The sequence below is a fragment of the Salmo salar genome, chromosome ssa13, assembly GCF_905237065.1.
Source record: "Salmo salar chromosome ssa13, Ssal_v3.1, whole genome shotgun sequence".
Lineage (NCBI taxonomy): Eukaryota > Metazoa > Chordata > Actinopteri > Salmoniformes > Salmonidae > Salmo > Salmo salar.
This window is the reverse complement of record NC_059454.1, coordinates 90,975,139-91,094,426: the sequence shown is the minus strand read 5'-3', so window position 1 is coordinate 91,094,426 and position 119,288 is coordinate 90,975,139. Positions and strand designations below refer to the sequence as shown.

Below are 119,288 nucleotides of genomic sequence, written 5' to 3'. Positions count from 1 at the left end.
GCATGTGTTATATTGTTGTAAGTATGTTGAAGAGAGGGCAAGATTGACGTGTAGGGTCATTGAGGTTGGTTGGGGGGGATTTGGGGGATGGGAGGGACTATTAGAAGTTAGTAGGGTACTTTTTTATTTTCTCAGAAGTACTGAGTTAGGTAGGAGGATTTAGAAATGTTGTAAACCGTGATTGACCACACACTCCAGCACAGTAGATGGTGGCATGCACCTTTAACGTTGGTTTGTGGACTGCCATTATATAGACGAAGAAGAAGCAGCGGCAGCAGCAGCAGCTACTACTCCAGGAACAGTGTTACCTACCCCTGGCTTAGTTTGTTGACATGTAAACTAAATTTCATCTCCAATGTTTATTGAAAACATAAATACATTTACACAATGAGCACTTGCTATCTCATCTCTGAAAATACAGTTGTTGGTAAGCTAGCTAGCGAATTTCTGCCATATTACTATTAACAGTCAAAACGCCTCAAAACAAGTCATGGTATCAAGAATAAGATTAAACTAGCTGAAACTAGTCACTTGCTTACAATTCCCCACATGGCAGTTTCTTGTCATTGTTGGTAGCTATCTGGCCATCCAGAATCACAACAACTCACGGACTTCTGCCCCATTTAAGCGTATGCATCGTTTTTGTGATGTCAGCTAATCCATCTTTACCTCAGTGGTTGCCACTCATCATGATTCATGTCTATTTTTACCACCTAGCTAGCTATCTTGACCTAATGTCAAATTTGACTTTGCTTTGAAAGACAAGCTAAAAGGAGCTGTTCACTTGGATACAAGGTACAATTTGTGTTAATAAATGTTTTTTTTAGCTGTAAAAGTAATGTGTAACATAAACAGGTCCTTAGCTAGCTAGCCAGCTAACATTAGCTAGCAAGTTGGCACATGAATCAGCAATTTTTTTCTTGTTTTGGTTGTCATTTGAGCAGACATTGTAAACATACAATGTACCTATAGCTTCAAAATATAAACTATTTTCAACTACCTATACAATGAACACACTACATACACACATAACATGCATACCGATGCAACTCACATTTTCACGCTCACCACAAACACTGATGCTACAGTTCAGTCTTATCTATCCTGTTGTCACTTTACCCCACCTATCAAATCAAATTGTGTTTGTCACATGCACCAAATACAACAGGTGTAGTGTCACATCCTGACCAGTAAAGGGGTTATTTGTTATTGTAGTTTGGTCAGGACGTGGCAGGGGGTGTTTGTTTTATGTGGTTCGGGGTTTGTTGGGCTATGTGTTTATATAGAGGGGTGTTTGTTTAGAGTGTTCCGGGGTTTTTGGTTAATGTTCTATGTTAGTATATTTCTATGTTCTAGTCTTTCTATTTCTATGTTTAGGGTTTTTGATTGACCTTCAATTGGAGGCAGCTGTTCCTCGTTGCCTCTGATTGAAGGTCCTATGTATAGGGATGTTTGCTATGGGGGTTTGTGGGTAGTTGTCTCCTGTTTTGTGTCTATACACCTGACAGGACTGTTTAGTGTTGTTTATTGTTTTTGTATACGTGGTTTGTTTTCCTTCTTCAACATTAAAAAGAAGATGAGTATACACGTTCCCGCTGCGTTTTGTTCTGATCCTTACGACACCCGTTACATGAAGACCTTACAGTGAAATGCTTACTTACAAGCCCTTAACCAACAATGCAGTTTTAAGACAAATAAGTGTTAAGTAAAAAATACAAAATAAAAACGAATTAAAGAGCAGCAGTAAAATAACAGTAGCGAGGCTATATACAGGGGGTACCGGTACAGAGTCAGTGTGCAGGTTAGTCGAGGTAATATGTACATGTAGGTAGATTTAAAGTGACTATGCATAGATAGTAAACAGAGTAGCAGCAGCATAAAACGGGGGGGGGGGCATGCAAATATTCTGGGTAGCAATTTGATTAGCCGTTCAGGAGTCTTATGACTCGGGGGAAGCTGTTAACAAGACTTTGGACCTAAACTTGGCGCTCTGGTACTGCATGCCGTGTGGTAGCAGAGAGAACAGTCTATGACTAGGGTGGCTGGAATCTTTTATCATTTTTAGGGCCCTCCTCTGACACTGCATGGTATAGAGGTCCTGGATGGCAGGAAGCTTGGCCCCAGTGATGTACTGGGCTGTACGCACTACCCTCTGTAGTGCCTTGCGGTCGGAGGCCGAGCAGTTGCCGTAACAGGCAGTGATGTAACCAGTCAGGATGCTCTCAATGGTGCAGCTGTAGAACTTTTTGAGGATCTGAGGACCCATGCCAAATCTTTTCAGTCTCCTGAGGGGGAATAGGCTTTGTCGTGCCCTCTTCACGACTGCCTTGATGTGTTTGGACCATGATAGTTTGTTGGTGATGTGGACACCAAGGAACATGAACTTCTTAACCTGCTCCACTACAGCCCCATCGATGAGAATGGGGGCGTGCTCGGTCCTCCTTTTCCTGCAGTCCACAATCATCTCCTTTGTCTTGATCACGTTGAGGGAGAGGTTGTTATCCTGGCACCACACGGCCAGTGTTCTGACCTCCTCCCTATAGGCATTGTTGTCGGTGATCAGGCCTACCACTGTTGTGTCATTGGCAAACTTAATGATGGTGTTGGAGTCGTGCCTGGCCATGCAGTCATGAGTGAACAGGGAGTACAGGAGGGGACTGAGCACGCACCCCTGAGGGGCCCCCGTGTTGAAAATCAGCGTGGCGAATGTGTTGTTACCTACCCTTACCCCCTGGGGGCAGCCCGCCAGGAAGTCCAGTGTCCAGTTGCAGAGGGAGGTGTTTAGTTATCCTGTTGGGGCTACAGGTTAGCAATGAACCCCGAGCCGGGATTGCTAACAAGGCTGGAAATTCAAAACATCAAAAATCTAATAATTTCAATTTCTCAAACAATCAACTATTTTACACAATTTAAATGATAAACATCTCCTTAATCTAACCACATTGTTCGATTTTCAAAGAGGCTTTACGGCAAAAGCATAAAGTTAGATTATGTTAGGACAGTACATAGCCACAAAAGTACAAACATCCATTTTCAATTCAAGGTCAGGCGTCACCAAAAGCAGAAACCAGCTTGAATTATGCACTAACTTTTGTCAATCTCCATCAGATGACACTCCTAGGACATTATGTTATACAATACATGCATTTTTTGTTCCATCAAGTTCATATTTATATCCAAAAACAGCATTTTACAGTAGCGTGAAATTCAGATTTTTTCTTCTCTGAAATGCTTCCGGTGAACATAACAAAATTACTATTCGAAAACATTGGTAAATTATAATATTGTCATTCAAAGAATAATATATTATCATCTCGTAATTGCTACCGAATGGCCAGATCTCAAAATAACTTTACTGGGAAATCACATTTTGCAATAAACGGGGTGCTATGCTAAGAACAACAGGCTATGCTATACAGTTAGCATCATCTAAAATCGATAATAACATTGTAAATATCCCCTTACCTTTGATTATCTCCATCAGAAGACTGGCATCCCAGGTCCGGAAGGCATCACAGGTCCGGAACAAATGTGGTTTCTTTTGACAAAGTTCATAATTTATGTCCAAATAACACCAAGTACTTAGCGTTCATTATGCTCCCACAAAACGTGGTGGGGGACTGTAAAATCACGCCGAAAAGCTAAAAAAACCTAGTAAATAATCTATTTATGTTCGTTCAAACATGTCAAATGTTGTTTAGCATTAATCTTTTGGTCCATTTTTAACGTTAAACATCAGTAATATTTTCACACAACCTATCCTATGTCGAGATAAACAATGAAGACAAAACTCACGTTTCTCAGATTTATGCGCAGGCGCAAAAAAATGAAGTGATGACATGTCAACTTCCTAGGATTCTAATTTGCTCTCTGTTTATCATAGACGCTTCAAACAACTTTATAAAGATCGTTGACATCTAGTGGAAGCCGTAGGTGTTGCGAAATGAATCCTTTCTCACTATGGTATCTATAAAACAATGACACTAAATAGTACAGTCACAAAATTCACATTTTTTTAAATCTATTTTTCACAGGTTTTTGCCTGCAATATGAGTTTTGTTATACTTACAGACACCATTCAAACTGTTTTAGAAAATTCAGAGTATTTTCTATCCGAATGTGTTAATAATATGCATATCCTAGCTTCTGAGTTGGTGTAGGAGGCAGTTAAAAATGGGCACATATTTTTTTCAAAATGTCTCAATACTGCCCCCGAGCCCCAACAGGTTTTAAGAGCTTCGTGGGCATTATGGTGTTGAACGCTGTGCTGTAGTCAATGAACAGCATTCTCACGTAGGTGTTCCTTTTGTCCAGGTGAAAAAGGGCAGTGTGGAGTGCGATTGAGATTGTGTCATCTGTGGAGGCTGTATGCAAATTGAGTGGGTCTAGGGTGTAGGGGAGGAAGCTGTTGATGTGAGCCATGACCAGCCTTTCAAAGCACTTCATGGCTACCAACGTGAGTGCCATGGGGCGGTAATCATTTAGGGAGGTTACCTTCGCTTCATTGGGCAATATGGTGGTCTGCTTGAAACATGTAGGTATTACAGACTCGGTCAGGGAGAGGTTGAAAATGTCAGTGAAGACACTTGACAGTTGGTCCGCGCATGCTTTGAGTACACGTCCTGGTAATCTATCTGGCCCAGCAGCTTTGTGAATGTTGACCTGTTTAAGGGCAATGCCTGCTATTCTGTTTTGAGCCAGCAGCAGCTTTACTAGTTATTTCTTTGCTGCACTTGACCATAATACCGGACAGTAATCAAAATTGTGTGTATTGACATTCATATTGCACTGTACGGCTTTACCTAAGGATTGGGGATCAAGGATTGGGGATCAATGAAATGGGCTATCAGTCTACTCAATACCCAAGATATTTTTTCCTAACACCCTCCTCAGAGTTATCAGACTCCAAAACATCCACACAGCATTGTTTTTCTTCTGGAATTGTGTTCAATACACATAGATTGACAATAAATGTGGCTCAATTCACAGTTGTTTCAGAGTCCCGCAATAAGAGCTATGATGCTAATGTTCTCTGGCTGTCACTGAGTAGACTGATAACCCAAATCATTGATCCACAATCCATAGAGGCTGTACAGTGAAATAAGTATGCCCCCAATGCAATTCTAAACTCTAATACATCCAGTGTGATTTCAACAGATTTTTTGTGAAATTAAACTTTTGTTGAATTTATATAAGAACATTTCAACCACGTTTAGCATGATCTATTCCAGTATGGCATGATTCCACTATTTGTATTATTTGCATTTGACATTCATTGAGAGACCTTTATGTTGAAAGCAAACAGCAAATTCCACTGTTGTGGCTAATCTGTATTGTGGCTAGCTTCACATAGGTGGGTCCGACCACCATTAATCAAATAAGAACCGTTTTATAAATTAGGGGTATTTTAGATGATGCTACTTAGCTAGATAGTTAGCTAGCTAACTACAGCTACTGAAACAGATTGTCGTTTTGCTATGTTTTTGGGGAGAACATTGTTTGCATCCATCAGCTAGCTAGCTTTTTTTTACGACCAGCACTGTCTCTAGAGCTTGGGTAAGTGTGTCTGCGCTCGTGCAGCAGCGGCATGGGCGCCAGACACAATTTTACCAGCATCATAGCATACATATCGGTGAATCGTTGTGACATATGAAATACGAGTGATAGTGTAATCAATGTGTAATAACGTCAAAAATTAAATGTTAAATTATTATGTGACGTGCAGTCATATTCGGGTCCAGATTGGTCAACATAGTGTTATTTGACATGTATCTTTTTTGACACTCAAAGACCCAAATGGCGTTCCATACTATACAGTGTTTGTTTACATTTACAATGTTTACAAACATTGGAGAAAAACAAGCTTATATTTTGGGTTCTCATGGAGTGTGACAGTTTATAAGTTATATTCTTTTATAAGTTAGCATTTATAAGTTATATTCTTCAAGAATCAATTGATATATAATTTAGTACAAAAATGGATGTGGCAACTACAGATTAACCCTTTTAAGTCTGTCAAAAGTGTGCGAGTTTGAGCATATGTCCATTAGGCCTATGGATTTATTTTATCAGCATGAATTGGATTGAGCAATTAAAGCCCCACTTTTATTCCATAGGCTTGGATCCGCACTATGCAGCTGTTACAAGAGCGCATTTTTCACTGACTGTCCACAGGTTTCTGATAGGCAGCTTAAACTTCTTGAACTGAACCATTATGGGTTCAGATATACATTTTAGATTTGTATACAGCCATGAACAACAACCACAATCCGTAAGGCGCAAATAGCTAAATGAGAAAGCAGCAGTATGATTCACATCAATGCGCTATGTAGATATCTATAATAAATTATATCCGTATCACCGTAGACTACACCACTGCTGTCATCCTTACCTCCAAGCGTTTATTGAAATTCGTTAATCTTTGGATGACGACAGCAGTCTCTCTATTGGACGACATAGCTTGGACTGTAACCTACAAAAGCCTATTCCGGCTCTTTTCCCGCGATTGATCAAACTCATTTGGTGTGTCATCATAGTGGTCTCTGAATTGTGGTCAGACTCGCTCAGCTGGAACAAACTTAAACTTTCGCATGTTTTCAATGCTGATTTGAATGTCATTGAGAAAACAGTAGTGTCCGATTTTTTTCTTGCAAACATATTTTCTGAATGTAAAAGTAATCCTCGAAGTAATCATCTAATTTTTCAAAAGTATCTAATCTGATTACAATATTTTTGCTGATAATGAAAGATGCTGTTTATTCAGTGTATGGAGATGAATATTTACATTTACATTTACATTTAAGTCATTTAGCAGACGCTCTTATCCAGAGCGACTTACAAAATGGGGCATTCACCTTATGATATCCAGTGGAACAACCACTTTACAATAGTGCATCTAAATCTTTTAAGGGGGGGGGTTAGAAGGATTACTTTATCCTATCCTAGGTATTCCTTAAAGAGGTGGGGTTTCAGGTGTCTCCGGAAGGTGGTGATTGACTCCGCTGTCCTGGCGTCGTGAGGGAGCTTGTTCCACCATTGGGGTGCCAGAGCAGCAAACAGTTTTGACTGGGCTGAGCGGGAACTGTGCTTTCTCAGAGGTAGGGGGGCCAGCAGGCCAGTGGTGGATGAACGCAGTGCCCTTGTTTGGGTGTAGGGCCTGATCAGAGCCTGAAGGTATGGAGGTGCCGTTCCCTTCACAGCTCCGTAGGCAATCACCATGGTCTTGTAGCGGATGCGAGCTTCAACTGGAAGCCAGTGGAGAGAGCGGAGGAGCGGGGTGACGTGAGAGAACTTGGGAAGGTTGAACACCAGACGGGTTGCGGCGTTCTGGATGAGTTGTAGGGGTTTAATGGCACAGGCAGGGAGCCCAGCCAACAGCGAGTTGCAGTAATCCAGACGGGAGATGACAAGTGCCTGGATTAGGACCTGCGCCGCTTCCTGTGTGAGGCAGGGTCGTACTCTGCGAATGTTGTAGAGCATGAACCTACAGGATCGGGTCACCGCCTTGATGTTAGTGGAGAACGACAGGGTGTTGTCCAGGATCACGCCAAGGTTCTTAGCACTCTGGGAGGAGGACACAAGGGAGTTGTCAACCGTGATGGCGAGATCATGGAAGGGGCAGTCCTTCCCCGGGAGGAAGAGCAGCTCCGTCTTGCCGAGGTTCAGCTTGAGCTGGTGATCCATCATCCACACTGATATGTCTGACAGACATGCAGAGATGCGATTTGCCGCCTGGTTATCAGAAGGGGGAAAGGAGAAGATTAATTGTGTGTCGTCTGCATAGCAATGATAGGAGAGACCATGTGAGGATATGACAGAGCCAAGTGACTTGGTGTATAGCGAGAATAGGAGAGGGCCTAGAACAGAGCCCTGGGGGACACCAGTGGTGAGAGCGCATGGTGCGGAGACAGATTCTCGCCACGCCACCTGGTAGGAGCGACCTGTCAGGTAGGACGCAATCCAAGCGTGGGCCGCGCCGGAGATGCCCAACTCGGAGAGGGTGGAGAGGAGGATCTGATGGTTCACAGTATCAAAGGCAGCAGATAGGTCTAGAAGGATGAGAGCAGAGGAGAGAGAGTTAGCTTTAGCAGTGCGGAGAGCCTCCGTGACACAGAGAAGAGCAGTCTCAGTTGAATGCCCAGTCTTGAAACCTGACTGATTAGGATCAAGAAGGTCATTCTGAGAGAGATAGCAGGAGAGCTGGCCAAGGACGGCACGTTCAAGAGTTTTGGAGAGAAAAGAAAGAAGGGATACTGGTCTGTAGTTGTTGACATCGGAGGGATCGAGTGTAGGTTTTTTCAGAAGGGGTGCAACTCTCGCTCTCTTGAAGACGGAAGGGACGTAGCCAGCGGTCAAGGATGAGTTGATGAGCGAGGTGAGGAAGGGGAGAAGGTCTCCGGAAATGGTCTGGAGAAGAGAGGAGGGGATAGGGTCAAGTGGGCAGGTTGTTGGGCGGCCGGCCGTCACAAGACGCGAGATTTCATCTGGAGAGAGAGGGGAGAAAGAGGTCAAAGCACAGGGTAGGGCAGTGTGAGCAGGACCAGCGGTGTCGTTTGACTTAGCAAACGAGGATCGGATATCGTCAACCTTCTTTTCAAAATGGTTGACGAAGTCATCCGCAGAGAGGGAGGAGGGGGGGGAGGAGGATTCAGGAGGGAGGAGAAGGTAGCAAAGAGCTTCCTAGGGTTAGAGGCATACACAGGGGATTAGTTGGAGAGTAAGAAGCATGGTACTGTTGCATGACACAGCCTAGATTTTGCACACATCATTTATTTTGAGGTATTAGGCCTAGGTTTAAAGGCGTTCCATGGTCAACCCTCCATCTGCATTGGCCGTGTAGCATTTAGGGTGATATGGCCTCTGTAGGGCATTCACACTTCTTGCGCTTCACGGAACAGTGCAGAGCTGTTGTGAAGGAAGTTGTCAAGGAAGTGAGTTTGTGTTTATACTAGACCTCCCGCCCCCACTTACCATCAACCAATCATGTCAATGCGGAACTATACGGATCCCTCTGCATTGTTAAAACATTTTCGTTATGCACGGCGATGCGGTACAGAGCTCAATTTGGCCACTGAATGTCTCAAGAGGTTCGGCAATTGCGTCACACCATCCATACCGCGCCTCCGACCACCTTCGGATCAAGCATAAATTCTCTTTTACTGAGTCATCATTTAGACCCATGGGCCGTGACTGGTTCTCTCCATCTTTTTCTTAAAAATCTTTCAACAGGTAATAAGGATGTAGCTATAGGACCTACACTTGTTTTCCTTTCCCACTATACTGTATATGAGGGAGAATGGCCGAAGACAAACATCACGGACAGGGCATGTTTCGTCTAGGAAGGGGCATATTACCTTACATGGAAGTCTCATGACTGTCAGCACGGGTGCGTTCAAGACAAAGTTTATTTCCAGTGTGTAAATGGAGAGGTGAGGTAGATTAAGTAATTGTAGCCTACATTTGCATGCATCTTTATTAGTGTAGATGAGCTGTCCCCAACTTTGACAATTTGTCTGTAATTCAATCAAACACTGAAAGAACGAAATATTGCAGACAAGTCTGTTACTACTGTGGCTACAGCGATTAGTTCATAAATGTATTTGGTGAAACAACTTGAATGAATTCGGTTTGGATTTGGGTGTAAACTATAACAGTATGTCAGGTTTTGAGATTGGCTTCAACACAAATTAGGGAATCAAGGAAAAAAACGGTATGAAGGCAATTGGAAGTATGGGCATGGGAAGTTATTTTACCTGGACAAAGGTCAGCTTTATGAGGGCTTCTGGGTGGACAGAGTGGCCAAATGTGGAACAGTGTCGGACTTTGGAAGAGAAGAGGCAACAACAACAATATACACAACTCCTAAGGTAAATACTTTGTATTTTGAAGCATTTAAAAGTTTGTCTTTTACTGGGTGTTGCAGATGTGGTGCTGAGCCCCCTAGCAGACCAGGGTTAAAATACTATTTCAAATATCTCAATTACTTTCACATACATTTCAAAGTATTCTGATATTTATTTGAAACGAGAAGTAGTTGAATATTGGAATGTATTTGGAAAGTATTGGCAGCTATTTGAAAGTCCTCAAATACACTTCCATGCATTTAACCCAGGTATTTGAAAATACTTTTAAATTACTTCCAAAATAAGTAATTGCTTCAGGCCACATTATTTGAAAATAAAGAACAAATAATAAAATACATGTATTTGAACCCAGGTCTGGTGATGATCAATTCACTGTATGGTGAGGTGTCCCACTTTTCTCTGCTTAAGGTACATCTGTTGGATGTAAGATCAGTTTTAATGGAAACACAGTCAACATACCACAGTGAATAGGACATACCACAGGACAACAGGAGGACCACCCTAAAGTGCTTCATCTCTGTTGATCTTTGGACACGTAGTAAAATGCCATAATTTAACAAATAAAGAGAGCACAACATCATGAGTAACATCTTAGTAACTTTACTTCTCTGAAACAGGACCACTGAACATGATCAGACTTGTAATGAGGTCACAGCGCCATCTGTCTATCATTCCCCAATGGCAATTTGAGGTATTAAAAAAATTTATCCTAGAAGCAAAACAAAAAGCAAATGGTTACATGGTTTAAGGATGTGCGTATGACCAAACTTTTCTATATTTACCAACTCAGTGTACAAACAAGTCAGAGGGTGCACTTTTGACAGGAAATGAAAGCAACATAACACCTTTTACGAAGCAAATTGTGTTGAGAAAGAATATGTGCAGTTCATTTCTGTATTCACTGTTTAAGCAGCAGTGAAAATAGCTTTTCTATGTCACAAAAACATTGTTCAGACAACCATGGTACAAAATGTTTATTTCAATACTATGTAAACTATTTGTTGAGTTTATGCAGTAACATTTGGACTACAAATAACTTAAGCAGGCTGATTACATATTAATATCAAACAAACTCTAAAAACAAAAAATCTTAACATTAGGTTGAATACGGAATCGTCCAATAGGAAGCTCTACGCAAATTTTAACTTGCGAGGTTCAGAGTTGTCTTAAACACCATAAGACCTTCAGTGGTGCTCATAACAATAAAGAAAGCCATCTTGTCACAATAGATTGTTAATGAGAGCCCTCTTCAGCCCCATGCATTATTACCGGCAAGGTAAATAGAATTTTTAAAAAAACTGTCCACAATACAATGCTCCAAGTGCCAATTAAGACAGTGGTGTTTTTTTCTGTTGAAAATGTGTACATGCGTTAAGTGGCATAGTTTTACAGTTATATGGAAGTAAAAAAATCTAGAAATGTGAACATTTCAAACAGTGAGTAGCACAACACTTTCATATAAATTATGTGTTTTTAATAGAAATGTCAAACTAATGGCAAAAGTATTGGCGTGGTAGAGATATCTATCTTGTCAGAGTGGTCAGTCTTTAAGGGAATTGAGAGCTGGGGGATTGCATGAGGGACTCCCCTCTGCCGTCCAGCTCATTCTGCAGCCTGGTCAGGTTGGATAGCTCCTCCAGCTCCTGGAACTGCCTGTCTGTCTTGTGGCTGACAAGGGAACGGTAGAAATGTACAGCAAATACTATAAATATCAGGCCAAAAGGCACCATGATGGAGGTGGAGGTGATGGCAGCAGCCACACCTGCAGATATGGTCCCATTGTTGGGGTTGTAGTTCTTAGGCCTAATGGGTAGAAATTTGACCCAGCAGAGGAGTACAACCTCAGCCAGGAAGAGCAAGGTGCCAATGACTGTAGAGAAGGCCCAGGCCAGCTCGATGTGGTGGTGCATTCTCTCATGTGGAGACTCCTTCACTGAGTTGAGGTTGTGAACGTTGCTGACTGCCTCAATGTTAGGCAGGATGCAGGTACTAACCATCAGGGCAAAAAGGTGAACGGCCACCAACACAGTGGTGCAGGCACTGAAGGCAATGAGGAGACCAGGTGGGTAAGGATAGGTTGTGTCCAACTGAACCTCCACCATTGCTACCTAGAGAGGAGAAAGGGATAGTAACAGTATGAAATGTATCAGAGAAAATTAGCATTCAAGACAGACCGTCTGGAACTAGAGCTCTATAAAGGGGGAAAAACGTGCTGTCAAAATTCCATCCAGACATGATCTTCCCAAATGAAGAAAAACTGCAATGCAAAACTATGGGGTGCAAAGAATCTATACAACATGAGATGAATACACAAGGATTCTGCTTTTGGATGATGCCTAGCCGTCATCCTGCTATGGACATCAAAGACTTGCCTTTGCTGCAATGCATCTTTGGGCGAGTATATTCCTTACCATAGCGAACCCAGATAGTAGAGCAGACGTTCGACTGGAAGCCTTCAGTTTTGCTCGACTCAAGTAAAGCTTCCTCCAAGACAGCGCTTGCAATGAATGCTCGTTCAGACTCATTGTGCCGCTGAAATTGAATAGACTGAACAGGCGTTGTTTGATTCGTATGTGGCTGTTTAATAATGACGATAGGCGTTAGCTAGCCAGAGATAACATCCTCGTTGTCCAAATAAATTGATGTAGAAATTGGCAGCAGTTCAGATACTTTCAATCGAATTTCGCTAGCGCTATGTTGACATTAAATAATGGCAAAGTATTGTAAGCATAACGCTGTTTAAACTTCATACCGTCTACTTCTTCTGCAGCGCCTCTGAACCGAACACCTAGACTGCTGTTTCGCTCGAGCTGGCTGCACCCATAAGCCATTGCGGCAAAGCTTAATAAACTACGCACAATTCTGCCTATCCACAATAAGTATAATAAGTTAGTTGGATCATACAAAAAAAATACTTTTAACTTTCACATGGTAACTAGTTACCCTGAAACGATATTTATAGTGGTTAAAATAACTTGGTTACTGCCATTAGTCAGTCATGCAGGGCCACTCTTGGAAAATAGAACCTGCCTATCTGAAACATATGCCGGTGAAGAATGCCAACCAAACAGTGTCAGTTATACTTGCAAATTATTTATAATAGAGGACGATTATAATTGGACGATTATAATTGTGGACGATTATAATTTAGCCATTCGCATGACACGTTGATACAAATGTCTAGCTACTAACTAACAATTTGCAATAATCAATTGAATCATTTTAGACAATGTTCCCACTGCCCATTGTGCCCAGTAGCGTACATGCATGCAATATATCCATATTGAGGGATCTAAACTAGAGCGAGCATGCATGCGGACTACAAGCAGCTTTTGTTGTGCATGCAATTGCAGGTCTATGACAGACCGCAAAATAGTCGGATAAATAAATGTAATAGCATTTGTTTGTTATACATTCAGAACTATTTTCATAGTTGACGTGAAGAATAAGTAGTGTGGGAGGTGACGCATGACGTTGTCCAACAATGTTTTGATTCTGTCGGTGACGTTATCCAGCACAAAACAAATATGGTTACCACTTAGTTGAGTCGAAACGCAGTGATAATTAGTTTAAATGTGATTATTATCATTTTTAAATGAAGGGCTGAAAGATACACTAGGCAAGGGCTCAGATCATGGAAGCTGGTGCAGATTCTGGACGCAAGCTGGTGTGTAGCATTATTACCCTATTCTAGCATAGCTAGCCTCGCTTTTAACTGGACTAGCTAGCTTAGCTAAAATATCAGTGGTAGCCTAGCTTATCATCATTTCAATGACCCTCAGAACAGAAGATGTCATGTTTTGTTAAAATTTGACAAACGTCAGCTTTATGTAGTTACTTAGGCTATATTTTACTTGGTAAATGATAGACGTCATTCACAAGCCCACTTAGACTCTGCGTAACGTTGTTATTGTGCAATTTAGCACGTTATGTTAATGTTTGTCTTGACATAACGATTGAGGTTATTAACTAGCATTGTTTAATCTGTAAAGGTGTTTGCAGCTAAAGGCCCACCTACAACCACAAATACAGCATAGCCACGTGCACCACTGTTTTATTGTGATCTCTCTCGAGCCTACAGAAGATAATGTACTGCCTGGCCTATGCTTTTTCTAGTTTGAAACGACCGCCTTTATTCAAAGCTATACTTACATGTTCATTATATACTCTACTATTTTGAGAACATTATTGGTAAGACGTGATAAATATTGACTCGTACTTTTATAACCTGTATTTTCATTCCTCTACTAGCGCTCCATCTGCCGGACAATGTACGACGAAAATGAGGACTTCTCTGACGTTGAAGAAATTGCAAATGTCAGGGGTTTTAATCTGGAGGAGAAACTTGTTAGCAATTCGTACAACAGACATTTCGTTCAGTTGATGGACGGCAAAGGTAATTTTAAAATTAAATGTTTAATTCGTAATTTCAGCCAACCACACTCACTGTCCCCTCACTGGTGCACATGCTTAAAGGCCAGTGCAGTCAAAAACGTCATTTTCTTGTATTTCATATATTTCCACACTGAGGTTGGAATAATACTGGGATAATGCCCATTTAGTGTAAGAGCTGTTTGAAAAGACCGCCTGAAATTTCAGCCTGTTTTGGTAGGATGGAGTTGTGGTGTGCCTAGTGACATCACCAGGTGGTAAATTAGTTAATACACCAATAAGAAAGAGCATCCCAAACCTCTGCCAATAACAGCTAGTTTTCCCATTTTCCCCTCCCCACTCAGTCCACTCCCAGACAGTCTTAGGAAAATGATTGCTTGAGAAATTGGTCTTTGCTAAGAAGCTACTGTATTTTAATATTTTTTTGCATTTTAATTGAAAACAATCACAGCAAGGTACTTAATTGTTACCGAGAAATTATTTGATATTGAGATAAAAATGTCTGCATTGGGCCTTTAAAATGTTCTACCTTTTCATTCATTGCATTCACACACATTAGGGGAGAAGTTCCATTTGGTTAATCCGTATTTGTGCAGGATGTCCTCACACATCTATGGCTGTGTTTAGACAGGCAGCTGAATTCTGATATTTTTTCCACTAATTTGTCTTTTGACCAGTCACAACAGATCTTTTCAGATCAGATGTTTTTCAGAGCTGATCTGATTGGTCAAAAGACCAATTGGTGAAAAAAAGACCAGAATTGGGCTGCCTTTCTAAACGCAGCCATTGAGACACACACAAATTGTACTCTGCTGTACCATGTGCAGAGTGAAGTTATAATGAATACCTACACTTTTTTTCTTCTCAGATTTCACTTATGAGTATGTTCAAAGAGAAGCACTTCAGACCCCTCTTATTTTCAAAGCCAAAGATGGACTGGGGCTCAGGTGAGAGATGAGTACAATATGAAGACGTGTGAACAATAAAGTCCTATTTAGCCTATTAAATGTTCTTGTTTGCCTTGGTTAAATATTAGGTTTTGTGGAACGGTTTGAAGGTAATATGCTTATCTTGACTTTATTCTTGAAAAAATACAGAATGCCAGACCCGGAGTTCACCGTCAGTGAGATTAAGGGTTTGGTTGGTAAGTCTATCTTTTAAATATTAGGCATGGTACATATTCCTTTCACTGTATAAATACTTCTCTTAGACTCATCATTTAGTTTGGACAGCAGTGCCCACACTGTACTCAACAATACCCTGCATTTGTTGATGAATGAAAAGCATGCTGCCGGAAAAGGTGTCAAGTCAAAAAGTGTGTGGGTGTTGATTGGAAACTTTTGTTTTTAAGCCTGTAATGCAGGGTTCTTTCACTTATGGAACAAACATTAGATGTCTCACTTTACCAAGATGCATTTCAGAAATGTCCAGTGCAGACACAATACACATAGGCCTATCCATCTATATTACAGAAAGTCAGACTGAAATCAGATACAGTTAAATGCCACTTTTTATTAGGCTAAATTACCTCTAATAGGATCTCTCATGTGACATGGTAGTGTTCAGGTTTACGGTAAGACTGCTGTGTTTGTGTTTGCAGGTAGCCGCCGTGCCGTTGATGTGATGGACGTGAGCACTCAGAAAGGCTCTGAGATGAGCATGGCCCAGTTTGTCCGCTACTATGAGACGCCTGAGGAGGAGCGGGACAAACTCTTTAACGTTATCAGCCTGGAGTTCAGCCACACCAAACTGGAGAACCTCGTCAAGAGGCCCACTGTGGTAAGATGGCACCGCCAGGTTTTGATTCATTTATCCATTATGAACAAGGGCAAATTTGATATTGAATGCCAACTGTCAACTCTCTCTTATAGGTGGATCTAGTGGACTGGGTGGACAACATGTGGCCCCTTAAACTTAAACAAAGACAAACTGAAGCCACTAATGTCATCTCAGAGATGAAGTACCCCAAAGTACAGAAGTAAGTAATTTGTCATTTAGAAATTCAGTTAGTTATTGTGTGCAATGTCAAAGTTTCTTTTGATGTGTGGACCTGTTACAAAAATGCAGTTGATTGTACATAACAGGAAAACGCTGAAGCACAGGCCAAAGTTTCTTTTAAAAAGCTGTGAGAAAATTGCTGCTTTGCTGGGAGGAAATATTAGCTTACTCCTCTTTTTTCCAAAGTCCCTTTGCCCTCTCTCCTTTAGCCCCTGCTGTCGTTCACTTCCTCTGATGGTTCTAGATGGTTGCTAGGCAGCAGGGCTCTTTCATGGTAGAGGGCGGTTCTTCACAGGATGCCGAAGTGACTTCATGGCTCCTCCTCAGCCAATCAGCTACCAGCATTATTACATAGAGGGCATTCAAGAGCCAATTGTGCCCTCCCTTTCACCCTCACTCTTCCCCTCTCTCTTTCTTGCTCTCTCTTTCACTCTAATATTCTCTCTCCCCTTCTACTCTCACTCCTCTCTATTTTTTACTTAATGGTGCAGGGCAGAAATAAAATCTGGAGCAGTTCTCTCCTGTCTGGTCGGTGACCAGCGCGTGGGGGGTGGGGTGGGGGGTGGTCCTGAGCGAACCGGGTCAGAGAGAGGAATAGCTATCGGGTACGTTTCTGTCTTTTATTGGGAAAAGCTGTTCAGATTGAGAGATGTCGGGAGTACTCTACCATGTCATTTGATTTATTTACCCTGTCTTTAATGGAGACGCTCAAGGGCTGGTGTGATTGATCGTGAGTGGTGTTTTGTAGTGGGATGTTGGGCTTCTATAGCCCAGGGTCTGCTTGCTCTCTGTCCAGAGGAGAGTTGCAAACTGCTGTGCAATAGGCTGGGGATCTGTGGGTGTGATTATGTGAGTGTCTCACAGGTTCAGCAGATGGGCCCTCAGTGAAGTCTGTAAGCCATACAGTATTATGCGTCTCGACTTGTTCTGTTGAGTGTCGGTGATATGTGTGTATGTGGATGAGGTGACCTCCCTCTGAGTGGGAGCATTTATAATGTGCTTACACTGGCAGTTTCCACCATTACCTCAGTCAAGGTCATACTCCGGTCTCCAGCCCATGTGAACCCTCTCCTCCGGTGTCTCTGTGGGAAGGTGCAGATACACTGCTGTGGGATGGATGACAAGCCTGTATCTGTTTGACTGGCCTCATACAGTAAGAGTCAGCCGGGGCTGGAGAACTATATCTTAACCATAGACTTATGTAACAAGACCAAATCAAATGATATGTATGGACACAATGACCCGTGTTGACAGGATGGGAAGTGGTCTGTATTTTATGAGCTACTGCTACTGACTGGATCAGAAGAGGCAAACAAGCTTGTATTGATCAGCTGCCTGGTGTTATTGAGGCTCCTGGCGGACTCATGTTGCCAAGAGAGTTTGTTCCCCCTGCATCAGGACCAGGGTTTATGTTGATCAGTGCCAGGTATAGAATTAGTATATGGTTTATTCATCACTCATTTTGGATGTCCCATGGCTTGAAGAGTGGAATTTCTACCCTGCATATCCACAGTAGAAGTATCACAGCCTTTTTACTAGGGCTGTGATGATACCAGTATCACCATTTTTTCCATGACAAAAATGAAAACATGAAGCGACCAAAACTCTAAAATATTGTGTGCTATAGCTTGGAATTATTATTTTTTTTTACTCTGGATGACAACCTAATGATGTTTGTTTCCAACATTAGGGCTGTGATACTGGTATCGTCTCGTCCCTACTTTTTATTTGGCCTTTTTTATGTATCACACACTCTGTGTGGTATGCACTTGTTATTAGCTGATTTCATTCTGATAAACCTTGAGCGTAGACTAACTGTGCTGGCTGCAAAATGATACCAGGAGAACAGATGCACCATTTTACAGTAGCCTACATACAAATCAAACCACCTAACAAAAATCATGACTGTGGCTCTAACAATACTGTGCCATGTAATGATAGTATGGCCGGGATGATACCAGTATCGCGATACTCATTAGTATCGTGTCAAGGACACAAAACACGAAGTGGATTTAACTTCTTTAGGAAAACAGCACTAATGTTGGAAACAAACATCATTATGTTGTCATTCAGTCACATTCATTTATTTCCCAAGCTATAGCACATTATGTTACATACAGATGGTTTTTAAAGGACCAAAGAGTTTTATCTGCTTCGTGTTTTCAGTTTTGTCATGGAAAAAATATTGCGATATTGGTATCGTCCCGGTCGTAAATGATAGTGTTCCATTTTCTCCACTGAAGCCCTGGAGTTATAACCTCGCAAGTCGCCTGATTTCGCGAGCTTACATTGATTACTGCTGCGTTATAGTAAAACATTCTGGTTTATATGAGGCTACTGGAGTCAGTGGTCGGGTCCCATTCTATTAATAGACCTGTTCTCATTCTTATCTCACTGAATTACTGAATGATTTATGTCCCACGGAGCCCTAATCATTCCACAATGAACTTCCAGAGGAGAGGCTGTTGTGAGCGGTTCTCTTAGCTTATTTGTGGTTACTGATTGTTTTGTTGGTGTTTGTTGGAATAGGGTACTGGCAGTTGTAGTACAGTAGAGAGTAGCGGATTTCAAACAGATATTGTGGTTGAGTTGCTTGTTTCTTAGAAATTAATCACAAAGACATTTTCATCCAAATAGCTTTCATATTCAGTTGTACAATGCACAGCTGGGATGTTGAAATGGTACAATTACTGTATAGTTTCTGGGGTAAGAACAATGAACAAAAAACGAGCTCACTTAACATTTCTAACACACTGTTTTGATATAATTGGTGACCATACTTGGTGGCCATACTGCACATCTTTTATTTCCCCCTTTCAGTTTCTGATGTTCATTCAGCTCAGCCCCTAACCCACAGTCTTATTAGTTACATTTTAGTCATTTAGCAGATGCTCTTATCCAGAGCGAATTGCGGGAGGAATCAGGGTTAAGCGCCTTGCTCAAGGGCACATCAACATATTTTTCACCTAGTCGGCTCAGGGATTCAAACCAGGGACCTTTTTGTTACTGGCCCAACGCTCTTAATATCTACGCTGTCAAACAAAATAAATATGCTCCCCTAGGTTCGTCATAACTATTCAGATGCAGTGGGTCATCATTCACCCCTCTCATGTCCCTCTGTAGGTACTGTTTGATGAGCGTGAAGGGCTGCTATACTGACTTCCACATTGATTTCGGGGGCACGTCTGTGTGGTATCACGTTTTCAAGGGAGGAAAGGTAAGTTGTCATGTTTGTTTTCCAGACTGTATGTGGCAAAATAGTGCATCCTGAGGCTCTCTGGTATACCCTCCCCCAATCCTGGTACTGTACATGTATCCTATTTCTGTAGAGGCGCTACAAATGAACCTCTTCCATGTTTGTCTCAGCAATTGCTGCAGAGTCAGCAGACATCAGAGGATTGTTGCTAGGTTGTCCATATGCACACCTTTGACGGATCACATTATATAAACTTGCAAAGGTCAAAGAGGAAGCGAGGGGGAAGAACATTATGTGAATGGATGAGCAAATCTCCGAAATGTGCTGACTTCTCTATATAACCTGTAACCTTGGGAAATATATGGCCCTTGTTTTTAGATGACAACCAAAGCCACATCCCCAAATTTTAACTCCCTGTCCTGTGCTCAGGTGTTCTGGCTGGTGCCTCCGACACCTCATAACCTTGCCCTGTATGAGGACTGGGTTCTGTCAGGCAAGCAGAGTGACGTCTTCCTGGGAGATCGTGTAGATGGCTGCCAGAGAGTTGAGCTAAAACAGGGCTACACCTTCTTCATCCCCTCCGGTGAGCTGCCTAGCATTTTGTTTTGATCTATTCCTATCATAATATCATTACTATCATTGTAACAAACCATACAGTACACTCACTGCTTTATTCAGGCATGTGTTTGAGAACATGTTTGGGCATACCATGTCTGTCTGCCTGAGCATGTTTTGAGTGGGTCAGCTGGTTCTCATGATGTTTGGCTGGCTGTCCCGTTTCAGGCTGGATTCATGCAGTCTACACCCCCGAGGACACACTGGTGTTCGGAGGCAACATTCTGCACAGCTTTAACATTCCCATGCAACTCTCAATCTATGAGATAGAGAACAGGACTAAGGTAGGCTGTCTCATACAGGTGTTCCAGTACTGACGCTTCACTCCGCCTCTGACCTTCTCCATTAGTGAAACCATTAGTGAAACTAAACTGTGTCTCTACAATGAAGATCGATGGGGAAAACGCCTAACCTCATACAAACAAGTCTAGGTCACTTAGTTTGCTATGTCAATGAGTATGAGAACTGAATAGTCCCTTCCTCAGCCCCTACCTCTGTTTTTTTACAGATCTGAACTGGATAGGTGAAATCCTAAATGTATATGAAAGAAGTTGGGAAGCTAGGGATTGAAACAAGGCAGGAATGTGACACAAAGGCCCAAGTGCTGAAAATTCTGTCATTTGCATTACCATCCAATTGAGAAACAGACTGATGTGCTAATGATGGCGTGGATGAGGTCTGTGCCCGCAAAAAATCCATCCATATTCATGTGGAAATAGTCTGTGACAGCGGTTCATGTAAAATCAGAATACAGCACTAAAAGGGCAGAAATGAATCATGGAGCTTGTTGTATCATATTGTCTTAATCTCTCATGGAGAGATCCTCCGCGTATACCGAAGAATCTGACACTGATTATTTGGACGTATAATTGGGCCAAGGCGGTGCTTAAGCAATTTTAAACTCCAGGGGTGATAAACACAGGTTCAATTAGTGAGGGGAGGGGGTTTTGGCTGAGAGTTTCTTTTTGCTAGAGTGGAGACTTCGCAAACCAAACCGTATGGACCCACGCAGCTGATCAAATTACGCAAGATTTAAATTCTGGGTTAACTGAGATTACATACTGGCAGCCTGAGACTGAAATACTTAAAGGAAAGAGTGTTTCTCTTCTTTTCACATAAACTCCCAGGGGCTTCTTATGTTGATGAAATATAGTGTATATGAGCCTATTGCTTTTGTGTGTATGCATGTGTTTGTACTGTATATGACCTAATTAGAGGAATGTCTAGAAATATTTCACTATTTTTATTCCGGTATTCTTTCCAATAATAAGATGGGAGTAGTTGCTGTAATGATATGGATGCAAGTCCTGCAGGCTTTGAGATTTATATGGATACTTGGCTAAATGTAGCTTTCTCAGTTATGATGGATAGCTGGTTTGAAGAGTCAGCTTTGCTGAAAGTACAGTACTATTTTTGTTTCTGCTGGAAAAGAGGCATGAGAGAAACAGACAGTTTCATATGCTCCCCAGGGCTTGGCACGTTGCGTTCACTCTATTTTTACACCTCAACACAGAAATGGAGCTGGAGAAAGAAAGGATTATCACTGAAAAGTGTTGATCTGTGTGAAATCATCTCAGCGAGATAAATATAGCTGTGTTTCTAAGAGGAGAGTGGGAATCAGATCATGCTGCTGTGTCTGAGAGGGCAAGGTCTCCCTGGAGAGATGGGAATGAATGGAAGAGCTTGGCCTTGAACAGGGCCTCTGGTTTGCCAGTGTGTGTTTAACTTAACCATTGTCTCTATCAAATGCAGTTGAATTGTTCAACTAGTTTCTTACACAACATGACCAAAAGTATGTGGACACCTGCTAGTCGAACATCTCATTCCAAAATCATGGCATCAATATGGAGGTAGTCTGTGGGGGTGGGGAACTGTGGGGAACTGCTTCCATTCAGCCACAAGCATTAGTGAGGTCGGAAGCTGATGTTGGGCGATTAGGCCTGACTCGCAGTAGGCTTTCCAATTTATCACAAAGGTGTTTTATGGGGTTGAGATCAGGGCTCTGTGTAGGCCAGTTAAGTTCTTACACCGATCTCGACAAACCATTTCTTTATGGACCTCGCTTTGTGCACTGGGGAATTGTCATGCTGAAACAGGAAAGGGCCTTCCACCAAGTTGGAAGCACAGAATCGTCAAGAATGTCATTGTTTGCTGTAGTGTTAAGATTTCTCATCACTGGAACTAAGGGGCCTAGCCCGAACCATGAAAAACCGCCACAGACCAGTGCAAATAGTCCGGGTAGCCATTTGATTAGCTGTTCAGCAGTCTTATGGCCTGGGGGTAGAAGCTGTTAAGAAGCCTTTTGGACCTAGACTTGGCACTCCGGTACTACTTGCTGTGCAGTAGCAGAGAGAACAATCTATGACTAGAGTGGCTGGAGTCTCTGGCAATTTTTAGGGCCTTCCTCTGACACCACCTGGTATAGAGGTCCTGGATGGCAGGAAGCTTGGCCCCAGTGATGTAATGGGCTGTACGCACTACCCTCTGTAGTGCCTTGAGGTCGGTGGCCGAGCAGTTGCCGTACCAGGCAGGGATGCAACCAGTCAGGATGCTCTTGATGGTGCAGCTGTAGGACCTTTTGAGGATCTGAGGACCCATGCCAAGTCTTTTCAGTCTCCTGGGGGGGGGGAATAGGTTTTGTTGTGCCCTCTTCACGACTGTATTGGTGTGTTTAGACCATGATAGTTTGTTGGTAATGTGGTCACCAATGAACTTGAAGCTCTCAACCTGCTCCACTACAGCCCCATCGACGAGAATGGGGGCGTCCTTGGCCCTCCTTTTCCTTTACCCCACGATCATCTCCTTTGTCTTGATCACGTTGAGGGAAAGGTTGTTGTTCTGGCACCACACTGTCAATTCTCTGACCTCCCTATAGGCTGTCTCATTGTTGCCGGTGATCAGGCCTAGCACCGTTGTGTCGTCGACAAACTTAATGATGGTATTGGAGTCGTACTTGGCCGTGCAGTCCTGTCAAGAAGTCCAGGATCCAGTTGCAGAGGGAGGTGTTTAGTCCCAGGGTCCTTAACTTAGTGATGAGCTTTGAGGGCACAATGGTGTTGAATGCTGAGCTGTAGTCAATTAACAGCATTCTCACGTAGGTGTTCCTTTTGTCCAGGTGGGAAAGGGCAGTGTGGAGTGCAATATAGATTGTGTCATCTGTGGATCTGTTGGGGTGGTATGCAAGTTGGAGTGGGTCTATGGTTTCTGGGATGATGGTGTTAATGTGAGCCATGACCAGCCTTTCAAAGCACTTCATGACTACAGATGTGAGTGCTATGGGTCGGTAGTCATTTAGGCAGGTTACCTTGGTGTTCTAGGGCACAGGGGCTATGGTGGTCTGCTTGAAACATGTAGGTATTATGGACTCGGCCAGGGACGGGTTGAAAATGTCAGTGAAGACACTTGCCAGTTGGTCAGGGCATGCTCGGAGTACACGTCCTGATAATCCGTCTGGCCTTGTAAATATTGACCTGTTTTAAGGTCTTTCTCACGTCGGCTATGGCGAGCGTGATCACACAGTCGTCCGGAACAGCTGGTGCTCTCATGCATGCTTCACTGTTGCTTGCCTCGAAGCGAGCATAGAAGTAATTTAGCTCGTCTGGTAAGCTTCATCACTCCAGAGAACGTGTTTGACCTGCTCCAGAGTTCAATGACGGCAAGCTTGACACCACTCCAGCTGGCGCTTGACATTGCGCATGGTGATCTTAGGCTTGTGTGCGGCTGCTCTGCCATGGTAACCCATTTCATGAAGCTCCCGACGAACAGTTATTGTGCTGACGGTACTTCCAGAGGCAGTTTGGAATACGGAGTGTTTCAACCGAGGACAGACGATTTTTACGCGCTTCAGCACTCTGCAGTCCTGTTGTGAGCTTGTATGGCCTACCACTTTGCAGCTGAGCCGTTGTTGCTCCTAGACATTTCCACTTCACAATAACAGGACTTACAGTTGACCAGGGCAGAAATTGGACAAACTGACTTTTTTGAAAAGGTGGCATCCTATGACGGTGCCACGTTGAAAGTCACTGAGCTTTTCAGTAAGGCCATTCTACTGCCAATGTTTGTCTATGGAGATTGCTTGGCTGTGTGCTTTAAAAAATATATATTTTTATACTCCTGTCACCAAAGGGTGTGGCTGAAATAGCCGACTCTACAAATTTGAAAGTGTTTCCACATACTTTTGTATTATATAGTACCAGTCAAAAGTTTGGACATGCTGTGGTCGCCATGCTGGTTAAGTGTGCCTTGAATTCTAAAATAAATCACTGACTGTGTCACCAGCAAAACACCATCACACCACCACCTCCTCCTCACGATGGGAACCACACATGCGGAGATCATCCGTTCACCTACTCTGCGTCTTACGAAGACACGACGGACACAATGGACATTAGACCAGATTTCCACTGGTCTAATGTCCATTGCTCATGTTTCTTGGCCCAAGCAAGTCTCTTCTTCTTATTGGTGTCCTTTAGTAGTGGTTTCTTTGCAGCAATTCGACCATGAAGGCTTGATTCCCACAGTCTCCTCTGAATAGTTGATGTTGAGGTGTGTCTGTTACTTGAACTCTGTAAAGCATTTATTTGGGCTGCAATTTCTGAGGCTTGTAACTCTGATTAACTTACCTTTGCAGCAGAAGTAATTCTGGGTCTGCCTTTCCTGTGGCGATCGTCATGCTTTTGCCTAGAGTAAATGATAACTGTCTAGTCCCAGACATTAGGCCTACTGCTTGAGCATTAATACAGAAGGAAGTAAATAAACCACCAGACCTACAGTGAAGATTAGGTGTTAACTCTTGTTAATCATTACAAAATGGTAGCAGACTAAACATGGGAATGACTACCCTCATTGTCTTTTTAGAGACTTTTGTTCTCTTAATCACATTTTCTCTCCAAACTCGTTTCAGGTTCATTCCAAGTTCCGCTACCCGTTCTACAATGAGATGTGCTGGTATGTCCTGGAGAGGTACGTGCACTGCCTGACCAAGCGCTCCCATCTCGCTCCGGAGTTTCACAGAGAGCCTCTGCTAATCGGTGAGTGAGCCCAACTAATGGAGCTGTTTAACCAATGCCCTGGGTGTGTCCATGAATGCTGCTTCAATCTTTCTTCTATCCTGAGAGCTCTTGCCCTGCACTCTTGTTGTAATTACCACTCACAAGTGGGTAACACTCTAATCCTTTGCTAAGAGCCAATGTTATAACACCTCTGACCTCTGTTTAATCAGTGAGACTGCGTTATCACAGAAATGATAGCTAGCATGATGAAAGTGACAGAAATTAGAATCTGACCGTAATGGTTACACATGGAGCACATCAGACTGGTCCTTTAGTCTTCTCTCATCCTCCTCCTGCACTTCTTCAGATTTGGAGACGAAGCTGAGCACTGAGAGCCCCTCCTCTGACTCGCGGAGTCAGGACATGGATGAGGAGGACTCCTGCGAGACGCAGCAGGAACGAGATGAACGGAGTGACAGGTCAGCATTTGATGACCCCTGCTCTCCTGATAACAGGAAGGGTAAACCAGGCGCTCCTCAGCCTCTCAAAGCTGCCTTGGATGATAGCTGCATCCCCACCTCCATCCAGCCTCCAGAGTTCCCCAAAACCCCCTCTGGTTCGCCAGGCTCAGAGTCTCAGAGTAAATGGACTCATTTGACTGAGTTTGAACTGAAGGGCCTTAAGGCCCTGGTGGAGAAGCTGGAAGCACTCCCTGAAAATAAGAAATGTGTCCCAGATGGCATGGAGGACCCCCAGGCCCTGCTGGATGACATGAAGGTATGTGCCTCGTCCAGCTCAGCTCTAATGTATTTTCTGTCTCTGTGTAAATATCTGGACGTACCATTGCAAAACACAGGAACTTCCATTACTCTTTTATCCGTTCCCCAGGTTGTCTTGAAGGAACATGAAGACGATGATCCAAAAATGGCTGCCACTGGTGTACCTGTGGTGTGCTGGCCCAAGAAGTCTGCCACGGTGAGAATGCGGTGTTTGTAGCCTCAGTATTGTATCTGTCATCTGAAAGCCTGCCCACATTCATACTCTGTCTTGGCCTAGTAGAGCAGGGTGTATGTCGTGATTTTGGTACTCGTGTGTCTCTCTCTCCTCTCTCTCAAACTAGATTATCTTCTTCCCTAGAGCAGTGGTTGTACTTATTTGCATAATTTTGATTTAGCGGGCTGCAGAATTGCCTAACGAGGGAGATAATGAGATTTTCTGTATTTTTTTTGCTCCTCATCTCTTCCATGTCACAGCTGGGTCTCATCCACAGTGTCTGTCATTGTTGGATAATTAACACTGTTCTGCGTGATCTTGTTTACCAAGTCAGGGCTTTGAGTTTACTGATAAAAGGTTAACTAAAACTATGCTCCTTATGGGTGATCTATCTAGGCCTATTGATTAGCTTGACAAATCATTTGCAAATAAGTCTGATTTATTCTTTTGTATCGAAGTCCAAAAATGCTTAATTGTGTCACTGCATCTCATTAGACATCACTTCTACTGTTGTATTGACTAAGACAGAATGGGGAGGAGTGGCCTCATGATAGAAAATGGTCTGTGTGAAGCCCCTTTTGATCTTTAACTTCCTGTACTGCATTAAAAGCTCCAACCAACCACAGTACAGCTGGACATAAAGTAGAAGCCAGAGCAGAGCAATCAAAGCCAGATTCACTGATGCAGCGGGCAGGCAGGAAAGCAACAGACTAGATCAATCCCTCACAAAGAAGTGTGATGTGGACACAGTAGCACAAAGCTGCATATGGGATGAATTTTGATCATAGAAATCTGTGGTCTGCTGCTCCCCCTACACGTCGTTGATCAATTTAAAGGCCAGCTGCTGATTCTGTGGGCTCTTTGTGTGTTCCTTTTGGAATAAAACACCATCTGTCTCTTTCTATTGGCTGAATTTGTCTGGTCTTCCTTCCCAGTGATCCTGCTCATGTAGGAATATCCCCAAACTGGTTCTGCATTCTCCTTCCTGACTGGAAGAAGGTGGGGCTCCACTGCACATATTCAAATACCTTATCTGCATATGGTCTCCCCATTGGCTGCACTGTCTCCCTGCACTGTCTCCCTATACTCCTCCCTCCCAGAGACCTAGCCATTCCCTATTCATGAGCTAGCCTGCTCTGCTCTGCTGTGTATATTGCCTTTGCTGGAAGATTGTGGAGCAGGAGGGAGGGCTGTGCGGTAGACGGCAGCAGCAGCTGGATGAGGAGGAGGCTCAGGCTGGGGTGGGCTGCAGCCATGTCAGTTTGCTGTGAGTTGGTCAGGGTATGAAAAGCAGCCATGGCCATGTCGCTGAGCACTGACGATGAGGATTACGACTCAGAGGCTGAGCAGGTTGGTTAGCGCGCTGAACTCCTCGGGACATGGCAGAGGAGAGGAATGTGTCTGTGTGTGAGGCACAGTTAATTGAGCTGAGCAGTGATTGATTGTTGTATGGAAAGGGAGCCACCTGAAGAGAAATGCTGCTTCTGTTTCTGTGTTAGCCTCCTTTCTTGTGTTCTTTATTTTCTTCCCTGTGGTTGTAGGTTGATTTACAGGTTGTGTGTGTGTGTGTGTGTGTGTGTGTGTGTGTGTGTGTGTGTGTGTGTGTGTGTCTGAGAAATGCAGTAAGGAGGTGAGATGGCACAGACCGTTCAGACAGCAGCGTCAGTCCTCAGGGAAACTACTGGTTGTTCCAGAACAGGGAAGAGAAACGAGATAAACAACAAGAATGTGTGTGAGAGATCAGGCAGAAAGATGCAGATTAGAGATGAATATTTAATAGGTTCGTATGTATGAACAGGGAAGAATACATCTGATGCATATAATATATTTATTGTGCCTGCAATTGTGTATGATAATGAGGGAATATAGTTGATGTGTACCGTATGAATTGGCTATGGCACGTAAATGAGCCAGGAGATTGTGCATGTAAACGCTGAGGAAGATTGTGTTTGTGTATAGACTCCTCTGCCACATAGTCATAGCACTGCATTCCACAGCCCCTTCCAATTATACACTGACTGTGAGTGTATTTATCATTGGATACAGTTTGATTCTTTTCGATCCTGCCACAGATGAGATGGCGGAAGATATTTTGTCCTCCCTGTTGATATCAACACAGCATTTGTACGTGGCGTTCCTGTTCGATAGGGATGTGCATGTTTTTGGGGTTCCAAAAAACTAAACATATCACCTCCATCTCAACGGTCTGGTTGCAGATTATATATATTTTTTTTTACAGTGCCTATGAGATGATAGATTGATTGAGATAAATGCCTTTGAGGTATATCAAGAGCAAATGAATTAGGCTTGTAAATCCCCCAGAAGCCCACAATATCAGTGGCAATGTTTGGACAACTGTTTTTTTTGGGGGGGGGGCATTGGCAACAAACCTTTTTGATCGCCATACATACATTTTCACGAAGTAGCCTAAAATAAATCACGAGCTATCTTTTTTGACAGTACCTCTGGGCGCTCACAGTGCTTCAGTCTAAGACGGCCTTGACTCTATTATTCCTCGCTTGCGTTTCCTCTTGAGGTTTACCAGCAGTGGTGTTTTATCTAAAATCACACATTGTGTTTGTTTGTGCTGTATGACTGATTGGGCGTGTGCCTGTGTGGATATGGGCTATTCAAATTGAGCAGGTCTTCCTGTGACGCAGTAGGTTATTACACTGTGGCACATACTCCAACTCCTCTGCTGAACCTCAGCTTTGCTGAGCTAAGGAATAGCACGCTGGTTTGTAGAGGAATGTTCATCATCATAACTTAGATCTAGGGTCATGTCTTGGTTAATCATGTCACATGACCTGGATTTTCACCATTATTTTAAGCCTTTTCCAGAAATGAGAATTAGACCAAAAATAAAAGCAATTGTCTGAGGATGGTTCTGGACCATCTGACATAAAAAGAAAATGGGACAGCTTTGATAAAAAAGCTTTAAATAAAGGTTAAAATTCATGTCATGTGATATGATTAACCAAATCACAGGGCCCTACTAGCTAGCTACATAACATACCTACTTGTGTGCTCTGGTAATACATTACATAGTTTACAGATGACAAACTTTCTAGGCATGTAAGGCTTTGACGCTGATGAGATGGATAAGCTACATTTCTGTCATTGCATGACCTTGCCTGGAGATATTATGCTTCCTGTACAGTCTCCATTTGGGATATGATGAGGAACATCTTATGTCACTCAGTGACCCCAGCTTCCAGAGACTGACTGATGGGTCAGTTCAGGTTCTGTAAAGTTAGTTTCCCTTCCTCTTTTTAGACAGAGTTTTACACCCTTCTGTCACTGCTCTGCAGGATTCCCAATCCTATTGTGTTGCTGGGAGACGAGGGGATTTTCTGGACAATGTGGAGGGCTGTCTGGAACATATTTTCTCATGTAAGGTCTGTGGTCCTTTGGGGTCAGGTCCGATCAGACAGCGATAGATCCGTACTCCTTTGAGGCAGGTTAACTTGAAAATCACAAAATGCTGTCAGGTAACCTGTTGGGTTATGACTTTTGATGTGGGCAAATGGATCCTCTGTCATTGTCTATGGTTGCTTGTGATAGATATGTCAAGGAGGTGATCGGTGACAGGACAGATCATAGAACACTATGTTAGGGCTAGGAATTGCCAGGGACCTCACGGTACAATATTATCACGATACTTAGGTGCCGATACGATATGTATTATGATTCTATATGTATTGCGATCCGATACTGCGATTTGATGTTTCAAACATATTGCTGACTATATATTGCTCTCGATGTGCAAAACTGATAGAGACTTACCCCAAGCGACTTACATCTGTAATCGCAGCAAAAGGTGGCGCTACAAAGTATTAACTTAATTAAGGGGGCTGAATAATTTTGCACGGCCAATTTTTCCGTTTTTTATTTGTTAAAAAAGTTTGAAATATCCAATAAATTTCGTTCCACTTCATAATTGTGTCCCACTTGTTGTTGATTCTTCACAAAAAATTACAGTTTTATATCTTATGTTTGAAGCCTGAAATGTGGCAAAAGGTCGAAAAGTTCAAGGGGGCCGAATACTTTCGCAAGGCACTGTATGTAAATGTGATATTTGGCATGGGTCCCCAGATCCTCAAAAGGTTCTACAGCTGCACCATTGAGAGCATCCTGACCGGTTGCATCACCGCCTGGTATGGCAACTGCTTGGCATCTGACCGCAAGGCGCTACAGAGGGTAGTGCGAACGGCCCAGTACATCAGCCAAGCTTCCTGCCATCCAGGACCTATATAATAGGCAGTGTCAGAGGAAAGCCCATACAATTGTCAGAGACTCCAGTCAACCAAGTTATAGACTCTTTTCTCTGCTACCACACGGCAAGAGGTACCGGAGCGCCAAGTCTCAGACCAAAAGGCTCCTCAACAGCTTCTACCCCCAAGTCATAAGACGACTGAACAATTCATAAAATCGCCAACGGACAATTTACATTGGACACCCCCCCTCCCTTTTTGTACACTGCTGCTACACGCTGTTTGTTTGTTATCTATGCATAGTCACTTTGCCCCCACCTACATGTACAGATTACCTCAACTAGCCTGTACCCCTGCACACTGACTCGGTACCGGTGACCCCTGTATACAGTATAGCCTCGTTATTGTTATTCTTATTGAGTTACTTTTTTATTATTATTTATTATTTTAGTGTACTTGGTAAATATTTTCTTCTTCTTGAACTACGCTGTTGGTTAAGGGCTTGTAAGTAAGCATTTTACGGCAAAGTCTACACTTGTCGTATTCGGCGCTTGTGACAAAGTTTACTTTTTTAAAAAAATACATTTTCAAAAATGTCAACCTGTTTTTGCTTTGTGATTATTGGGTATTGTGTGTAGACTGATTTCAGGGAAAAAACGATTTAATCAATTTTAGAATAGGGCTGTAATGTAACAAAATGTGGAAAAAGTCAAGGGGTCTGAATACTTCCCGAATGCACTGTATGTCTGCCACAGAGAGACAAGAGGGAGCATAAGAAAACGAGTCTTCTTTAGTTATCTGCACTTCCTCTCTGGCTCAGTCAGGCCCCGAGTCTGTAATCCAAACAGAGATCCTTGGATTCCACCACAGATTATCGATGCCCCCAATATCTAAAATAAAATATAATTTTGCCTAGATCTCTGATCACCCCAGCCTAGCCACTCTGCTTGGTGTACACTTGTTTTAGGATAAGTCTAGAACAAGGCAAGGTTTAGCCTCTGACCCTGATGTTCTTTGCTGATAGGTTATTTGCCTTTTCTCTGTCCAGTGGTAGCAGCACTTGGTTGGCTACCCATCTCTCCCTGCATGCCACAGGAATAGTAGGACGTTTGTTGTTGCTATGCTGATCCTTGGAAAATGTGCACTGCTGATGTTGCTATAGAAATCTGATACACCTGATTTGGCTGTGGCTGTTTTTTGTTCCATTCCTCGCTGTAATTGTGATCACTGATTTCTCTCATCTCTTCCTACTGCTCTCACTAGGCTAGGTGGAGAATGTTATGATGACATAACCATTCTATTGAATTCAAACACCTCATTACATCATGCAAATTCTTCCAAAGCGGTTTGTGGTTTTATTCTTGCAAAACCTGTTAGTCCCGCTGGTTGGTCATTGAGTGAGGATAGGGAGGAGGTGGAGTGTGCACAGCTTAGTGATTTAGTATGAGGATCAAAGGGATTAGTGAATTAGCAATTTCAATGTTGTTATTATTCTGACTCACATATTGTGTTTTGCATAATGCTCTTCAGATAGAAATATAAAGCAGTACACACACCCAGTGTTGCTGGTGTAGCTCTGAGCAGTCAGTCAGCATTCACCTGCATTTCCTTAGTACATGCCCTTTCCAACTGAAAATCACAGGATGGGGGGAAAGTAACACATGTTCTGTACCGTGGGTTGCTATGGAAACAAGTGCCTGTTGGATACCTGCCATTTGAATTCACAGTAACCACATTTCCTCTGGTATAGCTCGTGCCCCATCCCCATATACTGTACACAGCTAGGTTATACACTGAACAAAAATCTAAACGCAACATGTAAAGTGTTGGTCCCATGTTTCACGAGCTGAAATAATAGATAGAAAGTCAGTATGAGGGTTAGCTCAGGATAGAATGAAAGGTGGCTAGTGCGTGGAAGAGTATCTGTAGAGTTCAAAAAGTACTTGCACTCAACCATGAAGAGGCATAACCCAAAGAGGCCAAGATGCAAAAATAATATCATTAATTTAATCCACACTCAAAATAATACAGAAAGTGCAAGGTGCTAATAAAACAAATTCAATAAACTGAGCATACGTTTTGGCCTCATGCCTTCATCAGTGCTGTACAAACAAATAGAAGACACGTACTTAAAACACATGATGTGCATAACAGGCGCAACAGGTGCAAGCAGATAGTTAATTAGAGACTGGCAAATGGGGAGTCGATGCATATTAAAAAGGAATATATAAAGTATCAAAAATTGACAATTTGTCAGGTATAATTGGAAAGAGACAATAATCTGGGTTACATAGCAATATCAGAAGCAATAGATATGAAATACTCGAGTAGGCTAAAAAGCTGAGATCCCATACGCACAAAAAACGTATTTCTCTCAAATTTTGTGCACACATTTGTTTACATCCCTGTTAGTGAGCGTTTCTCCTTTGCCAAGACAATCCATCCCCCTGACAGGTGTGGCATATAAAGAATCTGATTAAACAGCATGATCATTACACAGGTGCACCTTGTGCTGGGGACAATAAAGGCCACTCTAAAATGTGCAGTTTTGTCAAACAACACAATGCCACAGATGTCTCAAGTTTTGAGGGAGCGTGCAATTGGCATGCTGACTGCAGGAGTGTCCACCAGAGATGTTTCCAGAGAATTTAACTTCTCTAGGGCCAGTGGGACGATTTCGTCCCACGTACGTAACAGCCAGTGGAATCTCATGGCGCGTTATTCAAATACCTTAGAAATGCTATTACTTCAATTTCTCAAACATATGACTATTTTACACCATTTTAAAGACAAGACTCTCGTTAATCTAACCACACTGTCCGATTTCAAAAAGGCTTTACAACGAAAGCAAAACATTAGATCATGTCAGCAGAGTACCCAGACAGAAATAATCAGACACCCATTTTTCAAGCTAGCATATAATGTCACATAAACCCAAACCACAGCTAAATGCAGCACTAACCTTTGATCTTCATCAGATGACAATCTTAGGACATTATGTTATACAATACATGCATGTTTTGTTCATATTTATATCAAAAACCAGCTTTTTACATTAGCACGTGACGTTCAGAACTAGCATACCCCCCGCAAACTTCCGGTGAATTTACTAAATTACTCACGATAAACGTTCACAAAAAACAACAATTATTTTAAGAATTATAGATACAGAACTCCTCTATGCACTCGCTATGTCCGATTTTAAAATAGCTTTTCGGTGAAAGCACATTATGCAATATTCTAAGTAGAAAACCCCGCGCCACAGGGCTAGCTATTTAGACACCCACCAAGTTTAGCCCTCACCAAAGTCAGATTTACTATAAGAAAAATGTTATTACCTTTGCTGTTCTTCGTCAGAATGCACTCCCAGGACTTCTACTTCAATAACAAATGTTGGTTTGGTTCAAAATAATCCATAGTTATATCCAAATAGCGGCGTTTTGTTCGTGCGTTCAAGACACTATCCGAAAGGGTAAAGAAGGGTGACGCGCCCGACGCGTTTCGTGACAAAAAAATTCTAAATATTCCATTACCGTACTTCGAAGCATGTCAACCGCTGTTTAAAGTCAATTTTTATGCCATTTTCCTCGTAAAAAAGCGATAATATTCCGACCGGGAATCTGTGTTTTAGTACAAAGAGAGAGAAAATAAAAACATGGGGTCGCCTCGTACACGCGCCTCAGTCTCATTGTCCTCTGATAAACCACTTACCAAAGGCGCTAATGTTTTTCAGCCAGGTGCTGGAATTACATCATTCAGCTTTTTCCCGGGTTCTGAGAGCCTATGGGAGCGTAGGAAGTGTCACGTTACAGCAAAGATCCTCAGTTTTCAATAAAGAGAGTCAAGAAGAACAAGAACTTGTCAGACAGGCCACTTCCTGTAAGGAATCTTCTCAGGTTTTTGCCTGCCATATGAGTTCTGTTATACTCACAGACACCATTCAAACAGATTTAGAAACGTTAGGGTGTTTTCTATCCAAAGCCAATAATTATATGCATATTCTAGTTTCTGGGCAGTAGTAATAACCAGATTAAATCGGGTACGTTTTTTATCCGGCCGTGTAAATACTGCCCCCTAGCCCTAACAGGTTAATGTTCCTTTCTCTACCAAAAGCTGCCTCCAACTTAGTTTTAGAATTTGGCAGTACGTCCAACCAGCATCACATCTGCAGACCACGTGTATGGTGTTGTGTGGGCGAGCGGTTTGCTGATGTCAATGTTGTGAACGGAGTGCCCCATGGTGTGGTTATGGGCAGGCATAAGCTACGGACAATGAACACAATTGCATTTTATAGATGGCAATTTGAATGCACAGAGATACCGTGACGAGATCCTGAGACCCATTGTCGTGCCGTTCATCCGCCGCCATCACCTCATGTTTGAGCATGATCATGCACGGGCCCATGTCGCAAGGATCTGTACAGAATTCCTGGAAGCTGAAAATGGCCCAGTTCTTCCATGGCCTGCATACTCACCAAACATGTCACCGATTGAGTATGTTTGGAATGCTCTGGATCGACGTGTACGGCAGCATGTTCCAGTTCCCGCCAATGTCCAGGAACTTCGCACAGCCATTTGAAGAGTGGGAGGGACACCATTCCACAATCAACAGTCAGATCAACTCTATGTGAAAATGTTGCACTGCATAAGGAAAATGGCCACACCAGATACTGACTGGTTTTCTGATCCACGCCTCTACTTTTTTTTGAAGGTGTCTGTGACCAATAGATGCATATCTGTTTTCCCAGTCATGTGAAATCCCATAGATTAGGGCCTAAGTGACTGATTTCCTTATATGAACTGTAACTCCAGTAAAACCTTGTGTTTGTTTCTTTATATTTTTGTTCAGTGTATATACAGTACAAAAGTACATGGACACCTGCTTGTTGAATATCTCTTTCCAAAACCATGGGCATTAATAGGGAATTGGTCCCTCCTTTGCTGCTATAACAGCCTCCACTCTTCTGGGAAAGCTTTCCACTAGACGTTGGAACATTGCTGCTGGGACTTGCTTCCATTCAGCCACGAGCATTAGTGAGGTCGGGCACTGATGTTTGGCGATTCGTCCTAGTTGCAGTTGGCGTTCCAATTCATCCCAAAGGTGTTCGATGGGGTTGAGGTCAGGGCTCTGTGCAGGCCAGTCAAGTTCTTCCACACCGATCTCAGCAAACCATTTCTGTATGGACCTCGCTTTGTGCACTGGGAAATTGTCATGCAGAAACAGGAACGGGCCTTCCCCAAACTGTTGCCACAAAGTTGGAAGCACAGAATGGTCTAGAATGTCATTGTTTGCTGTAGCGTTAAGAATTCCCTTCACTGGAACAAAGGGGCCTAGCCCAAACCATGAAAAAACGCCCCAGACCATTATTCATCATCCACCAAACTTTACAGTTGGCACTATGGATACGGGCAGGTAGCGTTCTCCTGGCTTCCGCCAAACCCAGATTCATCCGTCGGACTGCCAGAAGGTGAAGTGTGATTCATTACTCCAGAGAACACGTTTCCACTGCTCCAGAGTCCAATGGCGGCAGCGAGCTTTACACCACTCCAGCTGACATTTGGCATTGCGCATGGTGATCTTACATGCTACCCAAGCCGGACGTGTCAAGTGTGCAAGCGTTGCAAAATAAATGTACACATACATGTTATTCAATCATTGCACCCACACTGCTCGCACCTGCCAACGAGCGTCTTCGTTCCCAAGCACTAAAATAGATGCTTCTATTTGTTATTCCGAACGTGATGCAAGTCCTGCCTCTCCTATCTCCTCATTGTCTTTTAGAAGCAAATACCCACGTGTCATCTCCTCATTGGTTATACACACGTGGGTGATTGAAAGATGAACTGAGGTCGGTAGTGGTAATACACCTTATTATGAAAGTTTGATGCCAATCGCCATATAAAGTCCAAAAAGAAAAAGCCTGGAAGGAGGCGAGATGACTAGAAACTATTCGGTAACCGTTTTATGTGTGGTTAATTGTCGGAGTAGAGGACTTTGCATATCAGGTAAAATAACAACTCAACATTTTATATCCCAGGACAAATTGCTTTTCGACATGTCCCCAAATTAATATAATTGGTTCAGAGTTTGTTTTGATATTTCAACCTGTGTTTCGTGATTGCGTTTGGTGTGGGGGGACAAAATCAACTTGCGTACACACGCCTGTGTCCGGTTTGGGCATGGTGTTAGGCTGCTCGGCTGCTCGGCCATGGAAACCCATTTCATAAAGCTCCCGACAAACAGTTCTGAGGCTGATGTTGCTTCCAGAGGCAGTTTCTAACTCTGTAGTGAGTGTTGCAACCGAGGACAGGCGATTTTTTTTTTTTTTTATTTTTATTTTTAAATGTATTTATTATTATTATTATTTTTTTATTTTTTTTACGTGCTATGCGCTTATCTTCTCGTGGCCCTGTTCTGTGAGCTTGTGTGGCCTACCAATTCGCGGCTGATCTGTTGTTGCTTCTAGACATTTCCACTTCACAATAACAGCACTTACAGTTGACCGGAGCAGCTCTAGCAGGGCAGAAATTTGACAAACTGACTTGTTGGAAAGGTAGTATCCTATGACGGTGCCACGCTGAAAGTCACTGAGATCTTCAGTACGGGCCATTCTACTGCCAATGTTTGTCTACTCCATTTTTATACACCTGTCCGCAATGAGTGTGGCTGAAATAGCCGAATCCACTAATTTGAAAGGCTGCCCACATACTTTTGGCTATGTAGTGTATATAACCATATATAAGTATGTGCCGCTTGGTGAAGTACATTATAACCCTGTGATCTATGGGTGAACGGTCGTGATAAGTGCAGTATCTCTTTGAAGCATACTGAACAAAAGTATACATGCAACAATTTCAACGATTTTACAGTTAAATAAGGAAATCAGTCAATTGAAGTTAATTCATTTCGGCCCTAATCTATGGATTTCACATGACTGGGCAGGGGCGCAGCCAATTAGAATGAGTTTTTCCCCACAAAAAGGGCTTTATTACAGACCAATTCTCCTCAGTTTCATCAGCTGTCTGGGTGGCTGGTCACAGACGATCCCGCAGCTGAAGAAGCTTGATGTGGAGGTACTGGGATGGACTGGTTACACATGGTCTGCGGTTGTGAGGCCAGATGGATGTACTGCCAAATTCTCTAAAATGACATTGGAGGTGGCTTATGGTAGAGAAATTAACATTAAATTCTCTGCCAACAGTTCTGGTGGACATTCCTGCAGTCAACATGCCAATTGCACACTCTCTCAAAACTTGAGACATCTGTGGCATTGTGTTGTGTGACAACTGAACATTTTAGAGTGGCTTTTTATTGTCCCCAGCATGATCAGTCCATCTGTGTACTGATCATGCTGTTTAATCAGCTTCTTGATATGACACATCTGTCAGGTGGATGCGTTATCTTGGCAAAGGAGAAATACTCACTAACAGGGATGTAAACAAACGTGCACAAAATTTGGGAGAAATAACCTTTTTGTGTATGGAACATTTCTGGATCTTCAGCTCATGAAACATGGAACCAAGACTTTACATGTTGCGTTTGTATTTTTGTTCAGTATAGAAACCATCCTCCAATAGTCTGCCTAATATAGATTAATTCACAGTACCCTCGGGATGTTTAAAGTTTTATTTGTCACGTGCACAAGTACAGTGAAATGCGTAACTTGCAAGCCCTACTCTGCAGTATTCAATATCAAAATAGTATAACAAATATCAGTGTGATTTTTGAATATGATTTAAAATATGAGTTTGTTTGCAGTAGCTAATATCCCCTGGGTCTTCTCCTTTTTAGTGACCAGGCATAGCCTGTATTTCCTTGTTGTTTGCGTACAGTACATCTATATAAGGGATTGTTCTGTATAAAAAATGCTTGGGTGTTCCACTAAGGGTTTTTCGGCCCACCTAAGTTGTAATTTTGAAATATGTAGAAAAGATAATGTACCTATATACAGTACCAGTCAAAAGTTAGGACTCACCTACTCATTTTGGGTTTTTTGTTTATTTTTACTATTTTCTACATAGTAGAATAATTGTGAAGACATCAAAACTATGAAATAACACACATGGAATCATGTCGTAACCAAAAAAGTGTTAAACAAATCAAAATATACTTGAGATTCTTCAAAGTAGCCACCCTGTGCCTTGATAACAGCTTTGCACACTCTTGGCATTCTCTCAACCCGCTTTTTATTTAACTAGGCAAGTCGGTTAAGAACAAATTCTTATTAACAATGATGGCCTACCCTGGCCAAACCCTACCCTGGCCAAACCCTCCCCTACCTTGGACGACACTGGGCCAATTGTGCGCCGCCCTATGAGTAATGCTTTTCCAACAGTCTTGAAGGAGTTCCCACATATGCTGAGCACTTGTTGGCTGCTTTTCCTTCACTCTGCGGTCCAACTCATCCCAAACCATCTCAATTGGGTTGAGGTCGGGTGATTGTGGAGGCCAGGTCATCTGATGCAGCATTCCATCACTCTCCTTCTTGGTATTTTGCCCTTACTCAGCCTGGAGGTGTGTTGTGTCATTGTCCTGTTGAAAAACAAATGATAGTCCCACTAAGCGCAAACCAGATGGGATGGCGTATCGCTGCAGAATGCTGTGGTAGTGTGCCTTTTTAATTCTAAATAAATCACAGTGTCATCAACAAAGCACCCCCACACTATCACACCTCCTCCTCCATGCTTCACGGTGGGAACCACACATTTGGAGATCATCCGTTCACCTACTCTGCGTCTCACAAAGACTCAGCGGTTGGAACGAAAAAATCTCAAATTTGGACTCAAAGGACAGATTTCCACCTGTCTAATGTCCATTACTTGTGTTTCTTGACCCAAGCAAGTCTCTTCTTCTTATTATTTTTATTATTGGTGTCCTTTTTATAGTGATTTATTTCAGGCAATTCGACCATGAATGCCTGATTTCACACGGTCCCCTCTGAACAGTTGATGTTGAGATGTGTCTGTTACTTGAACTCTGAAGCATTTATTTGGTCTGCAATCTGAGGTGCAGTTACCTCTGCTGCAGAGGATAAGTTCATTAGAGTTAACTCTGTGTCTTCCTTTCCTGTGGCGGTCTTCATGAGAGACAGTTTCATCATAGCGCTTGTGGTTTTTGAGACTGCACTTGAAGAAACTTGAAAAGTTCTTGAAATTTTCCGGATTGACTGACCTCCATAAAATGAAGTTGTTTGGGATAGGGGGCAGTATTTTGATGTCCGGATGAAAAGTGTCCCCACAGTAAACTGCCTGTTACTCAGGCCCAGAAGCTAGGATATGCATATAATTGGTAGATTTGGATAGAAAACACTCTAAAGTTTCTAAAACTGTGGAAAGTATGCATGTGAGTATAACAGAACTGATATGGCAGGCGAAACCCCGAGGACAAACCATCCCTCCCAAAAAACAAATTCAGCCTACCACTATTTTCAATGGCTCACTTTTATTATAAGGTGAAGTCCTCCCAGATTGCAGTTCCTAGGGCTTCCACTAGATGTCAACAGTCTTTAGAAAGTTTCAGGCTGGTTTTTGGAAAAAAACTGTTTTTCTAGGTGGCTCCCATTTTGACTGTAGTGTTACCAAGCGTGTAAATGAGAGCGCGTTCTTTGGTATTTTTCTCCGGTAAAGACTAACGATTCTCCGTCTTAAATTGTATTGTTTATTTACGTATTAGGGTACCTAAGGTTTGATTATAAACGTTGTTTAACTTGTTTGGAAAAGTTTATTAGTAACATTTGGGATTCATTTTGTATGCATTTTGATGGAGAGAAACTGGGTGGATTATTGACTGAAGCGCGCCAGCTAAACTGAGTTTTTATGGATGTAAAGAAGGACATTATCGAACAAAAGGACCATTTGTGATGTAACTGGGACCTTTTGGAGTGCCAACAGAAGAAGATCATCAAAGGTAAGGCATTTATTATATCGCTATTTCTGACTTTCGTGTCGCACCTGCCTGGTTGAAATATGTTTTTCATGTGTTTGTATGCGAGGCGCTGTCCTCAGATAATCGCATGGTGTGCTTTTGCCATAAAGCCTTTTTGAAATCTGACACAGCGGCTGGATTAACAAGAAGTTACGCTTTATTTTGATCTATTACACTTGTGATTTTATGAAAGTTAAATATTTATAATACTGTAGTTTGAATTTCGCGCTCTGCAATTTCACCGGATGTTGTCGAGGTGTCCTGCTAGCGGCACGCCTTTCCCAAAGAGGTTTTAAAGTAATGATGGACTGCTGTTTCTCTTTGCCTATTTGAGCTGTTCTTGCCATAATATGGACTTGGTCTTTTACCAAATAGCGCTTCTTCTGTATACCACCCTACCTTGTCACAACACAACTGATTGGCTCAAATGCATTAAGAAGGAAAGAAATTCCACGAATGTACTTTTAACAAGGCACACCTGTTGATTGAAATGCATTCTAGGTAAATGTAGCCTTTTTATTTAACTAGGCAAGTCAGTTAAGAACAAGTTCTTATTTACAATGACGGCCTAACCCGGCCAAACCCGGTCAAACTTGGGCCAATTGTGCGCCGCCCTATGGGACTCCCAGTAACGGCTGGATGTGATACAGCCTGGATTCAAACCAGGGACTGTAATAATGCCTCTTGCACTGAGATGCTGTGCATTAGACCGCTGCGCCACTCGGGAGCCCAAGAGTGTGCAAAGCTGTCAAGGCAAAGGGTGGCTACTTTGAAGAATCTCAAATATAAAATATATTTTTATGTAATACTTTTTTGGTTGCTACATGATTCCGTATGTGTTATTTCATAGTTTTCATGTCTTCACTATTATTCTACAATGTAGAAAATATTGAAAAATAAAGAGAAACCCTTGAATGAGTAGGTGTGTCCAATCGTTTGACTGGTACTGTATACAGTGTCTTGCAAAGGTATTCATCACCCTTGGCGTTTTTTCCTATTTTGTTGCATTACAACCTGTAATTTTAAATTGATTTTTATTTGGATTTCATGTAATGGACATAGACCAAATAGTCCAAATTGGTGAAGTGAAATGAAAAAAATAACTTGTTTAAAAAATTGAAAAGTGGTGTGTGCAAATGTATTCACCCCCTTTGCTCTGAAGCCCCTAAATAAGATATAGTGCAATCAATTACCTTCAGAAGTCACACAATTAGTTAAATAAAGTCCACCTGTGTGCAATCTAAGTGTCACATGATCTGTCACATGATCTCAGTATATATACACCTGTTCTGAAAGGCCCCAGAGTCTGCAACACCACTAAGCAAGAGGCACCACCAAGCAAGCGGCACCATGAAGACCAAGGAGCTCTCCAAACAGGTCAGGGACAATGTTGTGGAGTAGTACAGATCAGGGTTGGGTTATAAAAAATATCAGAAACTTTGAACATCCCACGGAGCACCATTAAATCCATTATTAAATAATGGAAAGAGTATGGCACCACAACAAACCTACCAAGAGAGGGCCACCCACCAAAACTCACAGACCAGGCAAGGAGGGCATTAATCAGAGAGGCAACAAGGAGACCAAAGATGACCCTGAAGGAGCTGCAAAGCTCCACAGCTGAGATTGGAGTATCTGTCCATAGGACCACTTTAAGCCATACACTCCACTGAGCTGGGCTTTACGGAAGAGTGGCCAGAGAAAAGCCATTGCTAAAAGAAAAAAATAAGTAAACACGTTTGGTGTTCGCCAAAAGGCATTTGGGAGACTCCCCAAACATATGGAAGAAGGTACTCTGGTCAGATGAGACTAAAATGTAGGTTTTTGGCCATCAAGGAAAATGCTATGTCTGGCGCAAACCCAACACCTCTCATCACCCCGAGAACACCATCCCCACAGTGAAGCATGGTGGTGGCAGCATCATGTTATGTTTTTCATTGGCAGGGATTGGGAAACGGGTCAGAATTGAAGGAATTATGGATGGTGCTAAATACAGCGAAATTCTTGAAGGAAACCTGTTTCAGTCTTCCAGAGATTGGAGACTGGGATGGAGGTTCACCTTCCAGCAGGACAATGACCCTAAGCATATTTGCTAAAGTAACACTTGAGTGGTTTAAGGGGAAACATTTAAATGTCTTGAATGGCCTCGTCAAATCCCAGACCTCAATCCAATTGAGAATCTGTGGTATGACTTAAAGATTGCTGTACACCAGCGGAACCCATCCAACTTGAAGGAGCTGGGGCAGTTTTGCCTTGAAGAATGGGCAAAAATCCCAGTGGCTAGATGTGCCAAGCTTATAGAGGCATACCCGAAGAGACTTGCAGCTGTAATTGCTGCAAAAGGTGGCTCTACAAAGTATTGAATAGTTATTCACGCTCAAGTTTTCAGTTTTTTGTGTCTTATTTGTTGTTTGTTTCACAATAAAACATATTTAGCATCTTCAAAGTGGTAGGCATGTTGTGTAAATCAAATAATACAGCCCCCCCCAAAATCAATTTTAATTCCAGATTTTAAGGCTTCAAAATAGAAAAAATGCCAAGGGGGGTGAATACTTTTGCATAATATATCATCTTTGAGAACTAACTCAACAAAATAAAAGCTAGGGGGAAAAAATGAATGAATTCGGGATTATTGATTTTATGTTTGAGCATAACACAGCATTAGCCATGGCAAAATGCATAGAATTGCATGAAATTTAGAATTGCACATTTTTCTCACCTCCACTGCAGGATGTTAAATCGCAGGGAATTCGCAATATTGCAACATTTTCTCTCCGCTCCATGTGTAGAATTGCAGGTAATTAGCTTAAAATGCAGACATTACTCTACACCGCCAAGATTGGGGGCCTCAAATGTTCTTGCACATGAACTGGACCGAATTTGGCTGCGCCGATGGGTCGACCATGGCTATTGCCAAATCCCACGTTTTTGAACAAGAAAAATATTTTACCGTGTGTGTGTGTGTGTGTTTTTATGAGCGGCACATACAACATTGTCTCAGAAATAAGAGGGGAAAATAAACACTCAGGAAGAGATGGACTCAATAATGGAAAATGCTTCACATCAAAGCAGCCCCTCTCCCCTCCCCTCCATCTCTCACTGCCTTCAGTTGAATTTTACAGCATATTTAAACTTGTGCCCTCTCGTTGTTACGTAAAAGTGTTAGTGTTTTGGCATACAATGTTGCTAGGGAAACATGGAAACACTTTCAAACCAAGCTTTTAAGATGTTGGAGTGCAGATGATTTGAGTTAGAAAAATTGCATGTTCTCACTTGAGTGTGGTCAGATGTTGATGACTTCAAATTGTATTAGTCACATGCGCCGAATACAACAGGTATAGACCTTACAGTGAAATGCTTACTTACGGGCCCCTAACCAACAATGCAGTTACATTTTTTTTTAAATACGAATAAGAATAAGAAATAAAAGTAATAAGTAATTAAAGAGCAGCAGTAAAATAACAATAGCGAGACTATATACAGGGGCGTACCGGTACAGAGTCAATGTGTGGGGGCACCGGTTAGTCGAGGTAATTGAGGTAATATGTACATGTAGTTAGAGTTATTAAAGTGACTATCCATAGATGATAACAACAGAGAGTAGCAGGGGTGTAAAAGTGGGGGGGGGGGCATGCAATGCAAACAGTCTGGGTAGCCATTTGATTAGATGTTCAGGCGTCTTATGGCTTGGGGTAGAAGCTGTTTAGATGCATCTTGGACCTAGACTTGGCGCTTTGGTACCGCTTGCCGTGCGGAAGCAGAGCGAACAGACTAGGGTGGCTGGAGTCTTTGGCAATTTTTAGGGCCTTCCTCTGACACCGCCTGGTGTAGAGGTCCTGGATGGCAGGAGCTTTGCCTCCGTGATGTACTGGGCCGTACGCACTACCCTCTGTATTGGTGGCCGAGCAGTTGCCATACCAGGCAGTGATGCAACCAGTCAGGATGCTCTTGATGGTGCAGCTGTAGAACCTTTTAAGGATCTGAGGACCCATGCCAAATCTTTTCAGTCTCCTGAGGGGGAATAGGTTTTGTCGTGCCCTCTTCACGACTGTCTTGGGGTGCTTCCTTGGACCATGTTAGTTAGTTTGTTGGTGATGTGGACACCAATGAACTTGAAGCTCTCAACCTGCTCCACTACAGCCCCGTCGATGAGAATGGGGGCGTGCTCGGTCCTCTTTTTCCTGTAGTCCACAATCATCTCCTTTGTCTTGATCACGTTGAGGGAGAGGTTCTTGGCACCACACGACCAGGTCTCTGACCTCCCCTATAGGGTGTCTCGTCGGTGATCAGGCCTACCACTGTTGTCATCGACAAACTTAATGATGGTGTTGGAGTCGTGCCTGGCCGTGGAGTCATGAGTAAACAAGGAGTACAGGAGGGGACTGAGCATGCACCCCTGCGGGGCCCCTGTGTTGAGAATCAGTGTTGCTATCTACCCTTACCACCTGGGGGCGGCCCGTCAGGAAGTCCAGGATCCAGTTGCAGAGGGAGGTGTTTAGACCCAGGGTCCATAGTGCCCTCAAAGCTCATCAATAAGCTATGTTGTTGAACGCTGAGCTGTAGTCAATGAATAGCATTCTCACGTAGGTGTTTCTTTTGTCCAGGGGGGAAAGGGCAGTGTGGAGTGCAGTAGAGATTGCATTGTCTGTTAGGGTGGTATGCAAATTGGAGTGGGTCTAGGATTTCTGAGATAATGCTGTTGCTGTGAGCCATGAGCAGCCTTTCAAAGCACTTCATGGCTTCAGACGTGTTGACCTGTTTTAAAGGTCTTACTCACATCGGCTGCGGAGAGCGTGATCACACAGTCTTCCGGAACAGCTGGTGCTCTCATGCATGTTTCGGTGTTATTTGCCTCGAAGCGAGCATAGAAGTAGTTTAGCTCGTCTGGTAGACTCGTGTCACTGGGATGCTCTCGGATGTGCTTCCCTTTGTAGTCTGTAATGGTTTGCAAGCCCTGTCATATCCGACAAGCGTCAGAGCCGGTGTAGTATGATTCGATCTTAGTCCTGTATTGACGCTTTGCCTGTTGGATGGTTCGTCGGGGGGCATAGCGGGATTTCTTATAAGCTTCCAGGTTAGATTCCCACTCCTTGAAAGCGGCAGCTCTAGCCTTTAGCTCAGTGCGAATGTTGCTTGTAATTCATGGCTTCTGGTTGTGGTATGTACGTATGGTCACTGTGGAGACGACGTCATCGATGCATTTATTGATGAAGCCAATGACTGATGTGGTGTACTCCTCAATGCCATCGGAGGAATCCCGGAACATATTCCAGTCTGTGCTAGCAAAACAGTCATGTAGCTTAGCATCTGCTTCATCTGACCACTTTTTTTTATTGATTGAGTCACTGGTGCTTCCTGCAGGAATCAGGAGGATAGAATTATGGTCAGATTTGCCAAATGGAGGGCGAGGGAGAGCATTGTATGCGTCTCTGTGAGTGGAGTAAAGGTGGTCCAGAGGTGTTTTTTTTTTTTAAATGTATTTTTATCCTCTGGTTGCACATTTAACATGCTGATAGAAATTTGGTAAGACGGATTTAAGTTTTCCTGCATTAAAGCCCCCGACTACTAGGAGCACCGCCTCTGGGTGAGTGTTTTTCTGTTTGCGGAATACAGCTCATTCAGTACGGTCTTAGTGCCAGCCTTAGTCTGTGGTGGTATGTAGACAGCTACAAAAAATACAGATGTAGATAGTGTGGCGTACAGCTTATCAGGAGATGCTCTACCTCAGGTGAGCAAAACCTTGAGACTTCCCTAGATATTGTTCACCAGCTGTTATTTACAAAAATACATAATCCGCCGCCCCTTGTCTTACCAGACGCCGCTGTTCTATCCTGCCGATACAGTGTATAACCAGCCAGCTGTATGTTGATAATGTCGTCGTTCAGCCACAACTCTATGAAGCATAAGATATTAGTTTTGAATGTTGGTAGTTTAATCTTGCGCGTAGGTCATCAATTTCATTTTCCAAAGATTGCACATTTGCTAGCAGAATGGAAGGCAGTAGGGGTTTATTCGATCGCTAATGAATTCTCAGAAGGCAGCCTGCCCTCTGGCTCCTTTTTCTCTGCCTTCTCTTCACTCAAATGACAGGGCTTTAGGCCTGTTCCCATGGTTCTGTGTTTTCCGTAGTAGATGGTTAGACCAGCAAACTACAGTGAGCGGAAAAAAGTATTTGATCCCCTGCTGATTTTGTACGTTTGCCCACTGACAAAGAAATGATCAGTCTATAATTTTAATGGTAGGTTTATTTGAACAGTGAGAGACAGAATAACAACAAAAAAATCCTGAAAAACGCATGTAAAAAATGTTATAAATTGATTTGCATTTTAATGAGGGAAGTAAGTATTTGACCCCTCTGCAAAACATGAGTTAGTACTTGGTGGCAAAACCCTTGTTGGCAATCACAGAGGTCAGACGTTTCTTGTAGTTGGCCACCAGGTTTGCACACATCTCAGGAGGGATTTTGTCCCACTCCTCTTTGCAGATCTTCTCCAAGTCATTAAGGTTTCGAGGCTGACGTTTGGCAACTCGAACCTTCAGCTCCCTCCACAGATTTTCTATGGGATTAAGGTCTGGAGACTGGCTAGGCCACTCCAGGACCTTAATGTGCTTCTTCTTGAGCCACTCCTTTGTTGCCTTGGCTGTGTGTTTTTGTGTCATTGTCATGCTGGAATACCCATCCACGACCCATTTTCAATGCCCTGGCTGAGGGAAGGAGGTTCTCACCCAAGATTTGACGGTACATGGCCCGTCCATCGTCCCTTTGATGCGGTGAAGTTGTCCTGTCTCCTTAGCAGAAAAACACCCCCAAAGCATAATGTTTCCACCTCCATTTTTGACGGTGGGGATGGTGTTCTTGGGGTCATAGGCAGCATTCCTCCTCCTCCAAACACGGCAAGTTGAGTTGATGGCAAAGAGCTCCATTTTGGTCTCATCTGACCACAACACTTTCACCCAGTTGTCCTCTGAATCATTCAGATGTTCATTGGCAAACTTCAGACGGGCATGCATATGTGCTTTCTTGAGCAGGGGGACCTTGCGGGCGCTGCAGGATTTCAGTCCTTCACGGCGTAGTGTGTTACCAATTGTTTTCTTGGTGACTATGGTCCCAGCTGCCTTGAGATCATTGACAAGATCCTCCAGTGTAGTTCTGGGCTGATTCCTCACCGTTATCATGATCATTGCAACTCCACAAGTTGAGATCTTGCATGGAGCCCCAGGCCGAGGGAGATTGACAGTTCTTTTGTGTTTTTTCCATTTGCGAATAATCGCACCAACTGTTGTCACCTTCTCACCAAGCTGCTTGGCGATGGTCTTGCAGCCCATTCCAGCCTTGTGTAGGTCTACAATCTTGTCCCTGACATCCTTGGAGAGCTCTTTGGTCTTGGCCATGGTGGAGAGTTTGGAATCTGATTGATTGCTTCTGTGGACAGGTGTCTTTTTTACAGGTAACAAGCTGCGGTTAGGAGCCCTCCCTTTAAGAGTGTGCTCCTAATCTCAGCTCGTTACCTGTATAAAAGACACCTGGGAGCCATAAATCTTTCTGATTGAGAGGGGGTCAAATACTTATTTCCCTCATTAAAATGCAAATCAATTTATAACATTTTTGACATGCGTTTTTCTGGATTTATTTGTTGTTATTCTGTCTCTCACTGTTCAAATAAACCTACCATTAAAATTATAGACTGATAATTTCTTTGTCAGTGGGCAAATGTACAAAATCAGCAGGGGATCAAATACTTTTTTCCGCTCACTGTAGTTTGCTGGTCTAACCATCTACTAATAAATAAAGATCTTTAGGGTTACGGTATATTTTGGAGTGTTATACATTTTCATAAACAATTGGGTTGTTGTACTATAAAGATACCTGACTTAAATGCATTTAATAAATAAAGATCTTTAGGGTTACGGTATATTTTGGAGTGTTATACATTTTCATAAACAATTGGGTTGTTGTACTATAAAGATAACTGACTCTCCTACCTCTTCCTCTTCTCCATTCAGCAGCAGAGACCTCCCAACAGGCCCAAACCCAAAATGACGGCCTCGTCTCCTGCGGCTGCGGTCAAGTTGTCGGCCAGCCGGAGCACGTCTGGGGCCCGGAGGAGGAGGACGCGATGTCGGAAGTGTGAGGCGTGCCTGAGGACAGAGTGTGGAGAATGCCACTTCTGTAAAGACATGAAGAAGTTTGGAGGGCCAGGTCGCATGAAACAGTCCTGCATCATGAGGCAGTGTATCGCGGTAGGCCTCATACTAACCTGCAGAGTGTTTGGACATTCTTTGTATGTGTGTGGACATTTTATCTGGTGACTGTGCAGAGGGGGAGTTTCTAATATACTAATGTGGTGTTTGTTGTCTCCAGCCTGTCCTGCCCCACACTGCGGTGTGTCTGGTGTGTGGGGAGGCAGGGAAGGAGGACACGGTGGAGGAAGAGGAGGACAAATTTAACCTCATGCTCATGGAGTGCTCCATCTGCAATGAGATAGTCCATCCACTCTGCCTCAAGGTAAACTGCTCAAGACAGTATGCTGTTAATGAGCATCTTATCTGTTTGATTTAATTGATTCGGTGTGAGCACTTACATTACTGCAGTGTATTTGTTTATGGTTGCCCTTCCTCCTATAGAGAATGGGTTGGCAACAGGCGACCGAGAGTGGTTTGGTTTTGTCCCCCACCCCCCAAAAAAAGTATTTTAGAATTTTTAGGATTTATGTTTTTGGTCAAAAGAATGTAAAGTCACCAGGAATTCAGCAAAAAATGAGTTTAATTTAGGAAATCTGTTCCCAGGTATTCCCACAAATAAAGAGACATACGTCAACGTGTCTCAATGTAGTCAAGGTATGAAATTATTGTGCTTTGCTGTGAACCTCTAATAAGTCTCACTTAAACCCCCATATCCGCTGCTCCGTTTGACATTTGTTACGTTACAGCCTTATTCTAAAACGGATTACATGTTGTTGTTTTTTCTCAATCTACACACAATACCCCATAATGACAAAGCAAAAACAGGTTTTTAGAAATGTTTTCAAATGTATGAAAAATAAAAAACATCACACTGACATAAGTATTCAGACCCTTTACTCAGTACTTTATTGAAGCACCTTTGGCAGTGATTACAGCCTCGAGTCTTCTTGGGTATGATGCTACAAGCTTGGCACACCATTCTTCTCTGCAGATCCTCTCAAGCGCTGTCAGGTTGGACAGGGAGCGTCGCTGCACAGCTATTTTTAGGTCTCTCCAGAGATGTTCGATCGGGTTCAAGTCCGGACTCTGGCTGTGAGACTTGTCCTAAAGCCACTCCTGCATTGTCTTGGCTGTGTGCTTAGAGTTATTGTCCTGTTGGAAGGTGAACTTTCACCCCAGTCTGATGTCCTGAGCGCTCTGGAGCAGGTTTTCATCAATGATCTCTGTCCTTTGAACTGTTCATCTTTCCCTCGATCCTGACTAGTCAGACTCCCAGTCCCTGCTGCTGAAAAACATCTCCACAGCATGATGCTGCCACCACCATGCTTCACTGTAGGGATGGTGCCAGGTTTCCTTCAGACGTGACGCTTGGCGTTCAGGCCAAAGAGTTCAATCTTGGTTTCATCAGACCAGAAAATCTAAATCTTGTTTCTCATGGTCTGAGAGTCCTTTAGGTGCATTTTGCCTTTTACTGAGGAGTGGCTTCTGTCTGGCCACTCTACCATAAAGGCCTGATTGGTGGACTGCTGCAGAGATGGGATAACCTTCCAGAAGGACAACCATCTCCACAAAGGAACTCTGGAGCTCTGTCAAAGTGACCATCAAGTTCTTGGTCAACTCCGTGAACAAGGCCCTTCTCCCCCGACTGCTCAATTAGGCCAGGTGGCCAGCTCTAGGAAGAGTCTTGGTGGTTCCAATCTTCTTCCATTTAAGAATGGAGACCACTGTGTTCTTGGGGACCTACAATGCTGCAGAAATGTTTTGGTATCCTTCCCCAGATCTGTGCCTCGACGCACAATTCTGTCTCGGAGCTCTACGGACAATTCCTTCGACCTCATGGCTTGGTTTTTGCTCTGACATGCACTGTCAACTGTGGGACCTCATATAAACAGGGAATTGCCTTTCCAAATCATGTCCAATCAATACATTTACCACAGGTGGATTCCAATCAAGTTGTAGAAACATCTCAAGGATGATCACTGGAAACAGGATGGACCTTCATTTTGAATCTCATAGCGAAGGGTCTGAATACTTATGTAAATAAGGTAGTTCAGTTTTTATTTTGTATAAATTTGCAAACATTTTTAAAAACCTGTTTTCGCTTTGTCATTATGGGGTATTGTGTGTAGATTGAGATTTTTAAATCCATTTTTGAATAAAGCTGTAACGTAACAAAATGTGGAAAAACATCATTTCTGAATACTTTCCGAATGCACTGTATGTGTCTTTCCTCATGCTGAACAAATGTTCATCATGGACCCATAAGTTCCATCAGAATAGATTTTCCTCCATCTTGACATTTTGGAAACCTTTTTGAAAAACTTGTTATCATGAACCATAAGTTGGCATGTAGGCCCATGGTACATCTCTTAACTTAGTTTGAGAAAAGCTAAGGGTTTAGTTAAGAGATGGCTGAGTTATTGATAAATCAGGAAATCTGATTTCATGTGTCAATTTTAAATCCTTTGTAAATCCTGTGTAATGTCATCAAAGACATTACATTGATGAACCATGTTAAGTTTGGCATTGATATCTTAACAAATAAGCAAACTAACAATTCACTTGTTTAACTATGTAACGCTACAACTTAAAATAATCATAACAAATCTTCTCATTGACAAAAGCCAGATTCACTCCAAATTTGGTTGTTGGACTCATCACAATGATCCTTCAATGTTCGCCGGTAGCTGCATATTAGCACATATGTTAAAATATGCCAAAATACTTAAAAGAAATCTTCTTCTCATGAACCATAGGACCAAATGACAACACATTTGGTCTTGATCGGTAAAAGACGGCTGAGTTATTGACAAATCAAAAATCAGATTTTAAGTGCTCATTTAACCCACTGTAAATCCACATTTAACAGTGGCCTATCGACTTGAAACTTGTCATTGTTATCATGGACATCCTTAACTTCTATGGGCTAGGTGGGACGTTTGCGTCCCACCCTAGTCAACAGCCAGTGGAATCGCGTGGCGCGAAATACAAATACCTCAAATGCTTTAACTTCAACTTCTCAAACATATGACTGTTTTACACCATTTTAAAGACAAGACTCTCGTTAATCTAACCACAATATCCGATTTCAAAAAGGCTTTACAGGGAAAGCAAAACATTAGATTATGTCAGGAGAGAGTACCCTGCCAAAAATAATCACACAGCCATTTTCAAAGAAAGCATATATGTCACAAAAACCAAAACCACAGCTAAATGCAGCACTAACCTTTGATGATCTTCATCAGATGACACTCCTAGGACATTGTTATACAATACATGCATGTTTTGTTCAATCAAGTTCATATTTATATCAAAAAACAGCTTTTTACATTAGCATGTGATGTTCAGAACTAGCATTCCCACCCAAATCTTCCGGTGAATTTACTAAATTACTCATGATAAACGTTGACAAAATACATAACAATTATTTTAAGAATTATAGATACAGAACTCCTTTTTGCAAACGCTATGTCAGATTTTAAAATAGCTTTTCGGCGAAAGCACATTTTGCAATATTCTAAGTACATAGCTCGGCCATCACAGGCTAGCTAATTTGACACCCACCAAGTTTGGGGCTCACTAAACTCAGAATTACTATTAGAAAAATTGGATTACCTTTGCTGTTCTTCGTCAGAATGCACTCCCAGGACTTCTACTTCAACAACAAATGTTGTTTTGGTTCCAAATAATCCATAGTTATATCCAAATACCTCCGTTTTGTTCGTGCGTTCAGGTCACTATCCGAAGGGTAACGCGCGAGCGCATTTCGTGACAAAACATTTCTAAATATTCCATTACCGTACTTAGAAGCATGTCAAACGCCGTTTAAAATCAATTTTTATGCTATTTTTCTCATAAAATAGCGATAATATTCCAACCGGGCAACGTTGTATTCATTCAAAGGCTGAAAGAAAAAAAAATGGAGAAGTCTCGTGAATGCGCATCTCAGTCTCACTGTCCCCAGGCTGACCACTTACAAACTCTGCTGCTGTATTTTGCCCAGAGACAGCAGACACCCCATTCCACTTTCTGGCGGCTTTAGAGAGCCAATGGAAGCCTTAGAAAGTGTCACGTTGCAGCACAGATGCTGTATTTGCGATAGAGATGCAACAGAAGGACAAAAAATTGTCAGACAGGGCACTTCTTATATAGAATCTTCTCAGGTTTTGGCCTGCCATATGAGTTCTGTTATACTCACAGACACCATTCAAACAGTTTTAGAAACTTTAGAGTTTTCTATCCAAATCTACTAATTATATGCATATTCTCGTTTCTGGGCAAGAGTAGTAACCAGTTTAAATCGGGTACGTTTTTTATCCGGCCGTGAAAATACTGCCCCCTAGCCCCAACAGGTTAAGATGTACCACACTGAATTTGGTATTGATGGTTAAAAAAAATAAAATATATATATTTTATACAAATATACAACTCACTCTTTGCATATGTAACGCTAATGATTTTGTATTTAGTGCACATAAAGGAAGATACAGTAGTTCCTACATGATAGTGCTTGATTTGTTATCCAACTGATCTTGTGTTCCTTTTGTCACCCTGTGAACCCTGTTTATTGCTGCTCGTAGCTATATTTTTCACTCCGCCAAAATATGAGGGTCTAAGTTGTGGTCAATTTTATGTTCCGGCCCCCCATCATACGCTCCGACAAAAATTGGTCCGCAGATTAATCTATTTGCCTTCCCCTGCTATAAAGGACTTATTCTGCAAATGATAAATGATAGCGTTGTTTCATACTTTATCACTTTTACTTGTGCTTCTTATCACCTTGACCCACTCACTACTTGTGCTCTCTTGTTCAGGTGAAGAATTCTGGTGGAGTTGTAAATGAAGAGTTGCCAAACTGCTGGGAGTGTCCAAAATGCAACCATGCAGGGAAGACCGGGAAAGTAAGCATCTATGTGGTTGTGGAAATTAATGTTCTAGGCAGAATATCTACGCTCTGCACTGTTCAATATATCACGTTTATTGTAAAAAGACTTGAATTGTCTGAAAACAAATAGGCAAAAGGTATAAAGTTGTCTTCCCTTGTTTCTTCCCTTTTGGCTGTCAAGCAAAAAAGAGGACCAGGATTCAAGTACGCGTCCAACCTTCCCGGGTCGCTACTGAAGGACTCGCGATTGAACCGTGACGTTAAGGAAGAGTCCGACCTGCCCAGTGTGCCAACATCACCCACTGTAGTGAAGAGGAAGGCAGAGCGTGATGACACCCCCAAGAGGAAAGCAGAGGAATATCCTCCTCTGAAGAAACGTTCTCCCATGTTGTCTCTGGGCGGGCTACCTCATCCCCGACCCAGGCCTGAGGACAACCCTCTGAGGAAGAAGAGGAAGCTGTTTGACATCAAAGATGAGGACGAACCTCCTGTTGTCAAGAAAAAGGTAATTTATCCAACAGGCTTTAGGCTGACCATGGATAATTATTTTTATATTGACTGTCTTTACTGAGCATTCCTCTTGATTTGATAAGAGACAGATTTGATAAGGCCCAGAGTTTATTTTGTCAAAATTCTATTACCAAACAATAACCCTTTTGATTTGAGAATTTGTAGTCCACTTACTTGTCAAACACTGTTTGGAGAAAAATATATGATAAATAAGGTCTTTATAAAAATGCAAATTAAAACTGTAAAGATGATTATAACAAATGAATGTCAGAGTAATTGATATGCTCCCCATGTTCCCTTACAGAAGAAGCCCCCAAAACCTGATGACACCTTCACCTTCACCTCCAAACTGTTACGGCCCATCAAGCAAGAGAAAGTTGATGAGGACAAAGACCATGAAGATGACAGATACACAGGGGACAGGGTTGCAGCTAAAGGGAAAAGAGAAGATGATGAAGATAAGGAGGATGATGAGGAGGAAGAAGAGGAGAAACGTGGTGTAGAGGACAGTAAAGGCGGTAAAGTAAAGACTATGCTGAGTCCACTGCTACGGACGTCTGCAGCCAGAGAGAGTGACCAGTCCTGCTCCAGCTCTCCCCGGGCAGGGCCCAGCAGTGAGGGGGGCGATGCCCCAGAAAAGACACTTGGCCAGCTGAAGGCACTCCAGCGACGCCGCCTACCCAATAAAGAGCTGAGCAAGGAGCTGAGCAAAGAGCTCAACCTGGAGATCCAGAAGACCGAGGACTGCTTGGCCAATCAGAACCGCAGACCACTGAAGGGGGAGAACAGCCCAACCAATAACAACCGTCGACCACTGAAGACTGAGGACTCCTCTATCAATCAGAACCGCAGACTACTAAAAACAGAGGACTCCCCCACCAATCATAACCGCAGGCCAATTAAGACTGAGGATGGCCTATCCAATCACAACCGTCGACCATTGAAGACCGAGGACAGCTTGGCCAATCAGAACCACAGGCCAATGAAGACAGAGCCTGAGAGTGACGGGGAGGAGCCTAAGCCCAAGCGGCCACTCGACAACGGTAGCAGTGACCTCGGAGACTGGCTCCACCCCAGGGGGCGGGAGGTGAACGGGACGCCCCGCCAGCTCTCACCCCTGGGGTGGAACCGCAGCCCTCCGATCACACCTATTTGCCCACGCCCCCCTCCCTGCCACTCACCGCCCAAGTGTGTACAGATGGAGCGTCACGTGATCCGGCCGCCTCCCATCAGCCCCCCACCAGACAGACTTCCCCTGGATGACGGACAGGCCCACGTGATGCGCAGGGAGGTGTGGATGGTCGTGTTTGGCCACCTCGCACACAGAGACCTGTGTGTCTGCATGCGCGTCTGCAAGACCTGGAACCGATGGTGAGCTATCGGAGGTCGTGTCTACACTTGACAATTACATGCAACTTCTGCTATCAGAATACGAAGATCGCATGGGTCTAGACGCACAAAAGTCACTTTGTGGTCTGATTGTATTCAGATCTGTCTGACCACTTCAGGAAGTGGTCAGGGATGCGTTGTGTGCGGATTTCTCCTCAGTCTGGATGCAATCAGGCTACCAAAAGCGCATACAGTGGACGACGTCATCAGTGTCTAGAAAATGTGTGTTTTGGGACCGAGAGGCACCTTATCAAATGTATTTATAAAGCTCTTCTTATATCAGCTGATATCTCAAAGTGCTGTACCAAAACCCAGCCTAAAACCCCAAACAGCAAGCAATGCAGGTGTAAAAACTCCCTAGAAAGGCCATCATTCTAACATTGGAGGAAATGCGTTCCTAGCGTCTGAGGATCGTATTTGCTGGCCTCATAAATGCTTTTGTTTGGCTAGAGTTATGCAATCCCTTCAGCATTGCTTGCTAGCTACAGAGGTTATCTGGCTACTTAGCTATACAGTAGTTAACTACTGCCGTCTGTTGTTGTTATCATATTTAGCTTATTCCACCATTTGTAGAATGCACACTGGCATTTGATTATAGTGCAGGAACGGACACAATGTGGACACATTTAAATGTAGACTCGTGACGTTTTCGGAATTCCATTATCAGAATACTACAGCTGCATGAACTGTTAAGTCCAGACAGGGCCTGATAGACCAAAGCGTCTGGTACGAAGTTGGACAAGTCAGTCTTGTGAATAGCGGGTTGTGTTTTTCAAAGTGGTCCTTGTTTATTGGAAAGACCGTATGAACACTTAAGGCTTGTAGCTTGCCTAGAGCTCTCACCTCAGTGTAGTCTTTCCACAGCTGTAGCTATGGTGGCTGTGTGATCGTGTAGTTACCTTCGTCCCTGCCTCCCCAGGTGCTGTGATAAGAGACTGTGGACGCAGATCGATCTGAACCGCTGTAAGTCCATCACTCCCCTCATGCTGAGTGGCATCATCCGCAGACAGCCTGTGGCTCTGGACCTCAGCTGGACCAACATCTCCAAGAAGCAGCTCAGCTGGCTCATCAACAGACTGCCAGGTATATTAAACACCAGCCAGCAGTGTTGTAACTGAGGCAATGTGCATATCCCTCTGTGGCTTTATAATAGAACGATATACCATTATACTGTGTCTCTGTCCATGGCTCTGGGTACACACTGCAAACCTGATGTCACCACTGCAGCCTGTTACTGTGCTTCTCTGTACTGAGAGCATTGATAAGAACGTATTTAATGTGACTAGTTTGGGGATAATGTAACGCTGTCTTTGTTTCCTTGGTTGGGTGAGCTGGAAGTTTCAGAGAATGCTGCCGTATGTCTGCTCCATAATAATGGTATCCCCAGGGTTTCCTCAGAGTTTCTGACGATTGGCTTTGTTTCTTCTTAGAATTAATTATGCGGCGACTGTAATTACATTTGCATAGTGATGGTTTTTGTTTGCTTGATTTTGCACCCTCATGTTAATGAACTGTTGGAGACTATTAAGATGTTTAGTAGGAATTGAGAGAGTGAGTGATGTCGATGAGTTTGACCCCTCTTAACCCCTGACTGTTGTCCCTGCAGGTCTGCGGATGCTGCTGCTCTCAGGCTGCTCCTGGGTGGCTGTGTCTGCCCTCTGCACCGCCAGCTGCCCGCTGCTGCGGACCCTGGACGTCCAGTGGGTAGAGGGTCTCAAAGACGCCCAGATGAGGGATCTGCTCTCACCCCCCACAGACAACAGACCAGGTAGGTTTTCGCCAATCCTGCACTGTGTTAGTGACCATCTGGACACATGGTGTGAAGTATTGAACAGTATGTCAATCTGCTTTGCAGTCCAGTCAGGCTGCTGCAGCCCATCCATGTCAGGTCTTGCTGTGCTCTCTGCTGAACATTTGTGTTGGCCTTTATAGACCACACAGCTGGAAACGCTTGCATTCGATTCTGCTCCTACTGGAAGTAAGGAGCTTTTAAAAGAAAAAAGAAGAAAAAGAACTTGACATGCATTCAATCTTTGTCTCTCTCTCCCTCCATAGGTCAGCTGGACAACAGGAGTAAGCTGCGAAACGTGGTGGACCTGCGTCTGGCCGGGCTGGACATCACGGACACCTCTCTGCGCCTCCTCATCCGCTACATGCCCCAGCTGACCAGACTGGACCTGAGCTACTGCAACCACGTTACTGACCAGTCAGTCAACATCCTGACCGCTGCAGGGACCACCACCAGAGACTCGCTCACTGACATCAACCTCTCCGGTAGGAGCATACAAGGCCATGTCACAATGCCTACTATCACTAGAGACATTGGATGTCTCTACTAAAAGTAATCACTGCTAACAGTACTATTTACTATTTAAAACATACTGGTGAGAATCCGGACATGGCCATTGACCGCTCATTGCAACGTTCATTCATTGCTTCATAGGTCTTATTGAATGACAAATGTTGCCCACTGAGATGAATGTGTGCCTCATAAAGTCATATAACGACCCCATGGACACCAGTATAAATATCTTTAATTGTCTCTATTTCTGATGCACAGTTGGAGCCATGGGGTGGAGTAAAACTAGGCTCCATTCCAAACACCATAACTGAAGTACCACCCCATGGTTCTCCTCTCCCTGAGTAGTGCTGTTAAAGGTTGGGTCAATGTGAGACAGACAGACAGACAGACAGACAGACAGACAGACAGACAGACAGACAGACAGACAGACAGACAGACAGACAGACAGACAGACAGACAGACAGACAGACAGACAGACAGACAGACAGACAGACAGACAGACAGACAGACAGACAGACAGACAGACAGACAGACAGACAGACGGCTCTCTGGCACCACTGATGTCTAAATATCCACTGTCAGTCACTGTTAATGGGGGAAGCTGTCACCCATTGACTGTACTCAATATGCTCATGACTATGGTGAGGTTTTGGTTGGAGCCTTTATTCTAGAAAACAAATGACTGTTATGACCAAGTATATAGGAGGCACGTATCTTTCTGTGCATTAACTGAAGATGATGAATGGTCTCATATTACAACAACCTCATAATGTATCTTCCTCCTCCCTAATCTCTGCAGTGTGCAACAGAGTCACGGACCAGTCCCTGACCTACTTCAAGCGCTGTGGAAGCATCTGTCATATTGACTTGCGCTACTGCAAGCAGGTGACCAAAGAGGGCTGCGAGCAATTCATTGCTGAGATGTCAGTGAGTGTACAGTTTGAACTAGTAGAGGAGAAACTACTGCTGAAACTCAGCTAGTGGACAAACAGCAGGTTGACAAAGACTACTGTATGCACTGGCTAGCTAGGACACTCGTCAGAATAAGGAACTGGCAAGGGTGATGTTGTCACCATGGAGACAGTGTTGTATTTCACACATCTCTGTGCAAAAAAACAACCCACATTGGAAATGGCATAAGACATTTTAAAAGTGACTGTTGCCCTGATACTCATTGAATGGCTCTTGTGCTGCTGAAGCAAGAATGTTTTCCAAAACAGGATGTTCAACATGTAAGACAGGACACCTGGCTGTACTGGAAATTTGACAGAGCATGTTTATTTTTATTTTTTTTGCTAAGATATTGAAGTATTTAATTTTTTCTTTCTGCAAGTGAACGTGTGTGTGTGTGTGTGTGTGTGTGTGTGTGTGTGTGTGTGTGTGTGTGTGTGTGTGTATACACGTACATGCATGCATGCATTCATACATACATACTTACATACAGTTGAAGTCGGAAGTTTCCATACACCTTAGGCAAATACATTTAAACTCAGTTTTTCACAATTCCTGACATTTAATCCTAGTAAAAATTCCCTGTCTTAGGTCAGTTAGGATCACCACTTTTATTTTAAGAATGTGAAATGTCAGAATAATAGTAGAGTGATTTATTTCAGCTTTTATTTCTTTCATCACATTCCCAGTGGGTCAGAAGTTTACATACACTCAATTAGTATTTGGTAGCTTTGCCTTTAAATTGTTTAGCTTGGCTCAAACGTTTCGGGTAGCCTTCCACAAGCTTCCCACAATAAGTTGGGTGAATTTTGGTCCATTCCTCCTGACAGAGCTGGTGTAACTGAGTCAGGTTTGTAGGCCTCCTTGCTCGCACACGCCTTTTCAGTTCTGCCCACACATCTTCTATAGGATTGAGGTCAGGGCTTTGGGATTGGCCACTCCAATACCTTGACTTTGTTGTCCTTAAGCCATTTTGCCACAACTTTGGAAGTATGCTTGGAGTCATTGTCCATTTGGAAGACCCATTTGCGACCAAGCTTTAACTTCCTGACTGATGTCTTGAGATGTTGCTTCAATATATCCACATAATTCCCCTCCTCATGATGCCATCTATTTTGTGAAGTGCACCAGTCCATTCTGCAGCAAAGCACCCCCACAACATGATGCTGCCACCCTTGTGGTTCACGGTTGGGATGGTGTTCTTCGGCTTGCTAGCCTCCCCCTTTTTCATCCAAACATAACAATGGTCATTATGGCCAATCTGTTCTATTTTTGTTTCATCAGACCAGAGGACATTTCTACAAAAAGTACGATCTTTGTTCCCATGTGCAGTTGCAAACCGTAGTCTGGCTTTTTTATGGCGGTTTTGAAGCAGTGGCTTCTTCCTTGCTGAGCGGCCTTTCAGGTTATGTCGATATAGGACTCGTTTTACTGTGGATAAAGATGCTTTTGTACCTGTTTCCTCCAGCATCTTCACAAGGTCCTTTGCTGTTGTTCTAAGATTGATTTTCACTTTTCGCACCAAAGTACGTTCATCTCTAGGAAACAGAACGCATCTCCTTCCTGAACGGTATGCCGGCTGCTTGGTTCTATGGTGTTTATAGTTGCATACTATTGTTTGTACAGATGAACGTGGTACCTTCAGGCCTTTGGAAATTGCTCCCAAGGATTAACCAGTCTTGTGGAGGTCTACATTTTTTCTTCTGAGGTCTTGGCTGATTTCTTTTGATTTTCCCATGATGTCAAGCAAAGAGGCACTGAGTTTGAAGGTAGGCCTTGAAATACATCCACAGGTACACCTCCAATTGACTCAAATGATGTCAATTAGCCTATCAGAAGCTTCTAAAGCCATGACATAATTTTCTGGAATGTTCCAAGCTGTTTGAAGGCACAGTCAACTTAGTTTATGTGAACTTCTGACCCACTGGAATTGTGATACAGTGAAATAATCTGTCTGTAAACAATTGTTGGAAAAATGACTTGTGTCATGCACAAAGTAGATGTCCTAACTGACTTACCAAAACTATAGTTTGTTAACAAGAAATTTGTTGAAAAACGAGTTTTAATGACTCCAACCTAAGTGTATGTAAACGTCTGACTTCAACTATATATATATATATATATACTACCATTCAAAAGTTTGGGGTCACTTAAAAATGTCCTTGTTTTTTAAAGAATAGCAAATTTTTGGTCCATTTAAAATAACATAAAATTGATCAGAAATGCAGTGTAGACATTGTTAATGTTGTAAATGACTATTGTAGCTGGAAACGGCAGATTTTTTATGGAATATCAACATAGGCGTACAGAGGCCCATTATCAGCAACCATCACTCCTGTGTTCCAATGGCATGTTGTGTTAGCTAATCCAAGTATATCATTTTAAAAGGCTAAATGATCATTAGAAAACCCTTTTGCAATTATGTTAGCTCAGCTGAAAACGGTTGTTCTGATCAAAGAAGCAATACAACTGGCCTTCTTTAGACTAGTTGAGTATCTGGAGCATCAGCATTTGTGGATTCGATTACAGGCTCAAAATGGCCAGAAACCACGTACTTTCTTAAACTCGTCAGTCTATTCTTGTTCTGAGAAATTAAGGCTATTCCATGCGAGAAATCTCCAAGAAACTGAAAATCTATTACAACGCTGTGTACTACTCCCTTCACAGAACAAACTGGCTAACCAGAATAGAAAGAGGAGTGTGAGGCCCCGGTGCACAACTGAGCAAGAGGACAAGTACATTAGAGTGTCTAGTTTGAGAAACAGACAGCTAACAAGTCCTTAACTGGCAGCTACAGTAAATGGTACCCGCAAAACACCAGTCTCAACATCAACAGTGAAGAGGCGACTCCGGAGCTGGCCTTCTTGGCAGAGTTGCAAAGAAAAAGCCATATCTCAGACTGGCCAATAAAAATAAAGATTAAGATGGGCAAAGATCACAGACACTGGACAGAGGAACTCTGCCTAGAAGGCCAGCATCCCGGAGTCGCCTCTTCACTGTTGACGTTGAGACTGGTGTTTTAAAAAACAAGGATATTTAAGTGACCCCAAACTTTTGAACGGTAGTGTATGTATGCACACACATACACACACACACACACACACACACACACACACACACACACACACACACACACACACACACACACACACACACACACACACTGAGTGAAAAAACATTAGGAACACCTTCCTAATATGGAGTTGCACCCTTTTGCCCTAAACAGCATCATTACGTTGGGGACTCTACAAGGTGTCAGGGTTTTGTCCAATGCTTCCTACAGTTCTGTCAAGTTGGCTGGATGTCCTTTGGATGGTGGACCATTCTTGATACACACGGGAAACTGTTGCGCGTAAAAAACCCAGCAGCGTTGCAGTTCTTGAGTCACTCAAACTGGTGTGCCTGGCTCCTACTACCATACCCTTTTGAAAGGCACTTAAATATTTTGTCTTCCCATTCTCTCTCTGAATGGCACACACACAATCTATGTCTCAATTGTTGCAAGGCTTAGAAATCCTTCTTTAACGGGTCCTCCTCCCCTTCATCTACACTGATTTGAAGTGGATTTAACATCACATTAATAAGGGACCGTAACTTTCATCGGGATTCACCTGGTCAGTCTGTCATGGAAAGAGCAGGTGTTCTCTTTCCATGAGGAATGATTGTTTTGGGTTAAAAACCACTCCAGGCCACTCTTGAACATCTAAAACTAGATAGATAGATATTATAATGGGCCGATATATATTTTCAAATAACTGCCTTCTTTTTCTGACCTGCAAATTTGCTTTTGACGAACACATCGGTCCGAAAATAAATCTGTGCTGCTCAACATTTAATTTTGAAAAGCTGATGTGGCCCTCGAGCCAAAATGATTGGCCACCCCTGATGAACACAATGGTCATGTTTTTCTAATTTTGTTCATTATTTTCTTTTGTTGCAATGCACCGTTTATGCATTATACAGAACAATTTTTTTTATCAGAAAGTGTTTCATACTTTTGTGCAGTACTGAATGCACTGATTTACATGTACCATTTTGATTGAATGGTGTCAATCTGCCTCACTGTTTGTTTTTTATTATTTAGACTCAAACCTTCTCTGAAGATTTATGCCAATAGAGCAGTAGCTTGTTTTCTGTGCAGGTGTTTTATATTTTATTTATTTAAGTGCTGCTATTTCATTTTGATATTTGTATTTGTCTTTACACAGGTACTTTCTACTTTCCATAGAACAGTTGTTTTACTCCACTTCAATTTCTAAGTATCTATAAAAATCGATTTCCACTGTTTTGACTTTTTTTTTTTTATATTACTGTACTTTCCCAGGTTTATCAAGCCAGTGTGAGTTGGCACCAGTAACCGTTTACTAGAGGAAGCATCATGAGACTGATTTCAAGTCTACTACTTGCATACCAAGAATCTGTCAATCAGTCTCCATATACTAGGCTGGTGACATTACCATACTGTTTTAATTTTTTACAAGGGATTCTCACACCTATAGATGCAGGTTTTAAAGACATGCTCCTGAACTTTGCCGACTAGTGAGTCTTTTTTAAACCTCCCACTTTCGACTGAATGTGTCAATGCCGTTCATACGTGCATAATCTATGAACAGAATTACTGTTCCACGAAATCGCTAGTTCGAAGCCACTGTTTACTGGAAACTGTAGGCTCTGCCATTTTCCCCCACGTGGGCTAGCCCCCTAGCAATTTGAGCTTCAGCCCCTCACAATCAAATTGTATTTGTCACGTGCGCCAAATACAATGGTTGTAGACTTAACCGTGAAATGCTTGAGTGACAGCTAGCAAGATGCACACATAATAGAGCGAGAGAGAGAGAGCAGTGATGTGGTGCACATATCTGATGTGGTATGCAATTTTCGGGGACCAGTTTTAGCTATGAGCGCTACTTTCAGAACTACTGGCTAAAAAGTATACAAAAGTACTGGAGAATCTCTTTAACCAGACACAGTATCGTATATGGTATAATAATAACTTCTATACACAAGTAAAGCCACTACTTACTACTGGTGTAATATAAGGAATGTAGTTAGTTACCTGTCAGACACTGACCATACAGTTCCCCAGTTTGTATTTAACTCGTGTTAATTACAGGAAATAACAAAAGTATGGCTACTGGGGGGTCCTAATGTGTATATAAATATACTTTTTTGTATGAGGACAGGCCTAACTACCAACCATGTCTTCCCTGTGCAGTTGGGAAATATTTTAGTACTAGTATGTCATTGGTTCAACTGTATATACTGTATAGAGAACTGTTTGTGACTTGAGTTACTAAAAATTCATTCTAAATACTGAACTCTATTTTTGGTCATGTTTCCACGATCGTCTTAATTTATCTTTTTGGTCATGTTTATAAGCATTGTGTGCAATATGTAAACAAAACATTTGTGAAATATGTTTAAAGTATGTCATATGTTGGAATATCTATTAACGGTTTTTACATTCTGAAATAAAGACCTTAAACATCAACATTTGGAATAGTTTGCCATTTTGTCTACTTGCATTCATTAAACCGGGGATAAACAATTGATTTAGGGTAACTGGTCGGATACAGCAGTGTTAAAAAAAAAAAACAGGATCTCTGCTTATTATATGGTACGGTATTTTATTAAATCTATTAAATAATTATTGTAATTACCAAAATAAAATGTTCAACATTCCAAAATACAAAGTTCCAGGATTCCATAGAGTGCTCATAGCTATAACTCATCATACTTTGACATCATATAGCTGCCTACAAGTGACATCTGAGATATCGCAGCATTATTATAAACATACATGTAAACACAGTGACAGTGTTTGCCACCGTGAGCGATGTACAAATATTCATAAGGTTTTGAATCCCCTAGCAGGTAAGGATAAGAAATGCTCCAAAATAAAATGAGAACGGGGAAATGTCATGATCAGTGATCTCTCTGTTTTTGATTGGAGTCATATTAGTTTGATCAAATTAAGGGAATTTACATTCTGAAAAAAATTCAATTCAACCTCTTAAAATATCAAATGCTAATAAATTATATTAAGACATCCCAAAAATATTTATCAATAGCTTACATATCATATGCAATTATTTTAGAGCAATAAGCTTTTTGTCTAACGATCTACAGGCATTAGTAGATACTTTTTTTTTTTCAATAGACATTTGAATAAATATAATTTTATGAAAGAACAGAAGTTGTATTTGTATAAACAAACAAACTTAACAGACTGAGTTTATGCATCATTTTCTTTTCTTGAAAAGAGATATTAAAAGACAAACCCACAATGTGATAAGACGTTTAAATATGAGCTCAGAACAGAGGAATTAGCACCAGTCGCCTTCAAGAGGTGAACACTGAGCCAATGGACAACACACCTAGGAAAAGTAATGGAATGATATTGCTTAATTAAGCTAAGTAGCAGAGACACATTGTCAGTCATGCCAGACTTTAATAAAAGATACACCGACGAAGAGCATACGAACGTAAAGCATGGGATGACCCAGCCACAGTGTATGGTATGTTACCACAGTAGACAGGAGCCTTCTCTAAACCAAACAAGATCATCAACATAGACATTAATCATAATGTGATATCACTTGTGACTGACTAAACACATGCAAGGAGAACATGGGTTGGACAGCCTTGAACTGAAGCCCCTATAACCCATAGCATGTGGCTCAAGAGCTTCCCTACAATCCAACCAATCACTGAGCTTGATGGTTTACATATTGATTTGGTTGGATGTTGCTCAAATCTACAACGCATGGTCTGAAGTGAGGAGTGACACTTGGCATAGAAACAGCAATCAGACATCAGTAATGTAGTTGTGGTATGAAGTTTGGCACCTAAAACCCTCCCCGTGTGTGTGTAGAATGGAACAACACAGAGACATGCAACCTGGTTGAGTTTCTCAGACTAGTTTCATAGACAGACATAGAAGTCTTTTTTAATATCGCACATACTAAAGAACATTGAAGGAGATACGTATAGTATAGCCTGGTGTGGTATGAGTGTGTAAACCATATTGACTCTAACCCTGGGATATCATAATGATCTCCACCTTGATCACCTCATACCTACTCACCATGAAACATATCCAATTCAAGTATCCATGGGACCCAGGGCCAGACTACTGCATTTGGAACCCTGGGGCACCGACCTCAAGGCACTCCCCCCTCCTACACATTTTATCATGAGGCTAAGAGAATATATTTGCTATCTGGGGGGCCCACTGACCCACAACCCCAAAAAATGTAATAATACAAATTTGGTTGAGGAAGGACAGGGCCCCGGGGCACAAGCCCTGTGTCCCCTTTCAGTATACTGGCCCTGATGGGACCAATTCCGCATCATGGTTTATTAAAAGTAAAAAACTAATTGAAATGAAGCGCTGTAAAATAAGATATTGTAGAGTTATTTGTGAAACAATTCAGTGTGTATCACACTAAAGACAGAAGGTCAGTCAGTGTCCCGGAGCCAGTGGAGGTCCAAACACGACAGAGCAGTTTCCTGTGGAGCTCTTGTAGTTCTAGTAGCTGTAGTAAAAGTCAGGCCGTGTGAAGCTGTCTGCTCTGCATGTCATTTGGACTGGAGGATGTGCACATCTGCTGCAGCATTAAGTCCTTGGAAACTTGCAAAACCATTCACACTCCCTCAGGTTTTCAAGCATATGCACACTCCACGTCACAGCTTCAATGTCCTTGGCTGACATGCACGCTCACGGCAGAGTTAAGACTTGAAGACGTGCACGGCTCGCACCACGTACTGCCTGCAGATGGGGCACTCGCTCATCCTCATCCCACATTTGGTACAGGTGACCATGTGACCGCACTCCAGCAGCACACAGTCGATCACAGCGTCCATGCAGATGCGACATAGGTGGTCATCAGAGGCCAGCTGAGCCTTCACACTGTCTGTGGAGAAAAACAACACATGAGATAACAGTATTACTCTACAGAGCTAGCAGCCTGAGGATGGCTGTCTTCTCTAGGGTCATTCACATACTGTACATGATGATGTATTGCCCAAATAGCCAGTTAAACAGCAGGATGAGGTGGTCTCTCTCAGAACAGCACATAGCGTATTACTCAGGAGGGGTTATGGTTGGGATTGAATGGGAAATTAGACTTCAGCATGCATCAATATGGAGAGTTGTATTTCAAGACAGTGATGGTTTTGCAGGTGGGATAGTGGGAGTTAGACATGCCTACCTTCCACTGCACCATTGCAGATAGGCGGAGGATATGACACCACTTTATTTACAGAAGGAAAGGAGCAGTGACAAAACAACCATTAGTGATTCTAATAGGATACAAGCTCTTACTCAAATTCTTCCTTCTCACATAGTATTAAAACAATTCCTGTACATAGTCATTTCCTGTACAAAACTCAAATATACAGTTGAAGTCAGAAGTTTACATACACCTTAGCCAAATACATTTAAACTCAGTTTTTCACAATTCCTGACATTTAATCCTAGTAAAAATTCCCTGTTTTAGGTCAGTTAGGATCACCACTTTATTTTAAGAATGTGAAATGTCAGAATAATAGTAGAGAGAATGATTTATTTCAGCTTTTATTTCTTTCATCACATTCCCAGTGGGTCAGAAGTTTACATACACTCAATTAGTATTTGGTAGCATTGCTTTAAATTGTTTAACTTGGGTCAAACGTTTCAGGTAGCCTTCCACAAGCTTCCCACAATAAGTTGGGTGAATTTTGTCCCATTCCTCCTGACAGAGCTGGTGTAACCGAGTCAGGTTTGTAGGCCTCCTTGCTCACACACGCTTTTTCAGTTCTGCCCACAAATTTTCTGTAGGATGGATATAGATACTTTTGTACCTGTTTCCTCCAGCATCTTCACAAGGTCCTTTGCTGTTGTTATGGGATTGATTTGCATCTTTCGCACCAAAGTACGTTCATCTCTAGGAGACAGAAGGCGTCTCCTTCCTGAGTGGTATGACGGCTGCGTGGTCCCATGGTGTTTATACTTGCGTATTATTGTTTGTACAGATGAACGTGTTACCTTCGGGCGTTTGGAAATTGCTCCCAAGGATTAACCAGACTTGTGGAGGTCTACAATTTTTTTTCTGAGGTCCTGGCTGATTTCTTTTCATTTTCCCATGATGTCAAGGAAAGAGGCACTGAGTTTGAAGGTAGGCCTTGAAATACATCCACAGGTTCACATCCAATTGACTCAAATGATGTCAATTAGCCTATCAGAAGCTTCTAAAGCCATGACATAATTTTCTGGAATTTTCCAAGCTGTTTAAAGGCACAGTCAAATTAGTGTATGTAAACTTCTGACCCACTGGAATTGTGATACAGTGAATTATAAGTGAAATAATCTGTCTGTAAGCAATTGTTGGAAAAATGACTTGTGTCATGCACAAAGTAGATGTCCTAACCGACTTGCCAAAACTATAGTTTGTTAACAAGATATTTGTGGAGTGGTTGAAAAACGAGTTTTAATGACTCCAACCTAAGTGTATGTAAACTTCCGACTTCAACTGTATGTGCATCATGTAATATACAATACAACAAAACAGTATTGAATGCCCTCACCTGCAGACATGCTGTTGATGTTGCTGACATTTTCCACTGGAAGAAAATACAGAAATACATCTTTAATACTGTGTATCTGGACCTGTGAATAATACCAAATCAAAGAAAGATGTTTTAAATTGGACAGTTTCTCTATTGTTCAAACTAGGTTTGAACTGGAGATTGATAATCTATGAAGGTCGTTATCAAAAGGATCAGTAGTGCTCTAGTTAAGATTAGGTTGGTTGGTATAGGAGGACTAAAATGATTCAACGTGGTGCTTACTGGACTTCCTGTTCTGTTCGTCCTCTCTGTAGAGCCGATGCACCCGCTCTATCAGCTCCCACTTCTCACAGCAGCCAGAGTAGTTGACAAAGTTACGGGCCAGAATCTCTTTGAGCTGCCGGACAGACAGGCTCTCAATGTCCCCTTCGTTGTCCAGGTCAGATAGAGAGGCCCGTATCCTCCTCTGTGTCACTGGACTGACCTACAAAGAGAAAAGAGGAGGCACTTCAGAAAACATGTTCAATACAAAGAGTTCAATTATGACTATGTTTGGTCACACCATGGTCATTGAGGCAATACAACTGACCAAGTGAATGCTCTCACAAGAGTGGGTCAGTGATTTCTCTTCAGTTAAATACATGAGGTGGAGACTGAAAGGAAAGAGGCAGCTCGATGTAAAGGGCTGGTCGTCTCACCTCTATGATAGGGTCACTGGCAGGTTCCAGGTGAAGGAGTGGGATGGTCGGAGTTTCCCCATGCTCCTGGAAACACATCACAAAAGAGGATCAACAGCAGTTAAGTAACAGTACTGGAGCAGATATGACAGTTTTGAAATACTTGTGTTGTCTGATGCTCCTCACTCTTTCTCCCACAAATCCGAACTTCTATAAAACACCACCAGAGGTGCTGTGATCACTAGACGGGTTTTATATTGTATGATTTTTTTGTGTGCAAATGAACTCAAGCTTACAGACAATGTCAAATGTAATATAGCGAAGCACCTGAGTGAGTTGGGTGCGCAATTGAGCAGGTACTTTCCCGAAATGGATGACACTAACAAACGGATGACAAACAACTGGATTTGTTATCCCTTTCATGCCCTGCCTCCAGTCCACTTACCGATATCTGAACAAGAGAGCCTCATCAAAATTGCAACAAGCGTTTCTGTGAAAACTGCCAGATTTATGGATGGGGCTGCGCTCAGAGTATCCTGCCTTGGAAAATCGCGCTGTTAAGACACTGATGCCTTTTGCAACCACGTACCTATGTGAGAGTGGATTCTCGGCCCTCACTAGCATGAAAACTAAATACAGGCACAGATTGTGTGTGGAAAATGATTTAGGACTGAGACTATCTCCAATCCAACCCAACATTGCAGAGTTATGTGCATCATTTCAAGCACACCCTTCTCATTAACCTGTGGTGAGTTATTCAAAATTTTCGATGAACAAATAAGGTTTTATATGTAAGATGGTTAAATAAAGAGAAAAATTCTTGATTATTATTATATTATTATTTGTGTCCTGGTCCTATAAGAGCTCTTTGTCACTTCCCACGAGGCGGGTTGTGACAAAAACTCACACTCATTCTTATATTTAATAAATGTATCGTATAGTGTGTGTGTGGCAGGCTTACAATGATGGCAAAAACATTAGAGTGCGCTGACCTTGGTGCTAGAGTGGGTACGCAGCTGGAGGTTGAATGTTTGAAGGGGTACGGGACTATAAAAAGGTACCATGCTACATTTAGTATTCAGCACCATTTGCTTCTTCTAATCTTAACTGATTGGTTAATTATTCCCTTTGAATATGTTAACTATATTAGGAGTTTGCCTGCAACCAGAATCTAATGGTCTTGGTGGGATGAATCTGATGAGAATGTTTACCTTGTGGCGTATTGCCTTGCATTAACTCAGCCATTTATGTGCAATGAAGAGAGAACATAAAACAGCAACGATCATGAAGAGCCTACTCCCCCCCTCCTCTCTGTCTCCACCGGACCACCGCACATAAAGCAATTAGCTAACGGTGCAGGGCTAATGCATTCTTCCGGTGTGACATCACGATGAGGGATGGGGGCTGGGTCTATAGGGGGTCGGGGGAGGCTGATGTTCCTGGGTGTATGTGCACACACATGCTCCCTACGTATTCCACTGGACCAATCAGCCGCAGGCTGCAAGCATGCACCTGTGTTAATAATGCATCAGCAGGCCTGTTTGTGGTGTGCTTGCCTTCCTAGCCCAGCTCTAACAACTGACAACACCACAACTGCACTACCACCAGACACCAGCGATGCCCACAACCAGCCTAGAGCCCCACTCATTTCATCCTTTATGGATTACAATAGGAGTGGATGATTTTGATGTTTAGGCCAAAATGATCCCACGGACAGAGATGTGAGCAGTATTGTTGTGTTTCGCTCTCTCTTTTCAATTACAGCTGTGCGGTTGAGAGGAATCAGGTCCAGCCTGAGCGTTGTTACATAACCGACAGCATAATAGACCTAAAAAAAAGGGCTTCAGCTCTGGCTGTTGATGACTGGCTGCAGCTCCCAGGGCTGCATTGTAAGAGCAGCTGTCAGTCACGTGGACGGCAGATCACAGAAAAGACTGAAATTGTGCAGTATGAAATATGAATGTAGCAGATGATCTGTGTGAGTGAACCCCTTCATTCATGTCAAACACAAAGCACCAGACTGTATCAAACTGGCTGCAAAGGACAGGGCTTGACTGCAATAAACTATACTGCAATTACTAGAATGCTTGTAAGCTTTTTATGCTCCTATATTTAGCCTAAATGGTTATCAAAGGAGTTACTTTCAGCAGGGCTGTGGACAATCATAATCCACTTACATCCCAGCACTAGAGATCTAGAGTAGCAATTCCTCGTTGTTGATTGTTATGCTTAGCTGTGACAACTCTACTTCACACTGACAAATATGTTTCCCACATCCATGCCATGTGCTTATCAACCTTCACATGAATTAGCTTTGATACAAGGAGGACAGATGTCAAAAGAGCAGGGAAGATGGTAAACGAAGGGGGGCAGCTGTATGGGGAATGGGACTAGGTTGTGTTTGTGAGTGTGTGTGTGCATGCGTGTGTGTGTGTTATGTGTTTGTGTAGTCATACCTGGTTCTGAACGGTCCCTGAGCTGTCACTCCGGCTGAGAGGAGAGTCTCCTTGAGAGGCGGAGAGAGCCGACTGCTCCGAGGTGGAGAGAGCCGACTGCTCCGAGGTGGAGAGAGACGACTGCTCCGAGGCGGAGCGGTGTGCGGCTGAGGGGGGCGAGGCGTGGAGGGAGTGGGGGAGCGAGTGCTGGCTGTCTGTGTCTGCATCCTCCTCCTCTTCTTCCTCCTCCTCTACACCTCCTTGTGTCAAGGTGTTTTCTCCAGCTTCCTGGTGGCAGAGCACCAGGTCCACCAGGTCCTCCTTCTCCCTGCAGGTGTCTGTGGGGATGTTGCGCAGCAGCAGGTACTGGCGCAGGTCTTTAACGCGCAGCGCCATGAGCTGTGGTCTCTGGAAGGCCGTTCCGCGCAGGAGGTGGCAGGTGGTGCAGCAGCGGAGGCTCTCTTGCAGCACCGAGCACAGGGCGCAGAAACTTTTCTTACAGTCCGAGCATATGTGCTGAGAGAAAGAGAGAGAGAGAAAGAGAGAGAGAGAGAGACAGCGATAGAGACTAACCACACACATTTAGAAGAGAGGCGATCCCATCAGCCAGTCATGTCCATTCCTCCTGATCAATTCATTAATAGATGTAATTAATTATTGGCATCATGGAGTCAATTAACTATCCTGGTTTTAGAACTCTTAATTACAACTAATGACAGGGATCTGCCAGATCTACCAGACAACAGCTTTCCAATACAAGGACTCATTCCCTATGATGTCACTATGTCCTAGGAGAGAGGATGAGTTTACCCCATTTGGCACAGACAAGCTAAATAATACTATGTGGAATATTCTCTAGCTATTCCTGACATTTACAAGCTTATCTCGGTTTACTGAGGAAACTCAGATGAATCGACTGACAGGCAGTCTGAATGGAGACAGAAAAAGTGGGATATGGCCAGAAATAATTTCCATATCATTACTGTGCATTGCAAATGAGCTGTGGACCAGAAAGGACATTCACACTCTGACAGATCCATTTATCAATCATCTGTGTTCGTCCCCCAGAACCTCTCCTTTCTTGACACAGATATCGAGCTGAGACACACACACACACACACACACACACACACACACACACACACACACACACACACACACACACACACACACACACACACACGTGAGTAGAATATATTCTGGGATTGAACCTGCCATCGGCATGGCAACAGGTGTGAGCGAGCTGATAGAGCAGTCTGAGCCTGGAAGTGCAAGAACGCTGAAGCCTCCAGGGGCTTCTATCGCTGTCCCAGCATGCTACACTGTCAGTCAAAGCCTAGATATGCTCTGCCATTTACCGGTCTGCAGTCTAAGCTGATGCCCTGGTGTGACCAGTATGATTGAGTATTTCATATGGAAGTTAGTGTTATTAGTTTATTTATAAGGGGCACAGTGTTCTTCCTCATCTTTTTACACACTATTGTCATCATCCTCATCACCACCTACCTTGCGCCTGAAGACGGAGAAGGCCAGTCCACAGGCCTTGCAGAGCTGACCTGCACTCCCTGAGCTGGTGGGGGGATATGTGGAGTACCCGGCGCTGGGGGCAAAGCGGAAGGGCCCCGTCCCGGCCCCAAACCCTGGCTGCTGCCCACGCACCGTCCCTGTGCCCATTACCTCGTTCAGCAGCCCACAGCATGACGCCCACATGGACGATGCCCCCGCCTATGAAACAAACACACAAAGCGTGCACGTCTGTTCTTTTTAAATGAATGTCTCCAAGTTTGAATGCATAGTTTGGAGTCCTATTATCCATCCCAGTAGGTTCATAAACAATATGCCTTTGGGAGTACTGAAATCATAGTAGCCTTCAATGCAATCAATACAGTGCCCCAATTTCACCTACAACAACAGACTAGAGAAAAGTACAACTTTTGTTGTAGGTCGCGTCGCTAAGGGAATGGTATCTCAGACTTCTCACATCATTCGTAATTTGTCCCTGAATCCCACAATGCCTCATTGTGACCTTCAGATGCTCAACCACCTCCCCCCTCTGATGAACTACCTTTGAGCTCCTGAGTTCCTCAACAAAAAGCATTGAAGTTTTATAATACAGAATCTGGGGTGTTCGCACATAAAAACAGAAATGTGTAGCAGTGCCTGACGGCAGCTGGCGTATTCAGAACAAGGTCCTGTGAACAGTGTGGAGGTGCAGAGGTGGATGCTATACAGCCTATAGCTCTTCACAGGAAGGAACTTAAGATCCAAAAGGAACAGAGTGAAAGACACAAAAGGACACTGAATGTGGACTGCAAATCAGGGCCGTGCACAGACCTTTCAGGGTGCAGGTGCTCAAAATGAAAAAAGGGCACCCATCTGCTAGTTAGCTAGCTCTATATGTATACTTGTTTATTACATGTGTAACTCTGTGTTGTTTTTGTCGCACTGCTTTGCTTTATCTTGGCCAGGTCGCAGTTGTAAATGAGAACTTGTTCTCAACTGGCCTACCTGGTTAAATAAAGGTGAAAAATATTATATTATATATATATGTTTTCACTGGTTGTGATTTATCTTCAATGCTCTTAAATAATAACTTCTTAATATAATATTCATAAACTTCTAACTCATGATATATGACTGGCTGGCTAGTGGATATTTTTAGTATATGGTAGTTAGAGTCTAATAGACTACATGTGGTGCTGCTACTGTTATAGGCTTTGTTTTTTCCATTTATATTTAGAGATTGGATGTTAGTGTGTGGGGCGCACCGATTGGTGTCACCTCGTTAGTCAGTATGTGTTACACCTGCACTGGTTTGTCATCTCATTAGTGGGAAGGTGTTTCACCTGTGCTGGGCCAGGTGCTATTTAAGAGCAGCTGGCCTAGTGCTTCTGTTGTCTTGAGAGATGCGGAAGGTTAACGCCTTAAGTTGACACCCCCATTTGCTTTCTAGACAAAATCCTTTATCTGATCTTCTGGTTTAAGTTTTGTGCCACTTTTTCCTTGCATTCTCTTTCCTTGGTTTTTGTTACATTTCCTAGCAAGAAAACCAAAAATGTTCACTCAAACAGAAAAGGGGAACAAACAAAACCAGTCAACAACCAAAACAAAACAGGTTGAGTTTTAAGAGGGGTTCTGAAAAACACTTATGGGGGTGTCCACTGAAAGCTGACTAGCAACAACTAGGACCTAAAAGACACCCACCAAATTTAAAAACATGGAAGAAACCAAAAAGTGGTGCAAAACTGGGAAGTTCAGATAAATGATTTTGAAATCAAATGGGGAGAGTCAAAGGTGTTAACCCTCCACCTCTTTCAAGACAACTGGAGCCCTCGGCCAGCCACTCTTAAATAGCATCTGGGCCAGCACAGGTGACACACATTCACCCTAATGAGACGATAAACCGTTGCAGTTGTAAAGCAAACCGCATACAAAAATATATATTCCACCACCCAAAGGGCAGTTGGCGAGTGGGAGGGCAAAGGTAGACCCCTATCTGTGAACGTGCCTGCTGCAAATACATTATTATGAGCGCTATTTGGGTCTGTTTGTGGTTGAAAATGGTCAAGCACTAGAGCATAAACAGCCTGTCCTAATGAGCTATGCCCCAAAAGGGATTTTGGGTTCAATCATTAAAGGTGTAATCCACAGTTGAAACAATAACAAAGCTGCCTCCCACCCGTTTCGGCTGAGGGATGGGGCTGGAGAAATGTAACCACTCTCAAATTTATAGACAGGGCTATGGATGCAATGCCTGACCCATCCATGATATCAAAATTATAGTTTTAACCATGTTTTGAGGCTTTATAGCCCTCAAACTCAACTCTGGACCTCAAAGCCAATTCTACTGCATTTTTTATTGTTCCCCTCTAATCAGAGACTGATTTACACCCAGGTGTATGCAATGAATTATCAGGTAGAACAGAAAACAAGCAGGCTCTGGACCTCATAGGGTAAGAGTTGAATAACCCTGCTTACATTTACTTTGTTTATAACCAGCTTATATTTTGCATTCTGATGGGGTACGACAGTTGAACTAAGCTCATGAGGCATTTATCAGTTATATTTTTCAAGAATCAATGTGTACATTATCACAAGTCCAAAAATGGATGTAGCAACTGCACATTGCCACTAACTTTCTGTCCATTATATAATGAATGCCTGGTCACACACAACGCTACAGACATAAATCCCCCGATGAGAGTATGCTATGGCTCTCATTGAAAACATCCTCTCTATGTTAAGACTTGTATGGTAACTGTGTGAGCAGTGGGTTAATTTAACAGATATGACAGCCTTATGACCTAGTAGAGTAGGTGCACTTAGTGATATTAATGTGGTCCAAAAGAAGACCATACAATGGATGTGACATGTTTGCCTGATCAATGTTTACTGACTGCAAGACTGTCTACTCCAAGGCCTGAGACCCAAGATGGCATGATCCCTGGCGCAGCTCCTTGGGGGAGGAGAGGAGGAAGAGGGCAGGGAGAGAAAATGTCTTCTGTTACAGGGTCTGGGGAATCAATAGCTGACATGAGCATACAGTGTGGCTATGTCTGAGCACAGTAGAGAACAGTGAGCGTAGGCTATATTTTACAAGATGAGGCCGCTGCCGTCCACAAACACAGTTCTACTCAGCCATGACCTGCCACAACACACAGCCCTGCTCTATGATCTCACCTCTCTTCGCCTGCCTGCTTAGCCAGTCTGCAGTTATATAATCCAGGAGCTAAGTGCTATATGTGCAACTGACTGCACTGAGATGGAGATGGTCTTCCCAGAAATACAGTACAGTACAGCAATAAGTTGGTTGTGAAACATGATATCATAAGAAAATGTCATCCTGGCACGTTTCTGAATGAAGGTCAAATGTCACAGTAGCTGATGTTTTTCTCAATACAATGTAGTCAATGGGAAAAGATAAGTGTCGCAGGGTTGAGTTTTTCTCAATACATTGCAGGCAATGGAAATAGATGAGTGCTCTACTCATACATCCAACCAAGCATGCAATGGGGCATAAACCAGGCACACAGAAAGAGTGGTAAAAGATCCACTGTGACTTAGATAATTCCCCTATCTTTGGACAGTTACTCAGTGGGCCATTACTACACCCTTCCGCTAGATTTAGCAGAAGGAGGCACAGTGGTATGGCCATGAAATCACTCATATCTGGCACAGCGCCAAAGGAAGAGCTTTCCCCTGTCACCTCAATTAGCACCCAGTAAGCTCTGCAGGGAGGGACTGACAAAACATACAATAGATAACTGCAAACAAGAGTTACAATAAAATGCACTACTTTGTTACCAATATATACACTTCTTTGAGCTTATTAATATCTAATCTACATGAAGATTAAATATTACATATTACTATAGCATGCCTGGTTGTGGGCAGTTTTAAGGGGTTTAGGGCCCCTAACTTGCACTTGTCATTTCAGACATTTTGACAGTGAAGCAAACAGTCAATCTGCTGATGCGCTGGACCTGCTGAGGAGCGCTGTGCTTTTTTAAAATGTTTTTGACCATTGACTTCTATTATTCTTTTTGGCAGAATATATGACAGTGTAAAGCCTTGTTTAAACCAGGTGTGAACATGCGTTCCTTGTCCTGATCTTGTCCACATTCTAATTGAGCCCACATTTTCAGAAATATCAAATCGTATTAGTCACATGCGTCGAATATGGGGGCGTGCTCGGCCCTCTTTTTCCTGTAGACCACAATCATCTCCTTTGTCTTGATCACGTTGAGGGAGAGGTTCTTCTCCATGCACCACATGGACAGGTCTCTGACCTCCTCCCTATAGGCTGTCTCGTCATTGTCGGTGATCAGGCCTACCACTGTTGTGTCTTTGGCAAACTTAATGGTGTTGGAGTCGCGCCTGGCCGTGCAGTCATGAGTGAACAGGGAATACAGGAGGGGACTGAGCACACACCCCTGAAGGGCCCCTGTGTTGAGGATCATCGTGGCAAATGTGTTGTTACCTACCCTTACCACCTGGGGGCAGCCCGTCAGGAAGTCCAGTATCCAGTTGCAGAGGGAGGTGTTTAGTCCTTGGGTCCTTAGCTTATTGATGAGCTTTGAGGGCACTATGGTGTTGAACACTGAGCTGTAGTCAATGAATAGCATTCTCACGTAGGTGTTCCTTTTGTCCAGGTGGGAACGGGCGGTGTGGAGTGCAATAGAGATTGCATAATCTGTGGATCTGTTAGGGCGGTATGCAAATTGGAGTGGGTCTAGGTTTTCTGGGATAATGGTGTTGATGTGAGCCATGACCAGCCTTTCGTCCTGGTAATCCGTCTGGCCCTGCGGCCTTGTGAATGTTGACCTGTTTAAAAGTCTTACTCACATCGGCGGCGGACAGTGTGATCACAGTCTTCCGGAACAGCTGGTGCGTTCATGCATTTTTCAGTGTTATTTGCCTCGAAGCGAGCATAGAAGTAGTTTAGCTCATCTGGTAGGCTTGTCTCACTGGGCAGCTCTCGGCTGTGCTTCCCTTGGTAGTCTGTAATGGTTTGCAAGCCCTGCCACATCCGACGAGCGTCAGAGCCGGTGTAGTACGATTTGATCTTAGTCCTGTATTGATGCTTTGCCTTTTTGATGGTTCGTCGGAGGGCATAGCGGGATTTCTTAAGCTTCCGGGTTAAAATCCTGCTCCTTCAAAGTGGCAGCCCTTGCCTTTAGCTCAGTGCGGATGTTGCCTGTAATCCATGGCTTCTGGTTGGGGTATGTATGTACGGTCACTGTGGGGACGACGTCAGCGATGCACTTATTGATGAAGCCAATGACTGATGTGGTGTACTCCTCAATGCCATCGGAGGAATCCCGGAACATATTCCAGTCTGTGCTAGCAAAACAGTCCTGTAGCTTAGCATCTGCTTCATCTGACCACTTTTTTATTGATCTAGTCACTGGTGATTCCTGCTTAAATGTTTGCTTGTAAGCAGGAATCAGCAGGATAGAATTATAGTCAGATTTGCCAAATGGAAGGAGAGCTTTGTATGCATCTCTGTGGGTGGAGTATAGGTGGTCCATAGTTAGTTTTTTCCCCTCTGGTTGTACATTTAACATGCTGATAGAAATTTGGTAAGACGGATTTAAGTTTCCCTGCATTAAAGTCCCCGGCTAGTAGGAGCGCCGCCTTTGGGTGAGCGTTTTCCTGTTTGCTTATGGCGGAATACAGCTCATTCAGTGCGGTCTTAGTGCCAGCATCAGTCTGTAGTAGTATGTAGGCAGCTATGAAAAATACAGATGAATACTCTCTCGGTAGATAGTATGGTCTACAGCTTATCATGAGATACTCTACCTCAGGTGAGCAAAACCTCGAGACTTCCCTAGATATCGTGCGTCAGCTGTTATTTACAAAAATACATAGTCCGCACCTTGTCTCACCAGACGCCGCTGTTCTATCCTACCGATACAGTGTAGAACCAGCCAGCTGTATGTTGATAATGCCGTCCAAAGTTTTCACGTTTTCTATTTCAATGGAAGGAAGTGGGGGTTAATTCGATCACCTAAGAATTCTCAGAAGACTGCCCACCCTCTGGACCCGTTTTCTACGCCTTCTCTTCACGCAAATTACAGGGATCTGGGCCTGTTCCAGGGAAAGCAGTATATGATTCACGTCAGGCTCGTCGGATTTGTTAAAGGAAAACAAGTATTCTGCCAGTCCGTGGTGAGTAATCGCAGTTCTGATGTCCTGAAGTTATTTATTTTCAGTCATAACAGACGGCAGCAGCAACGTTATGTACAAAATAAGTACAAAAATTAATTACAAACAACGCAAAGAAACAAACAAAAATAACCCAACTGGTTAGGAATACGTAAAACGTCAGCCTTGTTCTCTGGCGCCATCTTGTTCAATATGTCCACACACGGTATTAAAATGAGTTTCATATCCATCCACTGTGTCCGCATTGTGACCAGATTTCCTGGTCCCTCACTGTATGGCAATTATTTAACAACTATATTTTCAAAATCATATTTATTTATTTTAAGACATATTAATGCCATAAGTCCATTGACACAAGATATGGACAAGATCAGGACAATTGAACCAGGTAAAAACAGGGCTTTAGACATTCACTAAAGAACAAAGACCAGACAACATAGGCAAACTGTCACAATAATTACAGATTACTGTTGACACACCACGTTTATTTTTTTATTTCAAAAATGTTGCCATTTAGCAAACGCTCTTATCCAGAGGGAATTACAGGCACAATTAGGGTTAAGTGCCTTGCTCAAGGGCACACCAACAGATTTTCCACCTAGTCAGCTAGGGACTCAAACCAGTGACCTTTCGGTTACTGGCCCAACACTCTTGTGCCCAACGCTTTTAACCGCTATCCTACCTGCCACCCCACCAAAACAACAGACCCTGTCCCAGTGTCCCTAGCCTTCACTCTTCCAGCCACGACTCCAATACCATCATTAAGTTAGCAGACGACGCGATGGTGCCTGATCATGACAACATTGAGACTGCCTATTGGAAAGAGGTCAGAGACCTGGGACTGTGGTGCCAGGACAACAACCTTTCCTACAATGTCAGCAAGACAAAGGAGCTGATCGTGGACTACAGTAAACGGAGGGCCGAGCACGCCCCAATTCACATCGTCGGAGCTCTAGTGGATCCAGTCTAGAGCTTCAAGTTCCTCGGTTTCCACATCACTAAGGACCTATCATGGTCCAAACGCACCAGAATAGTCGTGAAGAGGGCATGACAACGCCTCTTCCCCCTCAGGATAATGAAAACATTTGGCATGGGCCCTCAGATCCTCAAAACGTTATACAGCCGCACCATTGAGAGCATCTTAACTAGCTACATCACCCCTTGGTATGGAAACTGCTTGGCATCCGACCGTAAGGTGCAACAGAGGGTAGTGCATACGGCCCAGTACATCACTGGGGCCGAGCTCCCTGCCACCCAGGACCTCTATACCAGGCGATGTCAGAGGAAAACTTGTCAAAGACTCCAGCCACCAGTCATAGACTGTTCTCTCTGCTACCACATGGCAAGCGGTACCAGAGCGCCAAGTCTAGGACCAACGTCTCCAGGACAGCTTCTACCCCCAAGCAATAAGACTGCTGAACAGTTAATCAAATGGCTACCCACCCACACACTTTCACACTCTTCGTATACACTGCTGCTACTCTGTTTATTATCTATCCTGATAGCCTAGTCACTTTGACCCCTACCTACATGACATTTACATATTACATCAATACCTCAACTATCTCATACCCCTGCACATTGACTTGACGGGTACTCCTTTTATATAGCCTCGTTAATGTTATTTTAATTGTGTTACTATTTCCTTTTTTTATTTAGCTAATTTTTCTTCCTTTTAACTCTGCGTTGTTGGGAAAAGGTCGTAAGTAAGCATTTCACCGTAAATTCTACACTTGTGATTTGATGATCAATTTAGTTTGATGATCCTCTCTTCCTTCCCTCTTCTCCACCCCATCGTTTCCTCACTGGAGAGTATTGCTTCAGTAGCTTCAGGGGGAGATGCCATTCACATAGTGAAGCGTGCAGTCAGCTGGCAGCCTGCACTAGACTTCATCTCCATTGAGATCAGGAAGTAAAACTGACAGAAAAATCTAGCTGATTCAATCAATCTCTTGCTGCTTTTGTCAGGGAAGGCACAGCAAATCACAATGTATGAATATGTGCTGTTCAAAAGACTGCATTCAAACATGTCAATGATAACTGATGGAGCTTAGAAATGATGGCGCTTAGAAATGATGGCAAATGTCCTGTGCATCATACATTTGTACCTTTAAAGCCTTACCTTTGGGGTAAAAGAGGATAGCTCCAACTAATTAAAAAAAAGAGCGATTTGGATTTTGGGTTGCAGGCAATAAAACCAAAATGATGTGTCTGCTCAGGAGATAGTAATGATATTAAAATATGACTGGCATATTTAATAACGACCGCCACGGAAACTGCTACCTTTCTGAGTCTATCACATTTAATTCCAGACCATAGCTCCTTTTCTCAGAGTTCCAAATCCATTTTGGAATTCAGAACAGGGTCATGCCAGTCAACCTATCCTGAATTCTCTTGTGCAAATTCTCTCAAATTCTCAGTGAATTCTCTTGCACAACAAAACAATATGCCCCAATGAGCAACAGTCCCCATGACTGACAATTCAGTGTAATTCAAGAGAAGTCATGTCGAATAACAGCATCCTTATGACAATGCAGTATCAATGAATTAGATGAAAAACATATGGTACAACTGACTGCAACAAAAACGGTTCATGTGTGGTTCTAAACATATTACAGCCATCATCCTCCATTTCTCATGAGCTGAAAAGCTGCTTTTCAAAAGAAACCAGATTTGTCAATACAACGTCACAGCCATTTCTCTGGGGCAGATGATGGTTTGTCATGATCAGATAGAAGACCAGATGACCTTTCACCTCCACTGAGACAACAAACTGATTTAGGCCCCCCACAATACATCACTATTCAAATACTAGGGAAGCAGATAAAGGAAAAGATTGAGTACTTGAAGATATAGATGTTACAAACATGTTTATGATAGACCTCTGAACCATCATAGCCAACTTTGTGTCTTCAGAAAGTATTCAGACCCCTTTTTCCACATTCTGTTACGTTACAGCCTTATTCTAAAATTGATTAAATAGTTTCCCCCCTGATTCTACACACAATATCAAATAATGACAAAGCAAAAACAGATTAAGATTTTTTTACATTTTTTTTATATCACATTTAGATAAGTATTCAGACCCTTTACTCAGCACTTTGAAGCACCTTTGGCAGCGAATACAGCCTGAAGTATTTTTGTCTATGATGCTACAAGCTTGGCACACCTGTATTTGGGGAGTTTCTCCCATTCTTTTCTGCAGATCCTCTCAAACTCTGTCAGGTTGGATGAGGAGTGTCGCTGCACAGCTATTTTCAGGTCTCTCCAGAAATGTTCGATCGGCTTCAAGTCCGGGCTCTAGCTGGGCCACTCAAGGACATTCAGAGACTTGGCCCAAAGCCACTTCTGCGTTGTCTTGGTTGTGTGCTTAGGGTCTTTGTCCTGTTGGAAGGTGAACCTTTGCCCCAGTCTCAGGCCCTGAGCGCTCTGAAGCAGGTTTTAAACAAGGATCTCTCTGTACGTTGCTCCGTTCATCTTTCCCTTGATCCTGACGAGTCTCCCAGTCCCTGCCACTGAAAGAAATCCCCACAGCATGATGCTGCCACCACCATGCTTCACTGTAGGGATGGTGCCAGGTTTCCTCCAGACGTGACGCTTGGCATTCAGGCCAAAGTGTTCAATCTTGGTTTCACCAGACAATCTTGTTTCTCATGGTTTGAGAGTCCTTTAGGTGCTTTTTGGCAAACTCCATGCCAGATGTCATGTGCCTTTTAGTGAGGAGTGGCTTCCATCGGGCCACTCTACCATAAAGGCCTGATTGATGGAGTGCTGCAGAGATGGTTGTCCTTCTGGACGTTTCTTACATCTCCACAGAAGAACTCTGGAGCTCTGTCAGAGTGACCATTGGATTCTTGCTCACCTCCCTGACCAAGGCCCTTCTCCCCCGATTTCTCAGTTTGGCCGGACGGCCAGCTCTAGGAAGTCTTGGTGGTTCCAAACTTCTTCCATTTAGGAATGATGGAGGCCACTGTGTTCTTGGGGACATTCAATGTTGCAGAAATGTTTTGGTACATTTCTACAATCAAGTTGTAGAAACATCTCAAGGATGATCAATGGAAACAAGGATGCACCTGAGCTCAATTTCGAGTCTCATAGCAAAGGGTCTGAATACTTATGTAAATACGGTATTTCTGTTTATTATTTGTAAGAAATTTGCAAAAAATTAGAAAAACCTGTTTTTTCTTTGTCATTATGGGTGGGGTGTGTTGGGTAGATTGATTAGGAAATTTTGTCAATCAATTTTAGAATAAGGCTATTACATAACAAAATGTGAAAAAAGTGAAGGGTTTCTGAATACTTTCCGAATGCACTTTATGTACTCACAAATGTCTGATATCAAATCAAATGTTATTGGTCACATACACGTGTTTAGCAGATGTTATTGCGGGTGTAGCAAAATGCTTGTGTTTCTAGCTCCGACAGTGCAGTAGTATCTAACAATTTTCACAACATATACCCAATACACACAAATCTAAGGAATGGAATTAAGAATGTATAAATATATGGACGAGCAATGTCAGAGTGGCATAGACTAAGATACAGTAGAATACAGTATATACATATGAGATGAGTAATGCAAAATATGTAAACATTATTAAAGTGATATGTTGTGATATGTTGACGTTGCATGGCACCTTGTGATACTATAGCAATTTGAAAGACTACTGCCTGCTGTACAGCATAACATTGATATGCTGGATCGGAGCCAAACATTGACAGTGGAAATAATTGCTCAATTTAGATCTTATCTATCACCTACTCTGAACACAATACTACACTGATACTCATTATTACAGTGTTGCAAGAAACAGGATTTCAGGGGTTAGGCTTTGTTCATTGAAATTAGGTAAACAACTTTCCATACTTCGGATGCTCACACTGAAAGAATGCTAGGGGGTTATTTATCATAATCATCCATCCTCATCCTCAACATCATCACCATCCCCTCCACCATGGTTGTTGTTCTTTCCTGTTCTAGCACTCCTGGTCTGTGATTAGTGAGTCCAAATACTAGGGACGGGGTATTATCAATAGACCAGACATCTCAAAATATTCCATCACTCGTTGACTGCAGTATACTGATGTCATTAAGGCAGATTAACGATGGGGGAAATGAATGGACATTGCACTGTGGTATAGTTCACTGCGAGGGAGATGCACAGTAGTGTCAGACCGAGGGTCAGAAAGAGCTCGTGACCATCATCATTTAATGTATCCATGCCATTGTAAATAGAACGCAATATAAATTTTTCAGCCCTGGAGAAAATATTCCAACCGGCAAAACACTACTGTCACTCACCTTATACATGTATCCGTGAAATCAGAGTTTGCAACCCTTTAAAGCAAACAGACAAACAACAAAATGAATGTATTGTAATTGTATAACAATTAATAGGTTTGATTGGATGCCAAATTGACATTTTGTTACTATTTGTCGACGCACCGGATTTAAAAGTTGTAATATAGATCGAATGCAAGCCGGCTGTGCAAAATATCACAACATAGATATATTGACATTGCAGTAGGCCTACTATACCTTCATTCTGACTCCCGGTTGTGGAATTTGTCGTGTAATATTAGAATGATGACCATTGCAAGGACACAAGGAATCACACCATTACGTCTTCCTTTTCAGAAGCTCCCTGTGTACTTCTAGAATAGGCATAACGTAATGTACAAGTCACCCTCGACCAATCACGAAATAACCGGAGGTACGGTTATCTTTAGCAGCCAATCGCCTTTTCAATTGCCGCATAGTGGGCGTTCTGAGCTATGCGTAAGGCACGCGCATGCCGTGCACTATCGATATTTAATTTAGATCATGTATATTTATGAAATACTGCTGCTGCAGCTTTTTTATTAAGATGTGGACTTGATTTTGTTGCGACAAGTGTTTGGGTGATAGTTAAATTACTGCATTACTGCAGAGTTGAGTTGTAGCCCAGTAGGCTAGGATGTAATCTTCGAACAAGCTGCCCATCCATCACTTCACTTCACTGCACTACAACTAGTTATAGAGCCTAGCTACCTCTGAATGTTTATTTGATTAGCCTATGATTATCACAAAAAGAATTGGCTTGAATATTTTTTTATTCCACTAAATACAGAATCAGAACATCTAATCTCTGAGATCAATGTGAGGCTATCCATCTGGCTCTACAAACTTCAAAGTGGGAGGGAAACAAACAAGTGTGTGGGGGGGGGGGGGGAGACAGAGAGAGACTGAGTATACAAACACATTTCTAATAATGAGTTGCACCCACTATTGCCCTCGACAGTGTTCCACAGGGATGCTGGCCCATGTTGACTTCAATGCTTCCCAGTTGTGTCAAGTCACTGTAGCTGGATGTCCTTTGGGTGGTGGATCATTCTTGATACACATGGGAAACTGTTGAGCGTGAAAAACCCAGCAGTGCTACAATTTTTGACATACTCAAACCAGTATGGCACCTACTACCATACCTACTACCATTGAAGTGACATCAATAAGGGATCATAGCTTTCACCTGGATTCACCTGGTCAGTCTATGTCATGAAAAAAGCAGGTGTTCCTAATGTGTTGTACACTGAGTGTATAACAGACTTTGATGACAACACTACAATACATATAATACTACATACACAGAACAGTACATATTTTGCAGTATAACCTACACCCTGCAAAAAATCCACATTTTTCACATACTTCAGTAGAGGCAAAATATTTAGCCTCATGGGTAAATAGTTAGTCTTTCCTGAATCAATCTCTAGCCTGTCCCAAATATTAGGGACATTTGTACCACAAATGTATACTGCCATCACAGTATTACATAATAACAGTCCTACAGTACATCACACAGCCACCATCAGCGCAGTGTTGCCTGCAGTCTATTGCCTCCTGCTTATCAGTGCTTCCAGAGACATTTATTCCCACCTAATCACATTAAGTGATGGCAGTTGAGGCCAACAACGTGGCCTGTAAATGTTGCAGAATCCGCTTCGGAGCAGCAAACATTTGATTACAGGCTTGTAGATGATGAGGTGAGTGGGATCAAATGACATTTAATACTGCAGTGTTTCCAATGGTTGGAGGTGGAAAAATAACTAGAATAGGCAAGGCCCCAATATTCCCCCTAACACACACACACACACACACACACACACACACACACACACACACACACACACACACACACACACACACACACACACACACACACACACACACACACACACACACACACACACAACCCCAAACCACCAACCCTAGCCTCAACCTTAACCCAACACTCTAACCCTAGTCCATATCCACATCCTGATTCAACCATTACCCTAACCCTATCCTCAAACACAACCTTAACCCCCTCACTCTAACCCTAGTCCATATCCACATCCTGATTCAACCATTACCCTAACCCTATCCTCAAACACAACCTTAACCCCCTCACTCTAACCCTAGTCCATATCCACATCCTGATTCAACCATTACCCTAACCCTATCCTCAAACACAACCTTAACCCTACACTCAGTGAATGGGAATGCTGAGGAAAAGAGCCATGTAAAATACAATGTCTCACAATACAATACTAATGGCCATAAGGTGGCACTGTATGCATGGTAAATGTTGTGAGAAGCCTTTGGCACTAATAAAGTTTACTGAAAACACGTGTGGGTAGTAGTTTGTTGAGTGTTTGTTCCTATGGGCCAAAGGTCTGACCCCTGGTAAATAAATACTCTGCTACTCTCCCAAGTCCACAGCTCTGACCCCCTGAAGGGTCTGTAAAGAGTATAGCAACACAGTAGTAGGCCAAAATGTCTGCTAGAAAACACAAATCAAACTTAAGAGTATGTTTTTAGATCCTGACCCTCTTTAAGGTTTACCGTGAAGCGAGAAACAAGTACCTCTTCAGTTTCTGGGAAAGCAGATTCTGCTATCCATGCTGAATATAAAAACGTGGATGTAGCAACCACAGATTTCCGCTTTTTATCCTTCCCCAATATGGAAAACTCAAGGATTTGAACATCTTGAAGATGGGACAGAAGTATGCTGAGTAGGATCATTGCCTCATGTATGAACTAGAAACCCCCACACATCCAAGGTTTCACAGAGTTTACTGGAAAAACACTGTTCCCAGGAAATGATACATTGTTCATCACTCAATCTCCAACGTTTTGTAATCCTTTTAGCTGGAAGGGTGATTAACTTAATGGTGGGGATTTGATCAGTTCTTGGAATTTCCCCTTGATCCTTTTCAGATGTGTTTTATGGCCTGTTAGGTTAACAGAATGTGACCCCTTGATGGGGTCCAGACTAGGGATTTTCTTCTCCCCCAATGTGAGCTAGATCGTCTTTAATCAAACAGAATTCTGAAGCTGTGGAGGGAGACCCTGGGTAACAAACCCATCATCCGTTTCTCTTGCAAAAACCTAGAAATCTCTAGTTTAAATTAACAGATTTTCAAATTAGATTTCAATGCGAGCGCGGACATTAACCCGAGCTTCATATCCACATCCCGTTTGATCCCTAGCCTTATCCACAACCACAACCCTAACCCCAGATTGGTAATATATTGCTGCATTAACAGCAGAAACCTGAATCCCAAGCCTTACCCTTAAATGGCTCCTTAACAGATTCTACCCCCAAGCCATAAATCTGCTGAACAATCAATCAAATGGCCACCCGGACTATTTACATTGAACCCCCCCCCCCTTTGTTTTTACACTGCTGTTACTCGCTGTTTATTATCTATGCATAGTCACTTTACCCCTAGCTACATGTACATATTACCCCAATTACCTCGACTAACCTGTACCCCCGCACATTGACTCGGTATCGGTATCCCCTGTACATAGCCTTGTTATTTTACTTTTATTGTGTTACTTTTTTTTTTACTTTAGTTTATTTAGTAAATATGTTCTTATCTCTATTTTCTTAAAACTGGGTTGTTGCTTAAGGGCTTGTAAGTAAGCATTTTATGGTAAGGTCTACACCTGTTGTATTCAGTGCATGTGACAATTAAAATTGGATTTGATTTAATACATTGCACTTACAGCAGAAATCCTAATCCTAACCTTGACCCTAGATTGGTAATACATTGCACCCTAACCCTAATCCTAAACTCAGTCAGGCTACCTCTGGCGAGCACATGGAGGGCTGTGCAGCCCCCCAAAGAAATGCCACCCCACACCATGACTGACCCACCGCCAAACCGGTCATGCTGGAGGATGTTGCAGGCAGCAGAACGATCTCCACGGCGTCTCCAGACTCTGTCACGTCTGTCACATGTGTTCAGTGTGAACCCGCTTTCATCTGTGAAGAGCACAGGACGCCAGTGGTGAATTTGCCAATCTTGGTGTTCTCTGGCAAATGCCAAACGTCCTGCACGGTGTTGGGCTGTAAGCACAACCCCCACCTGTGGACGTCGGGCCCTCATACCACCCTCATGGAGTCTGTTTCTGACCGTTTGAGCAGACACATGCACATTTGTGGCCTGCTGGAGGTCATTTTGCAGGGCTCTGGCAGTGCTCCTCCTGCTCCTCCTTGCACAAAGGCGGAGGTAGCGGTCCTGCTGCTGGGTTGTTGCCCTCCTACGGCCTCCTCCTCGTCTCCTGATGTACTGTCCTGTCTCCTGGCAGCACCTCCATGCTCTGGACACTACGCTGACAGACACAGCAAACCTTCTTGCCACAGCTCGCATTGATGTGCTATCCTGGATGAGCTGCACTACCTGAGCCACTTGTGTGGGTTGTAGACTCCGTCTCATGCTACCACTAGAGTGAAAGCACCGCCAGCATTCAAAAGTGACCAAAACATCAGCCAGGAAGCATAGGAACTGAGAAGTGGTCTCTGGTCATCACCTGCAGAACCACTCCTTTATTGGGGGTGTCTTGCTTATTGCCTATAATTTCCACCTGTTGTCTATTCCATTTGCACAACAGCATGTGAAATGTATTGTCAATCAGTGTTGCTTCCTAAGTGGACAGTTTGATTTCACAGAAGTGTGATTGACTTGGAGTTACATTGTGTTGTTTAAGTGTTCCCTTTATTTTTTTGAGCAGTTACATGGCTTTTTTCCTCACGATTCCCATTCACTGAGTGTAATATCTGCCATTAGGTACCGAGATGAGATCCTCAGACCCCTTGTAAGACCATATGCTGATGCGGTTGGCCCTGGGTTCCTCCTAATGCAAGAGAATGCTAGACCTCATGTGGCTGGAGTGTGTCAACAGTTCCTGCAAGAGGAAGGCATTGATGCTATGGACTGGCCCGCCCGTTCCCCAGACCTGAATCCAATTGAGCACATCTGGGACATCATGTCTCGCTCCATCCACCAACGCCACGTTGCACCACAGACTGTCCAGGAGTTGGCGGATGCTTTAGTCCAGGTCTGGGAGGAGATCCCTCAGGAGACCATCCGCCACCTCATCAGGAGCATGCCCAGGCGTTGTATGGAGGTCATACAGGCACGTGGAGGCCACACACACTACTGAGTCTCATTTTGACTTGTTTTAAGAACATTACATCAAAGTTGGATCAGCCTGTAGTGTGGTTTTCCACTTTAATTTTGAGTGTGACTCCAAATCCAGACCTCCATGGGTTGATAAATTGGATTTCCATTGATTATTTTTGTGTGATTTTGTTGTCAGCACATTCAACTATGTAAAGAAAAAAGTATTTAATAAGATTTTTTCTTTCATTCAGATCTAGGATGTGTTTAAGTGTTCCCTTTATTTTTTTGAGCAGTGTATAACACGTAAATTATGCTCACAATACAATACACTTCAATGGCCATGTCACGCCCTGACCTTAGAGATCCTTTTTATGTCTCTATTTTGGTTTGGTCAGGGCGTGAGTTGGGTTGGGCATTCTATGTTCACCTTTCTATGTTTTGTATTTCTTTGTTTCGGCCGGGTATGGCTCTCAATCAGGGACAGCTGTCTATCGTTGTCTCTGATTGGGAGCCATACTTAGGCAGCCTGTTTTCCTTTGGGTTTTTGTGGGTAGTTGTTTCTGTTGTGTGGTTTGCACTTGACAGAACTGTTGGCTTTCGTTTGTTTCTTAAGTTCTAGTGTTTCGTATTATTAAAACTTCAATATGAACACTCACCATGCGCGCTTTGGTCCCCTTCTTTTACAGACGATCGTTACAGGCCATAATGTTGTGAGAATGCCTTTGGCACTCGTATGAGTAGCGTGTTAGTAGCAGTTTGTTGAGTGTTTGTTGAGTGTGGGTCCCTTTGGGGCTGTTTTGGACCAAAATGTTCAAATCTCAGCCAAAGGTCAGACCCCCTGCAAATAAATACTCTACCACTCTCCCAAGTCCACCGCTCTGACCTCCTGAAGGGTCTGTAAAGAGTATAGCAACACAGTAGTAGGCCAAAACGCCTGCTAGCAAACACAAATCAAATTTGAGAGTGTGTTTTTTTCTGTTCCTGATCCTCTTTGAGGTTTGCTGGGAAGCAAGAAACAAATCCCACGACAGTTTCTGGGAAAGCAGATCCTGTTATCCTTGCTGAGAACAAACAACTGTCCAGGAAACTTTAAAGCTGCAATCAACAATTGAAACAATGAAAAAGCTAAGGGATGGGCTGGAAAATGTAACCACTCTCAAATTCATAGATAGAGCTATAGATGCAAGGACCATCAAAAATGATAGTTTTAACCATGTTTTGAGACTATATAGTGTATAGTGACAGTTAGGGTACGACATCAATAGGGTACGACATCAATGGGTGGATATCATTAATTTATAAGTCCAAAAAGGTATGTAGCAACTGCAGATTGTCCCTTCAAGATGTCATTGAGATGTTTCTGTGTTATTATCCTTCCCCAATATGGAAAACCCTTGGATTTGAACATCTTGAAGATGGGAAAGAAGTCTCCTGAGTAGGATCACCACCTCATATCAAGGGCAGGACACCACTACTGTATGTCACAGAGCACTGGAAAAACACTGTTAACAGGAAATGATATAGGGGTTATCACTAAAACATTTCCAAAGTTAACAAATCTTTGAAGGGAAAATGAAATCAAACAAAGATGAATGGATTTCAAATCAAAATCAAATTATATTAGTCACATGTGCCGAATACAACTGGTGTAGACCTTACAGTGAAATGCTTACTCACGAGCCCCCAACCAACAATGCAGTTTCAAAAACTATGGACAAGAATAAGAGATAAAAGTAACAAGTAATTAAAGAGCAGCAGTAAAACAACAATAGCGAAACTGTATACAGGGGGGTACCAGTACAGAGTCAATGTGCGGGGGCACCGGTTAGTTGAAGTAGTATGTACATGTAGATAGAGTTATTGAAGTGACTCTGCATAGATGACAACAACAGAGAGTAGCAGCGGTGTAAAGAGGGGGAGAGGGGGTAGCCATTTGATTAGATGTTCAGGAGTCTTATGGCTTGGGTGTAGAAGCTGTTTAGAAGCTTCTTGGACCTAGACTTGGCGCTCCGGTACCGCTTGCCGTGTGGTAGCAGAGTGAACAATCTATGACTAGTGTGGTGGAGTCTGGTATAGAGGTCCTGGATGGCAGGAAGCTTGGCCCCAGTGATGTACTGGGCCGTTTGCACTACCCTCTGTAGTGCCTTGTGGTCGGAGGCTGAGCAGTTGCCATACCAGGCAGTGATGCAACCAGTCAGGATGCTCTCCATGGTGCAGCTGTAGAACCTTTTGAAGATCTGAGGATCCATGCCAAATCGTTTCAGTCTCCTGAGGGGGAATAGGTTTTGTTGTGCCCTCTTCACGGCTGTCTTGGTGTGCTTGGACCATGTCAGTTTGTTGGTGAAGTGGACACCAAGGAACTTGAAGCTCTCAACCTGCTCCACTGCACCCCCGTCGATGAGAATGGGGGTGTGCTCGGTCCTCTTTTTTCCTGTAGTCCACAATCATCTCCTTTGTCTTGATCACGTTGAGGGAGAGGTTGTTGTCCTGGCACCACACAGTGTCTCGTCGTTGTCGGTGATCAGGCCTACCACTGATTTATTGATGGTGTTGGAGTCGTGCCTGGCCGTGGAGTCATGAGTGAAAAGGGAGTACAGGAGGGGACTGAGCACGCACCCCTGAGGGGCCCCTGTGTTGAGGATCAGCGTGGCGGATCTGTTGTTACCTACCCTTACCACCTGCGGGCGGCCCGTCAGGAAGTTCAGGTTTAGTCCCAGGGTCCTTAGCTTATTTGATAGGGTCTTGGAAGAGTTTCCTCTTGTTCAATTCTTTTTTTTGTCTGTGTTTCATCGCTTGATGGGGTCCAGATGAGGATTTTTTAATTTTATTTTTAATTTTTATTAACCCATCCACCACCACCCCTTTTTGGAGGACAAATATATTTGGTTTTCTTTTAACCAATTTTCTGATACTTATACATACATTTTACATACACATTTTGCATACACATTTTACATACATGGTACTTTTATATAAAGCACTCACATAACAATAATACATTACCAAACATAAGCTCTTTAATCCCACCCCCCAGCCACTCTCAGCCCATCCCACCTATCACCATAGACCACCCTCGTTTGGTTTCCATGTGACATTTATTTTTCAATTGTGCTGTGATTTTTACATTCAATTTGAACCTTTCTAATTGTATAGTATCTACAGATTGTGAGCTAAAGATGAAAACAATTCCTACAAGTATTATTATATTATTTATTGACTGACTATGGCTTTCCAAATCGCCCAACACTGATATTTACAAGGTGAAGTTTAAGTGAATATTTTTTTTTTACAATTTCTGAACCTGTGACCAGAAACAAGCTACATGGGGCAATACCAGAATAAATGATCTAGTGATTCTGTCTCTTCGCAGCAAAATCTACAGACCTGAGATTGTTGTATGCCACATATATATAGCATTTTGTATAATAATTTATTTGAAAAACTCAGTGTTGAATCAAGTATTGTTTTTTGTACCAGTTCATAAACCATGTGCCATGGAATCGGTACACTGAAAATCTCTCCCCATTTATTTTGCAACCAGTATGGCGCAGCTGTCAGTTCCCTACCTTATTTTTCTACTGTAATATTTTGCTTCCCTAAGCTGCCTAAGTGGAGCCGTTGCTATGGATACTCACAGAATCAGAGCCATCATGAGCAGTAGAGCGAGCATCATGTAGAGCGAGCTGAGCACAGGGAGTGAGCGACAGACAGTGAGGAGCAGCTAAGGGATTTACTAATGGAAGAAGTTATTTCTGATTTCGGGCAGGGCCGGACCTTAAATTTGGCAGAAGAAATCGGTCCTGGGTAGGGTAGGGCCTGAATGTTGCAGGCATGGGTAGAGCTTGGGCTTGGGCTTAAAATTCATTCCCGTGCAGAGCTCTATTTGTAAGCTGTGGATGGAGACCCTGGGGAACAACCCCATTATCCGTCTCTTGTTCCTGTCAGCATTGTTAAACTGGAGCCATGGGAAAACTGAGATTGAGTAAAGAGGTGAAACTAACATTACACTCTCACATACACAGACATAAATACACATAAGTACATACACTTGCAGGCACTCAAATTTATATATTATGCATACATCCCATAAATAAATGTGTTTGTCTCTAACTTAGTTTTACTGGTAATGATTACCTTTCACAGTGTCATAGCTACTGAAATACCGTGGAGCCGTTTTATTTATTTATTTTTATTTATTTATTTCACCTTTATTTAACCAGGTAGGCAAGTTGAGAACAAGTTCTCATTTACAACTGCGACCTGGCCAAGATAAAGCATAGCAGTTCGACACATATAACAACACAGAGTAAAACATGGAGTAAAACAAACATACAGTCAATAATACAGTAGAAAAATAAGTCTATATACAATGTGAGCAAATGAGGTGAGATAAGGGAGGTAAAGGCAATAAACAGGCCATGGTGGCAAAGTAAATACAATATAGCAATTAAAACACTGGAATGGTAGATTTGACAGTAGATGAGGGTGCAAAGTAGAAATACTGGGGTTTGGGAGATTAGAAAAACAGATTGAAATCAACAGACCATTCCTGTATTGTTAATAGTGAACCAGTCCTGTCATTTTGGAGGTCAGGCCTGTGAGGAGTTACACTGTAGCGATGGTTTCTGGCTGTGGTCCATATGAGCTGCCATGGGACCAATACCACTACCAGGTGGAGTATGGATTCTGGGAAAAAGCATCAGTAATAGCACTTGAACGTTTTGAATACATGAGAATAATAAGAAAAAATATATTACAATGATGACACAATGACATTGCAACATCAGACCAAACATAACACAAACACACAGGAATAATGTGAGACAAAACAATGTTTTATTTATACCACCAGACATGGATACGGTGCTAAATACATTGAGATTACCCCTTGGCATTACAAGCTAGTCCCCTCTGCATATCCACAGTTAGAACTGAGTGCAATTGCATAGTATTGAAGGGCTTCTCAGACTGTCGGTCTTGAATTCCATGAACATCTAGTTCCAGTAAGTCTTCCTTGACAGGAAAAATACCCGTCATGTCTATGTCCACTGGTAAATGAGGGAGTATGGGTACAATCGGTGTGAGGTTTACCAGTCAAAAGCTGGTACACACTGTCCTGCACAGCCTATTCTGTTCATTAACCTCTGACCTCTAATGGCAACATTTTTAAGTAAGATTTACCCTGTTTTAGCCAGAAGCTCAGACTTGTCTGTTTCCATCTACATGGGCCTGCACCTCTGTCTCACTTGGCCTTGGCTCTGGCAGACCGGCTCTCACTTGGGGCCAAAGCCAGGCCACCGGTACTGTTCAGCTGGAATTTACATAATTTTAAAATTCAATTTTTACCCTTATTTTACCACGTAAGTTGACTGAGAACACATTCTAATTTACAGAAACAACCTGGGGAATAGTTACAGGGGAGATGAAGGGGGATGAATGAGCCAATACATAACCATGGTTAGCTGTAAACTTTAACACCTTCTCACAATGCAACTGTTTTGATAACGCAGATGTTGTTGATTCTGCTCTTCACAAGTCCTCACTGTCAGCCCTAGCTATGGAAACACTATTTCCCTAGTATAACATAAGGGTCTATGCACTAGTGTAACACTGGTGTTACAGTCGAACAGCAGCATCTGTACACATCCAAGGGCTGAGGAATGGGATTAAAAAACACTGGTCTGTGGAAGCTTGACTAACCACGAACAATGCAAGTGGTGTCCTCTCAGAATCATTATAAAGGCTCACATAGGACATTTTAAAACGGACATTGGGCTGAATTCTGTGAAAAACGGAAACATCTTAGTGTTTTATGTCAGCAGACCCACATTGGACATGGGAAAGTGATAATCTACTGTACTCAGCAGCAGAGCTTTTGTCATAAGACCATATCGCATGAACCTGTGAATGAGCTCTTTGCCTTGGAGATGCTATTAGAAGGAATGCTAAGCATGGTTTACGTTACACTAGTCTGCCTGGATCAACGCCAGCTACACATTGGCCCAGGATCCCCTCTTACCTGACACTGAGCTCCAACATGACCTTCTACAGGCCTAATAAGAGCATAAGATGGATGGCCTGACATAACGGTACTTCCCCTATGACCAGGGAAGTGACTACCAAGCAGAGCAGTCACAGTCAAGTACCATGGTGATATTACTCTCACACTGGCAGGTCCATACAGGGCTGGGCCTCATGTCCATTTCACTCACCCAAAACACAAACCCTGGTAGAAAATCCATCTGATGTATTGGAAAGCTATAAAACTATAGAGGGGGATATCCTTGATGAAAATAATATAAGTGTGTAGCTCCTATGGCCTTGTCTTGGGGGAAATGACATCAGTTAATACTGTTAAAAAACAAACAACAAAAATGACCAAAGAATTGTAACATGTATTTATTTTGTTACAGTAAGCAAGAAGTCATATTAACAGTATTCTATAATTTTCAGAGAAAACCATGGTTGTTACTGTAGAGTAAACTGAGGTGGGAAACAGATAGATAAGGTATGCTGGAAGTCATATTGTAATGACTATGGTGGTTTGGATGAAGATTGATCCATTCTAGTGGATATTCAATGAGATATTTGTGACTGGATAACAGTCATTGACTTGTTCTTGCATTTAAAGTGCAAACAATAGGTTTCTAGAGGACACCAGGTATGTCCAGAGCACTTACAAACACACACAGCCACACACCTGGGCACACAGAAACGCATACACAACCACATGAGTGCACAAACAAGTACACACGCAAAAACATATTTCATCATCATTTCTTTAAAATGTTCTCTGCAGACTATTGTTGAGCTGCAGTAACCATCATGTCACCTTAAAAAAACAATACAAAATAATACTCAAGTTGAACACTGAACAAAATATCTAAAAAGACCCCTGTGACATGCTCCCTTTCACCATCTCATTTACAATTCACTTTCATATTATGTTTCAAACAGCAGTACAGATGATAATACATTTTTATCTCATTCCTCATCTCAATATTTTTGCCTTTCATTTGAAAGACAAGGGGTACATTTTATTTCTTTATGGTACGATTCACAATTAGAATCTTTCATTTAACCCATGGCGAAAGATGCAGTCGAGAGATAATTCTGATGTTTTTTTTCCCTCTCCCCACCATCTGTCTGCCTTGTCACCTCTTACACAACCTGACAGAGGCAGCAGTCAGTTCATCAGCTGCCCACACACACTCCCTCCCAGACAGACAGACAGCCTGGGTGTCCACTCCCCAGCTCACTCCCTCCCAGACAGACAGACAGCCTGGGTGTCCACTCCCCAGCTCAGTCCTTCCCAGACAGACAGACAGCCTGGGTGTCCACTCCCCAGCTCAGTCCTTCCCAGACAGACAGACGGGGTGTCCTCTCCCCAGCTCACTCCTTCCCAGACAGACAGACAGACAGACAGCCTGGGTGTCCACTCCCCAGCTCAGTCCCTCCCAGACAGACAGACAGCCTGGGTGTCCACTCCCCAGCTCAGTCCTTCCCAGACAGACAGACAGCCTGGGTGTCCACTCCCCAGCTCAGTCCTTCCCAGACAGACAGACAGCATGGGTGTCCACTCCCCAGCTCACTCCCTCCCAGACAGACAGACAGCCTGGGTGTCCACTCCCCAGCTCACTCCTTCCCAGACAGACAGACAGACAGACAGACAGACAGACAGACAGACAGACAGACAGACAGACAGACAGACAGACAGACAGACAGACAGACAGACAGACAGACAGACAGACAGACAGATGGGGTGTCCTCTCCCCAGCTCACTCCTTCCCAGACAGACAGACAGACAGACTGGGTGTCCTCTCCCCAGCACCCAGCCCAGGGCAAGGGCAGCCTGACCCAGAACCTGCCAGTTGAGGTTCACAGCCTAGTCGGGTCTGCTCTACTTGGAAAACAAAAACTATTTTTGGATAAATGTGAATCTGGTGGATGTATAATTAAAACCATCTGTTTTGAAATCAGCGTTTAGAAAATGTGTGTTGTGCAATAAAACACAGCATCATATTTATAGAAAAAAACCTCCCACTGTGTCATCCAGTCTGCATGTGCTTTAATGGAAGTACCTCACTAGAAAAAAAGCACTTGACATTAGAAAGCCAAAACAGTCAGGTGAAATCTAATCTGTCTTATTCCTGTTGTGTAGGATTGCTTTGCTCATAAAGAATGACATACGCAGGAGGACACAGTAAAAATATCACTGCAGTGCCTAGAATACCAATGTCTTTATCAACACAAGAACAGTCTGTTTTTTCTCAAATGTACATTTTCTGGCAAAACTGGCTTGAACTCTCTCTGCAATCGGAACATATAAAGAGAACACACAATAGTGTTTTCTCCTAGTGAGTGGTTTATGAATTTGGTGACCCCAAGCTTCTCCTGCGATGATGACGCATGCTGAAACGGGAGGCAGGGCTCAGGCCAAGGTGAGAGTACACTAGGGTACAAAGGGTTGTCAAACCACAACGCTGGCTCTGACTCATCACCTCTCACAGTAGTGCAGAGCCACATCCGTGGATACACACTTCTCCCCAACCTTCTTCCCACCTCCCCATGCCTCTAGCTCCAGCTTATCCTCCTCCTCTTCTCCCTCTCCCTCCTCCTCCTCATACCGGCTGGGTTCTTCAATAGAGGTCTCCAGAGTATAACTACTATAGACCTGCACCTCGCTATACTCGTAGATGGTGGGCAGGCTGCTCCGGAGGCCGAAGCGTCTGCGCAGGGCCACTAGGAGGGGCTGTGGCACAGTGAAGATGTCCACGTTGTTGCCCAAGTCCACCCATGCCAGGCTGGCGAACTGCAGGGGGTTCTTCACCACCTCCGTCAGGTCCTTCAGCACGCCCACCGTCAGACGGTTGCCGTTGATGGCCAGCGTGGTGAGCTTGGGCATGGAGCCCAGGTAGGGCAGTAATAGACGCAGGCTCTCATCCTGCAGCTCAGTGAAGCTGAGGTCCACGGCCGACACAGAGTTGCCCTTACTCTGGAGGTAGTAGGCCACCCGGTGGACGTCTCGGCCAGACAGAGGGATGCCAGACAGGTTGGCCACGTCGTTGGTCAGCTTTTTCTTCAGTGTGGTTTTGAGACTGTGAAAGGAAAGACCAGAGACTGTTAAAAACTACACAGAGAATAGAATTGAAAAGCCAATCTTCTTTGCAAGTTTTGTTTTGGTTCTCTAGATTCTGGAGCACAGAATAGCCATTTAGTGTAGATGGTAACCAAGCTGGGACCAAGCATCTTATTTTGGCAGTTAGGTATCCTCTAGCGCCCTCAAACTCAACTCTGGATCACGAAGCCAGCTCCACTGCATTTTTACATTGTTGCCCTCTAATTAGGGACTGATTTAGACCTGGGACACCAGGTGGGTGCAATTATTTATCAGGTAGAACAGAAAACCAGCTGGTACTGGACCTCATAGGGTAAGAGTTGAATACCCCTGCAGCTAGCATGTGAAGACAAATGATCTTAACTTAACGGAATAATCGACTCAAAACCACAAATTAATTTGATTTACATTGTTAAATAACGCAAATAATAATAGATTAGGAAGCAACGTGAAAATGTATGTGCAAATCGGCAGAGCTCAAGTTGACTACAAAATCCACAACGCAATGCTCTCTCTAGAAAGGCTGGCTGGCTAGGTAGCTAGCTAGAAAACATAGCTACCACAGGAGGTTGGTGACAACTTAATTGGGGAGGACAGGCTCGTTGTAGTGGCTGGAGCGGAATGAGTGGAATGGTGTGTGTCCTCCCCTCAGCAGCCTCTACTTGTAGCTACACACAATACCAAAGTCAATATCAGCATGTGAAGTAGTTAGCTAGTTGTAAAACTGCACTATCAATTTAGGAGTTACAATCTCACCACAGGAGCCTGCTGAGGGGAGGACGGCTCATAATAATGGCACAAATGGAAGGCATCAAACATCTGGAAACCATGTGTTAGATATATTTATATGTTACCATTCCACTAATTCCTCTCCAGTCATTAGAACGAGCCCGTTCTCCCCAATTAAGGTGCCACCAACCTCCTGTGAATCTCCCCATGTTCAACCTTGTAGAGATTGCCTATCTAGCTCAAAGCTGTGTGTCAGGTTGCTATGGCAACATGCAAGGGCCCTGCGAGCCCGCAAGAAGGGAGACGAGAGCAGAAAACTGCTTTGCTCCATGTTCCATGGTAGTTGAAGGAAGAAAGGTTATTCATCTGTTGGTGCACTGTGCACTTAGAGGACATTTGAACAAAATATATACTTTGTCGTGAAGTCATAGACAGATGGATGTGTTCTAGACATGTATGCCCATACCATTTATTGGCTTATATGGCGATCTGGAGTGCAGGTAATTGTTATAAAACCATTATGAAATTAGATAGTTTGTTATGCTGTGTTCACGTGCTAGGAAACTCTGAAATATCCGACTTGCTAACTTGTTGAACGTGGCACGTGTATAACCAGTTAGCAAATCGAACATTTCAGAGTTTCCTAGTTCCGACTAGTAGTGACGAGAACTTTATCATGATGACGTATCATGTCCCATTTCATTTCTAGGGTGGATTATCCCTTTAATTAGCCTGTGTTCATTGAGCTACAGAGTCCTGTTATGGGGGACTATGGATGTTGTTCAACACGACAGAGGATCTGAGGTCCCACTGCAGCCAGGCAATAAAAACAGAAAGTAGACAACTAGGAGAATTGCTTTGAGAAGTGTTTTTGGTGAGTGTCATGTATTAGTGTGTGTTTCTCTCCCTCTCTCAGAACTGGTAAAATAAGGCCAAATGTCACCCTCCACAGAAAAAGGCTGGTATTGGCTCTACTGTCCCTTTTCTACAGAGCAGAGGCATCTAACTGGCACTCCCGACAATGTGTTTTACTCAACCCTATCTCAGCGTACAAGATAAATCTGTTTTTAAAAAGGATGTCATCTGTGGTAATGGCAAATAAAGTAAATGGCATTTAATGATCATATCAATCGTCAGATGACTGGACTAGTGAAATAAAAAATAAAGTGTATGGAGAGTTCAAACTGAGAAGAGTGGTGCTACTGGTCCTCTGACACTGTCATCGTCTATCATCACACACCTCACTGGCTCTGACACCAAGCAGAATAGAGGCACAAAACAAAAACCTGCTCTCTGCCACAGTCTGATGGTCCCCCGTGGGAATCGAACCCACAACCCTGGCATTGCAAACACCATGCTCTACCAACTGAGCCACACAGGACCGTGCAGTCAGAAAAGGATGTATCAGACTACACACACATTGGCCTGAGCTCCCTCCCTCTCCTCTTAATCACAGTCCTGTTTGCCTGGGGGTTTGAACGCCCTCTCCTCGCACCTTCTGCTCCTAGGTTGTGTGAGAGTGGGAGCCTCATAGTATAAATGGGTTTCCTCTGGTCCTCACATCTGTCGGCCTTTCTGCTCCGGAGCAGCCAAGGAAAGGCCTGCAGCAGCAGCTAACTGGAACTCAGATCTGTGAGTTTATTGATTCATCGAGGTGGCAATAAATCAACTCCCTCTCTACTTCCTACTCTCGATTCCCTTCCTTCCCTCGCTCACCATCCATCCTACTCTCCCTTCCTCTGTATTCAGCCTGTGCTGCTCTCTTGTTATTTTGCTCTGCATGTCGTAAGGTCTGTTTTTATCTTGCTGTCCTTTTCTCTCTAATAAAACATAAGGATTAGAATGGCAAGCTGATTTCCCCATAGGAATATAAGGTGTACTCAGCCACTCCTCTATATTGTAATAAACCTCATTGGCATTGACTTGTCGCTCGTTCACTCTCCCCTCTGAACACCAGGGAGCTCCATCTGCCTCTAGCTCCCCTCAGCAGAGTGGCTCTGGGGCTTTTGTTTTGTGCAAAATCTGTAAGATGTAGGCTACACATCCTGAGCCAACAGAGCCATGCATCAACTTTAGTTTTGTGTTGCTCTGTTTTTTGGCAGATAGAGGGCTCAGAGGATGTGAGTATTTCCCAGTTCCTGCTGGAGCTGGCTGCTTTCTCACCTCACTGTGTGGGTGGAGAGAGAGAGGAGAGAGAGGGGAGTAGAGAGAGAGAGTACATAGAAGAGAAAAAGCGAGAGTGAGAGAGTGAAAGAGAGAGAAAGAAAAATAAATAAGGAGCTTGTTCCAGTTAGACAGAGACGGGGCGTGTGGGTGGCGTAGGGGGATATTCTCTGTAATATTGTTTTAATAAGGCTGAGCAGCAGAAACGGTCTTGGACTGCCCTCCAAATCCACTGCCTCCCAGAAAGATGGCCAGAATGCCACACACGGGCCTATTGGTCTGGTTGGTTCAGACTCACGGGCACAACCAACCTTTCTCACACCGCAGCCTCTGCCCGTTACCATCAAAAAATAAAACAGAAACAACAAAAAATATTCTGTCTTGTTCTAATTGGACCGGCAGTTTCTACAACACAAACAAAACAAAGAACTGGCACACTTCGAGTGCCCTTACCTCCTCCCTGTAGGCTGTCTCGTCATTGTGTCATCTGCAACCTTGATGATTGAGTTGGAGGCGTGCATGGCCACACAGTCATGGGTGAACAGGGAGTACAGGAGGGGGCTGAGCACGTACCCTTGTGGGGCCACAGTGTTTTCCTATGGGAAATAGTCTGCTTTGTAGCCCTTTCCTACAGTCGAATGACCAAAGGACCCTCTAGTGGTCTCATGGGTACTGTAGGTCAGAATTAAAGACACAACTAAAGATTTCAGTTTCTAAAGCTCTGAACAAACAATCCATTAAGTGAAATAGGGAGAGGCCAGCACCTATGATTTAGTGTTAGTTTAAAACAGTTCTGGGTTGAGATCAGTGGAGGCTGCTGAGGAAAGGACAGCTCATAATAATGGATGGAATGGAGTTAAATGGAGTGAATGGAATGGTATCAAACATATGAAAACCATATGATACCATTCCATTTACTCCATTCCAGCCATTATTATGAGCTGTTCTCCCATCAGCAGCCTCCTCTGGTTGAGATCATACTATGTTATGGCTATGTTATGGTAACATCCATTTCAAGACCTGACACAAATCCCAAGATTTCCAGGGAGAGACAGCCTCTATCTCTACAGTCACGACAGCACAGATAAAATGTGTCAACTCACGTTTCAGCCAGAGGAGCTCTGTTTATGCAACCTCACAGAGGATTAAGAATATAAGGCATCCCCTATTCCCTATTTCAGTGCACATCAGCATTAATGTGAATTTGTAAATCAGGATGTTGGTTAAAACCTGTTGGGGCTCGGGGGCAGTATTGAGAAATTTTGAAATAAATATGTGCCCATTTTTAACTGCCTCCTACACCAACTCAGAAGCTAGGATATGCATATTATTAACACATTCGGATAGAAAACACTCTGAATTTTCTAAAACAGTTTGAATGGTGTCTGTAAGTATAACAAAACTCATATTGCAGGCAAAAACCTGTGAAAAATAGATTTAAAAAAAATTTGAATTTTGTGACTGTACTATTTAGTGTCATTGTTTTATAGATACCATAGTGAGAAAGGATTCATTTCGCAACACCTACGGCTTCCACTAGATGTCAACGATCTTTATAAAGTTGTTTGAAGCGTCTATGATCAACAGAGTGCAAATTAGAATGCAAGGAAGTTGACATGTCGTCACTTCATTTTTTTGCGCCTGCGCATAAATCTGAGAAGCGTGAGTTTGTCATTATTGTTTATCTAGACATAGGATAGGTTGTGTGAAAATATTACTGATGTTTAACGTTAAAAATGGACCAAAAGATTAATGCTAAACAACGTTTGACATGTTTGAACGAACGTAAATAGATTATTTACTAGTTTTTTTTTAGCTTTTCGGCGTGATTTTACAACCCCCCACCACGTTTTGTGGGAGCATAATGAACGCTAACTACTTGGTGTTATTTGGACATAAATTATGAACTTTGTCAAAAGAAACCACATTTGTTCCGGACCTGGGATTCCTGGCAGTGCCTTCTGATGGAGATAATCAAAGGTAAGGGGATATTTACAATGTTATTATCGATATTAGATGATGCTAACTGTATAGCATAGCTTATTGTTCTTAGCATAGCACCCCGTTTATTGCAAAATGTGATTTCCCAGTAAAGTTATTTTGAGATCTGGCCATTCGGTAGCAATTACGAGATGATAATATATTATTCTTTGAATGACAATATTATAATTTACCAATGTTTTCGAATAGTAATTTTGTTATGTTCACCGGAAGCATTTCAGAGAAGAAAAAAATCTGAATTTCACGCTACTGTAAAATGCTGATTTTGGATATAAATATGAACTTGATGGAACAAAAAATGCATGTATTGTATAACATAATGTCCTAGGAGTGTCATCTGATGGAGATTGACAAAGGTTAGTGCATAATTCTAGCTGGTTTCTGTTTTTGGTGACGCCTGACCTTGAATTGAAAATGGATGTTTGTACTTTTGTGGCTATGTACTGTCCTAACATAATCTAACTTTATGCTTTTGCCGTAAAGCCTCTTTGAAAATCGAACAATGTGGTTAGATTTAGGAGATGTTTATCTTTTAAATTGTGTAAAATAGTTGATTGTTTGAGAAATTGAAATTATTAGATTTTTGATGTTTTGAATTTCCAGCCTTGTTAGCAATCCCGACTCGGGGTTCATTGCTAACCTGTAGCCCCAACAGGTTAACATGTGCATTTGTGTAAGTGTTTCTTTTAAACTCTATTAAAGGGACATTTCAACATTTTTCAACTTCATATTCATAATCTCCAGCACCACCCCAACAGGAATATACTGTATGTGAAAATGTAACGTTTCTATGTTTTGTAGTCAAAAATATAGAGGAAGATAAGTGTTTCCGATGACATCATCAACCAATAAGTAGGAAATGCCTACTCATTATTGGTTAAAATCACGATGCACACAGATTGTGTCATTGTAAACACTTATCTTCCTTTATCTATTTTTCTTCAAAACAGAAATATTCCATTTTCACATACAGTATGTTGCTGTTGGGGTGGTGCTGGAGATTAAAAATATGAAGTAGAATTTTTTTTTCTCCCTTCAAGGTTAAATCTAGTAATTCTAGGTTAGTCTAGTGAAGACCTTAGCTGTCCCATTGATGTATTTCTTTCCCTTCAATCCTTCTCTTCCTCTCCTTCAATCTCCACCACTCTACTACTGTCCGCCAGGGTAATTTTAGACCCATTGAGGCTAATGGCCATGCTCAGTCTAGCCACTCTCCTGGTGGACAGAAGGTAAGTGGTCATCAGCATTGGCCTCCTTTGTCCCTCCCTATTCTTTCCCCTCAGTCGCCTCAGGAAAACTCTGGTACGACTTAAGTCTCTCAAGGTACGCAATCTATCTAGAAATGGGAAAGTGGGGGATGAACATTTCTGACCCTACGAATTAACTTTTTCCAGACACTTTTCACATAACACCTAAAGCGTCTGGGGGTGGGTGGGGAGTGATAAAAGCAAATGGTGGGAGAATCTTGTAATCTGTCCACATTCCCCTTCATTTACCCTCATGAATCAGTAATACACAGAGCAGGGCTCTCCAACCCTGGACCTGGACAGCTATCGTCCTGTAGGTTTTCACTCCAACCCTAATTTAGCACACCTGATTCTAATAATTAGCTGGTTGATCAGCTGAATCAGGTTAGTTAGAGTGGCATGTATTGATGGATGCCAAGGGAAGCCAGGCTTCCCCAAAAATGGACCAAAAAATTATAAATAAATAATAATTGATCTTTCGTCTCTCAATTAGAAAGAGGCTGAATGTACAGTAACTCACCAGAGAAAGCATCAGAGCGAGTGAAACAGTGCCCCTCTGTATCTGTATGTGTGGCCCATCTATCGGATGCTGTCTGGTAAAAAATATTATGATATTGTTGCCGCCCAGTACATTGAATACAAGGGAAGCCAGTGAGCATTTGCCCTCTGTTGATAAAAAATAGAAATAATAATAGACAATCAGTGTTGAGCTAAACTGAGTGAGCTCAACTGTGAATGGGCAGCCAGTTTTGATTTGGCTTCACACCAAACATTTTTGTTGTCGTTGCATCTCGTTGTGTTGTTGTCCTCTGGTAGCTAAAATTATCCCTTTCCTAAATTAGCCATGGATGGAGATAGGGATTTGGACTTGTGGTTTTACTTAATTCTCCGTACTTGTCACGGATCCCCCCGGTACTGATGCTCATGTTCACCAGTTCCGGAGGTCTACATCACCAGCTTTCTAGGCTTCACTGAACGGGATTCATTATCATCAACCCCGGACTGTCTTGTCTGATTACACACACCTGGTTCCCATTTAACTCCATTCCTCTGTATCTTCTGTCTTTGTCGGTGATTGTTCCCATGTCCGTTGGTGGTGTGAGTACCTATGCGTTGGTGCAGCTGTTATGCTGCATGCTATATATATTGTGGATTACGGGTATTGTCCCGTGTCGTTCAAAGAGGTTTCCCCTCGCTCTTTTGTTTGGGTACAGCCCAGTGTTTTTGTATATGTGTTTGTTTAAGGTGTATTAAAAACCCTATTGTGTATTCCTGCGCCTGTCTCCAAAATCCTTTATACCACCGTGACAGTACTGGCCAATGATTGTAATGGCGATTCTGATCCAACCATAAATTCACACATCGTGCCTGAAAGGATGGGAGTTCAATATGTAGTAGGCTAATGTTAACTAACCGGCTCATTGTTGCCCATGAAAGGAAGTTAGGCTAGCGAGCAAGCACTTTAGCCAGGTAGCCTAGGACAACAAAAACTAAAAGCATGTACTGTATGACAGTCATAGACCGTTTTGGCAACATGAAAGAGAGGAGGATGGCATTGGCGTTTCTCTACAAGTAGGGTGGGTCAACATGTTTTTTCTACTTGCAAGCAAACACACACACAGACATCAGTACCCCATGGACAGCCACATCATATTCAGCCTACGTTGATTGGACTGAATTGGTTTAGTGTTATAGTGTTTCAGTGGATATACACTGATTCCTACTGACCTGTTTTTTGTACACTTAAATATCAAAATCTACTCTAAATGGTGGGATGACCCAGTCTCATTATGATAAATGTAAGGAGTTGCACTGAGGGATGTGGACTTACAAAAATGCATGTTTAGCCATAGTCATTTACTAAACAGTAGTAGGACACTTCAGCAATATGTTCAAAAGGGTGCTCGGGCATAAATAATATTCAAGTCTCTCAGGGAACTGGGAAGAGGGCCTACTGTAGCTAGGTAATACAAAAGTAAATGTTCTCCAGTCGGCTACCCTTCAGCTGAGCATGTAAAGACACACTTGACTCATCCGGCTGGATCAATGTCTGCTTCATCAACGCTTTGGTCCAGAGTTGTTTATTGACAATATCGATCCAGGCTGTTTGGCCTCTGGGCATCTGTATTATACATGGTGAATGGTCTGGGTTGGCGGAGCCTTGTGAGAACCAGGGGGTCCTGCTAACTATTCTATTATATTGGCCTGGGTGGTTTTAAAAGGGGACACCACAGAGATGCTGTTCTGAGTACAAATATTTTACAACATTTTAGTACTGCTGTTAGGCCTGCTGCACAAATGGATGTGCATGCTATGATTCATACTTTGCCACAGGGCCTGGGAAGCTAACATCCAACAACAAGTTTGGTTCGAGACAAGCTACCATCCTGATTGGGCACGCATACACACACAGACACTGGCTTTCACACCTAAACCTACCCACCCACTACTAAGTAATCATCTAACAGCCTCTGAAGGAGCCTTCTTCTCCACCAACCCCTGCTGGTCCACCTCTATGGGACCCCTCCAGGTTTCTCCAGAGGTGAATACCAGGGTGCTTTAATTAGCCCAGAGAAGGGTACTGTTGGGGAGGGGTAGGAGTGGAGGAGGGAGGGGAGGAGAGAGGAAGACTGAGTGAAGGATAGGGAAGGAGCAGACTAACAGTGTCAGGCACACCTTCCCTGTTCTGATCCACCAATAAGCCACTCCTCATGGTGACTCCAGCTTGCCACAGGGTTCCCCTAACACAGGCTGGAGTGGCAGCTCAGTGCAGTGGCACACACCACAACACAACAACGTGAGGGACCAAGACAACTCTCTCTGTTTCCCTCTATTTCCTGCCTCATAGCACATACTGTACTTGTACTAAGTTCACAATGGGTAATTTATCTAATTAATTAAGTTTATCATTAACACTTCAGTTTCTGAATCAGTATTTGCACCTACATGTGTTGAGAAATATCTTTGGGTGTGTGCACGTACAGTACTCTCTGAAAATGTTTCATTCTGTTTCCAAAATTAGGGGTGTAAAGTACTTTAAGTAAAAATACATTAAAGTACTACTTGAGTCGTTTTTCTGGATATCTGTACTTCACTTTACTATTCATATTTTTGATAACCTTTACTTTTACTTCACTACATTCCTAAAGAAAGTAATGTACCTTTTACTCCATACATTTTCCCAGACACCCAAAAGTACTCGTTACTTTTGAATGCTTAGCCGGACAGGAAAATTGTCAAATTCAAGCACTTATCAAGAGAACAACCCTGGTCATCCCTACTGTCTCTGGCCTGGCGGACTCACTAAACACAAATGCATCTTTTGTAAATAATGTCTAAGTGTGCCCCTGGCTATCCATACATTTTGAAAACAATAAATAATATAAAGGAATTTTAAATGATTTATACTTTGACTTTTGATACTTAAGTATATTTAAACAATACTTTTAGACTTTTACTCAAGTAGTATTTTACTGGCTGACTTTCACTTTTACATGAGTAGCTTTCTATTAAGGTATTTATACTTTTAAGTGTGACAATTGGGTACTTTTTCCACCACTGTCTAAAATGAATGCCAAATCAAATCCAATTTTATTTGTCACACGCTTCGTAAACAACAGGTGTAGACTAACAGTGAAATGCTTGCTTATGGGTCCTTTTCCAACAATGCAGAAACACAAGGAGTAAATACACAATGAATAACAAATAACAATAACGAGTAAAAATAACATGGCTATATATAGGGAGTACCAGTACCAAGTCGATGTGCAGGGGTACAAGGTAATTGAGGTAGCTACAACATGTACATATAGCTAGGTAGGCATAAAGGGACTGAGCAACAGGATTGATAATGTTCATTAATTTTCATGTTTCCAACAAAAGCTGCAGTTTCAATGAATATACACTGCATTCAGAAAGTATTCAGACCCCTTCCCTTTTTCCACATGTTACATTACAGCCTTATTCTAAAATTGATTAAATAAAAAATGCTCCTCATTGATCTACACATAATACACCATAATGACAAAGCGAAAACTGGATTGTAGAAATTTTAGCAAATTTATTAAAAATAAAAAACGGATACCTTATTTACATAAGTTATGCAGATCCTCTGCTATGATACTCAAAATTGTGCTCAGGTGAAACCTGTTTTCATTGATAATTCTTGATGTTTCTACAACTTGATTGGAGTCCACCTGTGGTAAATTCAATTGATTGGACATGGTTTGGAAAGGCACACACCTGTTTATATAAAGGTCCCACAGTTGACAGTGCATGTCAGAGCAAAAACCAAGCCATGAGGTTGAAGGAATTGTCCGTAGAGCTCCGAAACAGGATTGTGTCGAGGCACAGATCTGGGGAAGGGTTCCCAAAAAATGTCTGCAGCATTGAAGGCCCGCAAGAACACAGTGGCCACAGAAACAAGATTCTCTGGTCTGATGAAACCAAGATTGAACTCTTTAGCTTAAATGCCAAGTGTCACGTCTGGAGGAAACATGGCATCATCACTGCGTGGTCGCATTGTGGCGGCATCAGACCCTAGACCCAGTTAAATTTGCTTACCGCCCCAATAGATCCACAGACGATGTAATCACCATCACTCTGCACACTGCCCTATCCCATCTGGACAAGAGGAATACCTATGTAAGAACACTGTTTATTGACTATAGCTCAGCATTCAACACCATAGTACCCTCCAAGCTCATCATTAAGCTTGAGGCCCTGGGTCTGAACCCCGCCCTGTGCAACTGGGTCCTGGACATCCTGACAGGCCGCCCCCTGGTGGTGAAGGTAGGAAACAAAACCTCCACTCTGCTCATCCTCAACAAGGGTGCGTGCTCAGCTCCCTCCTGTACTCCCTGTTCACCCATGACTGCGTGGCCAAGCACACCTCCAACTCAATTCACGTTTGTAGACGACACAACAGTAGTAGGCTTGATTACCAACGATAACGAGACAGCCTACAGGGAGGAGGTGAGGGCTCGGAGTGTGGTGCCTGGAAAACAACCTCTCACTCAACGTCAACAAAACAAAGGAGATGATTGTGGACTTCAAGAAACAGCAGAGGGTGCACACTCTCATCTACATCGAAAGAGGCCGCAGTGGAGAAGGTGGAAAGCTTCAAGTTCCTTGGCGTACTCATCTCTGACAAACTGAAATGGACCACCCACACAGACAGTGTGGTGAAGAAGGCGCAACAGAGCCTTTTCAACCTCAAGAGGCTAAAGAAATTTGGCTTGTCAACTTAAACCCTCACAAAAAAATACATCCTGTCGGGCTGTATTTTTTTCTTTATTTAAATAGGCAAGTCAGTTAAGAACAAATTCAAGGGCAGAACAACAGATTTTTACCTTGTCAGCTCGGGGATTCAATCTTGCGACCTTTCGGAATACTAGTCCAATGCTCTAACCACTAGGCTACCTGCCGCCCCGTATCACCGCACGGTACGGCAACTGCACCCTCCGCAATCGCAAGGCTCTCCAGAGGGTGGTGCGATCTGCCCCAACGCATTACCGGGGGCACACTTCCTGCCCTCCAGGACACCTACAGCACCCAATGTCACAGGAAGGCCAAAAAGATCATCAAGGACATCAACCACCTGAGCCACTGCCTGTTCACCCGGCTATCATCCAGAAGGAGAGGTCAGTACAGGTGCATCAAAGCTGGGACCGAGAGACTGAAAAACAGCTTCTATCTCAAGGCCATCAGACTGTTAACCAGCCATCCCTAAAACACAGAGGCTGCTGCCTACATACAGACTTGAAATCATTGGCCACTTTAATAAATGGATCACTAGTCACTTTATTAATGTTTACATATCTTGCATTACTCATCTCATATGTATTTACTGTATTTTATACCATCTATTTTATCTTTACCAATTCCGCTCCGTCATTGCTCATCAATATATTTATATATTCTTATTCCATTTCTTTACTTAGATTTGAGTGTATTAGGTAGTTGTTGTGGAATTGTTAGATTACTTGTTCCGACAGTGCAGCAATATCTAACTAGAAGCACAAGAATTTCACCACACTCGCAATAACATCTGCTAACCATGTGTATGTGACTAATAACATTTGATTTGAGATTATTACAGACACCTGTGATAATATGAAGTACTCAAAAGGGCCACTAGATGTATTGTGATAGATGACATAAAATCCTTGAAAGATAAAATGATTGTAGTTTACTGGTACACTTTAAAAGCTTCCAGTAATATACCCTCCCTTTGCAACCCTTAGTAAAGTACACAAAAAGTCTATACTACTTGTATTTATATATATATATATATATATATCAGAGGAGGCAATTATACTCAATCAAATGGTTAGGGGATAGACAATGAGGCAATGTTCACATAAGGTACTTACAATGACTCTGTGACCTCCTTTGAGATTTACTTAAATCAGCTCCACTCTTTAATGTCATGTTCGTATTCTGAGTAAGCATTTCACTCTGCTCTAAAAGTTCTGTGCCAAAAGGAACTCTTCATTTCGATATCTATCTTCCTCCCACGTGTTTACTCATTTCGGCTCCTTTCCCTCACCTTGAGCATCTCTCTCAGGTTATTAAAGGGTCAGGAGAGATTAGTCAGAGCTGTCGTGACCATTCTGTAGAACGACACCAGGGGATGCCTGCCGAGTCTCTCTGGAAATAGGTCAAACACATTCAAACAGCAGACACTAAGTTCCTCGGCGTCCACATCACGGACAAACTGAAATGGTCCACCCACACAGACAGCGTGGTGAAAAAGAAGAAATTCGGCTTGTCACCAAAAACACTCAAACTTTTACAGATGCACAATCGAGAGCATCCTGTCGGGCTGTATCAGTGCCTGGTACGGCAGCTGCTCCGCCCATAACCGGAAGGCTCTCCAGAGGGTAGTGAGGTCTGCACAACGCATCACCGGGTGCAAACTACCTGCCCTCCAGGACACCTACACCACCCGATGTCACAGGAAGGCCAAAAAGATTATCAAGGACAGCAACCACCCGAGCCACTGCCTGTTCACCCCGGTATCATCCAGAAGGCGAGGTCAGTACAGGTGCATCAAAGCTGGAACTGAGAGACTGAAAAACAGCTTCTATGTCAAGGCCATCAGACTGTTTGTCACGTCCTGACCAGCAGATGGAGCTATTGTATTCGTTTTGGGGTCAGGACGTGGCAGTTTTTGTATGTGAATGATTGTGTTGTTGATTGGGACTTCCAATTGAAAGCAGGTGTGTTGAGTTGCCTTTGATTGGAAGTCCTATATAGGTGTGTGTGTTTTTCTTTGGGGTTGTGGGTGGTTGTTTTTGCACTGCGTTTAATAGCCTGCAGAACTGTTGCTGTTGTCACCTTTATTGTTTTGTCAAGTGGATGCTTTACTCCTTTTTGGAAATTAAATATGAGTATTCACATACCTGCTGCGCCTTGGTCTTCTCTCCATGACAACTTGTGTTACAGAACCACCCACCAAAGGACCAAGCAGCAGAAGAGGAGGAAGCCACGGGAGAAAAAAATGGAGGAATGGACCTGGCAGGACGAAAGACAATTCTGGGAGGACAAGTTAAGGGAGCTAAGGGAACCCGAGAGGCAGCCCCAAGATTTTTTTTTGGGGGGGGGGCACACGGGTAGTTTGGCCAGGCCAGGAAAGAGCCGTAAGTCAGCTACCCGTGACTACAGGGAGGTGCGTATGAGGTGGAGGGCGCCATGTTACGCTGAGGTACGCATCATCTCGCCTATACGGACGCACAGCCCAGTCCGCCCAGTACCAGCGCCCCGCAGGTGCCAGGGCAAGGTGAGAATCGAGCCGGAAGGGGTGATGCCAACCCTGCACTCAAGACCGCCAGTGCGCCCTTTCGGTCCGGTGTTTCCCGCTAGACGCACTAGCATGGAGGTGCGTGTCTCCAGGCTGGCACGTCCAGTACCAGCCCCACGCATCAGGAGTCTAGTGCGTCAGCCCAGCCTCGCCAGTCAAGAGTCACCAGAGCTGCCCGCCAGTCGTAAGTCACCAGAGCTGCCCGCCAGTCGTAAGTCGCCAGAGCTGCCCGCCAGTCGTAAGTCGCCAGAGCTGCCCGCCAGTCGTAAGTCGCCAGAGCTGCCCGCCAGTCGTAAGTCGCCAGAGCTGCCCGCCAGTCGTAAGTCGCCAGAGCCGCCCGCCAGTCGTAAGTCGCCAAAGCCGCCCGCTAGTCAGGAGCCGCCAGAGCCGCCCGCTAGTCAGGAGCCGCCAGAGGGGCCCGGCTGCCCGGAACTGCCAGAGTGGCCAGACTGCCCGGAACTGCCAGAGTGGCCAGACTGCCCGGAACTGCCAGAGTGGCCAGACTGCCCGGAACTGCCAGAGTGGCCAGACTGCCCGGAACTGCCAGAGTGGCCAGACTGCCCGGAGCTGCCAGAGTGGCCAGACTGCCCGGAGCGGCCAGACTGCCCGGAACTGCCAGAGTGGCCAGACTGCCCGGAACTGCCAGAGTGGCCAGTGGCCAGACTGCCCGGAGCTGCCAGAGTGGCCAGACTGCCTGGAGCTGCCAGAGTGGCCAGACTGCCCGGAGCTGCCAGAGTGGCCAGACTGCCAGGAGCTGCCAGAGTGGCCAGACTGCCCGGAGCTGCCAGAGTGGCCAGACTGCCCGGAGCTGCCAGAGTGGCCAGACTGCCCGGATCTGCCAGAGGTGCCCGCCTGCCCGGATCTGCCAGAGGTGCCCGCCTGCCCGGATCTGCCAGGGTGCCCTGCCTGTCCTCCGGCCCAGCCCGAGTGGCCCTCCTGCCCTCCTGCCCAGCCCGAGTGGCCCTCCTGCCCTCCGGCCCAGCCCGAGTGGCCCCCGTGCCCTCCGGCCCAGCCCGAGTGGCCCTCCTGCCCTCCGGCCCAGCCCGAGTGGCCCTCCTGCCCTCCGGCCCAGCCCGAGTGGCCCTCCTGCCCTCCGGCCCAGCCCGAGTGGCCCTCCTGCCCTCCGGCCCAGCCCGAGTGGCCCTCCTGCCCTCCGGCCCAGCCCGAGTGGCCCTCCTGCCCTCCGGCCCAGCCCGAGTGGCCCTCCTGCCCTCCGGCCCAGCCCGAGTGGCCCTCCTGCCCTCCTGCCCTCCGGCCCAGCCCGAGTGGTCCTCCGGTCCTCCGGCCCAGCCCAGAGTGGCCCTCCGGTCCTCCGGCCCAGCCCGAATGGCCCGCCTGTCCTCCGGCCCAGCCCGAGTGGTCCGTCTGCCAGGGTCAGCCCGAGTGGCCCGTCTGCCCGGTGCAGCTATCGGCGCCACCAAAGTGGGCGACGCCGAAGGTGGAGCGAGGTCCACGTCCTGCACCTGAGCCACCTCCAGGATAGGTGGGTTGGGGAGGGAGGGTGTAGCACAGTGCCGTCGGTGACGGCAGCCACCCGCCCTTCCCTCCCTTATTGTTTAGGGGTTAGTGTTTATGGGTTATTTGTTGGTGTTTTCTGTTGGTAGGTGCATTCCGGGGTCTGCACCTTGAGGGGGGGGGGGGTACTGTCACGTCCTGACCAGCAGATGGAGCTATTGTATTAGTTTTGGGGTCAGGACGTGGCAGTTTTTGTATGTGAATGATTGTGTTGTTGATTGGGACTTCCAATTGAAGGCAGGTGTGTTGAGTTGCCTTTGATTGGAAGTCCTATATAGGTGTGTGTGTTTTTCTTTGGGGTTGTGGGTGGTTGTTTTTGCACTGCGTTTAATAGCCTGCAGAACTGTTGCTGTTTTCACCTTTATTGTTTTGTCAAGTGGATGCTTTACTCCTTTTTGGAAATTAAATATGAGTATTCACATACCTGCTGCGCCTTGGTCTTCTCTCCATGACAACTTGTGTTACACTGTTAAACAGCCATCCCTAACATTGAGTGGCTGCTGCCAACATACTGACTCAACTCAAGCCACTTTAATAATGGGAAAATTGATGTAATCAATTTATCACTTGCCACTTTATATTATTTATATTAAATAATGTTTACATAACCTACATTATTCATCTCATATGTATATACTGTACGCTATACCATCTACTGCATCTTGCCATCTTGATGTATTAGATGTATCACTAGCCACTTTAAACAATGCCACTTTATATAATGTTTTCATAACCTACATTACTCATCTCATATGTATATACTGTACTCTATGCCATCCTGATGTAATGTATCACTAGCCACCTTAAACAATGACGCTTTATATGTTTTCATACCCTACAATACTCATCTTATATGTATATACTGTACTCCATACCATCTATTACATCTTGCCTACGCCGTTCGGCCATCACTCATTTATATATTTCTATGTACATATTCGTATTCATTCCTTTACACTTGTGTGTACAAGGTAGTTGTTGTGGAATTGATAGATTACTTGTTAGATATTACTGCATGGTCGGAACTAGAAGCACAAGCATTTCACTACACTTGCATTAACACCTGCTAACCATGTGTATGTGAAAAATACATTTGATTTGATTTAGGAGTGATGTAAGTAAATGAATGAAGGAGAAGTGCTTCAGTATCATTAACCACTTTGGTGTAGAGTCAAAGTCTATTGGGGTCACTTAACTATGGTAGTGATACAACAGGTAGTGGTAGTGATAACATGACAGAACACTGTTGTGCTCTTGAGCAGGGTAGCTAATTAACCTGAACTGCCGGAGTTTACCAATGCAAAGTTGTATACAATACTGCATGCTTATTGAAAAAGAATATATGTTTTATGATCACATTCAACAGATGGGTGCAGCAAAATGTGTTGTTCTATAGGGTCAGCCATACTAGTACGGTGCCCCTGGAGAAAACTAGGGTTAAGTACCTTGCTCAAGGACACATCAGATTTTTCACCTTGTAGGCTCTGTTATACCAACTGGCGCCACTTTGGTTACTGGCCCAACGCTCTAACCGCTAGGCTACCTACCACCCTAATAACCTTGGAGGTATCTGTTTCACACCTTTGGATCAGTGTGAAAAAGCCAAACAGGGCCTGACACGTGCTGAGTTGACTGAAATTCTACCTGCTCCATCTGCCTTGGATAAACCTTTTACCATGCCGCAGCCTGTGTGTGTGTGTGTGTGTGTGTGTGTGTGTGTGTGTGTGTGTCCGTACGTAGCTCTGTGTGTGTCCGTAGCTGTGTGTGTACTGAATGTGTGCCAGTGATAAACAGCCTGTCAAATGCATGATTAGTACTATACGTAACCTAATCGTCTGACCCTGTAGCCACATAGAATTACAATTACAATACTAGAATGGCCATGAACCTTCTTATGATGAGATAAAGGTCAGCCATTTTGGTCAGGGATTTGGTCAACCATGGTTTGGAAACTGCGGTATGCCACTGCTAGCCTTCATCTAGTCTGGGTCAGATATCAGTGCCCCAGGTGGACATCTTCACATGTAGCAGAAAGATGGGGGTCAGAGTGAATATTATATTCAATCAAATCCAATTTTATTTGTCACATGCTTAGAACCCTGACCTGTTCACTGGATGTGCAACCTTGTCCCGGACCTGCTGTTTTGGACTCTCTCTCTACCACACCTGCTCTCTCTAACTCTGAATGATCAGCTATGAAAAGCCAACTGACATTTACTCCTGAGGTGTTGACCTGTTGCACCCTCTACAACCACTGTGAATATTATTATCTGACGCTGCTTGTCATCTATGAATGTTTGAACATCTTGGCCATGTTCTGTTATGATCTCCACCCGGCATAGCCAGAAGAGGACTCGCCTCCTCTCTAGGTTTCTTCCTAGGTTCTGGCCTTTCTAGGGAGTTTTTCCTAGCCACCGTGCTTCTGCATCTGCATTGCTTGCTGTTTGGGGTTTTAGGCTAGGTTTCTGTACAGCACTTTGTGACATTGGCCGATGTAAAAAAAAAAAGGGCTTTATAAGGGATACACTTGATTGATGCTTCGCAAACAGGCGTAGACTAACTGCGAAATGCTTACTTACGGGCCCTTCCCAACTATGCACACCCACAGCTGATAAGACCTGTGCTAACAGCCCAACAGCCATAAAGCACACACAGCCAGTATCTTACTCTTTTCACCATTCACCTCAAGCTGATAATGCTTTTTATTGGGCTGCTTGGACTACCATTGACACTTGCCCGCTGAGTGTAGTACCATATAAAGTGATAAAAGGTATATATTTATAACTTTGTGACTAATTGAGTTGGTCAGTAAAGAGAATTTAACTCCCATCCATTGACATAATTTCTAACTTTCAAACCCTTATCAGCTACAGATGTAGGATCTTAATTTGAGCCAGTTTGCTTAAGTAGGAAAATAGGAAATGTGGATTATAATTAATGGACATTTTTGTAGGGGTTGATACACTTTTCGTTAAGGCAAATCAAGTCTAAAATGTCAGTGGAAAGTACTGTAAAAACTTGAAGCCTTTTTAAAACGCATACACTATACATTTACATTTCCTACAGTGCAGGAAAATGATCAGCGATCAAATTAAGTGCTGTGCAATGCATGAGTGGATTTAATTATACCTGGGGAATGTTGTCTTATGCAATGTGCTGAATATGGCCCTTGATTGGCTACAGTCAGTGCTTCTTCCTGTATTTATTGAGCTAGATAACATGGGATTGTAGACACAAATTAAATATACTTTGATCTCTCCTGGGACATGATTCCGAACAATACAGGACAAAATGGCTCTGCACCTTTCACACTGTTCTAGGACTGAGCTGACAAGTAATAAAGCAAGGTCTGGGTTTCATTTATGCATGAGCTCTGAAATGAATACAATGGAATACATTCCATCTCTTCCTTGAAAATAATTACACTTTCTGTCACTGGAAAGCATGCTATTGTACAAGTAATACTCATTTTTTTCCCTATAAATGAGAGAACATGCCTACAGCTGTAACCTATTTACTGTAAGACTAGGCAGGGGGAATTAATGAAACACAGGGCTTCTAATGGGTAGCCCTGCAGTCCCCCCCACACTCTCTCTCCCTCTTTCTTTCCCTCGTTCTCTCCGTCCCCCCTTCTCTTTCTCTCAATTTTAGGGCTTTATTGGCATGGGAAACCTGTTTACATATGTCTCTCCCTCTCGTTTACCCTAGAGCCCCAGCTCAGACCGCAGAACAGCTCTGTGCTCTCTCTGAGGCAACTGTTGAACAAAATCAAAACAAAGAAAATCTGGGAGAAGCAAGAGAACACAATCAATGTGAGAAATTATTTTAAAATGGGACCAACTTGAGAAGGAACGAGAGAGAGGGAGCGTGAGAGAAACACAGAGAGAACACCAGAGAGGTTAGATGGGGAAGAATACTCGATAGCATAAATACATCAATTGAGGAAAAGCATCACTTTGTGAAGTATACCCATTATCAAATAACAAATGATCAAATACCCATTATCAGTGAAGCCATGATGTTGTGCCCTAAATGCTACTAGTATTCATAGGACAAACTCTTCTGCACTTTTTCAGTAAGCCGTAAAATTGACTTGAATAGAAATGGTGTTGACAGTGTTCCAGTGCAGTATGGCTGAGGCTGCCTGGCTGGGTAGTTAGGGTGAAGGCTGTGAGAAGATGGACGATTTACAGAGAGGAGCATGCTACCAGAGTAGAGCCTGCAAATGAACACAGTGGGAGAGCCTTGGTAGTTAGTGTTGAGGCTATGAGAAGAGAGGCTGCTATTTAAAACAATGTTTAACCTTTATTTAACTAGGCAAGTCAGTTAAGAACAAATTCTTATTTTACAATGACAGCCTAGCCCAGCCAAACCCTCCCCCGGCCAAACCCTCCCCTAACCTAGATGATGCTGGGCCAATTGTGCACCGCCTTATGGGACTCCCGATCACATCCGGTTGTGATACAGCCGGGATCGAACCATGGTCTGTAGTGACGCCTCTAGCACCTAGATGCAGTGCCTTAAACTGCTGTGCCACTCGGGAGCCTGAATAGTTAAGGTGGAGGCTGTCAAGGGCAGGCAGAGGCCAGTAATCCAGATCAGAGTCAAAAGGTACAGAACGGCAGGCAGTCTCAGGATCAGGGTAGGCAGAGGTTCATAATCCTGGGCAGGCAGGTTCAGGGCAGGCAGAATGGTCAAAACTAGAAAAAAGGGACAATAGAAAGACCGGAGCAAGGGGAAAACCGTTGGTAGACTTGACAGACAAAACGAACTGGCAACAGACAAACAGAGAACACAGGTATAAATACACTGGGGATCATGGGGAAGATGGGCGATACCTGGAGGGGGTGGAGACAAGCACAAAGACAGGTGAAGCAGATCAGGGTGTGACACAGTACCAGTCAAATGTTTGGACACCTACTCAAGGGTTTTTCTTAATTTAGACTATTTTCTACATTGTAGAATAATAGTGAAGACATCAAAACTATGAAATAACAAATATGGAATCATGCAGTAAGCACAAAAGTGTTAAACAAAACATATTACATATTTTAGATTCTTCAAAATAGCCACACTTTGCCTTTGACAGCTTTGCACACTCTTGGCATTCTCTCAACCAGCTTCATGAGGTAGTCACCTAGAATGCATTTCAATTAACAGGTGTGCCTTAAGTTAATTTGTGGAATTTCTTTCCTTAATGCGTTTGAGCCAATCAATTGTGTTGTGACAAGGTCAATCCAAGATGGCGTAGCAGTCAGACATCTTTGTCCTCGTCTCGTCGTGTCCTATGTATATATCTTTCTATATATTTTTCTTCGCATATCTTTTTTATATTTTTCTAAACCTCAACTTCAAAATATTCTCCTGCAACCCGCCTCACCCAATGTGGCGTGGATCTGCCTTTTTTCTAAAGTATTTTTCTTTACTTCTGAACAGGAATCCCCCAACAGAAGCTAGCCCGCTAACTAGCTACTAGCTAGTAGTCAGCTAACCACTGCGAGCGGTCATCAGCTAACCTATAGCTCAGAAAACTCTCGCCAG

General features: G+C 43.3%; 3 protein-coding genes across 8 annotated transcripts; 1 reads left to right on the top strand and 2 right to left on the bottom strand.

The window, feature by feature from the left end:
* The first annotated feature begins 9,672 nt into the window (after positions 1-9,672).
* Positions 9,673-58,860, top strand: LOC106568226 (lysine-specific demethylase 2B). 5 transcript variants are annotated; one of them, XM_014138377.2, is made up of 21 exons: positions 9,673-9,866; positions 14,115-14,259; positions 15,124-15,202; positions 15,353-15,399; positions 15,856-16,034; positions 16,127-16,233; positions 19,377-19,470; positions 19,879-20,032; positions 20,233-20,348; positions 24,968-25,094; positions 25,423-25,832; positions 25,944-26,030; positions 48,191-48,427; positions 48,549-48,692; positions 53,185-53,271; positions 53,428-53,760; positions 54,070-55,136; positions 56,074-56,237; positions 56,761-56,922; positions 57,210-57,428; positions 58,256-58,860. In XM_014138377.2, exons 2-21 carry the CDS (start codon positions 14,133-14,135, stop codon positions 58,435-58,437), a joined length of 4,122 nt encoding a protein of 1,373 aa, XP_013993852.1. In that variant the 5' UTR covers positions 9,673-9,866; positions 14,115-14,132; the 3' UTR covers positions 58,438-58,860. The 5 variants fall into 5 exon arrangements, with proteins under 5 accessions (XP_013993852.1, XP_045548366.1, XP_045548365.1 ...); XM_045692410.1 differs by lacking the exon at positions 9,673-9,866 and adding an exon at positions 12,800-13,530 and having other exon boundaries at positions 48,194-48,427; positions 53,437-53,760; XM_045692409.1 differs by lacking the exon at positions 9,673-9,866 and adding an exon at positions 12,800-13,530 and having other exon boundaries at positions 53,437-53,760.
* On the bottom strand, positions 10,444-12,692 carry LOC106568227 (calcium release-activated calcium channel protein 1). Its single transcript, XM_014138381.2, has 2 exons — positions 12,275-12,692; positions 10,444-11,971 (listed from the first exon to the last, which is right to left on the bottom strand). The coding sequence occupies exons 1-2, from the start codon at positions 12,386-12,388 to the stop codon at positions 11,411-11,413; spliced, it is 675 nt and encodes a 224-aa protein (XP_013993856.1). The 5' UTR covers positions 12,389-12,692; the 3' UTR covers positions 10,444-11,410.
* A 5,157-nt stretch (positions 58,861-64,017) lies between the features above and the next one.
* On the bottom strand, positions 64,018-84,431 carry LOC106568228 (E3 ubiquitin-protein ligase RNF34). 2 transcript variants are annotated; one of them, XM_014138382.2, is made up of 9 exons: positions 84,276-84,429; positions 84,039-84,074; positions 72,575-72,793; positions 71,090-71,584; positions 68,655-68,720; positions 68,239-68,440; positions 67,975-68,010; positions 66,621-66,662; positions 64,018-66,323 (listed from the first exon to the last, which is right to left on the bottom strand). In XM_014138382.2, the coding sequence occupies exons 2-9, from the start codon at positions 84,045-84,047 to the stop codon at positions 66,139-66,141; spliced, it is 1,254 nt and encodes a 417-aa protein (XP_013993857.2). In that variant the 5' UTR covers positions 84,048-84,074; positions 84,276-84,429; the 3' UTR covers positions 64,018-66,138. The 2 variants fall into 2 exon arrangements, with proteins under 2 accessions (XP_013993857.2, XP_013993858.2); XM_014138383.2 differs by lacking the exon at positions 84,039-84,074 and having other exon boundaries at positions 84,276-84,431.
* Between the last annotated feature and the right edge of the window lie 34,857 nt (positions 84,432-119,288).

Bases quoted from the DNA above. Each gene is read 5' to 3' on its own strand.
- LOC106568227 (XM_014138381.2), bottom strand. From the start codon at position 12,388: ATGAGTCTGAACGAGCATTCATTGCAAGCGCTGTCTTGGAGGAAGCTT. The intron at 11,972-12,274 runs GTAAGGAATATA...TCTCCTCTCTAG, and splicing joins TACTATCTGGGTTCGCTATG to GTAGCAATGGTGGAGGTTCA.
- LOC106568226 (XM_014138375.2), top strand. From the start codon at position 13,498: ATGGAAGCTGGTGCAGATTCTGGACGCAAGCTG. The intron at 16,234-19,376 runs GTAAGTAATTTG...GTCCCTCTGTAG, and splicing joins AAGTACCCCAAAGTACAGAA to GTACTGTTTGATGAGCGTGA. The intron at 20,033-20,232 runs GTGAGCTGCCTA...GTCCCGTTTCAG, and splicing joins CACCTTCTTCATCCCCTCCG to GCTGGATTCATGCAGTCTAC.
- LOC106568228 (XM_014138382.2), bottom strand. The intron at 68,011-68,238 runs GTAAGCACCACG...ATTTTCTTCCAG, and splicing joins CGAACAGAACAGGAAGTCCA to TGGAAAATGTCAGCAACATC. The intron at 66,324-66,620 runs GTAGGCATGTCT...TTTTCTCCACAG, and splicing joins CTGCAATGGTGCAGTGGAAG to ACAGTGTGAAGGCTCAGCTG.